Source organism: Pleurodeles waltl, chromosome 7, assembly GCF_031143425.1.
Source record: "Pleurodeles waltl isolate 20211129_DDA chromosome 7, aPleWal1.hap1.20221129, whole genome shotgun sequence".
In the NCBI taxonomy this organism is placed as follows: Eukaryota; Metazoa; Chordata; class Amphibia; order Caudata; family Salamandridae; genus Pleurodeles; species Pleurodeles waltl.
The window spans coordinates 113,694,682-113,838,860 of record NC_090446.1 but is presented as its reverse complement, the minus strand read 5'-3'; the positions used below and the strand labels follow the sequence as shown (position 1 = coordinate 113,838,860).

The 144,179-nt window shown below is 45.3% G+C and overlaps 1 protein-coding gene across 3 annotated transcripts; it reads left to right on the top strand.

The window, feature by feature from the left end:
- The first annotated feature begins 26,323 nt into the window (after window positions 1-26,323).
- PCMTD2 (protein-L-isoaspartate (D-aspartate) O-methyltransferase domain containing 2) lies at window positions 26,324-142,203 on the top strand. Of its 3 annotated transcripts, XM_069243213.1 has the most exons (8): window positions 26,342-26,460; window positions 39,852-39,981; window positions 43,186-43,390; window positions 78,367-78,698; window positions 101,386-101,488; window positions 102,848-103,019; window positions 104,086-104,209; window positions 138,469-142,203. In XM_069243213.1, exons 4-8 carry the CDS (start codon window positions 78,392-78,394, stop codon window positions 138,852-138,854), a joined length of 1,092 nt encoding a protein of 363 aa, XP_069099314.1. In that variant the 5' UTR covers window positions 26,342-26,460; window positions 39,852-39,981; window positions 43,186-43,390; window positions 78,367-78,391; the 3' UTR covers window positions 138,855-142,203. The 3 variants fall into 3 exon arrangements, with proteins under 3 accessions (XP_069099313.1, XP_069099314.1, XP_069099315.1); XM_069243212.1 differs by lacking the exon at window positions 39,852-39,981 and having other exon boundaries at window positions 26,324-26,460; XM_069243214.1 differs by lacking the exons at window positions 26,342-26,460; window positions 39,852-39,981; window positions 43,186-43,390 and adding an exon at window positions 61,866-62,087.
- Window positions 142,204-144,179: the final 1,976 nt, after the last annotated feature.

Genomic DNA, 144,179 nt, shown 5'->3' with positions numbered 1-144,179 from the left:
AGAAAGGAAGGGAGAAAGATCTAAAAAAGGTGAAAGGACACATACCAAGTCAAAGGAAAGAGCAAATAAAACAAAAACCAAAGAAAGAATGAAGGGAAGAGAAATAAATAGTGAAAGAATGGATGCCTGATGAAGAAAACAGAGAGGAACAATACAAGGAAAGAAATAACCAAGTTTTTATGAGTTTGAAAGAGGAGGTAGCAAGAGGGAAATAAAACAAGCATTTGCAATTCAATGGGTCTCACGTTTAATCGAGTTAAAGCTATTAGCTTTGTAAACTCCTAACCGGACTTTTCTTGCTACATAAACTGAAAAGTAAAACAGTTTCACATATGCGAGCCAACAGCCACCATGACCGCAAAGCAAACACACAAAAGGAAACAGAACTTCGCTCTCAGGAAAACGTATCGGCAAAAGTGCAATAATCCATGTAACCGGCAAAAGTGCAATTATCCAAGTAACAGGGTCGATGTCATGCAAAGCGCTCTACTACTGGCCAGCGAGATTGTGGTATCTACAAAATAAAGAGAAAAAAAGTGCAGAAACCATATGGAAAACATGGAGCCTCGTATGTTTTCAGTGTTTTCAGTCGTTTTCAGTCGTTTACCAGTGTGCTCGAGGAGGGCTAAACACAGGAAAAGGCATGTCGTAGGTATGCCTTTCACCAAGTCAAGATAATTTTAAAAGGAAAGCACATGAACCAACCAAATTGATGGACTTGACATGGGCGTGGTTACACGCCCACAGAGAGATTACACCAGGGATGGAGCACTTTGCGCGCGGCCTTAAATGGGGCGGAGTAGAAATAAACAGTTGAAAGAAAGAGCAAAACTGTTAATGTATGGATTTTAAGAGCTGGAAAGAGAAAAGAGAGGGAGAAGAAAACATTGAGAGTAAACAGACCAAAGCAGTGGTTCCCAACCTGTTGACTTCTGCGGTCCCCAACAATTTTCATTACTGGAACCCAGGGACCCCCTCTGAATCATTATTGGAATTCGGGGATCCCCCACTGAGTCATTACCGAAAGCTGGGGACCATATATGTTAATACTTTTTAATTTCCTAAGCAGTCGTGGACCCCCAGGGGTCCGCAGACCACAAGCTGGAAACCACTGGAGTAAAGGAAAGAACGGAGTGAGATAGGTGAAACAGACCCTTCCAAATAAAGATGGCAGCTAAGAATAGATTTAATTGGCTCCCCCACATCCTCAAATAGAAGTCAGAGTGTGGAACAGCAGAGGGCACTGCAGAACAGCAGGAGGTGCATTAGCAGAGTTGTATGTGAACCCCAATACAGCCATGTTGGGGGGCTTCAGATCAGGATTGGGGGGATAGACAGAGCTGCGTCCCGGCCCAGTGCTGGAATAACAGAAAGCCAGTAGGTGAAGAATGAGAAAAGGAGTGCCATGTAATTCCTCGTATTGGGTTGAGGTGCACTGACAGAGTTGTATGTGGGCTGCAGTACTAGACTAGTAAGGGGCACACAAGATCAGAAGTGAGGTATGTTAATGGAGCTGTGTATGGAACCTACTATTGGTGTGCCAGTTTTGCCGAGTGTAAGCCTGGAGGTGCCCTAGTGAAGCTGCGAGTGGGGCCCAGGATGTGAGTGGCATTGTCTCTGAACCACAGAAGCAAAGAGTTCTTAAGGGCATGTGTGTGAGCCTTAGTACCGAGAAGAAATGTGCACTGACAGTTAACATTGATGGATACTGGTGGGGCTGTGGTGGCTCCCATCAACTTTGGAGTTGGATATTAGACTTGGTGTGCACTGGCTGAGCTGCATATTGCTCTTTGAGGTCCAATATTGGCTTGGCAGTGGAACTGAATATTAGAATTGAGCTGGTGTAATGGAACTGTATGTGAGTGGGGTCCCAGTACAGGAAAAGAAGTGACCTTACACGGGTAGAACAGAGGTGCACTGATGGAGCTGCGCCCGAGGTCCTAGAACTGGAACAGTAGAGTGCACTGACTGTAAGAACTGAGGTGCTTTGGCAGATATTGTGTGTGAGGTTCTGGCACAGGCACGGCTGAGGGCTTGGAGTGTGTGAACTGAGATGCACTGATGGAGCTGCGCCCGAGGTCCCAGTAGTGGAGCAGCAGAGTGCACTGACTGCAAGAACTGAAGTGCTCTGGCAGATGGCATGTGTGAGCTTACTGGCACAGCTTAGGCCTTGTAGTGTGTGAACTGAGTTGCACTGATGGAGCTGCGCCTGAGGTCCTAGTACAGGAGCAGGAGAGTGCCCTGACTGAAAGAACTGAGGAGCTCTGGCAGACAGCGTGTGTGGGTTCCCGGCACGGCTGAAGACTTGGAGTATGTGAACTGAGGTGCACTGATGGAGCCCGAGGTCCCAGTACTGGCGCAGCAGAGTGTACTGACTGCAAGACCTGAGATGCTCTGGAAGACAGTGTTTGTGGGGTTCTGAAATTCACGGCTGAGGGCTCGGAGTGTGTGAACTGAGGTGCACTGATGGAGCTGTGCCCGAGGTCCCAGTACTGGCGCAGCAGAGTGTACTGATTGCAAGAACTGAGATGCTCTGGCAGACAGTGTGTGTGGGGTTCCTGGGACACACGGCTGAGGGCTTGGAGTGTGTGAACTGAGGTGCACTAATGGGGCTGCGCCCGAGGTCCCAGCACTGGAGCAGCAGAGTGCACTGACTGAAAGAACTGAGGTGCTCTGGCAGACAGCGTGTGTGGATATCCTGGCATGGCTGAGGGCTTGGAGTGTGTGAACTGAAGTGCACTGATGGAGCTGCACCCGAGGTCCCAGTACCGGAGCAGCGGAGTGTACTGACTGCAAGAACTGAGATGCTCTGGCAGACAGTGTGTGTGGGGTTCCTGGAACGCATGGCTGGGGGCTTGGAGTGTGTGAACGGAAGTGCACTGATGGAGCTTTGCCCGAGGTCCCAGTATTGGAGCAGCAAAGTGCACTGACTGCAAGAACTGAGATGCTCTGGCAGACAGTGCTTGTGAGGTTCTGGAACGCATGGCTGGGGGCTTGGAGTGTGTGAACGGAGGTGCACTGATGGAGCTTTGCCCGAGGTCCCAGTATTGGAGCAGTAGAGTGCACTGACTGAAAGAACTGTGGTGCTCTGGCAGACAGCATGTGTGGATTTCCTGGCCCGACTGAAGGCTTGGAGTGTGTGAACTGAGGTGCACTGATGGAACTTCGCCAGAGGTCCCAGTATTGGAGCAGCAGAGTGCACTGACTGCAAGAACTGAGATGCTCTGGCAGACAGTGCTTGTGGGGTCCTGGAACGCACGGCTGAAGGCTTGGAGTGTGTGAACTGAGGTGCACTGATGGAGCTTCTGCCGAGGTCCCAGTACTGGAGCAGCAGAGTGCACTGACTGCAAGAAGTGAGATGCCACTGTAGTCCGTGTGCTGCTGTGTGCTGCTGTTAAGCATATTACTTTACCCCTATTTACTTACCTTCTTGTGTTTCCCGGCTTGAACATAACAGATTGGGCTGCAAGAATGGGATAAAGCATGCGTTGCTGCTGATGTGAGCCAACAGAGGAAGAAAGCTGCTCGAGACACTAGATAAACATTAGGGGGGTTATTCTGACCCCGGCCGGCGGCGGAAGCCGCCGGCCTGGCTGGAACCGCCAGAATACCGCTGCACGGTCAAAAGACCCCCGCGGGTATTCTGGGTTTCCCGCTGGGCTGGCGGGCGACCGCCAGAAGGCCGCCCGCCAGCCCAGCGGGAAACACCCTTCCATGAGGATGCCGGCTCCGAATGGAGCCGGCGGAGTGGAAGGGGTGCGACGGGTGCAGTTGCACCCGTCGCGATTTTCAGTGTCTGCATGGCAGACACTGAAAATCTTGGTGGGGCCCTGTTACGGGGGCCCCTGCAGTGCCCATGCCATTGGCATGGGCACTGCAGGGGCCCCCAGGGGCCCCACGACACCCCATACCGCCATCCTGTGCCTGGCGGCCAAAACCGCCAGGAACAGGATGGCGGTATGGGGGTCGGAATCCCCATGGCGGCGCAGCAAGCTGCGCCGCCATGGAGGATTCCCCAGGGCAGCGGGAAAACGGCGGTACACCGCCGGTTTTCCGTTTCTGACTGCGGCTGTACCGCCGCGGTCAGAATGCCCAAGGGAGCACCGCCAGCCTGTTGGCGGTGCTCCCGCAGTCGTTGGCCCTGGCGGATTTTACCGCCAGGGTCAGAATGACCCCCTAGATGTCTTCCATGGATGCTGGTGTGCAACATGTCCACTGAGTATGGATGCAGTCAGGGCAGAGAAATATTTAGACTGTTCGGTTTATCACCGATGAGGCCGAGCTTCGCTGATGGAAAGATCCATCATTGTGCAGAAACCAGGCACTTGGGTCAACGCGGGTGAAATAAATAGCATTCTGAAAACATTTTTTTTTCATTTGTAAATCGGGCAAATGCCTGTAGTCAATATTGTTATTAGAACCTGTAATTAAATCATTTTATTCTTGTTCACTATGGAAACTTCAAAACGATTTGCATATATGGAAAACTTTAACATCAAGGCCAGAAGTTGTGGTGTTTAACAACCAAGTTATTTTCTGCATTGTGTCCAGGGGACCCAATACAAAAACAGGAAGCAATTGAATTGTGGGTTCGAAGGTTGTCTAATTGCCACTGATGCAAACAAATTTAATACTGAAAGGAAATTATTGCTCTTGTACAATTGTTTAGGTGAAGAAGCTCAAAAGATTTGTTATCATTGTAAAAAATGCTAGAGTTATATTTTAATGATGAGCCTATCATCACTGTATAGAGATTTAATAAATAGGCCCTCATTATGAGTTTGGCCGTCCAAGGTCCACCACGGTGGAGGTGGTAGTCGCACTGCTGTGGGCCTGACGGAGAAGACCATGGCGGTGTCCCGACTGGAACACAGCTAGGTCGCCGCCAGTGCGGAAGGACCGCCGCAGTCGGCATTAGCCATCTACAGGCCAGCAGGGACTATGTTCCCGCTGACCGTATTATGAGTATGCACACTGCCTGGAGTACCGTAGCAGTCACACTGCCACCAAAACCCTGGCAGTATAAGACCCCAGTACAGGAACATAGCAGTCCTGACACACGCAACCACACCCCCACACCAACACACACCTATACCGACTCACATGTCATCTACACACACACACGTACCATGCACACCCCAAACATACACACCTCGCCAACACTACAGACAGCGCTTATGACATGGCCAGCATCACACCAACCAACGCACACACAACACCCACACAATGGCACACACGACCAACAAAACACATCTCACCACGGACAGTACACAACTTATCTACATACATGCCAGCGACAGCACAGACAAGTCTTCCCTCCCATATTACATGTGGAACTACAGTTGTCCTGCAAACCTGTTAACGAAGCAGTGTCAGGAGATATGTGAGGTAGGAGGCAGATGATGGCGGTGGCGGTCGCCACGTACAAGACTGCCACCGCCGCTGGTGTTCGTCATGGGCCCCAGGCCCCACACACAGCAATGGAACCCAATGGGAAGTTGCACAGCGCAGCGAACCGCCAATGAATTACCGACGTGCAAAGACCACTGTGTTGATTTTTGGATTGTACGATGGAGGGCAGGTTTTGTCCAGTGTAGCAATGGATCCTCAATCGAGGATGGAATCCTCAATCCCATCCTCAGTCGTCCTGGCGATGTCGGATTTGTGGCTATTTTGGGGTGAAATGCTTTGGCGGTAATACGGCGGGCGGATACCGCCAATACTGGCGGTCTTTTGGCACCTGCAACCACGGCGGTCTTGCTGAAAGACCGCCAAACTCGTAATGAGGGCCTTAATCATAAAACAGGCATCTTCGAAGAGTACTGAGGAATTTGTAACCGCTCTCAGAATTCTAGCAAATACTTGTTGTTAGAAATGGGGTCTTTGGTTGGCAGTCAGGTTACCCCCTGTCCAAGCAAGGACCCTCACTCTAGTCAGGGTAAGTTACACACAATCCAAATTATCATGTGCCCACCCTCTGGCAGCTTAGCACTGAGCAGTCAGGCTTAACTTAGAAGGCAATGTGTAAAGTATTTGTGCAATAAATCATAATATAAAGTGTCTTTAATCTTTTAAAAGCAGTAAATGTCTCCTTCAAGCACAATATACCTGGTTTGCGTTCAAAATATCTGCAAAGAACCGCAGAGGAGGAAATGCGTGGAAAACAAGTGGGTGTGCGTCAATTTCTCAGGCCGCACACGGTGATGCGTCATTTAGTTTTCATGCAGGGACGGCTGTGTGTCGATTTCCGGCACTCGGTCGTGAATTCTCTACGAGTTGTGGGATTTTCGACATCACCGGGGACTATGCATGGATTTCTGGCGCTGACAGGACAAAGTCACAGGGGTTCATCGATCCGGTGGGCGTTGCGTGGAAATTCCTACTGCACGGCAGGCACTGCGTTAATTCCTCTCTGGAAGTCAGGCTGCGTCGTTCAGGCTCGGCTTTGCGGCGATCCAGTGGGCCGTGCGTCAAATGTCCAGTCGCTACACTGGCGCTGCGTCAATTTTCTTATTGCAAAGTCAGGCTGCGTCGTTCTGGTTCGGTGTGCAGTGAATTTTTCACCGCGGTGCAGGCTGTGCGTCGTTTCTGGCAGGCTGTGCGTCAATTTTCGCCACACAAGGAGTCCTTCTTGTAGAGATGAAGTCTTTTTGGTCCTGAGACTTCAGGGAACAGGAGACAAGCTTTATCCAAGCCCCTGGAGAGCACTTCTCACCACAGCCACACAGCAGCAAGGCAGCATGGCAACAGCAAGGCAGCAGTCCTTCACAGAAAGCAGTCAGGTGAGTCCTTTGGGCAGCCAGGCAGTTCTTCTTGGCAGGATGCAGGTTCTGGTTCAGGTCTTCTTCTCCAAGAAGTGTCTCAGTTGGTAGGGGCAGAGGCCCTTTTTAAATACCCAAATGTGCCTTTGAAGTGGGGGAGACTTCAAATAGTGGCTTAGAAGTACACAAGGTCCCCTTTCAGTTCAGTCCTGTCTGCCAGGGTCCCAGTAGGGGGTGTGGCAGTCCTTTGTGTGAGGGCAGGCTACTGTCCTTTGACATGCAAGTGTCAGGCCCTTCACCCTCCCTGCCCAGGAAGACCCTTTCAAAATGCAGATGTATGCAAGTGAGGCTGAGTATCCTGTGTTTTTTGCGGTGTGTCTGAGTGAATGCACAAGGGAGCTGTCAACTGAACCCAGCTAGTCGTGGATTGTAAGGCACAGAAGGATTTAAGTGCAGAGAAAAAGTGGCATTTCTAAAATAGTAATATTAAATCCAACTTCACCAGTCAGCAGGATTTTGTATCACCATTCTGCCCATACTAAATATGATCTCCCGACTCCTTTCAGATCAGCAGCTACCACTCAAACAGTATATGAGGGTAGCTCCAATGTTAGCCTATGAAGGGAGCAGGCCTCACAGCAGTGTAAAAACGAATTTAGGAGGTTTACACTACCAGGGCATGTAAACTAAACAGGTACATGTCCTGCCTTTCGGCCTACACAGCACCCTGCCCTATGGGTTACCTAGGGCACACCTTAGGGGTGACATATATGTAGAATAAGGGGAGTTTTAGGCTTGGCAAGTACTTTTAAATGCCAATGGTAGGCCTGAGACATGGTTAAGGGGCTACTTAAGTGGGTGGCACAATCAGTGCTTCAGGCCCACTAGTAGCATTTAATCTACAGGCCCTGGGCACATATAGTGCACTTTACTAGGGACATATAAGTAAATTAAAAAGTCCAGTTGGGTGTGATCCAATGTTATCATATTTAAAGGGAGAAAGCATATGCACTTTAGCACTGATTACCAGTGGGCAGAGTCTTAAAACTAGCAAAAATAGTATCTAAAAAGTGGAGGGTGTGAGAAAGTAGCCTCTTTCTAGCATGATTACCCCCACTTTTGGCCTGTTTGTGAGTGTGTGTCAGTGTGTTTTTACTGTGTCACTGGGATTCTGCTAGCCAAGACCCCAGTGCTCATAGATAAAAACCTATATGTCAGTGTGTTATGCCTGTCTCACTGGGATCCTGGTAGCTAGGACCCCAGTGCTTATAGTTTGTGGCCTAAAGTATGTGTTGTCAGTAGTGTTTGACTGTGTCACTGAGGCTCTGCTAACCAGAACCTCAGTGCTTATGCTCTCTCTGCTTTTAAATTTGTCACTGTAGGCTAGTGACTTCATTTAGCAATCTCAATTGGCATACTGGACCCCCCTTATAAGTCTCTAGTATATGGTACCTAGGTGCCCAGGGCATTGGGGTTCCAGGAGATCCTTATGGGCTGGAACATTTCTTTTGCCACCCATAAGGAGCTCAGACAAACCCTTCCAAAGGCCTGCCATTTCACCCTGTGTGAAATAGTGCACACACTATTTCACAGCCATTTTCACTGCACTTAAGTAACTTATAAGTCACCTGTATGTCTAACCTTCACTTGCAGAGTGAAAGCAAGTTGCTAAGTGTGAGGGCACCCTTGCACAAGTAAAGGTGCCCCCACATAGTTCAGGGCCATTTCCCGGGACTTTGTGAGTGCGGGGACGCCATTACACACGTGCACTACATATAGATCAATACCTATATGTAGCTTCACAATGGTAACTCTGAATATGGCCATTTAACATGTCTAAGATCATGGAATTGTCCCCATTCCAAATCTGGTATTGGGGAGCCAATTCCATGCATCCTGGGGGCTCCACCATGGACCCCCAGTACTGCCAAACCAGCTCTCTGAGGCTTGCACTGCAGCTACAGCTGCTGTCATCTCACAGACAGGGTTCTGCCCTCCTGGGGTCTGAGCAGCTCAGTCCCAGGAAGGCAGAACAAAGCATTTCCTCTGAGAGCAGGGTGTTACACCCTCTCCCTTTGGAAATCGGTGTTACAGGCTGGGGAGGGATAGCCTTCCCCAGCCTCTGGAAGTGCTTTGAAGGACACAGATGGTGCCCTGCTTGCATAAACCAGTCTACACCGGTTCAGGGACCCCTTGTCCCCTGCTGTGGCGCGAAACTGGACAAGGAAAAGGGAGTGACCATCACCACCCCAGGGGTGGAGCCCAGAGTTCCTCCAGTATGTCCCAGACTTCAGCCATCTTGCTTTGCAATGTGTGAGGGCACTCTGGAGGGCTCTGAGTGGCCAGTGCCAGCAGGTGACATCAGAGACCCCTCCTGATAAGTCCTTACCAGATAAGGTAGCCAGTCCCCCTCTCAGGGCTATTTAGGGTCTCTCCTGTGGGTTCTCTTCAGATTCTGCTTGCAAGTTTCCTTCAGGAATCCTCTGCAATAACTACTTCATCCTCTGACCTCGGATCAACGGCAGCCTGCTCCAGGAACCTCTGTAACAGCAACAAAGTATTCACAAGGGATACTTTTCTTCTGCAACTTCAGCTCCAGCCACCAACTGCAACAGTTTCCATGGTGTGCACGCTCTGAGGACTCTCTGTCTTCATCTTGCACCAGAAGGACCGAAGAAATCTCCAGTGGGGTGACGAGTCACTCCCCTGCTCACGCAGGCACCTTCCAAGACGACGACCGGTACCCATGGACTCCTCTCACAATGACGAGCATGCTCATAAGGACATGGAGGGTGGACTCCATTGACATAGACTGTCCTGAGGTCCTGCTGACGCAATTTGGAGGAGGTAAGACCTTGCCTTCCCTGAGAGCGATGGTACCCCTGTGTACTGTGTCTTCTTCACCTCCTGAGGGCCCCGTGCACTATTTGCCAAATTCCTTAATGCACAGCCTGGCCCAGGTTCCCAGCACTCCATCCTGCAACGCTCATCTCGCTGAGTTGCTCCCCGGCGGCATGGGACCATCTTTGTTGTGCTGCACCAACCACGTTTTGCACTTCCTTTGTCCCCATGTCCTGGGACTCCCGTGGGTGCTGCCTGGTATCCTGAGTGCTCTCTAAAGTGCTGAGAGCCCCCTCTTCCTCCTCACACAGAGTTGAGGCCCCCAGGCCCCTCATGGGTCTAGCCAGTGCCATTTTTTTTTTTTTTCAATAGCCAGTGCCATTTTGACGCAAAACACACTTTTGTCGTAACCAAGGCTTGTTAGCGACTTCCAACACAAAATCACGTCTGCATCCATCTTCACGTCGTGGGGCATCTTGTGCATCACGCAGGAACCCACTGGCATCTTACTAGGGTGCATTTCTGCAGTCTTTGTCCAACCGGGGACTCTTCTTTTGCACCCTCTTCTGGATTGGCAGGGGCTCCTGCCCTTCCTGGAACATCTTTCGACTTCTGGACTTGGTTCCCTTCTTTTGCAGGTCTTCAGGTCCAGGAATCCAGCAGTTGCTGTTTGCAGACTTGGATGGTTACTGCAAAATCCCAATCACGAGGTGTAGTGTGTCCTAAGGAAATTTGCAGTACTTTACTTCTGCTTTTCTGGGCTCTAGGGTGGGGTAATTTACTTACCTTTACTGTATTCTTACTCTCCTAGTGATTCTGCACACACTACACTTGTCTAGGGGGGGAATTCGTGATTTGCATTCCACTCTCTTAGTATATGGTTTGTGTTGCCCCTAGACTTATTTTCTCCCATTGCATTCTCGAGCATTCCCTATTGTTTGCACTATCCTATGTCAAATTACTTACCTTATTTTGGTGTCTAGTGTATATATTGTGTATAATACTTACCTCCAGAAGGAGTATTGCCTCTAAGATATTTTTGGTACTGTGTCACCCAAATAAACTACCTTTATTTTTGGTAACACTGAGTATTGTCTTTACTTGTATATATGTACTGTGTAACTATGAGTGGTATTGCATGAGCTTTGCATATCTCCTAGTTCAGCCTAAGCTGCTCTGCTATAGCTACCTCTATCAGCCTAAGCTGCTAGAACACTACTACTTCGCTAATAAGGGATAACTGGACCTGGTATAAGGTGTAAGTACCCAAGGTACCCACTACAAACCAGACCAGCCTCCTACAGAGGGAGGCAGGCAAAAAGTTAAGGGTGACCACCCTAAGGCTGTCAGGTCTAACACTTGTGAATTTGAATGCAGCACTGACCAAGTACATTAGGGATTCGATTGTGCTAAAATGAGATTCCAGAAAGGTTCACAAAATTTGTTGAGTTGCCTAAATCTGTCTTTAGAAGAAATAATTAAGCTTTTGCAGGAACTGAACACTATACTATGTCTGTACATGTGTTGGCTGGTGGGTTTGTGCATGTTGTGTAAACTGGTGCTGACGCTATATACAAGGTGAAGCATAAAAATTACTTTAAACACAGACCTACAGTTAGAAAAGTAGTTTGCTTCAGATGTGGTTCTTGTAATCACTTGGCTACTCACACAGGATGTTAGACTTGGAGTAAAATGTTTATAAAATGTAAGAAAATCGGCCATTTTATGGCAGTCTGTATATCAGCTGGATGACAGACCAGGGTTAACAACGTGTTGAGAGTAGAGTGTACAGAATAGTAACACTGTTGACATGACAGATTTCAACACCATGTGGCTAGAATAATTTTCACCACGGATCGCAGGCAAACGTGGCGTGTATGAAAGGCCTGTTTAGTGATGTATCTGGACGTGGTATGAATTTGTAAATAATGGCAGATTAAAGTTCACTGTCTCTATGGTTTCAGTGATAATTGGACAGCAAGCAGTTGAAACAGTCTGACATCAAAACTGTAGCTTATGGGGGTCACATCATTAAAACCACTTGTTTCTTTGAAAATATTTTACAGTTTAAGGATAGGTGCATTTTAACTAAAATATATGTGGGGGGACTACTGTTCTATTAAGTTGTTTTCCTGTCTTCTTGCCATAAATGCCAATAAAAACGTATTTGACGAAAATATATGTTACTATAAATGGAAGAGATAATATGGAGTGGATTGATTAGGGCAAATTGGGAAATGTGTTGAAATCTGATACAGATATGCCTGTTGTGTTGGTTGAAAGGAAAGGTTGGAATCAGTTGACTACCTTGGTCAATGCACAACACGTGAAGGTGTTAGTCCTAAAGAAGATTTTCTGAAGGCTTTAAAGGAAGCACCATCGCCTGCTGATAAAAATCAGTTGAGAGCATTCACTGGATTAAGTGATTAATATTCTATTCTAGATTTGTAGAGGGATATGCCACAACCATAGCACCTTTGAAATGCATGTTAGAAATGTAGGAGAAATGTGTCTGCAGTGAGAAGGGACAGTCTGTTGACAGTTGTTAAGTGGTTTACCTGCTCCAAAAAATATTAGTCTGGAAAGGAATGTATAATCACTGTAAATGCAATTGATGTAGGGATTGGTGATATTTTATGCCAGAAAATTGGCAATTGACAATTCAGAGAACTGCATTAGCTTTTTTATTTTTATTTTTAACTAGAGTGTGTTCCCACCTTGTAATTTATACCATTGTAAAGAATTCATTATATATGATGCAAGTGACATGTAAATCAGCATGAAATAGGTAGTGTGTGTTACAGTAAAATAACCTTAGCATAAGCATCTAATCTCGACCCACCACTGCTGTGAATCATACCCCCCCCCCCAAGGGTTGCCAAAGGTAGGTCATTGGTTCCCAGGTTTGCCTCAACCTTCTCTGTTGCTTACAAGCCTCTAGGATCTCCATCTTGAGATGTCACAAAACTGATACCTCCACTTCCTAACAGTGGGGGGTTCTTTTCCCAGCCAGGTCCGAGCTACTAATAATCTTGCTATAACTATTGCTGCCATCATAAACCAATATTATGTGGATGAAGTGTCTGCCTAAATGCTGAGTACAATAACATCAGGTGTTGGCTGCGCAGCAGAACAGATCACTTTACTTATGTCCTGGAAAACCTGTTTCCAGACGTTCTGAATTATTTTGGTGGTGATGAAAATATGCACTTTGTCCTCTCCGTGATCAGAGCAGTGGGAACAGCAAGAGTCCGGCCTACAGCTCCATTCATGCAACCTTTTTGAATGTAGAAGATATTTTGAATACAATTATAATGTGGAACTTCTCACAGGAAAATACTGAGATATGAAAGATAATTTGAGATGCTAATAATTAGATCACTCCTCACAGTTAGCCTAGACCTTGCCCACAACTCAGCTGACCATTCGGCAGCCATGTGCTGCAAGTTATCAGCCTGAAAATTAATTAAAAGGTGATACACATGCTCTATAAATCGCTTCTTAATAGTAGATTAAATTAAATCCAGAAGTGGAATGGCTACGATGGACAGCCTCCTATTTCTGATTTCTTGTGAGGAAAATGTTCACATTTGTAAGTATTTACAAAAAAACAGAAGTAGGTCTGGAAAACTGAGATGAAACAGTACAAAAATTGTTTAAGTCTATTACCAACAAATAACTGATCAAAGCTTTGGGGATGAGTACAAGACCATTATTTCACATGAGAACCATGTGAGAAAGTGGATACACAGGCTGTGCCAGACTGTTGTATATATCATGAGCTTTGCTATTATTAATTTTTTTGACAGAAGATAACACATATGGACATAAATGGGCAGCGTTTAAATCTGGCCTTTTTAAAATAAGATTGATTTAAGTATCATTATTGCGACATAAATCCAGATAGAAGAGTCGTAGAGGCCACATGACATTGCTGATTCCAGTAACTTGGGACAATCGTGCGCCTAGGACACTAAAAGATGCTGAAAAGAAATACAGTACTATCGAGTGCAATCATCTAGAGTGTGCTTGTGCAATTCATAAATTCAAAACCTATGCTTGGGGAACATGTTTTGTACTTTGCATGGATCATTTACTGTTGACGCCTTTATTGAGAGAAGGGTAGTAGAAATTATCCTATGAAATTAATATACATGTTACCAAAACTTCAACACCATTATTATGATGTAAGATATTGCCGGGGTCTCAATGTCAGGGCTGTTTATTCATAAAGGTAGTCTACGTGTGTGCAGGATGCAGATGTGGAGGAAGAGGAAAGTGTAGTTGCGGCTGTGGACATGGAAGGATGTTATGGAGGTGTCATGTGTGAGGGGGAATAGAGGGACATTTTTGACAAGGTTGTAACCATACAATATTCAAGAGGAGTGGCCTAGGGATACATTTCTTAATGGTCATTTACATAACTTTGGTTGGATTGCCTGTGAATTATATATTGAGTCTGGTTTGTTAGAGATAGGGTAGTTGCATTGACACATGAAGGTGTTTGGGATGGGGTGCGCTAATCTGGTGGGCTGGAATGGATGGTCAGGTGAGTAGGTGTGGTGAGTATTTTTTATCCAATAAGCACTGGAAGCTAAAGGATATGCTGTTGAACCTTATTAAATTTCTGGATAAGATGTGGGAAAAAGTAGCTTTGGACTTTGCTGATCAACTCAGTAACATGAGTCCTGGCAAAAAGATTTAAAATAGTTTTAACTGACTATTTTTCCAAGTAGATCTATTATTGATTTGTCAGTAGCGCTAGTGCTGAAAAAGCAGTCAGTTTTCTGGAGAGTGTATTTGGTAGAGGGGGCCTGTCCAACAAAATTGTAAAAGACAGCACTAGACAAATCTGTATCCGACAAAATTACAGCATTTTGGAATTAAAGTGGAATCCATCATTTCACTATTGCTATGTGCAGTCCATTCTCAAGACCACCAAAGTTTGTATGTAATCTTCAACCCTAGTTCAAGTTATTATTGCATCTGTTAATTGTATGCATTTTGTTTTTGTAGAAGGGGAGATGTTGAAATTTACGCACTTTGTTCATTTTGTGTGGAAAGGGAGCAGTATTGTAGCAAGGATCCCATGAGCATGGTTGCAAGCAGGAAAATGGCATATTTGCCTGCTGTTACTGTGCCAAACTACACCAATTATCATGGCTAAATGGGCTCCTCATGGCTCTGGGCCCCAGTGTACTGCACATGGTACACCAATGGCAGCTACGCTCCGGAAAGGAAGAAGTGCCCTATTTAATTATCTGCTCACATACTGGTGTGCAAGCTTATGCTTTGTATGTACATTTCTTCTGTTACAAGTGTATGTCGCTGCGTACTTGAAGTACTCTCTTGTTATTGGGCATCGTTGAATGAGCACCCTGCATTCCAGATTCTACAGTGTCGTTGCAGGGGGGCACTTTAGAAAGGCCATGGCCAATGGCACACCGGTCGCTACGCTCCTGTTAAACTTATTACATTAAATCTATTTTACATGCCTTCATGTCTCCTGAGATTCCTGGCTTGAACACAGCAGGATGCTTCACTTTGCTGTTGATGTACTGCAATGGGATGCGCCCTTTAAATAGACAGTTTAACACACCTAACACCCCATGGCTAGCAACTAGGCCGAAATGACCCTCTTGTGTAATCCAAAATATAAATGATACTTTTGTCAAGCAGTGATTGAAAGGGGCTGACCCAAACAAACCAGTGGCTGAACGGGGCTGACCCAAAACTCCTCTTTGTGCATGTGTTTGCTGTTTATGACATGAGCTCTGACATACACCTAAATCTGTTTGAAAGAAAGTTTAAAATAAGTTCTGAATCACACAGAACTCAAGATGTATGTAGCAAGACAACTAAAGCTGGCAATTGCTACTCTTAAACAATAGCCTTCCAACTTAATCACAAAGCCTCTGCTAGATAGCCTCTTAAGGAAGGCAAGTTTGCTTTACCATTTTGCACGTGTGTAGACACTTCACACATAAAGTTTATTATTATTATTATTAATTATATTTCTAAAGCGCATTAATGCCTAGAAGATGCCCTGGCACTAGTCATTATGCACAGTCGGTTAATCTATTCTCTTCCCTTACCTCATACTCATAAAAAAACAAGTTTTAAGGGGTCATCAGAAGACCTTTGTTGGGGAAGTAAGGGTATTACGAGTCATGAAGTGTGTTTTAATACCATAACTCCTCCTCTAAATTAGATACTTTTCAAAGATATCACTCGGCTGAATAGTAAGCTTACAGAGTCTGATTAAATTAGTAATACTAAATTTGAATTACAACCCTTTACCACTTCCTAGAGCAGGGAATGTGATGAGCTTCTGAGATGCCGAGAGACCTTACTACAGTGTAATATCAAGCCTACTACCTTTATCATAACTTTAAATAATAATAATAACAACAATCATATTAATCAGATCAAACCTATGGTACACTTCATAGCCTTTCCGAATGAACCATTCCAACTAACATCCTTCAGTATTGGTTGATCACCATAACCAACTGAGGCCTGCACTATTGAGCATAAGCTATCTCATAAGGAATCTATGAAGCATACAGTCAAAAATTACATACATGCACAAACCTACATCTGGCAATACAACATTCAACCCTCTCCTAGGAGTGCCTAACAAGAAATATTACAATGCAAATCTCCTACCCCCTGGGTTTGTCAGCAGGAATAACCAATTCCAAAACCCTTGCACACTACACTATTCGCTGAGATTCCATATAATAAAAGATCTGTCCAAAGGCTTTAGTGTGATGTAAAAATAATCCACCCCTAAATGTCTACTGCCTTTAACATATGGTTTTCACGATAAGTCATCCCTTTGCCATAATGTTTTATAATCAACAAATCATGTATATGTCATCTAATATATGGCATAATTGGCTTCTCACCATAACTAATTGAGACCTCTTCTATTGAGCATAAGGTTTCCAACAAGACATAAAGTGCAATAAAAGCATTCCTTTTCAGTGGAAGTGTAAAACATGTCCAAACAAATGCTGTAGTTGAGGAAATCAATATAAAGGAGGAAATAAAGCCCCTCCCTGCACTGCACCTTAAAGATCTTTTTCTGTTGATCACATTAGGACTCACAACTGCTGCACTGTCAAGCCAGACCTAAAACATTGGGATCGATATTACTTTGGGGAGCACTAGCGGCACTCGAGGGGCAGCTCCTGCAGCACGGGATGCACCATTTGAAGTCAGGGTCACAGGCAGGCGCTTGGGAAGAGGGGTGCCAGCACATTATTTTTCCTTCTTAGTGTCTCTGCTGCTCGCATTGTTCTGGATAACAATGTCTTTTTAGCATGCAGCATTTCTCCCCATGGAGAGTTAGTGTTAGTCCATAAGCAGCGAGATGTTCCTATTTACATTTGAAAGATACCCACTGGGATGTTAAACCCTCAAGAAAACAGGAAGAAAGTCTGAAATTAAATTTTAGTTTTCATTTCACAAGTCTAACAAGTTCACTGTGACATATCAGCCATTTTCTCTTTACAGCCAACAGCATACTGCATCGAGCGGATTGTATTTTTGCCTTAACACTTTTTTTATGGGTTCAGTGCCCAAGAATTCAAAGTGATGTTGGTTAAAATGCCAGAACTGGGCGAAGGTGTTATATGTGACATTGAGACAATTATCAGATATGTTTTAAAATGTTACAAAGTAATTTAGTCAGTTTGAAAATTTGCTTGATTCACACACAAAACAAAAGTAAACTCTGCTCACATTTATTCTGAATGTTCACTCTTATTCACGTCATGCATTAAAACGAACATTGACATTACAAATTGTTTTGTCTTTTGCATAGTGTAAAGTTTTATACTATGGCCCTCATTACAACTTCCGCAGTCTTCACAGAAGACTGCTGAAGCTGTGGGTGCCAGTATACCGCCAGTGCTGGCGGTATTTCTGGCTCCCTATTTGGACTTTTCCGCTGGGCCAGTAGAAAAGTCACATCAACATTGTTGCTGGCTCGTAATAGAGCCGGCGGCAATTCCGATGTGCAGCGGGTGCAGTAGCACCCGCCGTGCATTTCATTGCCCGAAATTCGGCCAGTGAAATGCACGATGGGGCTATGCCTAGGGGCCCCTGCACTGACCATGCCAAGTGCATGGGCAGTGCAGGGGCCCCCAGGGGCACCCCAAGTCTACCTTACTGCCAGTCTTTCCATGGCGGTGTTTACCGCCGTGGCCCGGTTGGTGGTCGGGGACTCATAATCCCCAGGAGGAAGCCTGGCAGTAGAGTGGAGGGGCTGCGGTATGGCAGTGGCTATTGCGCCATGGTCATAATAGCTGGTGGAACACCTCCAGCCTGTTGGCGGTATTACCACCAGCCGCCAGGGTCGTAATGAGGCCCTATGTGTTTAAACACAACAAAGGTACTACATGGAGAGTAGTGCAGCTTTCCCTAACACAAAAAAATAAGTAAAGGGCAGGTGGAAGCAGCAGGAAGAACCTCACAGAATTCTCTCCCACATATAGTACAGGTACAACACAGGCAGCTAACACAGCAAGAGGGAATGAGGGGAGTTAAAGGCCTTTTTAAACACTCTCTGTAAACATCCATAACCATACAATACGCAAATCACGCCTGGAAGAACGACTCAACCTTTAATAGTATTACATGTAATCATGATGATGAAACCTGCTTATCCAGTGTGATGTGGATTGTCAGTGGATTTCACATCTAGCATTGTAAACATCTAAGAGTACTACTGTTCACTAGCTGTACAGTCTCTTAGTTAAGAGTTAACTCGTTTAGGTGGGGTTATGTTCCTTATGTCAACATTTATGCTCCCCATTTGTTAAACTCTCAGACCTACATAAAAACTCAGTGTTGATGAGCTAAAAATGTTTTTGTTTGGTGTCTACTTGCCACATGATTAAAACCGAGGAAAGAGCAATGCACGTTGCTTCTCTTTTTTGTCAACATGTAGGACTACAGGAATCTCACATCAAATATTGACAAAAAGTATGTGGTCCTACGGCATGTGTTGAAAGTAAACTCTTTATATCCTATTTTATTTTCTAAGCAAAGGGAATACCTTTATAGTGCAGTGGAAACACCCTTTCTTCACAGAAAAGATACATCTTGGGCAGAATGGTACAAGCTTTCCTTTTTCAGTGGGCAAATGTAGGGACAGCGACAATAGTGCAAGTTTTCCCCATTACAGGACTTATATACATACACATCAGGCAGCAGCAGTGAAAGTTTTTCTTCCTCAATGAACTGGGACAGGATGGCAGTAACAAAGCAAGCTTCCCATTTTCATTGAGGGCAGCAAGTGCAATCTTCTATTCTGAGCAGAACAGATCCAGCAGGGCAGACAAGTACAAGCTTTCATCACTCATAGAACATGTTCAGTTAAAGCATGAGTGGCATGCAGGTTAGAGACAGATCTCTAAAGCGAGGGCTTAGTTTACTGAGGGAAATCTATAAGTGAATGATAGAGCGAATGCGTGAGTTCTGATGCCATTGTCATTTGGGTAATATTCCAAATCAACAGCCTGAAAATTGCAAGTTGTCCACATATTAAGATGTAGATTTTAAATTGCAAGTCCATTCTTATCTGGAGCATCATAGCCACATCCTACGTAACTATGCTTTTTACAGGCACACAGGTGGCAACCACGTCAAAAAGATTTTACAAGCGTGTGCACCAGGTGCTGTGTATCCCGGCCTCCGTGTTGCCACTGTTCAAAACGTTGAGGGCCACCAGTTTTAAGGAGGGTTGGTAGACAGTGTCTACTCTAATTTTCTATTTATCAAATTTAATGCGGTAGTACAGTAGTAGCCTTTGGAATAAGCAATACTCCATTACAATTTGGCATATGTGGCGATTCATTCACATTTAGTGATTGTCACCTTCTTTTTACTTACATTCACCATATATGCTAACATTTTAAAACAAGATAGTGGTAGCTCTGAAAATAAATCGGGCGGGACAGGGGGATGTATTTTCCCCGTTGCCTGCTATTGATGAGACAATTTTAGGTGGAAAACTGTTAAAAATAAAACCATTTTGGCTTCAAAACCATGAGCATTTCCATCTGAATTGGGTCTCTTGGTATGCATGGCTCTCCAGCCTGACAAAAAAACATGCCTCCAGACGTTGATGGAATCACTCACTTTTCAAACATAAATCACCCTCAAAAGTGTTCAATCCCCATTGGGATGACCCTCTGAAAAACCTGACCACACCTGCATTTTTGGGACAAGAGAGGTGAACAGGGGTGATCTGCGATTTTCAACTTTACCAAAATGGATGATCTGTGGCAAATCACACATTCCCTGTAACCAAACATGACAATATGTGTGCACCCTGATTCTATGTCAGGACCAGAGGCTCCGATTATACTTCTCTTTCCATGTTTTATTTTCTACAGCAGCCAATAAAAAACTTTTAGCCCAAAAACTACATTTCCCAGAAACATAATGATCATATGACCAAACATAGAGTATCTCTCCTCTAAAACCTGATGACATGAACACCTGTCCTCTTTCTTTGCTGCTCCGTAGCCAGTTAAGTCTTGTGTTCCTATACTTGTCATGATTGATCTGTGTGTAAGGTGACTTGAACGCTGTGATTGTTTCATGCGTTTTAGTACGCGCTGATTTAGACACTCAATGTGCCTTTCAGGGTATTGTTTATGGAAGCGCTGCGGCCTCCCCAGGTTGCGAGGCTCTCGCGGACTTGTTTCGTTGTGGAGCGGGAGTGGAGCCAATCGCGGCCGCCATCTTGGATGGCCATGATCCATTCATTCTAGTCCCTCTGGACTAGGAACTGCTGCACGCATGCGCGCTAAGGCCACGTGTGTCACTACATCGGTCAGGAGGATAGGGAGAGCGCAGGGTGGTACGCTCCATCGCTTCATATTTACTATACCTACCCAAGTTGTTTTTTCTTACCTCCTTAAGCAGTTTTGGTTGCTCCTGGTGCTCCTGGGGCATCATATTGTGTCCAGGGTAGTAAAATTAGCATAGGCTCTGCCTAGAGTGTTTGGCAGACGTCTCCCTTAACTCTTTACTGCATACCTCGCCAGCAGGTGTCACACTCCTCCTTTGTTCATAGCTTTTGGCTATATATATATATATATAAATATATATATATATATATATATATATATATATATATATATATATATATATATATATATATATATATATATAAGCTTAAATTGCTGGATGAATTCCACCTTGAATAAGCACTGTGGCCCAATATGATCCTTATGAGGGACATGGAGGCGAAGTTCAAGAGCTGAGTCTTTCATTTGAAGACAGCCTTGCCGAGGTGCTTGATTCTAACGTACAATGTTCAGTCAATAAGGCCTTGGCTAAGGCTTCAGGCCCTCTGACGTCTCACCTTAAAGGATTTGCGTACCAGCAAGGCTGGTCTCCCCATCTTCCAGCCTCAGAGTCCGCTACGCAAAGTGTCATCCAATTTGGTGGTAAGGCTAAAGGGAAGTCCCAGGAGAAACTTTGGCACTCTGATGCCTTTGAACAATTTTCAGCTTCTGTCTTGGCAGACCATGGTTATAGTTATTCACAGCCACAGGCTTCTACTTCAGATGATGCTTTTAAGTATCCAGACACTTTGGGTTCTGATTCCTCTTCTCAGGATTCATCAGACATCGATCAGGATGACGCTCTGAGCCTAGAAAGAAAAAGAGCCAGGATCAGGGATTGGATCCCGGTCCAAGTCCCCCTAAGGTGCCCACTTTTGATCCCACAGAGATTGTGCACCCCAGGTCTACCAACTGGGTTCCTTTACCAGAGGTCGCCAATTATGTCCAATCCCACCTTCGGCAGGGCTTTGACAAGGAGGTCAGGGCGAGGCTTCATTCTGAATGTCCTTGTCCAGATCTAGCTGAGAAAGTTTCAGATACTCCAGAAGTGGACCCAACTATGGTTACCTTCATGAAGAAGTGGGCCAAAGACTCGAAGAAGGGTCTTGACCGAGGTTGGCGGCCATGCAGGACAAGTTATTGGATATGTCAGGACCTCTTACCAAGATCCTTGAACTTGGCTTTCAGGCTAAAGAGTCTGGTATAGCTGTCGACCCGGACATCTTGATAGGTTGGGTGCAGCGTGCAGTCTGCCTGTTGGGTAACACCAATGTGGCAATGTCGACAGAGAGACGAAGAACTATTCTAATACGCATTGATCGGAAACTTAATGAACTAGCGTCCTCCGAAGCTGGTCCTGTGGCTCAAGTTCTCCTCTTTGGAGGTCCATTTGTGAAAGATTTGGCAAACTATGCAGCCACCTATAATACCTTGGATAAAGCCCATTTGTTATTGAAAAAGGGTTTTCGCAATACCCTTTTTGGAAAGGCCGGATGATTCAGGGCCCGTTCGTCAGGCCAAAGATTTTACCAGGACTCCCCCAGAGAAAATGTAAATCGCCCATTTGGCAATTGGCAGGACCAGTCAGCTGACCAAACCTTCTAACCCTCCCGTCCACGTGGAGGACGCCAGAGATTCTGAAGAGGCTATGGCAGAAGCCAACAATGAAACTCCCAGTAGTGAGGTTACTCAGGTGAGCATTTTACCTTGTTCATAAGTGATATTGGGGGGAAGGATTCAGCATTTTGTGAGCGATTGGATACAACTGAACCAGGATCCCTGGGTTCTAGAATCTGTCTGAGGATACAAACTGCCTAAGTGGAATTTTACAGTTCCCTGGTTCAAGATTCTCTTCCCCAGGATCTGTATTTTTCCTTACGCGATCAAAATCTCATAACAGAGGAGACTGCCAGACTACTCCGAAAGGAAGCTATCTGCTGGTCCAGTCCTCATCCCAAGGGTTTCGTGAGTTCCATTTTCTTGGTCAGCTCAGTCTCAAGAATTTCAACTCTTTCATAGTTTACAGACACTAGGGTATCCATCTTCTCAGCGACTTACTACTGGAAGGCGACTGGATGGTCCGTTTGGATCTAAAAGACTCTTATCTGTTGATTCCTATTTTCGCCCCCCCCCCCAGGCACTTCCTGCAGTTCTTTTGGCAGGGGCAATGTTACGAGTACAAGGTCCTTCCTTTTGGCCTCTCGTCAGCCCCATGGTGTTTCACCAAACTGATGAGGCTGGTCGATTGTTTACCTCGATTATCTCATTCTGATGGCCCAGGATCCTCTTACAATTACACAGCACCTGTCCTGGGCAGTTCAACTGTTGCAATCTCTGGGATTTGTAATCAACCAACCAAAGACCTATCTAGTCCCTTCACAACGGATGGAATTCTTGGGGTTCCAGATAGACTCTGCCTTGTCCCAACTGATTCTCCCTCACCAAAAGATTCAGAACATCAAGCGGGAGTTGAGGTCTGCTTTACAAGCCCAGACAATATCGTTGAGATCAGTTGCTCAGGTTGTAGGTCTTTTGGCCTCCTCTATCCAGGCAATTTTCCCGGGTCCCCTTCATTACAGGACTCTTCAGCATCTGAAGATCCAGCACCTGCAGAAGGGATTGGTGTATGCAGACCAGATTCAGCTTTCTCAAAAGGACAGGTTGGAGATGAACTGGTGGTTGAATCACATGGCAGCCCGGAATGGCAGGGCAATTTTTGGCAGCACCCCGGATGTTATTCTAGAATCAGATGCCAGCAGGTGGGGCTGGGGTGCCAGGAGCGGTCTCCTCTCCATTGGGGGGGGGGGTCATTGGTCAGAGTCAGAACTTCAACTCCGTATCAACTGCCTGGAGCTGCTGGCCAGCTCCTCTGAGATCAAGAGCCTGTCCCCTCTCAAGAGTGATTGTTGCATTCTGTTGAGAATGGACAACATCTCAACGGTATGTTATGTCAACAGGCTGGGGGGCACGAGGTCTCAGATGCTAGTAGAGATATCCAATGATCTTTGGCATTACTGTCTTCAGCATCAGATCTCGCTCATTGCGGAATATCTGCCAGAGTCCACGAATTCGGTGGTGGACTGGTACTCCTGTCATCTTCGGGATTTCAGCGATTGGAGGTAGCATCCTCCGGCCTTTGCTCTAATCAATCGTCTGTGGGGTCCATGTTCAGTGGATCAGTTTGCCTCCCGGCTCAACTGTCAGATTCCTGTACTTTTCAGTTGACGTCTGGATCCGGAAGTGTTAGTGACAGATGCGTTTTTGCAGGATTGGTCTTCCCTCAAGGGGTATGCGTTCCCACCTTTCAGCATGATCCCCAGGGTTCTTGCCCAAATTTGGCGTCACAAGATGGACCTGGTGTTGGTGACACCTCTGTGGAGGGCTCAACCTTGGTTCCCTTCAATTCTGGAGATGCCATTTGATTCTCCTCCCCTTATATCTCACCGTCAGAAGCTGTTGCTGAACCCAGTATGCCTTCCACATCCTCTAATTCTCTTGGAACAATTGCGGTTATTGGCATGGAGGGTTTCAGGGGTAGATGGAAAATGCCAGGCATTTCGCCAGCAGCTTCCACGTTCATCGACCAGTCTTGGTCCGATAGTACACACAAGCAGTATGATTTGGCATGGCGGAGATGGGTTAATTGGTGTAGCGAAAGGGATTTGGATCCCTCTCAGGCGGATGTGTGTTTCATAATACATTTTTTATCTTCATTAGCTGAGTCTGGGTTAGCCTATAGATCAGTTAATAATTACAGATCTGCTATTTCGGCATGTCATATCCCGTTCAGTGCCAGGCTGGTTGGTGAGGATCCTTTAGTGTGCAAATTGCTCAGAGGCATCTGTTTTGCCTCGCCTCCTCAACCAAAATATACTTCTCTATGGGATGTTGATGTGGTGCTTCGATTTTTTAGATCTTGGCCTGATAATAAATATTTGTCACACAAACAGTTGTCGCCCAAGTTGACCTTGTTATTATGTCTGATTTCATGTAAAAGGGTATCAGATGTGAGAGCCTTGGATCTCAAGGGTCGATCTTTTTCTCCGGAGGGAGTATTTGTTTCTGTGTCAAGGAGAACAAAAATTAATACGAAGGTGATTTCTTATTCGTGTTTTCCACAGGATTATAGGTTCTGTGTGGTACAATGTCTTAAGGCTTATGAGTCGGCCACCTGCGACTTTCGGTTAGAACCTCAGGGACAACTTCTTATCGCTTTGCAAAAACCTTTTAAACCAGTTTCCTCTGCCACTCTGGCAAGATGGATGCGTTGGTTACTTTCTAAAGCAGGTATTGATGTTTGGGTGTTTGGAGCTCATTCGGCAAGAGGTGTTATGGCTTCAAAATCCTTTTCATTTGGGTTCTAGTTTGAATTAAATCATTAAGGCTGAAGATTGGTCTTCTGAATCTACATTTGAAGCTTTTTATTACAAACCAATTGTGGATATATCGTCAGTGGTGATTGCACAGCTTTGAACAAGCATAATCGGAGCCTCCGGTCCGGACATAGAATGTAAAATGTTCTAGCTTTTGCGTCAAGAATTTTCAATTCTATTAAGGACTCGGATGCGAGGATTATCCCACCCAAAGGAGATGTGTGCTTACATCTTAAGGTCTAAGTATTACAATTGAGGTTCTTTGAAAGTTTCAAGTGTTAAGTATATCCCCCTCCCGTTATGGCATTTATGTATGTGAATTCTTTTGGGGAATAGTTTATGGTTTTTCTTGTATTGTTAGGAAACGAACAGAAGCAAACTTGAAGTTCGATGGTTGACCGTTTGGGAGTCATTTTCCATCAAGATCCTCCTGTTTCGAGTCATGGTTCCATGGTCTTCAAGAAAATCTGGATGAGTCTGGTTCTGGATTTTGTGTTTAAGGATGATCAGATGTTGGGACTGTTCCTGCAGGTTTCAGGTTGGGACTTTGTTGCATACTCAGTTGAAAGAAAGAGGACGGGTGTTGATGTCATCAGGTTTTATAGAAGAGATGCTCTATGGTTGGGCATGTGATCAATGTTTCTGGGACATGTAGTTTTTTTGGAATAAAAGTTCTTTTTTTATTGGCTGCTGTAGAAAATAAAGCATAGAAAGAGAAGCATAATCCTCGCCTCTGTGTCCTTAATAGAATTGAAAATTCTTGACGCGAAAGCTAGAAAATTTTATATTGAAGCTTAGTGGAAGCAATGAGCACCAATGGCATACTTCCAGGATATGCCACCAAAGTTCACAAACACACCTTCAGTGTTTTCTTACAGCAGGTCTCCACGTTCCCTATTAACATTCTAAATGACAATGTCCCTTAAACTGTATTCTGCAGCATCCCCTTCTGCACGCAGTCACCTCTGTCACACCCCACAGACGGTTGAAATACTGAGCTGTGGTCACCCTGCGCAAGCAGCTACAAGTGTCCCTTCAGACAGCTATGGATGAACATAGAAAACCAGGACATTTGGAGTTCGCAGGAGCTGTGCGAGGCAACTGGCAGACCACTCAAATGCAGGACAACCCTGCACACATGGGGCCGACTGTCCTGCTCTTTCTTCACTTCGTTTCCCCGTCTAAATACGTTTTTTAGTCCTAAAAACAATCCCCATCCAAGATGGCGCCTACTCCGTGCACTTACTAAACTATTACATGTCGTCATAAGCGCTCTTTTACGCTTTATTGTTACTTAACTTTTTCTTAAGCCCTTGGTATCTCGTTGCTATATGGAGACCGCATTAATTCTATATTGCAAAACTATTGGCTTTTTTTGCAAGATGGCTGCCGCTTCCTAAATTTACTGTCCTTTCTCTGATCTAGTGGTTCAAGTCACAGGCTAGGCATAGGACAACAGTAGCCCCGCCCATTCATTTGCATGCTGCGCGATGACATCACGCGCGGTCAGCTGGCGAATGTTTACAGCTGAGGGGAGCAGAGTGTGCAGCGAGCGGAGCATCGGGGGGTACGGAGTCAGGCGGGCGGCGGGGAAGCAGAGTCTGCTGCGACGTGCAGGTAGGTACTGTGTGGTACCTGACGAACAGGCGAATGTGGCAAATGACACGATACGCTGTGGGGTAGACCACAGATCCGTGGAGACCCCGGCGCATGCGCAGCTTTACTTGGGCTGAGCCCTCCCCGCGCATCACTTCATGACCTCGCAGAGTTCTGCGCCGCGACAGCACCCCCCTTCTTGTTTTCGTTCTGATCCCGCCCTCTGTCATAAGCTCCGCCCAATCGACGGGAGGCTTGTCTTCGACCTGAGAGGCTGATAAAAATAGAAAATGGACACGAGCTGCAGCCAGGTAGACACTTTAATGAAGAAGAACGGAAGTAACAGCTCCTGGAAGTAGACCCATTGCAGCAACAGTATATTGACAGTTTATGTTAGATTGACAGCTGCTTGGACTTATGCATTAGTTCTTTGTGGTGGTTGGTAGTTACAACCAGTCCTGACGAATTCTCTGGTCACTCCAATGGGATCGTTCCCTTAAAAATGCGTGAAAAAAAGAAAAGCTCTAGCAGGGTGATTCAAAAAGCCTGTTCGTTTTCACCAAAAAACACACTAATTTTCCTTGGTCTAAATGGTACATTCTACCGTATATTTTTTTCAAATAAATGGAGGACATGTTTTCTATCTATGCACCCCGCGCTGATTTGAAGTGTAAAAATAAATCATTTATCATAAATCAGATCGTCAGACATACCGGATTAAATGCCTCTGTTGCAACACTTTCTTGTATAGAAGTACTTTTGTACAGGGGCGGTCACCTATGGATTATTTTGTAATTAGCCGCCTTAAAATACTCTGTTGAAGATAAAGCGCTAATGTGCAAAGGTATGTGTCCAGGATTACTAGTAGCGGTTCTCAATCCAGTCCTGTTGTATAGGGCTTGCTGGCGGATTTCTTAAAGTGTAAGAAGGTCGACGCGTTTCAGCCTGTTTATTCAGGTTCATCAGAACGGCAAGGCGTGTACAACTACTTTAAAGATAAAATATTTACTCTGTCAAGATCACATGATTTCTGATATCAGGATCATAATTTGGAAAAACAAAAATAGTGCAGACTATATCGGCGTCTAAAGCCAGTACAGAGTCACCACAAACCGGAACCTAAAAAACACACCTCTCGGTGTAAGTGTCTATTATTAGAAACTTTTTGGTGGACTGGTGCATTGTATTTATTCAAATAAGTGTTGTCAGTGCACAGGAGCCCATTCAGAGTGGAGGGATTAAGCAGACCCACCATGCTCGTGTTGTCTCCTAGGTAGCATGATGAACAACAAGTAGTGTAAGTATCCTATAACACCAAGCATTAAAAAAGAGCTTACATAGTCATTTTAATATTCCGCTAGGCCATTACCAAAATGTCCATGAATGACCGCCCCTGTACACAAGTACTTCTGTACAAGGATTGTGTTGCAGCAGTGACATTTAATCTATGTATGTTTGATATTCTGATTTATGACAAATTATTTATTTTTGTAATTGAAATTCGTGTCCTGTACATACATGATGAAAAGCATTATATCCATTTATTGAATAAAATATGTGGAAACAATATATGGTAGAAAGTATCAAGTCAAAACAAAACTTTATTCAGCCCAAGCCATAAAAGCACAATAACTGTCAACCAATACATTACCATAACAGGAGTTAAAATCAACTGTTCATTAGAAATAAAAAAAAGTTAATTACAAGTTTGAAATGCATATTTCAGGCGCCGAAACTTAAACAAGTATAGCATAAAATAAATACCTAAAAATCATACTTTTTCCGTGTACAAAAAGCAGATCTGATATAATTGAAAATAGCATAACAAATAATAGGGGATTCTAAACGTTGCAAATAAATGAATGACACCTCAAACTTGTGTTGCGGAAGACAGGGACCAAAAATGAAAATCCAGGTGCAGAATACAGTGGGCAAAACAGCATAAAGTGATTAGTGCACTGCGTGGCAATATTATCGCATGCATAGGGCGTAATGCCCGGTGCCATGATTCTGAGAAAGGAAAAGCAAACTTACGATGCAGCGTCCTCAGTCTCAGTAGTGTTGGCCAGTGGCGGTGGCTAGGGTAAACAATCCAACCTAAATATGGCTCAATGGATCATGATGTGGAATCTAGTTAAACCAGCTTCAGGTGTGCACCATATTTCAATCCAAAGCAATAATGGGGCCAAGGTAGTCAAATCTTCTAAAAATAATAACCCTAGCTCTTCATGACAAATAAAAGTGGCAGTTCTTCCAGGTACTGATAGCAGTGTATGAGTGAAGCGGTTTTCTAATCTTTGGAGGATATCCAGTTTACTGTAACTCCATAGGCTAACACCGAATGTTCCTACTGCTAGGCGCTTACTCCTGTAAAGGTTCAGCATCTCACTATTGGACTGTTTTTCAATTTATAAGCAAATCTAGAAATGGCCTTGGTATTTCTGGTTGGGGACTGAGCTCTTGATGTTAGAAGTTGAGTCCAACCATGGGTTTGAGGAAAAAAAGGATCCCCAATAATTAAAATAATTTATCTTTTCTAAGGTGCACTGTCCCATATTAAAACGCTTAGACTTTGTACCGGGGCAACCACAATTCAAAATATATGATTTGGAACAAATTATTTTGAGGTCTAAGTCGTTCCTGAAAGCTAAGAACAAATTATGCAAAGTCTGGAGGCCATTTACTGTGTGGGCAATTTGCACTGCATCATCTGCGTACAGTAAGATTGGGATGGGCTTGCCTCCATCTGAGGGACTTCCTTCCCCTTTTCAATTAAAAAAGTATTTATCCCATTTATGTACAGCAGAAAAAGAATGGGAGCCAAAATACACCCCTGCCTAACTCCCCTCGTTGAACTAATATTGGGCAAGCATTCACTTGCCGGGCCATACCTAACCAGGCCTTGAGAATTCATAAAAATGTTACTAGAGCTGCAGGTTGAGTAGCTTGAATAATCTACTCGACCTAACTGTTATGTACTTGACCTGGAAACGGGTCTCAAATTGTGTGATCCTAGGCAAATATTGTATTATAACGTCACTTTTTTCTTCATTCTCACATATGAGAGCACCTTCAAATATGTGAGTTCAGCATTTCTGCTCTAAAAAATAATTTTAAAAAATCCTCTTTTGTTTAATCAAATACACTAAACGTTTGCTCCATGTATAATACATCTAGCCCACATATAGGGTACAAATGATCCATGCATGACTTGCCTCTTAGTTTACTAATAGCTTTGCCATCAGGGCAGGAGTGTTTTTCAGTTTATGTTTAAACACTCACTTTTAATAAATATATTACTAAAGCATGATGTGATAACGCAATTGTCATTTACAGACAGAAAATTTCCAAGAAATGTCCAAAACCTTCTGATGAACAATATATTATAGTGTATTAACAATAATCTGTGAAACAAATTGGGTTTCAGAAATTATTTATCATTTGCACATCACCAAGTAAAGTGTTCTGACTTTTTTCCCATCCTATTAAAATATGTTTTTCATCACACAGCAGTACAAAAATGGTCTTTCATAGCTACTGAAATATATTTTGAAATGTTTGTAAAGTTGACTTAGTTATATAAATGTTGTGTGTTAGGAAAAACCTAATACCAAAAGCCTTTCATTTCACATAGGTCAGACAGTTCACCTTACAAAATCCTGGAACTCTGCAGTCGCAAGGAAAAGTATTTGCATTGCAAGAAGACAAACTGACTTTTGACCTCTGTCTCTGAACATAGAGCAAATGTGATAAGAATAAGATTTAAAGGCATCTTAATTGCTAATTTAGTTTCTGACTGAACAAAACACCTGTTCTTTGTCCACTCGCCAGAAGGGTCGAGTGGAATCTAAAAAGACCTCGACCTCATAAAATAAAACTCGCCATAGTGAATGGTCGAGTAGAATTTTTGAGCCCTGCTAACCCTAACTGTAAGGTATTAATGCAAGTGCCTGAAAAGTGTTAGAAGATCGGGCTCCACCCCCATGTTTCCCATCAAGCCCCATGTTTTTGAACGGTAGACCAAGTCAAAAGCGCCTGATAAGTCGATGAAATGCAAGTACACAGAACTCTTTTGTGTTTTGACATATTTTCACACAATGAAATAAAGATTGAGGCATTGTTCAATAGTCCCTACACCGGGCCTAAAGCCAGACTGAACATCTGTCAGGATTTTATTTGATTTTACTCTTCAAGACGGGACAACAAAACATGCACCATAATTTTAGCATTTGAGTCAATTAAAGAAATGGGACAGTAGCTGTTTTGATTGGTCCTATCCCCTTTCTTAAATATCTGCACCATAATAGCTGATCTCCAGGAATCTGAAATAGGTCCCTGAAAAGCTGATCTAAAACATTGGTGAGAAGAGGAGCCCATTTGTGTTTATTAAATGTAAACATATCCACAAGGACTGCATCCACGCTCGGGTCCTTACCCGAGATACAGTTATTTATGGTTTCAGTTACCTCGTGAACTTCAATCGGATCTTGGAATTCGCGGGGCTGAATGTTCAGTGGGCTACTAAAACCCACTTTTTTAGATGGATCTAAACATTTTAGTGAAGTGGGACCTCCCAGCATCCACTGCTGTGAGGTTCTCGATAATGTGGGCATCTGTTTCCTTAAAAACTGTATATTCTCCACCTCTGATAATTTGGAGCTATCCCTAAGTCTCCCTGCAAGCTCCAGATCTTCCCATGACTCTATTCTAATTTCAGATCTCCTTGCTTCCAGGGTCTGCTTATATTCCTTCCTATCGATCTTAACATCACAAGCGGCCCTGGGGTGGTTCTCCAATGCCCCTATCAATTTCCTTTGAGCAGCAGAATAGGCTGAATCAAACCAGCAGCATGGATCTCTCACTTGGGTAATTATGGGAGCTGAGAGGTCAATTCGTAGTGGACCTGGAGACATGCACAAAGTCAGACTGAATCACTTCAGTAGTTGAATTAATTGCCAAACACTCCATAATGGAGGCCCAGGAATTACTCATTATAGCTTGTTCAAAGGCCAGTGGGTCAACTCTGTTCCACTTACGTTGCAGTTACTTGTTTCTAGAAAAATCAAATGATCTGATCTTTTGGTTTTAGGAATTTTAATAAGGGGGTCCAGGGACATCACAAGTGGATTGTGGTTGTGGTAAGCACCGCAAAATCATTTAAAAAACAAGATACTTCTAAATATGAAAGTATGTGATCAGTTGTACTGCCCACCTGGCCTCCTGTAAAAGTTGGGACCCCAGTACTTTGGTGGCTGCAAATATCAGATGTGTAGACCAAGTTATATTTCATCAATACTCCATTTAAAGGTTCGCCAAAGGCCGTGTGGACAAAATGAGTAATCTTTTCACATTGGTTATTGCTAAAACCTCAAATCTGAGTATCGGAGCACGTACAAATAACAATTTTGAAATTTCAAACCCATATGGTAGGTACTTCATGATCAGTATGTTGCTAAACAATTTGCTCATCCAATTCATCATTATATGCCTTTCTGACTGATAAAAAATATTACAACAGAAGTCAATCATAATAATATCATAATATCCAGAAAATGCTAAAAGGATAACCAAAGAATAAGGAGAGGACCAGAGTTTAGCTGTTTTAAGGGCTTTTGCTTTAACAGAGAAAAAAACTAGCCAGACCTCCACTTGCTCTGCCCGCCTTCGAGCAAGCAGCCGGGTGGTAAAAGGCATAGTCCCCATCAATAAATAAATTGTCCGTCATCCAAGTGTTTCGGCAGCATATAATGTCATGCACGTTTATAAAGCCAATCCAGTCCAGGTTTTACAATTTTACTCGTGCTCTGGTGATATTCCAAGAAGCAATAATAGTAAAACTCTTGGCAGGTCGTATTGGAGGCTTTTCTGATGGGGCTGCAATCAGAGGGATAGAGTCAAGAGTGCTGGGGTGAGATGCGCGATGGTAGGACTGAAATGTGAGTGGAACTACAAAAGCTGTAACCTGTGCAAAGTCATCAATTGAAGCTGGACACTCTTCTATTTCCTTAGTGGGAATGTGGGGTATAAGGCGTCAATATCTTCTAGGGTAGCCAGTGGTTCAAACTGAATGTCCTAGCTGTATCTAGGTGCAATAATATGACGCCTAATCTCAGCATTAAGTGCTCTGGGCAAAACTGATGGTCTATAAAAGTAGCCCAGTGGAGATACCTGAATGGGGCCAGGAGAGTAATACTGAATCTCAAAGAAATCATGAAGTAATTTCTCCATTCTGGGAAACTTAACATTCACTATGGCACAGTTTCCCTTTAATTCCCTGTTGCCAGGATCAATCCACAGAGTCCTTCTAACCATCAGAATGTCAAATGAAAAGTCCCCTGCCCATCTTGTCATGTTTTTGAGCCAAAAGATGGTCTTTTTTTTCAGGCTTGCATGATCCTTCTGAACAGAGGGAACACTGGTTAGAACATTTTTCAAGACCAAAATATAAGGTGTGCAATCAGGTTGGAGTTGTGTGAAATTTCCATCTTTCCTCATCACGTTGGGGGGAATTAGAACTGTTATGGTTCACGGTAAAACCCACGCCGCCAGATTTCACTGACTGCCTGGTCCCCACAGGACAATCCTTATTGCTGTTATTATTAGCATTTACATGCATGGGACAGTCTTTCACAAGATGATGCTGAGAATTTGTTGGAAGCGAGCAGGGCTCAATCAGTGGTAGTATGTTGCGGTCATTTACTACAGGATGGGGCATTCCCATTCTTGCTCCAGTTTCTGCGAGATCCAAAGATATTGCTGGGTAACACAGTGCAAGATTGGTAGTAACAAGATTGTTAAATTTCGTCTTAATTGCCCTTAGACGCGTATCTATCAATTCAAACTTACTTGTAATAAAATCTGTTATAGAAGTCTTGAAGTCAATAACAAGCGCCCAGAAGCTGCGGATATGAGCATGCTCCTGTAAAGGATGGGGTTGTAATTGACGTGCAAGACCTCTTGGATTTAGAACTTGCTAAAGGTCTCTTTCTTTTTACAGCCTGGCTCTCCACTCCCCTACTGGTCATGCATAGATTAACCAGATCCTCCTGAGCCACCGTAAGTACGGGGGAAGAAGAAGCAGCTGCAGGCTATATATTCCGAGGTAGAATAACTGGATTATTAGAATCAGTGGTGGTGATATCCCACGTGGGTACAATAAGGCTTGAATGGCAGTTTGGGGGAGATGAGAGGGATAAACGGTGCTCCACCAACTTAGTCTCTTTAGCGATCACCCCAACTGCTCATTGAAGAAATCAATTAGGGTAGAGCCTGTGCTCCCGGAGGCAGCCACTGGAGTTTTGCGCTTCCCCATGTCACACAACAACAAAACCTCCCAATGGGAGGGAAACTTCTTTGACAAGGGAGGTCAGGCAAACCGTTTTCCTCCACTTAGGGTTACTTTTAAGGGTTCAAGCAATATTTCAGAAGATCTAAAAAGAGACCCCAAGAAGAGATAGAGGAGTCTTATCGGGCTGGCGAACCACAACAGCGATGCGGAGGCAAGGGGGGTGGCCCAATCTCTTTCTGTCGATGACGGGTGCAGGACAGACCCGCCCTTGGCCTGGAATGCGCAAGAGCATGTCCTGCGCCGCAGAAATGGTAAATGCACTTTATAGCACCAAGTGGAGCAGGATTGTGGTTGGCCCCTCCTCTCAGGCCACCAGTCAGGCCAGCAGCAGATCCGGTGACCTGTGCCACAGGAATGGTAAATCTGCTGTATAACGCCAAGCGGAGCAGGATAGTGGTTGTCCCCTCCACTCAGGGCAGTGCAGCCTGGGACTCGGTGTCCCCCACCAGTCAGGCCAGCAGCAGTTCTGGCATCCCGCTAGAGTGTATCATTTAGATCTAGAACAATCAATCAGTGTGCTTTTGGTGAGAACTAACAGGCTTTTGATTTATCCTGTTGTAGCTTTATTTTCTTTTTTTATGCTACAATGGTAATCCAGGCATTAGAAGGTTATAGAAGCTCTCCCCCGTTTATTTAGGCATGCACGTGTGAGGCAAAAGTTTGATAGGTGTGAGTTGCACTTCACACACGGGGCACATTGTTTTGTTTTTCCTTTATAGTGTAAGGCCTACGTGGCACACAACCAAAGTACAGTTGGTCAAGAGTCTTTTAAGATTTTGAAGGCTGAAATCTAAAGAATTGCCTTTTCCCATTAATTTTATTGAATGGGAGAAAGTTTTAATAGAAAGAAAATAAATTAAATTATCATTTATAGCAAAAAGTCACATAATGTGGTCATCTGGCCACTATGCGCTTTAAACCAAGCCTTTAGGCCTGCCAAAAATACTAGAGCCAGTCTCTTCAGTTCATAGATCCAGTCATGTGTAGACACAAAACTGCAGTGTTTATCTTGATGAGCCCTCAGCTTCATACTTGCATCTTGGACTAGGCCCATTTTGTACATTTCCAAACTTTATCCAAACTGGAACTCAATTAGCTAACAATAGCATAAGCCTCTTTGTCATTCGTTTGTCTTTGCCAATCACATTCAGATATTGGCTCAATTCATCAAGAATTAAACTGTCAGTGCTGCTTTTAACATCTGTGGTCTACAGCTTCGTGCTGCGTTGAGTTTCACCTGATGAAAGCTTTCTGCCAGCAGCAAACAGCACTGAAATAATTTTGGAAACCCAACATCATATAGCCTGAGTGCGGGAGAAAAAACAGCATAGCAGGGCTTGAGTGAGGGTATGGAATGTACCATGGGAAAGGTGTATCGTGTCATTGGAATCAGGTAACACGACCCGATGGTGCCTGATTTTTATTGAAGCAAAGAGAACTTGCAATAATCTATACTCCAGTGTGAAAAGGTGGTGGTCTCAAATGGGTATTCCTGCAAAATGCACCAAACTAGCAAAAGAGAGGATGTACATCACCCACCCTAAAGTTTGGGACAGGTGGTCACACTGACCTATTTATTTATCCCACAATTGTGAGCTATTTGGGTCAAACCAGGACAGAGGTCAACCCTCTGATTTGATGGCTCCTAGGAGTTTTCAGCTATCAATGTGTTTTATTAAAAATGATGTATAGTGCCGCTAATAGCCCAAAGGGTGTTTTACACTGAGGAAAAGAACCATATGCAGGTATAAATTAAATTCTATGTCCGGACCGGAGGCTCAGATTATGCTTCGCTTTCTTCACTTTAATTACTTCAGCAGCCAATAAGAGAGTTAAAACACAAAAACTACAAATCCTATGAGTATACCTAACACGTGATAACCACAGAAATTAATTGGCTTTGCCGAACAACCGGGATGGGTGGCCCCCTCAGAGTCTCAGAATGACGAATAAACCTCACCGTCTTTCAGTTCACAAGCCCCCAAGGGGAATGGAAATCCACTTACAGCTGATTTTGAGAGCCTTATCATATCCCTGGCACATGATTATAACACATCTGCTTCCACCCCGAAGTCTAGGGATCGGGGGGAATCTGACTCCTCATCAGCCCATTCCTCAGACCAAGGGGAAGACCTTCCCCGGAAACACAAGAACAAGACACACGACCCGGAAGAACCTGTTATTCCCCTGAAGGTACTTAAATTTGAGCCAGAGGATATGTTTCACCCCAGATCCACTCTATGGCTGCCTTCTGCAGAGGTTGCGGACTGTGAGTCCCACATTTGACATGGGTTCGAGAAGGAGGTTCGTTCTAGGCTGCATTCTGAATGTCCCATGACCAGATTTTCCATCCAAGGTGGCATACTCCAGAACTGGACCCCACACTGGTCACATACTTAAAGTTTTCAAAGGACCCCAAGTATCCACCGCGCATGGCGCAGTTGCCTGGACAAACTCCTGGATGTGGCTGGCCCCTTAACTAAGATCCTGGGACTAGGGTTTCAAGCTAAAGAATCTGGAAATTCCATTGACCCTGGTGTTCTTATGGGTTGGGCTCAAAGAGCCGTATGCTTCCTTGGGAACGCTAATTATGCGATTTCAAGCGAACGTCATTGCTCTGTTTTAATAAAGATGGGCCCGAGTTAGGAGACCTCGCTTCTTCTGAGTGGTGGCCTTTGGCCCAAGGTTTACTTTATTATTCTCCTTTCCTCAAGGAGCTTTCTAAATTTGTGGCAACTTACACCAATCTGGACAAGGCCCAAGGTTCTATCAAAAAGGTTCTGCGTCCACTTTTTGAGGGGCCGGACGCTACAGAGGGTGTGCTTTTGGTCGCTTCTTCAGTCAAAGCCCTCAGCGAGGTTACTATCAGCAGGGCAGAGGGGGTTTCCAAGATTACGGCTCCACCTAGTCCACCCTCTACCCCTCTCACCTGAGAGCAGGTTGCTCCAAATTCCAAAGAGGGAGGTCCAGAGGGAACCAGTCCTACTCCCAGGTCTCATGATCTACACTTGAGCCGAGTTTCCAGTTCAGAGGTTATTTTAGGGGGCAGGACTGGGTCTTTCCTACAGGCTTGCCACAAGATCACTCACGACTCTTGGGTTCTGTAGACTAAACAGGGTATCAAACTAGAATTTTATGACTCATCCCCCCCCCCTCCCAGTTGACCCACCCTCGCCCGATGTATTTTTCCCTTCGAGACTGCAATTTCATTTCTGCAGAAATTGCAGAGCTCTTGCAAAAAGGCAGTATTGCCAAGGCTCACCCTATGGGTTTTCTCAGCCCGATCTTTTTAGTAGATAAAAAAGGTGGAGGCTCCCGCCTTGTTTTGAACCTCAAGGAATTAAACAGATGGGTTGTTTATTGCTTTTCAAAATGGAAGGCATCCACTTATTGAGAGACATTCTTCAGGAACGGGACTGGATGGTTTGTGTAGACTTAAAGGATGCTTACTTGACCATCCTTAGTTTTCCTCCCCACCGTCGGTTTCTCCAGTTCCTTTGGGAGGGCCATTGTTACGAATACAAAGTCCTTCCTTATGACCTGTCATCAGCACCTTGGTGCTTCGTGAAGGTGATGCGACCAGTTGCGGAACTTAACCGAGCAGAGGGGTGGGGGGTGGAGGGGGGCATCTAATAATTTACCTTGATGACATCCTCATCATGGCTCAATGTTCTCTCATTGTCCTTTCCCATCTGGAGTGGTCTGTGCCCCTATTCCAGGATCTAGGGTTCATAGACAACGCTCAGAAGTTGGTCATAATTCAATCTCAACGGTTGGATTTCCTGGGTATTTGAGTGGACCTTACCCTAACTCAGTTCTTCCTTCCCCATCAAAAGATCCATACAGTCAAGAGGGAACGGAGATTACTATTGTCCAAACAGACTGTATCATTGAGGGTGATTGCCGCATGGCAGGCTTGCTCTCTTCCTCGATTTTGGCAATCTTTCCATGTCCCCTTCACTACAGGGCTCTGCAGTGTTTGAAGATTTCTCATCTTCGGAAAGGCCTCAGTTATGTGGATCAGGTTCCCCGCTCAGAGGAGGCTCGGACGGAGGTGCACTGGTGGTTGGACCACATGGAGGCCTGGAATGCAGGGCTATCTTTGGGTCCTCCCCAGAGATTGTGGTAGAGTCTGATACCAGTCTTTGGGGGTGGGGTGTTCTTTGCGGGCCAGTGTCCACAGCTGGTTGTTGATCCAAAGCGAAGTTGGCCCTTCATATCAATTGTTTGGAGCTCCTTGCTGGCTTGTTTGCAATCAGGAGTCTATCCCCGCTCAAGACTGATTGTTGTATCCTTCTTTGAGTGGACGATGTATCAGCGGTGAGATATGTCAACAAGCTGGGCGGGATTAAGTCTTCCATTCTGGCGGAGATTGCCAAGGATTTTTGGCATTTCTGTCTGCAACACTGGATTTCGGTGGTGGCGGATTATCTGCCGGGGTGCAGCAGTTCAGTGGTGGATTGGCATTCTCGCATCCTTCGGGATTACAGCGACTGGAGACTTCATCCAACGGTTTTTCAAGTTCTCCATTCCCTGTGGGCTCCTCTTTCAATAGATATCTTTGCCTCCCGCCTCAGCCGTCATCTGAAGAGGTTTTTCTGCTGGCGAGCGGGCTCAGAAGCTCTTGCGAAAGACTCCTTTGTTCAGGACTGGTCTCTGGATCAAGGTTATGCGTTCCTTCCTTTCCTTATGATCCCCAGGGGTTTGGCGCTGATCCATCGTCAGTAGGCGGCACTCGTTCTGGTGACTTCTCTTTGGCGACCCTAGGCGTGGTTCCAGGTGGCTCTGGAATTGAGCTGCGCACATCCAGTGTTAATTCCGCACAAGCGGAACCTCCTTCTAGATCCGCTGGGCCTTCCGCATCTTCTAATTCTATCGGGTCAACTAGCTCTGATGGAGTGGCGACTTTCAGGGAAAGGTGGAGTCTCCTGGGCCTTTCGTAGGTGTCTTCCGATTTCATTTCACTGGCCTGGTCTTCCAGCACCCATAAGAGATCTGCTTCTGCTTGGAACCAATGGTGTTCTTGGTGAAGTGCATGGAACGCAGATTCCTCTTCAGTGGATTGAAGCCTGGTCCTGAACTTATTATCCTCATTGGTGTCGTCTGGTTTAGCTTACAGATCAGTAAATATCTATTGGTTTGATATATGTGCGGGCCATTTGCCAGTGGACGGTAAACCGATGGGGGAGTTACCCATTGTTTGCAAGCTGATGAAGGGCATCAGGTTGGCTAACCCTCCTCATCCGCATTATTCTACCCTTTGGGATGTGAATATAATTTTGAGGTTCTTGGAATCTTGGCCAGCTAATAGATTCCTTTCTAGAAAACAACTGTCTGCTAAGCTTACTACGCTGTTCTGTTTAATCTCTTGCTTGCGTGTTTCTGATGTTAGAGCCCTGGATTTGGCAGGAAGGGCTTTCTCCCCTGAAGGAGTAACCAAATACAGTTCAAAATTGGCATCTTACCCTTGTTTTGTAGACAATCCTAAATTGTGTGGTGCAGTGTTTAAAGGCGTACGAGGTAAGTCCAGAAGAGTTTTGTTCTGATATAGGGGGACAGTTATTAATTTCACTTGTCAAGCCTTAGCACCCTGTATTGTCAGCTACTTTGGCAAGATGGATTAGATGGCTCTTCAGCGAGGCCGGCATTGACATTTCAACTAGAGGGGCCATAGCTTTGAAATCCTTTGCCTTGGGTTCCAGATTGGAAGACATTTTAAGAGCAGCAGATTGGTCATCTGAATCTACATTTAAATCTTTTCACTATTAGCCTATTGTTGACATTGCTTCGGTGTATGTGGATCGGTTTTAAACAGGCATAATCGAAGCGTCCGGTCCTGGCATAGAATAAACATTTTTCTTGCATTCACACTAAGAATTTTAAAATTCTAGTAAGGACATGAAGGCGAGGATTGTCCCACACACACTGTTTGATCTGTTATTACTGTAATATTTATTCTGTGAAATTATTGTTTGATGTATCTTCAGTGCTTTTCCCCCCATACTACTACTATTGTTTTGTTCTGGTTCAGTTTTATGGCATGGTCTTTGTTGTCTCCTTTCAGGTAACGATGATAAATGATCCTTTGGCGTGTCAAAAGAAGTTCTCCCTGCAGTTGGAGCCAGTGTCATTTCTTCACTCTTCTTTGTTCTTCCAAAGTTTGAACTTCCCTTTGGTCCTCTTCTACATTTCGAGTTTGTGATCCTCAAAGTTATGCTCTTATTATTGACTCGTGTAGACTTTTCCTTTATGTTGGTGCAAAGAAAGATGAGTTGATAACTTTGTTGTGAGCATTCTATAGGAGAGCCTCTCAATGGCTGTCACGCTTTGTTTACTCATGGGATTTGTAGTTTTTGTGTTTTAACTCTGATTTCCTGCTTAATAAATGAAAGTGAAGAAAGAGAAGCATAATCCTTGCTTCCGTTTCCTTAATATAATTTAAAAATTCTTAGCGCAAATGCTAGAAAATGTTTTATTCCCAGAGGCCATAGTGACAAAACAACGCTGCAGCTCAGATGAATCACCAGCCTCATTCATGGACCTAAATAGAAAGCCAATACTAGTCCCTCAGCTATAGAACTATCACTGTAAATATAGCTGTTAGGAGCCATATTTCATAGACAGAAATTTAGAAGTATGGCTTCTAGGAGCCCCTTGCTATAAAGAATGACAACAATTGTGCCCAGGAGCTCCCCGCCATGTATATAACTCTACAGAGACATCCTAGAAGCCCAGAGTCATACTTATTTAACTATATTGACCGGTTCGAACAGTCCAAGACTTAGGACTGCAAAGACTCCTCATAGGATTCATCATACATGATTAGATTTGTGTTTAGTAAAGCACGCTGATACCCCAGGGGGTATCCTGGTGCTGAAAATATCTAGTTTCAGGGCCAGAAGAGGGTGTTCTAAAGTAAGCTTCCACTTATTCTGGGTTTTTTCTCTAAACGATTGATGGGATGCTGTCATTCTCAGAAGCTGAGACAGCACGTTTCAGTGTTTTGAGCTGGATAGAAGAGCACTCGCCAAAACCTTGGCATAAGAAGCAAGGGATTATGATGAGATTGGAGCTAGCAAGTGAAGAGAGCAAGGACGGTGATGGCTTGCATCTTCTTCACAATGTTCACCATTCCAGAGTTTGCAGGGCTTTTGTGGATCACACACAGAGATTTAAAGATCTATATTTTTCCATTTGGACGCCATTGAAGGCTGGGAAGATGAGATTATTCTGATTTCCATTTTGAAAGTTTCAGAAGTAGCCAGGGTGTGGTATTCTGAATTACCTGCAATAGATTAAGCAAATCATGAGAAAGACCCAGAGTAAAGCGTTGGCATAATTCAGTCTTGAGGTGTGATCAAAGCCTGTGCTACTGTTTTTTCTTGAGGAAATGGGAATAAGTGGAATTACGTTCCTAAGAGTGCTGACCGATTACGACTAAAGAGAATGCTTCTACATTTCTCATCATAAGAAATAGTACCACACTTTAGTTCCTAGGCACCTCTGACTATCAAAATAGAAGATGACTCTCAAAAGATAAATTATAGCCTTAACTATCGTACACTCTGATCTTCATTAATGGTTGCTAGGAGCCCTGATGCACAGACCTTCACACAACAAAAACTGCTAGTTGGATCCTTACTGAAAAGTCAGGGAAGTGCCGCTCCCAGGAGCACCTTCCCATTTATAAATAAAAAGAACAGACTGGGAACTTAAAGGAGCCCTCAGCAAAAGGTTTGCTGCACTCCTCCAAATGTTCTTTCACCTGCTGCGGGATCATGTCCACCTTCCAAAAATGGCAAAAGCCTCCCACCTCAAAGGAGTCACCCACTCTAGTAACCTTATTCACCATCCAAAAAATATTAATTTCCATTAAGGTCAATGAGATGACCCACATAGACACCTGAGTTCTGCACCCTCGGGCTCATGCGAATTATCTGTAATAAAAATAGAAGAAGCCAGCATAGATTGTGGCCCACAAAGCAGCACGGAACTTATAACAGGTGCACACCTTTTGTAACTCCCAGCTGAACTGTGATACATACATTCGTTGCATTTTTTAAAAATCTTTGTTTCCTTCAGTTTAGCAGTATAAACTGTTCATTTTTTCAGTTAGGTAATCTTGTTACTTTTAATTGGTACAGTTCCATTTTCACTAAGGTAATCTCATGACATGGCTTTTCCTTACTGCAACAGTGACTTGGATATTTTACCATTTGAATTGTTCTGTAGCATTGAAAGTCCACCAATCTAACAGGTTTGAAGTCCCCAAGAGCTTTATTGAAAACAAAACACGATTATGTACAAGATTAATTGTGAGCCCTCAAAAGTAGAAATAGAATTGATAGCTCCAACAACATGTCGCCCATGCACATACGATTCGTATTGTAGCTGTTATGGCATCTTGGCAACACGAGCACTGGAACAGCAGCTCCTGAGCAACATGGCTGCAGAAACATGATTAGGCCTGGTCCTAAGGCAGTTTTCCCCACTCTTTATTGAGGATTACACACTGTATGGGCTGTCCTGTGACAGAATTGAAGGGTAAAATAAAATGAATCCCTAATTGTATGATTCGAATTGGCGGTTTTTGTTATTATTTTTATATTTTATTTTTAATGGAATCCCCACCAACATAACAATGACACTTCTAGAACACTTCAGACGTAGAATAAAAAAATAGAGCTTGACGTCCCCTGTAGGCGTTCCAAACCATAAAGACTGATGTAGCAACAACTCTGTAAATACAGTATTAACAATATGTAATGTCAGTGACCATTTCGTAAAGGATAAAACCGAACGCAAAAATGCAATTGTTTGATAACCAGCATGACCTTGCAACATCAATTCAACTAAAAACTTGAAACATGAGTGATGGGTGTATTTGTAGAGTAATTGCAGTGCAGAGAAATATTAATCATGGGGCTTTTGCCTTTTACCTCAATCAGCACATTCAAAAGAAACACATACTCATTTATGTAGTTTTTTATTTACAGAAAAATAAAACTGTCTTCTGAAATGATGATGTACAAAAGCTCCCTTGCACTCCCATTAAATATCCCTTTCGTGATTTTAGTAAGAAACGGATCCCTTCTGCAGTATTAACAAAGGAACCGGCTGCCTTGTGGTTGATATGTGCTGTACCATTGAAAGTGCATATTTTTGAAACTGTAAGGTTTGAAAGGCAGTCTGATGCGCCATGTTACTGTTAACTGTAAATGTCTAGAGATGGCCAGGTTTTTTTAATGACTTCAGTCAAAGGGATGCATGACTAGACGAGTTCTGGTATTTGTTTTTAACTATGAAGCATTTTTTGCTTTTAAAGACAATGGGAAATGGGGGTCCGTTGAATTTAGAGAAATAATGTATTTCAATTGAATTGTACATCTGTTTTGTAGTGTGTAGGACAGATCAGACAGCCAAAGACGTTGTGCAATACCAGCGCTGAAGAGCTTGTGTCTGTTCTTTGCACCTACTTTGTACGTATTCTGGACCAGCACTTCCAACATTCCTTCCACACTCTCCTGAGACACGAGCACCCTTCTCTTGTTTCTGAAATTTGATGAAATTCGCCATGTTCATCTGAGTGTTGGTGAACCCAAGGTAAGACAGTTTCTGCCCAGGTGAGACCTCTTGTACCTTCATCAGTTAATTTGTTGCTCCGGCTTTGGTGCTACTAAGAACACAACTGCACATCTCCACAGGAAGATGGCAGGTGTACAGGCTTTGTCATCATTGTTCTGTGTAAAATTGCCTTGAAGATAGATTGTGACCATCATGTCTTTACAACAAAAGTTCTCTAAATTAATAAGTATTGAAATAGCTGGGAGAGAATTGTTTTGGGGGCTGTCATGGGTATTCCATGTAGTTTTGACAGAACAGATTCTAGCTCTAACACATACAAGGATTATTACATCAAAGTTTGCTGCTGTGACCATGTGTGGAAATGGCTACAGTACAAATTTGTCCTTTGCTTATCTTTGGTGCTCATTTCTGGGTTGCAGACATCACAACTGTCATAACAAGTTTAAGTACAAGCCAGTATGGTCTACTTCCATCCACTAAATTCTATCCTTGCTCTTTTGTAGAGTAACTAGATATTCTCTCCCCTAACAGCTGGAGGACTGTGAAGTGAACACCATTGTGTTTTTCAGACAATTAGCACTCAGGAAGCCCAACATTACCTACTGCTGTTTCAAGCCTGGCAGATTCCTGCAACTTCTGTGTGTCAGTCGAATTTGAGAGTGCAGAGCAGCACATTAACCTTTTCATTCACTTGTTTACATTTACTGTAGCTTTGAGACACCACGGTGCATGCACCCAGGTAACATTCCCCACCCTCATTAGCTCTTTGGTGTCACTCATTTGAAGGGGATCACCTTTTCTCCCATTACCAAATGTCCACTTTGCTTCGGCCGTACTCTATGTTCACTCTCTCCATTACATTTAAATTAGGAGTGTGCACCAAAGGTTAACATATCGTCTGGACCTGCCAAATCCCCCAATGTGGAGAAGCCAATAAGATCACACTTCATGTATTCAATCAAGTTCATCAGTTTCTGCAGGTCGATATCAGGAGCTTGTGTCTGTGTACTTTCACATATATGTCGTGCATCAGGACCCATTCTAGTCTCATCACCCGGTCATCACTGGGGGTGAAGTACCACTCATTAACACGTTAGAGTTGGGTTGCTCAGTAGTATGTCCTGAGATCAGGAAGTGATGTTTCCCCATTAATTATGTTGAGCTGAAGCATATAGAGGGCTTTGCGCAGGGTATCTCTGTCCCAAAGCAGCGTGCATAGAGTACCGTCCAGTTTGTCAAAGAAGGTGTCGGGATGGGCAAGGGAGCATTTTCATGAACATTCTAGTGTTTTGGTAGGGTGATCCTCTTGATTAGGGAAGCTATACCCATGAGTGAAAGGGGCAAGCATTGCTATCCGTCTATGTGTGTCCGAAACTCATGGAAGACCGCTTCTAAGTTGTGCTGCAGAAACTGGGGCCAGTTGCATACAACCTCAATCCGAAGGTTCCAGAATCCCACGATTGTGACTGCTATATTCTGTGGGATCGGGATCAGTTTGTTCCAATCTCCATGCAGTACTAGTGGATTTTGTAACCTGCATAATTTTTTAAACGACCAAAAATGGATAGAGCCACTTGCAACAACATTGCAGGGTCAAGAAGATACAGCAGTTTGTCATCAATATACAGTGACACTTTCTCAGGCTCGCCCGCCACTTCTGGGAAAACCACAGTCCTCCCTTATATGCACCCAGGAAGTCAGCGGTTCCATACAGAGAGCAAAGAGCAGCAGGGATAGGGGACATCCCTGCCAAACCCCCATCCTTTCTTACAGTCTTTACATCTTTCCCAAAAATAATTCATAAAATTCTGTTACAGTAATTAAAAAGCTAGAACTTTGGTTGTGTTAATTTTTATATTCCAAGAACCCAGATAATACCATTACTACTCCAGATAGCCTCATCCCATGGGAGTATTCATGGTCTCTCGGTCCTTTGTCATAGATTATGATGGCCGTTCTCATTTTAACATCTACTAATAATAATTATTATAATTATTACAGTTATTTCACACTGCAGCACTTGCCTGGTCTCGGTGCACTGATGATAGGTGTTAATTGTAGGTTTAACTCCTCACAAGTCTATATATTGGAAAGTGTTGTCCCCAATTAGATAAGAGCTAAAGGGAAGACCTAGGATAACTGAATTGTGCTTGAAAACATAATAATATGAGTGTAAAATGAGCAGTAAAATTGTTTGTTTCATGACTGCCATATCACTTGGCAAGTATTTAAAGAGGGTAAGCAGTGTTTAATTGATGGCTTTGGTGGGCTCTGCTGGACTTATATCATTAGAAACAGTTGGAGACATAATACTTTTTATTTCAATGAATAACGTGTTTAATTATCAATCAATCAATCAGTGTATTTGTAGAGCGCACTACCTCCCGTGAGGGTCTCAAGACGCTGAGGGGAGGGGGGGTACTGCTACCGCTCAAATAGCCAGGTTTTGAGCCACTTCCGGAAAGTCAGCAGGTCTTTGGTCTGTCGTAGGGGCAAGGGAAGGGTGTTCCAGGTCTTGGTGGTGAGGTGGGAAAAGGATCTGCCTTCGGTAGTCGCTCCTCAGATGCGAGGGGGGGTGGCGAGGGCGAGGTCGGCTGAGCGGAGTTGGTGGGACGGCGTGTAGAAGGTGAGTCGTCTGTTGAGGTAGGCTGGACCGGTGTTGTGGAGCGCCTTGTGTGCGTGGTTGAGGAGCTTGAAGGTTATCCTGTTGTTGACGGGGAGCCAGTGTAGGTCTCTCAGAAGTGGAGTGATGTGCCTGTGACAGTGGGCATCGAGGATCAGGTGTGCAGAGGTGTTTTGTATGCGTTGCAGTTGCTTGAGGAGTTTCCATAGTCAAGTTTTCTGCTGACGAGGGCTTGGGTGACTGTTCTTCTTGTATCTGTGGGGATCCATCTGTAGATCATGCGGAGGGTGTTGAATCAGGATGAGGAGACGGCGCTGACTTGCTTGGTCATGGAGAGTGATGAGTTGAGGACGATGCCCAGGTTGCGTGCGTGGTTGGTGGGTGTTGGGGCTGCTCCCAGAGCGGTCGGCCACCAGGAGTGGTCCCAGGCTGAGGGGTCGGCGCCGAGGATGAGGACCTCCGTCTTATCTGAGTTCAACTTCAGTTTGCTGTTCCTCATCCATTCGGCGACGGCCTTCATTCCTTCATGGAGGTTGGATTTGGCGGTGAGGGGGTCCTTGGTGAGGGAGAGGATCAGTTGGGTGTCGTCAGCGGAGGAGATGATGTTGAGGTTGTGTAGCTGGGCGACGCAGGTGAGCGGGGCCATGTAGACGTTGAAGAATGTAGGGCTTAGGGACGAACCTTGGGGAACGCCACAGATGATGTTGGAGGCTTCGGAGCAGAAAGGGGGGAGGCGGACGCTCTGGGTTCTGCTGGAGATGAAGGAGGTGGTCCATTCCAGAGCTTTGTCCCGGATCCCTGCGTTGTGGAGGCGTGTGCGTAGGATGGGGTGGCAGATGGTGTCGAAGGCAGCCGAGAGGTCCAGGAGGATGAGGGCCCTGAGGTCGTTGGTGGCAGCGATGAGGGCAGTTTCGGTACTGTGGTTGCTGCGGAACCCTGACTGGGATGGGTCCAGGATGTTATTTTCTTCGAGGTAGTGGGTCAGTTGTCTGTTGACGATCTTCTAGATGACCTAGGCCAGGAATGGGAGCAGGGAGATGGGACGGAAGTTCTTGAGGTCTCTCGGGTCCGCCATGGGTTTCTTGAGTAGGGGTTTGATCTCAGCATGCTTCCAGCTCTCGGGGTAGGTCGCGGTAGGTCACAGTCGTGAAGGAGATGTTGACAACTTTGCGGAGGAGGGGTGCGATGGTGGCGCTTGCTTTGGTAAAGATGTGGTGCGGGCATGGGTCTGACGGAGATCCAGAGTGGATGGTGCCCATGGTTTTGATTGTGTCGTCTTCGTTCACGTTGGCCCAGACGAGCAGGGGGTTGTAGTTGAAGGTGGGTGGAGAGTCTGAGGAGTCGGTGATTGGCGGGTGGTCTGGCTGTTGAAGCTGTCATGGATGTCTGTGATCTTGTGGTGGGAGAAGGCGGCGAGGGGGTTGCACAGGTCTTGTGAAGGTGGGATGTCGTTTGTGCTGGAGCTGGGGTTGGAGAGTTCATTCACAATGTTGAAGAGCTCCTTGCTGTTGTGTGTGTTTTTGTCCAGGAGGTCTTTGAAGGAGGTTTTCTTGGCAGATCTGATGAGGTGATGGTGATTGCGAATGGCGTTCTTGAAGGCGGCATGGTTGTCCGGTGTCTGTTTTGAGGAGCCACTTTCTCTCCAGTTTCTGGCAGGTTTGCTTGGAGGCTCAAAGGTCCGAGGTGAACCAGCTGGCTCTCTTGTTGGCACCTCTGTTGGAAGCAATTTTGATTTCTTGTGCGTGGCCAGTAGCCTAGATGAAGGTTGGAGAGAGCCTTCCAGACAGCATTCTGAATTGCAGGGGTCTTTCAGAGAGTACTGCTGGTCTTTTGTATTGGGTCAGATTTTTAGGTGTAGACGGTAAAAGACATAGAACCCCTTTTGTAGAGAAAAGATAGTTATTGCCCCCTTCCTGAACCATTCTTACACTGAGGTTTTATCCCCTCCTGGCGTTCTAAGAGGTAGTTATTTTAGGAAGCCTCTCCATCTTGTAGTCCTTTATTTTGGATCTCCCCTAATGGGGATCTCCTATCCCCACTCCACATTCCAGCTGTCACTAAAGGACAAAGACCATGACTTAAATAGTCTTGGAGGAATATCCAAAAGCTAGAAACAACCTGAAATTAGTAATAGGGCCTGATTTGTGGATTAGAAAACCTCTGTATGCAAATTTGTTATAACTATGGGACAGCAATCACCAGGCTTTCTGTCAGGATTTCTCAGCAACCTGTAACAAATATCCCACACCAGTGGAGCACGAGAAAGGTCTCAGCACTCCCTGGTTGGGGTCACTGACTGCCAGCTCCCCTTGCCAGGTTTGTGAGCAGTAATTGAGAAAAAGTTCTCCACCCTGCCAGTAACAGTTGCTATGCAATCACCTTGAAGGAACGTGGCTCACTGCCTGTTGTACATGGGGAGTGGAGGTTTCTGAGCAGAAGAGAAAGGCTATGAAGAAGAGGAAGGAGTCGAGGAGGTAGGTGAGACAAGCATAACATTTGCCCACATCAGACCAGCAAGTACCTGCGCCACCAGGTATTGTGCTGAGGCCTTGTATCCTGGTCCTCCTGTAATGGCTTGGTGCTAAGAAAACTGTTTCATTCATAGAAACACCTGTGACTGCTTGGCGCTAGAATAAGCTTCCAACTCCAGTCGACTGTGGACCATTGCATACCCATGACCCGTAACACAGCTGTGACCCAGGGTGGGGTCTCAGAGCCAAAGATGCACATATGCACTCTAACCAGATACTTAAAGACCATCGATGGAGTCTGCGGACCTTTGACAAAGTGACAATGGCTGTTTCATTGAATCATTGTGCGAAAACACACAATGGAGAACAGCATTTCTCCCTAGCTGACCGATTACAGAGGAGTGGCATTGCTCCACAGATACTGGCACAACCAAGGTTGCTTGGGGACATGATAGGGGTCACAATATCTCTGACTATTTCAGGGACAGATAAAGGGGAGGCACAGGGGCATGACCGTGACCACACCTCTCTCATTTTAACAGTAACACAAGTGTAGCCCAGGCAGAGAGCACCTGTGTCCTTCAGCCTTTGGGCAGCCTGAATAGATTGTGCACTGATTTACTGTCCCACTACTTACAGAGAGGGTGTGGAAGTTACCCTACAACTGAACTAATCCTGCAGTGTTTAATAAGTTAATTGCTTCTTTTTGCCCTCCCCATTTTGTGCAGTAGTAAGATGCGTGTCAGAATAAAGTACTTTATATTTAAAAAAATACTGTTTGGAATATGGTTTATAGATTGTTATCCAATGTCTTCTTGTTTCTGCAACACACCACCTCCCTGAGTAAGCCTTGGGTGCTCGACCTAATTACTCTGACTGTTTAGTGGTAATTTTATGTGATTGGTGATTAGTTTTTGGTCCAGGGGGACAGTTACAGACACCAATGACAAATGTCTCTCATTGTCACAATTTGAGTCCAGTTAGCCTTGATTGACCTGGGCCACATATGCATGCACCTTTTCACTATAGGTTACTGTAAGTCACCCCTGTGGTAGGCCCTCTTATCCCAGAGGGCAGGGTGCAAGTATCTGTGTGTGTGAGGGCACCCCTGCACTAGCAGAGGTGCCCCCACGATCTCCAGTTCCATTTTCCTGGACTTCATGAGTGCTGGTCGCTATTTTATGCGTGTACTGGACAAAGGTCACTACCTATGTCCAGCTACATAATGGTAACTACAAACCTGGTCAGGTTTGGTATCAAACATGTCAGAATCATACTCCAGTAGTGTTGCAAGTATTGGAAGTACGATTCCATGCATCCTTAGAGAGCCACCAGCATTGCTCCTACCAGCCTTCTGGGGTTTTCCGGGCAGCCCAAGCTGCTGCCACCCCTCAGACAGGTTTCTGCCTTCCTGCTGCTTGATCAGCTCAAGCCCATGAAGACAGAACAAAGGATTTCCTTTGGGAGGGGGGTGGTGTAACACCCTCTCCCTTTGGAAATCGGTGTTACTTGGCTTGGGACGGGTAGCCTCCCCAAACCACTGGTACATAAACCAGTCTACACCAGTTCGGGAACCCCCAGTTGCTGCTCTGGTGCGAAACTGGACAATGACAAGGGGAGTGACCACTCCCCTGTCCATCACCACCCAAAGGGGGGGTGCCTAGAGCTCCTCCAGAGGGTCCCTTGATTTTTCCATCTTGAATCCAAGGTGGGCAAAGGCCTCTGGTAGCATCTGAGTGAACAGGTCAGGCAGGTGACGTCAGAGCCCCTCATAGGTGGTCACCTAGCTAGATGACCAGTCACCCCTTCAGGGTTATTTAGGGTCTTCCTCTGGGTTGGGTCCTCAGATTCAGCTTGCAAATTTCCAGCAGGACTCCTCTGCAACCTCTGCTTCCACTTCTGTTCACTGGAACTCTGACTGGACCCTTCAGGAACCGACAATCTGCATCCACAACGACATTGTTCCCACGACTCCTTCCAGCTTCTGCAACATTTCCCCAGCTGTGCATCCTTTGAGGGTGGCAAGTCTTCAGTTTGCATGAAAAGAAAGAAGGAATCTCCCTTGGAGTGAAGGAGTCACTCCCCTGCATCTGCAACGACAACCGGTCGCGTGCGTCCTCTCTCCTGCAACTCTGCATGGATCCTGCAACACAGATGGTGGTCCCCTTGGTCCCCTCTACCAGGTGTCCAACTTTGGAGGTGGTGAGTCTATGCGTCAGTCTATGTAGTAGAGTACCGCTGTGCATCGTGACTCTTGCAGCTACCAAGCCTTGTTGTCTCTTCTTCCGAGGGATCTTCAGGCTCTGTGTAGCACTGGCCTCCAGCACTCTCCCCTGCAACACGTGGTCTCCCGACTGCTGCTCCAGCGACATGGACTCTTTTCCAGGTGTGCTAAGTGGGCCTGACTGCGACTCCTGTGCCTGCTGCCTGTGAGTTGCCTGTGGGGGCTGCATCCACGGCTTCTTGCTCTCCTGACTGCTGGGGGACGCCTGTGACTCCTTGGGTTGAGTCCCCTCGGACTTTCCTAGTCCCTGGCAGCTTTGCAAATCTCCTTCTGCAACTTTTTCCTTTGCCAAGGTTTGTTGGTAGTTTTTCCATACCGCGAATGGACTGCAACTCTTCCTCCGATGTGGGACATCAACTGCATCACTTCTGGAACTCTTCCTCTGCTCCTGTGCTACATAGCCGACTCCTGGACTTCACTGTAGACCTGGTCCTACCTCTCCAGAAGGATGCGTAGTGGCTCTTGCCCCAACCGGACACTCCTACTGAAAATGGACTTGGTCCCCTTCATTTGCAGGTCCTCTTCTGTCTGGATCCATCTTCTGTTTCTTGCAGTCTTGCTTGGGTCTTGCACAGTCGTTTTCCAAAGTTTCTCTATGGGTTTGGGAAAAAACAAGTACTTACGTCTTCTCTCCTGGTCGCTGGGGGGCACTCTGGTACTTACCTTTTGGGGTTCCTTGTTCCTCCAGCTGCCCTCTACAGATTCCACTTACCTGGGAGGGGGTCCATCATTTTCATTCCATGTTTTTTAGCAAATGGTTTGGGCTCCCCCTAGGGTCACTATTGTTATTGCACTGTTTTCTATTGCTTTTATGCTCATTTCTGACAACTAATGTTTATATAACAGTGTGTTTACTCACCTGCTACTATAGTATTGCCTATATTCTCTTAGTATTTGTGTCACTAAAATAAAGCACCTTTATTTTTGAAACACTGTGTGGTTCTTTCATGTGTGTTAGTGCTGTGTAACTATAAGTGGTATTGCATGAGCTTTGCATGTCTCCTACATAAGCCTTGGCTGCTCATCCACAGCTACCTCTAGAGACCCTGGTTTCCTAGACACTGACTACTCCTCACTAATAAGGGATACCTGGTATAGGGTGATAACACCACAGGTGCTTACCACACACCAGGCCAGCTTATTACAGAAAGCACCTCTCCGGTCACTCGTGTAAAACAGCAACACTTCCCAAATAGAAAGAAAATTGAACACTCTTCCAACCGAACATTCCCTCACAGTGTAGGGTGCAATCCATTGATAATGTGCCTTGACTCCTTGTAATGGCGGCGTGATGCACTATATAAATGCAACAATGCAAAAAAATTAGACTTCCCCCACACATACACTGAGGTAAAAAACTGTTTACCTTATTGTGCTTGGGTGTTTACGATGGGGAGGCCAATAGGCACCTCTCCCTTAAGCTGACAAGATCACAGGCCTTCTCAGTAGATCACATAGCCACCAATGCCAGCCTATGGAGTCCGACTAGAGAGGGCAGTAGCCACATAACAAGGGGTACACAATTCTTGACCACTTTACGTGGATGGCTGTTCTGGGGTCTCGATCTGGCACCCAAGGATATCCCTAAGTGAGCTTGCAGGTTGTCAGTCTCAGTGGGGGATAAAAGAGAAGCTGGCAGTCTGGTCTGGAAGGCAGAACAGGGGATAGCAGCATGCAAAGGGTTTTCCATACCAACATCCAGAGCAATACTCCAAGAATACAACTACTCATGGAACCTAAATGGTTTTGAAGGGTCCAACTTGAGCTAAAAAAGACATTTTAATATCTCAGTGGTCTGAAGATACTCAGTAGGTACCGAGGGAAAGAATGGGCAAGCATCAGACTCAATATTATAAAAATTGTTGTTACGCCATTATATGAAACGCACTGATCCTTTTCAGGTTAAGCAAATAAATAATAGGGCAGTACCTTTTCCTCCAGATAGGGACCTGCGTGATTGCAATAATTACAACACATTCTTACTCCTGGATTTAACAGCGAATTCATGATTATTCTGACATACAGGTCTACACGATCCATGCACCAGAAGGATCAGTGAATACATCTGAAGTCTCTGAAATGTATTGCATTTTAAGAATAATAAAATCAAACAAAGCCACAATAGAAATGTGTACAAGGATTTGCATTAGTGTCATGAAATCATAATTGGCATTGTAAGCAGAATGTAAACAAAACATTTTTGTACGTGGTGACATTACCGTGCAAAGTAACACCTGAGTGCTGAAGTGCATAAGGTACAGTGAAGTGAACCACCCAGGCTGAACTAATTGCTCCAAAGCCATGATATGATAAATGTCCAATAGCCTCATTAGCTATTGAAGCAGCAACAACACATGAAGACTGTGGCCGGGTTTCATTGAGGCAGAAAGAAATCTACTCTGAACAAAAAAGTGGGCTGATGAGCTACACCCCATACCCGGAAGAGCACATTTCCTGAAGGGGACCTGGAATATATGCAGCTTGGTATGTGTAGCCTGGGCAAAAACTTACTTCCCCAAGGAAAGCCACCATCTTGTTCATTATGCACATGAAATCCAAGTTGACCTCACTGTTCACCAACCACCCTCAAAACAAAAACATCACACATACACACCCTTTAAGCATGTGCCCACATAATGTTGATTCACCCCAGTCGTGGAATCCAGAGAGACCTTTAACAGAGATGTCGCAGGGCATCAAGTGAGAGACCCCTGTTCCGCTAGAATGCATTTCTGCTGCCACAATTGTCATTCACTTCACAACATGGGTTTTGATGGAGCAGTAGCCACCTTGCTTTAGAAGGGAGTACACTTTGAGTTCCCCAAGACATTGTACCCTAGCCCTATAATGAATAGAAAAGTAAAACGAGCATTTGCAATCGGACTCGCATGTGTTCCAGTTAGAGCTATTGGCTTGGTAAATTCCTAACTGGACTTTTCTTGCCATATAAATTGAAAATGAAATGTAAAAAATTAGTTGACAAAAGCGAGCCAATTCAAAGCACCATGGCCGCCATGAGCATGTGCGCAAAGAAGAAACACAAAAAGAAGTTCGCTCACAGTCAAACATACAGGCAATCGTTTAATTATCCATGTAACAGAGTCAGTCTAAAAGGCGATAACAAAACCTCCACAAGGAGGGACAAAAGTAAGCATTTATCAGTGATAACAAAGGATCTTTGAAAGGCAAGCCCACAAATGAATGAAAGTGATGGGCGTGATTAAAAGTCCACAATGCTAACAGGTCAAAGCGCTTGTGCTCGACCTAAAGATGACCGATCTCCATTCAACTTGTAGGATTGTTGATATCACTGGAGAAAAAAACACAGGGTTAAAAAGAAATAGAATAGATGGCAGGTGGTCAACAAAGCTTTGTAAACTATGCAGAGAGCTTTCTTCCCATCAAGGACTCTGTACTTAAATTGATGGATCAAACCAATTTGGGTTGGGTAACGTATGGCCTGCAAGTAGCAACACATTCACAAAGACTGCCTAAAGGTATTGCATATGCTCTCAGCAATACAACATGGGTGTGCTTCCTGCCAGTGATGGTCAGTAACTGTGGACCTGGGATCAGTGGTGGCAGGGGAAGTGCGGGATGATAGGTGGTATCATATGGTAGGTGCCTCTGGATGGTAGAATTATCCAAGTGCCGCAAATAATACCACGCTGAAAAGGCCAGCATGGTATACACCGCTAGAAACCCATTGACTTAAGGCACATTGGGAAGTCGGGTATGGCTGTGACTGAGCAAGTATAGGGACGGCCTACAATTGTGGGAGATAGGGGAATAGACTCTGCAGATGGTGATCTGGGCTGTCTGGAGAAGGTTGGTGGTCGGGCAATTTGAACATGGTGTGTAGCTAAAGGAGTCCATTGATGCAGGCGGATTTGGGATGATTTGCAGCAGGGGAGTCAACAAATGTTTTTTGTTTAGGAAATTTGGACAGTATCCGTCACTGGGGGAGTCAAGGGATTGTTAGCCCACTGAGAGTCTGGAAATTACAGTGGCCTGAAAGCCTGGATACCAACTGCGGTTCTCTGTACGCTATGCAGTTTGCAAAGTTGGAAATAAGCTACAGAGCATAAGAGTGAAAATGGATGGCATGTTTGTAAGCTCAGTGAAGTTCTGTAGCCTTGGTGATGGAATTCAAGCCTTCTCACCAAAGCGAGTAACTGGTAAAGTTTGGCAGCTAGAAATGCTGGAGACTGTCATGGGGCTATGAATGATCATTAGCTGGGAGTGGCAGCTGTGGGACCCCCATATGGTTGGTGGCTGGTAAGTCTTGATTAAGTTTGTGATCAGTGAAGCTAGGGATGGATGGTGACTGTGAGCTTGCCTTTTTAGAAACAGTCATCACTGTAATAGAAGGAAAAGAGTCTGCTGTGAGGTAATGCGCAAGGACTATGATTATCCTTTTCCTTTTGTTTGTAGCTTGTATAAACCAGAAGTATTAAATAAAATTTCTCTTAGGAAATCTAAAATATTGCAGTTGGAAAAGGATTTCAAAATATCGGTGAAAACAGAAAGGTGGCAGTCATTATGGGGCTGTAGATAACTGGAGTAGGGCGCCTGTTAGGTTTTTACTTGCAAAATTTGAGTTGTTGAAAATTGCATGTATGCAGCAGCCAAAGATTGAAAATTGAGTTGCAACTCTGTTTGTATCTCACTCTTTACTTTTCAATTCCTTAGAATTCGCAAAAGACTGGGTGTGAAAGAAGGTTACCCCTTGTGTGAATCACATTGATATGTATCACTCATTTGTGGTTGCAAATCGTTAAGTGGATGCCAAACCCCTTCAAAGGGGTGGGATCCATTTGCGAGGTGGAAGCCACTTTCAGGATGTTACTTGCCAATATCCAAGTGAGCCAGTTGTTCCAAGCAACTGCAGGGTTCCACTCACCTCACAAGGTTATTTCACATAATTCCTATAATGGCTTTCTTTTTCACATTGTATCTCTTTACTTTGAGGTACCGGGGCTGACATGCTGGCATTCTGTAAATCGAAAAGCAGAGATTGAAATATGTTGTCCTTCTCAGGCCCCACTCATTGCAGTCACCGTTCTTGAGTAGTATTTTCAGAAGAAACCCTACCTCAATAAAATGCATGAGACAGTTTTTTTACAAAATCTGCTTAATGCCTATTTTACATTGCAACAGATTAATACAGAACAGTACAAAATAACTTTTAGAGCACAAAGCAAAAACACCAATTGCGCTGAGATGCAACCTTTAATACACCAGGACCCAAGTTATGGTTAGCTTTCCATCATGCACCCACTTTTATTGCAACGTTATTTTTATATGTCCTAGTTTCAGATGATTTGTACACCTTAGTTCAACACTGCTAAAATACTAGCTAAAATAATCTTAAGCAGGGTTCTACCCGACGTGTCGTGTTAGGTCCTACCAGACCAATCCAGCTTTGTCTCAGGCAAGTCCACACCTCATTACCTACGAACACTCTTTTCCGATTAATGCAGCCGCAGTCTTTTTGGACTTGCTAAAGTGTTTGACTCCTTAGATTAGAATTTCCTCTTTACTGTGTTGGACAGATTTGAAATGGGGGCAGGCCTCTTTAATTGGGCACAAGCCATGTGGCGACGACAAAAGTTAGAAGCAGTATCTCGAATTCTATACAAGTAGCCAGGGGCACAGGGCAGGGCTGCCCCGCTCTCTCCACTGGTTTTCGGAGTTGCATCTGAACCTCTGATTTAGCTTGCTTAGAGAATTGCACTCTCAACTGGAGGACATTTCGGCACATGCAAAGTTCTGATTACTCTGTATGCTGATGATATTTTGTTTTTAAGAACCCAGAGTGTAATTTAAAGCCCACCGCCCCCACTAACGCCCATCTATGAAACTACCCAAGAGTGATTTCCCCTTGAAATAGCAAGAAACCTTTGTAAGATACCTGGATATGCAATTCCATCAAGAGGGAAGTAATTGGAGACAATTATAGTGAGTTATTGAACAAAATCTCAATGCAAGTAGACACTCGCTCTTGATGGTTGGGCACAGTTATGAAAATGACAGTACTTCCAAAACTATTATACCTCTTTCAGAATATTCTAACATCGCTGCCTCGACATTCTTTGAACGGTTACAGCCAAACTTGGTGCGACTGGATCGGACAGGAAAGCAACCGAAATGTACCTTGCAAAAACTGGGGCTATTCTACAGAGCTGCTAATTTTGAACTATACAGGCTATATCCCAGTGTGCATTCTGCTGGTTCAGTTTTGCTCATCCCACAGTTGTAGTGGAAAATTATATAATTAGCCGCCTTCACTTGTTCACAGTGCCCACAGTCCCCATGAGAATACCACTAACTGAGATAAACACTGTGGCCTGAACTAATTGGACGTGGCACAGAGTATCTATATGCAGAGGAGCAGACAAAATACATTCACCTTTGCTCCCTCTGGAGAAAAACCTAGTGTTACTGCCTATTTCAAAGCTAAAGTTTATGACTCAACTCCATAACAGGCCAATGTACAAGATGGGAGATAAATCCAGAGAAAAGTTAGTCTACAAAGCTTTAAAGCTTAAACTGAACCCCCATTAGACATTTTTCTTTACTAAAGATTGAAAAACACTGTGTCAGAGGTGGACCCAACACCCTGCACAAGTCCCTGGAAAAGCTGCTGTTTTCCTTGATAATATATAAAACTCACACTGTGAAGGCTTGCATCTAACATGTTGACCATGTTGGTTGGGACTCAAGGAAATTGTAGGAGATTGGAAAGCAAACGGAAGGCAGACCTGGGTGCCAAAATCAGGCACACAAACTAAGAAAGTGTTCCTAAATGTCAGGCACATGCCGCTGCTCTATAAATGTTTACACAGAAGCTACTAGAAGCCCACTGAATCTGATGAATGTTGTTCTTGAGTCCAAGGGATAGTAAAGGAGGTCTAGAGCTCCTAGTACAGACTTCGTTCACTTCTCATTGCATTGCCAGCACATCAAGGGCTACTGGTCTGACATAAAACGAGAATTGTCCAAAACTATAAACTCTGACTTGCAGCAAACCCTCTGGAGGTGTTAATGATGTATGTGGGAGACACCCCTAAATTATACAGGAAATATAGAGCGCTGGCCGTCTTATTAGCTAAGTGGGGAGCAGGAGGAGAAAAAAGCTTAGCCACAAATTAGATGATTGTATTGAAGATCTCATTATGTGTAGTAATACAACAAAATTGTGTGCTTCCTTTCTTCCCTACATGTCTAGACCCAGATGTATTTGGCGCCCACTAAAAGCGTATCTACTTTTCTGAGAGGATGAGGTTGGAACAGTGGATAGCTGCTTCCCACAACAAGGCTAGAGTAACTATATATTAGGTTGTAATGATGCTATTGGTGTGGCGTGTAAAACATCGAAAGAAAATGTTGCACTCTAAAGTTGATTGTATTGTGTACAACTGAAGGCCTGTGTGCGCTACAGGCATTTTCTGATGTCGGAATGATTGCACACTGTTAGAATAAAATGAAAAATAGTTATAAAGAAACATTGGAATGATGTCGTCTTCTCTTGCACTTGTGCAAAACAGAAGATTACACATGCACTCTCTACAAGAATGCCTTTCCAGGCTGTTGTCACTGCTAATTGACTATACCTAGTGTTGGCAGAGTTCAGTGTTCAGCACAGTCTGAAACTATGGGACAAGAACAACTTATTACTGTGCATGCTGTTAGTAGACCGTAAGCCACAGGTGACTGTCAGTACAAATACTCTCCCATTGGCTGGATAGCTCACATAAGCAACTTAACATATCAGGGCTGATGATTAGATCTCCGAGAGTTCATAGAAAATTTCCAACTAAGTGTTTCTCATCAGAGCTGACTGTATGACCACTATGTACTACATACAAAGACCGGAGTACCCAGTCGGTGTAATCCCCCCTCCCACCAACTCCCCCTCTCTCGACAATATGTCATTGGGAAAGTTATCACCAAGTATCCTATTTGGCGGAACATCTCCCAGAGTAGACAATAATTTTGTGACCTTCAAAAGCAGTCCTCAGCAAGTTCATGAATGGAAGATCCACCAAGTATCCAAACATTATTTTCAACGTTGGGGATCTCCAACAATTGACCTATTTGCCACTCCGGAAAATACACAGTGCCAAAATTTCCCCACAGGGACCTTCACATGATATTCCTTGGGAATGCCATATGGATTAGTTAGTACAGAACATTTGCTTAGGTTCTCTCTCTCCCCCACCTCCCCAACAACTGTTTCAGTAAGTAATGAAGAAAATGTGGCAAGTGCCAATAAAATTGGTTATCACACCCGAAAGTGGACTTGACCGCTGTAGTTCTTCCTACTTTTAGAAATGTCAGTTTACCCTCAGGAAAAGTTACAACTTCCACCAGATATGCTCACAGGGCATCAAGGGAGAGTATTACACTCCAAATTCACGGTGCTCAACCTTGCGATTTGGTAGCAGAGATCTTATATTTTTGGGTATTTACAGGCCCTGAGGAATTCATGCTCATACCACAAAAGACTAGGAAACCTTCCACATGAGCCAGTTATATAGCTAAATCAAAGAGATTTGTACATTACTGTAGCAACCTTTTTCAGTCACAGTACAACATATTATTTCATACTTGTTGCATCTTCTTGACTAGTCATCAGTACGGATAGACTTAAGGGTCTATAACTGTGTACCTCCGAAATAAAGGTCACAATCTATTTTTTAAATTCCTATAGTTAAAACATATATGGAGGATCTTAAAAAAAACCTGCAATAGATCACCTCCATATGGCAATCTGGCACTGAGGTAATTACAATATCCAGGGCACAAATGCACACTTTGATAAACTCGGGAGTCTACAGGTTTACTAGCGGACTTTGGTGCCCCTGCTGAGGGATTATACCAAGCGTACTGGCTTTCAGTCTGTTTGGAGTAGTAGAGGAATTGGAAGCTCCCTTTATCTTACCAGACCCTGTTAAAGGGAGTAAGTGGACCTGCTAGACCGTTAATGATGGAGGGTGGATGATGCCAGGGAATGGATTTGAGGGGTGAGAGAGAAAATTAAGATTTTTACTATTTGAAATTTGTTTTCTCCTTGGTGATATGAGATTCTGGCAGCACCATTGCTAGGGGGAACAAACTCCCTTGCAAGACTTAGTTTGTAGGTCTTGCCTACTAGGCTGCACATTCACGGTCTGTTGGAACACATATTGTGGGCTTGGAGCTTGCCCATTGTTAACCATTCGTTAGTTTTATTGTCTGTCTCATTTGCCTGTTTCTTATTTCTATCCCATCTTGTGTTTGTCACTCCCATGGAGCATAGCCTCTTTACCACCTCTTTTGATCGTCTGTCTTCTATGCTTCCACTGCTTGCTTTTCATGGGCTACTTTTTTTCTTTTTCGGTTAAGCCTTCCATGAAAGTGCATGTTTTTGCAGCTATCTCCCTTGTGTACCTCTCTCCTCCTGTATTCTGTTATCCATGTGCTTTTCCCCGCTCCTGCCATGTTGCCACCCACCCTTGTGTTCTCCCTCCCCACCCCTTCACATTCTCATCTGTGTCCTTCCCCTGCCTGCTCCCCTTTGGCCTCTCGCCTGTTGCTTTTCTTCCTCAACCCCGCCATCTGTGTGGCTTCCCCTACAAGCACCCTTTTCTCTCGCCTGTTGCTTCTCCTCCCAACTGTTGTACTCCCCTCTTGCCTGCCCGCTTGTGTGCTTCGCCGCCGCCCGCTCCATGTTGTTCTCTCACCTGTTGCTTCACTACCCATGCCCTCTTCCCTCCCGTTGCTTCTCCGCCCCACCTCTGCACTACCTACCCATTGCCTGCTTGCCTGTGTGCCTGTCCCACACCGCTCCATTTTGCTCATCACCTGTTTCTTCTTAACCCTCCCACCACGCACTCCGTGTTGCTTCTGAAAGCTTACCCTATCTTGGCCCACCCGAGTTCCTTCCAGAGAGAACAAAATACCTGCATCATTTTGTAGACATGCTTGGTGCGCACTCCTTCCAAATAACTTGACTCCCTGCGTCAAAGTCTTTTTAAAATGTTTCTGCCAAGCTTCCCTGCATCGGGGATGCCATGCAGCATGGCTAAAAACCAATAGCAAAGTCAGGCAGTCCAAAAGGCGAGACCTATTACCTTTGCCAATGTTTATTTATTGTTGGACTCTTGAGAAACACCCCAGGCAGATGACCCTTGATGTGCTAAGTCATGGAACCTCCCAGGGGTGTTTTATTTTCTGAGTGTTGTTTAAACATGAATATATAACTTACATTGCCACCCCTGCTTTACCTCCAGTCCCTTCATAGGAACTGAATATTGTCAGTACTCATTCTGTCTGAGCTCCTTCATTCACGTCCTGTACAATACCTCTCCTACAAGGTGGCTTTACTTGTGGTTGTCGCCTCAGTGCGAAGCGTGAGCGAACTGCAAGCTTTGGCAGTCGAGGGAAGCTTAATGCCGGTACCTTTTAGAAAGAGTTATTCTCAGGACACACCCCCGTTTCGTCCCAAAGATTGTCAGTGAGTCCATTGACTTTCTGTCTTTTTAATAAAGCCACAGTCGTCAGCGGCAAGGGTGCTACACACATTTAATGTTATGTACTACATTAACCATACATACTCCATTAGTTAAGCCATACAATTGTTTGTTGTGTTTGCACAGCCACACAATGATAATCCTATTTCAAAAGTTAGGCCTGCTAGATGGATTGTTAAATACAGCCAGATGTGTAATGCCAAAGCCAAACGCACATTGCACACACTACATAGAATATATTCCACTTATCAAAAAGGAACCATGATGGCCTTCCTAGGTGACCACGTGTTCGCCTTTCCCCACTTTATTAAGCATTACTGTTGTGAAATTCAGGCCTGACAAGAAGCACAAGTCGACCAAACTGCACCGAACACACTTCCACGCATCTCCCCTTTGCTCGCAAGCCACCACTTCAGGTGGTCCATGCACAGCATGTGATCTACAGCAGCACATGCTGCACATGCCTGTAGCAAGCCTTCAACAGCTCGTAGTGATGTAGGTTCACATGACCCTGTCGACCTCCCGGATATGAGCTCACTGTAACATGTTTGATCTCTTTAATGCCTGTGTGCTGCTTTCATATCTACTCTTTCTCCAGTTCACAGATCTAATAATGCTACGTATTCCCACATATGCACTTTGCTGCAGCCGAAGATTTCATTTGCTCTGTAAATAAATAAATGGCTATTCTCAGGGTTTACAAAGATAACAGCTGAATGCCAAGCCATGAAGTCTACTAACTACCGGTTGCTGAAGGCCCTTGGTTGATCCCTGACAAATTGTGCTCATCCTAATCTCAGAAAGTTTAGTAGCTCAAAAGGTAATAACACTAATTTGACAATTTGTTAGTACAGTGCCGACTTTTCTTACTGTTTTTTTTTGTTTTGTTTTTTTGCATTTTCTTAAATCGGTTAGTATCCAGCTTTTCTTATAAACAAGCGGCTCAGGCTGCCTTTGCATGTTAATCCTCATAGGTGGGTGACAAATTCGAAGCACCCCCTGTCTCCATATATGCAAAATATTATAACCAAAGTGATGAATGTATTATTATATTTTTTATAACTTCTCACGAAACACAGTACAGGTGTGTCCGGAAACCCATAGAACATTTCGGGCTACTCCATTAAGTTCAAATGTGATCTAACGTGCACACAAATATGAAAATATACTCGTTGTTTCGAGTATTTTCCAAGAGCACTAGTTATCCATTGCATTGTGTGCTTCACTTTGGTGATTCTACAAACAAACTCAACAGTGGACTGGAGAAAGCTGAGGCGATGGTGACACAGAACTGCATCCCTGCATCCCTGCATCCTTGCATCCCTGCATCCTTGCATCCCTGCATCCCTGCATCCCTGCATCCTTGCTCTCATGGTCTAAATGCCAAACCTCAGAGATGGAGAAGTGAAGGAAAAGATGCACACCCCTGCCAAACGTATGCCTAAACAGATGCTAAGATGCAAGGCAAGGCTCAGAACAGGAATGGCATGTTTGACCACAACACAACTCTGGAACTCATCGGCGAGCAGAAGAGTGCGCACGCAGGCCTTGAATAGTTATGCTGATGCAAATGGGAACCTTTCTTGCAGCGTTACATCAGTGTCTCCTCTGCCAGTAAAGACGCCGTGCCAGACGCAGTGCACCTGTTTCCAAACTCAAAGAATAGGACAAAGAGGAAATAAAGAGATAACAAAGAATTGAGTAGAAACTCCCAAGTTATTCCTGTAATCTCTTAAAAGGGATCTGGGCTGTGACATCTTTCGGTCGCCAAGCAATCATTATTTTCCTATAGTTTAATCCGTAGACAGCTATGAGCCGAATCAGACCTGTGCTTTTTTTGTTTTTTTCACCTGAATGGCTGCTTGAGAGGATGCATGGGCCAAGGAACTTATCATTTTAGCATCTATAAAGATATACTTGAATGTATTAGAGCTGTATAGCTCACTGTCCTCATCACCACCACACATTCCCTTTGCTGCAGGACAGGCTGCATCTCTGATTAATTGTCTCATAATCCGCTCATTGGTACTGATCACTTTGACCATTACTTCACTGTGTGTACCAACATATTTGCTTGTAAGTTTCTGGAGTATGGAGATTTTCAAGCACGTTGTGTATTCATATTTGATGAAAGGATACTGTGTATGATTGCATTCTGTAATCCGCATATCGATCTGCACATACTCTTCATCATTTTAATTTAAGTGTGTATTAATAGATCTGTTCTTCCTTTTGAGGTTTTGCAGACATCTATCTTCCAGCCTCTTAGGACCTGTAACTGTTCTACTTAATTTCTTTGAAGAACCGGGATATAGTAAATTGATTCAGGGAGTGGGCATATGTTTTAAGCTTTGTTTACATGTGATTTACATTAGTCACCTAAGACTGTACACGTGTCTTAATGTTACAGTGGCTACAGCCTGATGTATTTAAAGAAAGCTTTGTGATGCGTCTGCCAAAAGTAGCCTTTGTTGACAACTTAACATTTAACTGGATAGAGGAAAAAAGATCAATAACATGTTTGAAACAGTTAAACCTCTTGTGCGGAGTGTTGAACTCTTTCCCTGCCTCTTCCTGCATATCGATCCTGCTTATGTTTTGTAGTTTAAGTGGGGCTATAATCCCAGCCCTCTTCAGTTACTTTAGACACACACACCCTGGAGTGCATTTCAATGCGAACCGGTGCATTACAAGCCACGCATAACATAATGTGAGCCATAGACTCAGCATATCCAGTTGTGCCCTCTCTAGTGGTTCACCATTGGAAACAAAAATCCTGCACCTTTTTGTAAACTATGGGTTTTGTGTGCCAGTATTGTTCTCAGCTGGACTATTCTTGAGCTGTACTCTCATAGTATTCAAGGTGTAAAGGCAGAGGGGGCCTTACAGCACCCTGCATGTTTCTGTTACTCGTCATTTCCAGAGAGATGGGAAACAGAAATGTCAGCGGTAGAACATTGGCTTGACACCTAGAACCAAAGTGCAAACTGCAACGGGTGTAGAAAGCGTATATGAAATACGAAGCATACAAGGAGTTTTAATATTACGGTAGAAATTCTATTTCTTCACTGACTTGCAATTTAGTATTCTGGTTATTAAGACCTGGTTAGTCTGTAATGGATCACTGTTTACTCCTTACAGTAACAAGCATTTGCAATGCAGTGGGTCTTACGTTTTCTCGAATTAGAGCTATTAGTGTTGTAAATTTCTAACTGGACTTTTCCTGCCCCATAAATTGAAAATGAAAAGTAAAATAGTTGCCATAAGCAAGCCGATTCAAAATGCCATGGCAGCCGTGAGCTTGAAGTAGAAACACAAAAGGAAAACAAGTTTCCTTGCAGTCAGGCGTATCGGCAAAAGCACAATTATCCATGTAACGGGATCGGTGGCCAAGGCGGTAGCATAACTGCCCCAAGGAGGGACAAACTTAAATCATTTGCCAATGATGATAAAGGATTTTTGAAAGGCAAGTTCACGAACGAGTGATAGTGATGGGCGTGTAGTGGGCGTGGTTAAAAGCTCTCACATAGATTACAACAGGCCAGAGCTCTTGCACGCTCGACCTAAAAACAGGCTCATACCTAACTATTCCAGAGTGGATGTGGAACGTTACTCTGTTTTTTTTGTCTTTGAGGGGAGTGGCTAATTTACAATAGGTAAGTGCAATACAGCTGGTCATAAATGATTCAGGTTTTCACCACAGTGATATATGTCTGATATCATTTGAGCTACGAGAAAAAGTGTTTTGCCAACATACCTTTTTTCCTTTGATTTAATGGCAAAATAACAGTGTGATATAATCAACAGCACGCACCTATTTAGGTATAGATTTAAGCCTGAATAACAAAATTATTAAAATATTGGAAGAGACTTAACTATAGAGTTGACTAATCAGCTTATCCTCACCTTAGTTACAGAAAAATAATTGAATCTATGACCTTATGGTAGCAGTTTGTTATACTTATCTATCACATTCCAGATCTTTGCATTCAGCATGAGTTTTTGCTTGCAACACCTTGAATTGTAGGCTGTTGTGAGGGTAGGTGAATTGAATACAGTCCGCAGTTTATTGCTAACCTAGAACCTTTGGCCTTGCTTTTAGTGGATAGGCTGCTTGTTCTCAATGTTATACAATGCGATTTCACTTCAGAGTCTCGCTGGTCCCTCCCAACCTGGTACCTCACCCAGTGTTGAGTTGCTCCTGAATGCTGCTGTCTCCCAGGTACTGGAAATAATATCTTGAGATTGACTTGAAAAACACATTCATCCTGGGCTTTTCATAGGATGATCATTGTCAAAGTGTATTTGCATACTTGCTAATTTACTGTGATCTCGAATACCTCATCTGTAAGAAAGACAATAATCTTTTGGGAGTAGGCACTCGAAAACCTCTTATCCATACTATTATGTTAATTCACCATTTGACCCCACTCCTGCTACATACCTTAAAGTGTCCTCAGTGCTCCACAAATGTTCAGTTTTCAGGATGCACTTGCATTCCTCCATAATCAATGCTTTGAATAAGTCGGTACTCTAGAGCTCTGAGAAGCTGAACTATTATTTTAGAGTTATTTTTCATGGCGTTGAAAAGACGTGCATCCTAGGCTGCACCTTTTAATGTCAATATACTCTGCTTTTTGGAAGTCCACCAAAGTTGCCTCTCTTTTCAGCAAGAGACGTTTTAAATATGGAATATGGCACTGCTGATGGGAGAGTCACTCGGAGTGAAACCATAACCACATACAGTCTGCCGCCCCATTTACCAGGCTGTTGGGTGCCCTGCAGTGATGGCAGCCATTTGTTTCAGTAGTTACATGCTTTTTTACCTAAACACCCAGTGAATAGAGATTATAAGAAGGAACTCCACTATTCATCCCTCTAAAGTATTCCACTGTGGCTACATAAAGTGGTGTGTCTTACTGAAAGCTATTGATCCTTCAGTGGTGCAGCTTCCGTCACTGAAACTAAATTACATTTTTGGAGGAGAGGGGCAAATGCCAGTCTTTTCAGTTATGATCAGTGATTTCCCTTTAGCTTGTTGAAACGACCACACACCTCTTATTCCTTTGTTGCTGCCTTTCCTGCGCTGACTTGTGCATCCAGAGAGCAACCAGAGCTCTCTGACTGCACATGTCCAAGTTAGATGCACATTGTGAACTGGATCACAGCTCCCTGGTCAGTCCTGTGAATTCATTTACCATTGAGCCGTGAAAGTGGAGCAAAAGGACACGAGGAGCAGGGTGTAGTGGTTGGCATAAGGCCTGCCTCTGTCTAGAGTTGCACAGTAGTTGAGAAAGCGTGGGTGGGAACACTACCCAGGGCAGTTGTCGGTGACTTAAGCTATTTGCAAGCATTTCTCACATCCCCTTTAGTGTGTTCAGAGGATCAAGATACACTTTATGAAGAATACAAGTTTAAATTTAGCAGACACTTTGTGTGACCACGCTTTAAGACTACCCCCAAAATAAGATTTATGCTGGTACTAAAGAACAAGGATGTTGTGCTTCATTTCGGTATCTGCGCAGTATTGTAGAGCAAGCGTTTACTTGGATAGAACCATTTCAAGTCGCTGTCTCATTTTAAGGATCTGAATAACATTTGGGGGCAGATGTAGCAAAGGATTTTACCCATTCTGTGTCTATGGGAAAAAGTTTTCGTACATATGGCCCCTGGACCCTCAAGAACCCTTGCTGCAGTAACCAAACAGAATTAGAGGAGATGAGTAGCCCGGCATAAAGTGGATCCAACCATGCATTTGTGGGCAGCTCACACCATTCGCCGACCTGCCCCCTTTCCATTTGGAGGCTGCACCCTCACCCTTTCAGCCCTAGCGGGATACAGACAACATTTTCTCACCCCTGCCTGTTGGGTTTGTGCCTTTTTGACTGTAACCAGTTCTCTTGGTTCAAGAATGATTTGAGTCATCCTTCCAGTTCCGGAGATATTGCAATTTAAATTACCTATTGGGCCATGTGCCTAAAGGCTGTATCCCTTTTACTCTAATGGGTGAGCCAACCACCACAGAGTTACGACCACAACATGCCCTTTTTGAGATACGCACCTCTAAAGTTTGTTACTCCAGGTGATTTGTCGGTGAGTGCCACATCAAGCCCTCCCGCAAAGATAAGTGAGAACTAGGAGATCTGTTGAGTCCTTTATTATTTGAATACAAATCAATTCTCTGGTAATAAAAAATTATTTATTGTATAATGCAAAGTGTGTAAAATCAATGAAAAACAAAATATTCATAGTCCATGAAATGCCGGTGCTTACAGACAAAAATAACATTAATTATGAATCAGGACTACTCCAGCAAATTTGCATTATATTCTGCTTCAAGTGCGCTACTAGATAGCTGGAGACATAAAGCCAGATCCATGAATAGAACATTTGCGTTTGCAAGCTCCTTTGAAACACTTTACAAAGTAGCCTCCTTGTTTATCTGTACTCTAATTGTCTAGTTGTTTTTAAGTACTTACTTTGCACATACATTTTTGCTGCACAAGTGCATAAAATATGTAACGAAAATTCTTTAACATGGTTATAAAGGTACATCCTCTTTTTGCCCCTTAAAAGCTAGATTTGGGACTCCATGGCATCAGCCAGTACCAGCTATCAAAAGTGTATCTTAATAAATTAATGCCACAAGATCTGTGCATTGCTGCCTAAAGAGAGCTCAGTCTACTTTCGAAACTCATAGTTAGAAGCCCTACATTTGCCTAATTTCGCAAAGCTCAAATCTTGGTAATCTGCGCCAAAGCTTTCTTGTCTCACAGTATCCTTAAAAATGCCCTTAAAGACATTGTTATCTTTCATTGAACTTTTTTTCCAGCGACCCACTGCCCATTCGTCCACTAGACCTGAACACCAAATCCTTTGAACCCAAAATAATCATTGGGGATTTTTCTACAAGGGTTTTTTTCAACCCTGTTAGTGGAATCTCAGCCACTTGGTCTCAAACTCAGAGTTGCATTTGCAGCCAGCACCCAATCCCATTGAAACGGAGAGCCAGACCTATCACTGCAAACCTTCTAAATTTTAGTCTTTTTGAGAGGCAGTCGAAAAAGAACTAGTTGTAATATTACAGACCCTACACTAAATTCTAGAACAGTACTTACCAACTGAGTCTTAACAAAACAAACTGTGAACCCAAAACCACAGGCAACTAACATTACTTTTCAAACCTAGAAATATGTTGAGTCCTGACGATCATAAATGTTATCCGAACAGTGCCCCTTACAATAAAATGAGTCATAGGGCTCAATATGATTTCACAACCGTGGGCATAAATGTTATTAAAATGTTTGGGGGTCATAGATGTTACTAATGTTTTCTGGTTTTCTATCTGTAAAATTCTGTCATATTTACTTACCAGTAAAGAAAATCTGATGGTTTTTTATGAATTAGCACTTGAAGTTTTGATCCTGTGTCATGCTGCATCTAAGTTTCTAATCCCTACCACCTCATATAGTAAGACTTGCTTGCTCAACTTAGTTATCCCTGGAGATTTAAGTGCCCTTTGAAAGTAACTTGGTAACCAGTTGGACTGTAATAGTATTGTTGGACTTGGGACGCCAGTGGTAAACAACTGCAATCACATGTAAAACTTCCCAGTATCCACTGTCGGAGGACCACAAGAAAAGGCTTTCTGGAGAATACATATGCTTCCTACCAGAACTGTAGTACTTTTAATGGGTCTGTACTGGCACTTCTAAAAAGTAACCGGGCACTGTAAGAATTCAGTACCTGTGCTGTTTTCCCAGTTCAGTTACACCTTCTAGTAGTTGTATGATTGTTGAAATTATAGTCTTACAGCTGTAGCAGGTTACACAGTTCATTAACGGTCTGCTCCAGCATTTACTTGGGCCTGTAACAAGGGAATGGGACTTTATTGACTATTAAAATATTCCACCCCATGAGCGTGGAAGTTGTATTAAAAAAAAAAAAAAAAAAAAACACAAACCTCCTCACAAAGACACAGGGTTTAACACTCTGAGACTACAAAGCTTCTTAAGATATTGTAACAGGATGTGAAGAATGACCCACAGCCAGGTGCAGAAATATGAAGGCTTTATTATGTGTAAATCAATTCACAAGGGTTTGATGTTAGGCATTCTTGTCGCCCTAGTGAGGTTCTCCCATCTGCTATGGTGGTTTCGTGGATGGCTACCCTCGGGGAAATTAAAAGGGGGAACAGGCCGTAGTGCTCAAGCGATAATAAACTGGGGAATTACGAACACCACACCTTTGTGTAACTCTTGTGTAAGGCCCCACTTGGCTTGTAATGACGAGTGCTTCTTATTAGTGCCCGTTCTTGTGACCATTGACCTTCGGACCACACCGCATTAGCTAGCAATAAAAGGCCACATTATGACATTGGTGGTAAAAACCACCTACCGCCATGGTTACGGCCGTCAAAAGACCGTCACCGCGGCTACCATCTGTCTGCCAGATTACACCACAAGAAAGGCGGAAATCCGGCTGTGGCCATACTGGCGGAGGGTGGTAAGGTGGCGCTGCTACCGTCAGCACTGCCACGCCAGTAGACAGCCGCTTCATGACCTGTAATATGGACTGGCGGTGTTCTGCTGGCGGTAGCAGCGCCCCGTCCTGTTCCCTGATGGAAGACCACCTGGATGAAGGTAAGTTGGGCTTCCGACAGGGGGAGGGGTGTTGTGTGTTTTTTGGTTTGTGTGCATGAATGTGTGAGTGTGTGCATGAATGCGTCTGTGTGTAGTGTTGTTTGCATGGGTGTATGCATGTGTGTGAATGCGTGTAAGAATGGAAATGTCAATGCGTGTCTGCTTGTCAGTGTGAATGTGTACGGATGTGTGCGAGCATGACTGGATGTAGGAATGCGTGTATGGCAGTGTGAGTGAGTGGGTGTATGCGTGGTGCGTGGTGCGTGTTTGCGGGTGTGTGCGTGTATGTGGAGTGGGAGATCGGAAGGGGGTGGAGTGTTTGTGGGGGGATGTTGGGGCCTCTGGGGAGTGTTGGGGGGGGGGGGGGGGGTGAGCCTCCTACCGCCATGATACGAAAACCATGGCGGTAGGCTGGCTCAAAATGCCGCCGGTGGTACCATTGCCTCTGTTGGGCTGGAGATTGACATCTCCGGCACGGCAGCTGCTACCGCCATGGCGGTCTGAGTGGAGAAGTCATGGGTTGGCTGCACCCAACCCGCCATTCTCATAATGTGACGGTATGTACCGCCAGCCTGTTGGCGGTACTGCCGCCACATAACCACTCACCGCCAGGATTATAATGACCCCCAAAGTGTCTTGCTGTTGACCCTCACCCGTTTGCCCCCCTCAGCATCTTAGTGTTTCATGGTGCAGCCTCGTAAATATAAAGATTCTTCACCAAATCCAAAGACCCTCACAGTCCAATTAAATAACGCCATGCCACACTCCACCACAGAGAGGTGTGGAAGCTCTCCCTCGTTACTTGCCTAAGGCCGCGACTCAGTTCCAGAGCCACTGCGGCCTCGCCCACATCACCTTTCCCGTCTTGCTCTTAGCTCCTGGATCCTCGTCTGGGTGGTCTTTCCTTCTCTCTCTGTGCTGCTCACCCTTCTCCTGCGTCTCTGCCTCTGGGTTTTGCCTCAGGCGGGGGACTGCTTTCTCGGCTGCCAAACCGGCTCCGTCAGCATCCGCGAGTCCTCTGGCGGTGTCGGCAGATTCCTGTCACGACTCTCTCCTCCGTCTCTGTTCTCCATTGCTTCGGCATGTGCGCCATCCCTCGGCTCCACAAGCTTCATATCATGATTGGAGCAGCCTGGGGCCGTGGCATCACGAACCTCTACACACACTAACCAGCATTCTCTTAGTGTCCCCGGAGTCCCCCGAGAGACAGGTTCCCTACCCGTCTCACCTTCCTTGCCACAGCTATCATAGCTCTGACAGTGCATATCTAGCAGTTGTTGCGGCTCACATGGCCACTGCAGTTAACTTTAAAAAAAAGGGTGATAGCTTAGATGTGAAAGTGAGCAGCAGTCAACCCCTCATTCTCCTTCCTCTCTGCCAAACTCCTTTTCTTGGTTCAGTAGAGCTGAGGCAGGCACAGGCGCTGAGGAGAATTCCACCTTCCACCTTCCACAGCTACATTGATGATGTGAACAACATAAGGCGGGTGGGGTACGTGCTCTCCCCCCAGGCTCTGCTTCTCTATCATTCCATTGTGTGATTCACATATCTCGTGGGAATGCAGGGTAGAAGGAAAGATGAAGGTTGTAAATCGAGGCATAGAAGTATTTACAGCAGCAGGCCCACATCAGTGTATTTAGTCCACTGTTTCTCAATTGACTTCCGTAGAAGCTGTCAACATTCCAAGGTTCTAATAAAGCTCACGTTTTCATTTCTTATTACTGCTCTGATAATAAATGTGTAATTCTATGTCCGGACTGGAGGCGAGGATTATGCTCACTTTCTTCCATTATTAGTATTCCAACAGCTTCAACTTTAAACAAATAAAGTTCCTTTCCCATGATCCCCAGGGAAAAGGACTACACAAACAAACAACCAGTGAACACACAAAGTCCAGTGCATCATTTCCACAAAGTAGCACCCTCTTTCTTTTCTGCTTCCAAGCCAATAAGTAGCAGCCTTCTTTCCAAGATCGATTCTAACATTGCGTATGCTTTCATTGCTTTGTTTTTTCTAAGTAAGCGGCAGCTTTGTTATTTAAGCCGCGGTTGCACAACCGATATCATTGCTCCAGTCGCAGTAATAATTATAAGCCTCGGTGGCCACGCAAGTGCAGTGGGGCCGGGCACCGGGGCAAAGAACAGAAATGCTTGCGGCTGGTTATTTCCACGCGTGCTTTTCACTGAATGGTACAAGCTCTTCCCCTCTTCTGGCTGCCCCCATTTCCCTGGATCCACATACCTGCTTTTGACAGTGCTCTTGACACCACTGGGGTTTTCCCCGAAAATACAGTGCGTATGGCCTGCGAGCTATGTAATCCCCTTTGTGCCGTGAGGCCCAGGTATATCTTGACCTAAATGGGTGAGGAGTATTTGGAAGAAGAGACCATTCAGGTTCTCCTTATAGACAATCATATTTTGCAATGCCGTGGATGCTTCCATCCAACAGACTGTGGCGGCGGCCATTCGCCTGTTAGACTCCTGCCCCTTGGAACTGGCCTATAGATGCCCAGTGCCACTTAATTTCTAGGACGAGACTCATCTTGTGTTTGATCTACCCCCTCCGCGGCAGCCAACGCCCTAACACAAAAGCAAAGAGCTCATAGATTTAGGGGCTTTTCACCGCCTTAAGAAGTTTCTTCTTTCCTGACCAGAACCATCCAGGAAGGATGACCCCGCAGTTCCCCATGATGGGGCCCTCATCTCCCCAGACCCTGATGAGGGTGAGTCTCCGAGATAGGTCTCTCCTGCCCTTGAGGTCTAACCCCGGGAGGTCCCAAAACTTCAAGAGCCGCCTCTGGACATGCTGGAGCCGGAGGACATGATCCAACCTCGCTCATGAGAAAGGGCCCCTGCAGATATGATAGCCCGCTATGTGGCGAGCCTCCTGAGAAAACCTTTAGATAAAGTGTGCGGTTATCTTATGGCTGAGTGTCTCCGCCCATTCCTTCCGTGGAAGGTTGCCCTCACTCTGGAATCGGACACCAGGATGGCTACCTTCTTACAGAAACAGATCAGAGACGCAAAGAAGGGGATTGATAGGTCCTGGCACTCCTGCCAGGACAAGGTTCTAGATGAAAGTGGGCCACTCACTAAAATACTGGACCTGGCAGAAGAGGCCAAAACCCCAGTGAACCCTATTTCACCAGAAGTCCTATCGGAATGGGCCCAGCAAGCAGTTATTTTTCTAGGTAATGCAAACTGTGCCCTTTCCACGAGTGGAGATGCTCTTTCCTACTGAAGGTAGATCCCAAACTGGGGGATCTAGCGACCACTGAGTCAGGGCCCACGGCAGCGGGAGGCCTCTTTAGGGAGCCCTTCATTAAAGAGTTAGGTAAATTTGTCGCCACCTTTACCTTTCTCGATAAGGCGCAGACTTCAATCAAGATTTTCCACCCCAAAATTTGAATCGGGCCGGCTATGGAAAGGGGCGCTCGGCCGGCCACTTCTACATCCAAGAAGCGCCAGGAAGTCGCAGGACTAGCCCTGTCAGGGCAAATTCTTCCAGACCATGCGAGCATTCTTCGGACACCAGGCCAGAGGTGCTTCTAGGGCTCAATTCGAAGCCCAAACAGGTAAGTGTCTCCAGTTCTTCCTGAGTAGCTGTGGTAGGCAGGTTAGCACTCTTCAGTCACAATTGGGAAAAATGTTCCTCTTACTCTTGGGTGTTACAGACCATCAGGGATTTTCACATAGAGTTCTACGGAAATCCAGTGCAACCTTCCCCTCCATGCTCACTGTCTTTTTTTTCTCTTGAGAAGGTGGCCTAGATAGACCAGGAGGTCGAGGACCTTCTAAGGAAGGCTCTTCTTCACCCTCGGTGTTTCATCTACAACATCTTCCTGGTGGAAAAACGAGATGGCGACCAGGGACCTGTTTTCAACCTCAGGGAGTTCAATGGTTGGCTCATCTATCGACACTTCAAGACTGAGGGAATTCATCTCTTGCGCGATCTGCTGAAGCCCAGTGGCTGGATGGTTTGTTTTGACCTTCAGGACCCCTACCGGACGGTTCAAATTTTTCCACCCCACTGCAGATTCCTGCAGTTCAGGTGGGGAGGGCAGGTCTATGAAATGAAGACGTTGCCCTTTGGCCTGTCGTCCAACCCTTGGTGTTTTACCAAGGTCCTCATACCGGTGGTGGAACACCTCTGGGTGCAGGGTTTTCGTCTTATTTATTTGAATGACATCCTACTTATCGATCAATGCCCTCACCACCTAACGTGGCAACTTCAGACAACCGTGCAACTTTTGGAGAGTCTGGGATCTATAATCAAAGCCCGGAAATCTCTCCTTGCCCCAGCAAGACAAACTACCTCTTGTAGTTCGTCATCGACTCAGTAGAAAAGACCTGAGTCTGCCATCCCACAAGGTCTCGAAGATCTGCAGGGAGCTCAAGAGAACGTTGTCCAGGAAGTCAACATCTCTATGATAGATTGCCCGGGTAGTGGGGTTACTCTCTTCCTCCAGCCAGGCAATTTTCCCAGGTCCTCTTCACCACAGGGCACTGCAGCGCCTAAAGGCTTCCCATCTCGGCAGAGGTCTCCAATATTCAGAGCAAGTTCCTCTCACGGAGGACGTAATAGAGGAGATAAATTGGTGGCTGGCACTTATGGAGGCCTAGAATGGATGGGCCATCTTCGGCTCTGACCCAGGCTTAGTGATTGAGTCAGATGCCAGCAAACCCAGCTGGACCACTCGCTGCGGAGACTCCTTTACAGGCTGAAAGTGGTCAGCAAAGAAACAGTGTCTACATATCAATTGTCTGGAACTCATGTAGGGGTCCTTTGCGATGAAATGCTGGGCCAAAAACAGAGCCCAATGCAATGTTCTCCTGAAAATGTCCAACCTCTCTGCGGTGCGTTACATCAACCACTTAGGGGGCGCCAAATCGAAAGCTTTGGCAGATTTGGCCAAGAATCTCTGGGATATCTGCTTGGCATACGCAGTCTCAGTCACTGTGGAGTATCTACCCGGAATGTCCAACACAATAGCAGATTGGTGTTCCTAACAGTGGTCCAATTCAAGACTATTGCGGTTGAAACCATCTGTCTTCAAAAGGCTGGAGGCTCGGTGGGGGCCTTACTCAGTCAACCTGTTTGGATCCTGCTTCGATCATCAGGTCCAGAGGTAGTTCAGCTGGAGCCTGACCCCTTAGCAATGGTGACCAACGCCTTCCTGCAGGATTGGTCGAAAGAGAGGGATTATGCATTTCCTCCCTTCGCAGTGATCATGCGGGTGACAGCCCAGGTCTGTCGGTAGGGGGCCCGAGTAGTCCTGATCACTCCTTGCTGGTGGTCTCAAGTTTGGTTTCCAGTTCTTCTGGAACTTTCTTGGGATTCTTCAATCCTTCTACCCCAAGTTCCAGATCTCCTTCAAGATCCCTGGGGCAACAATCACCCATTAATGATCCAAGGGTGGACGCCTTTGTAAGCCTGGAGGATTTCAGGCAACGTTGGACAGTCCCAGGCCTTTCGCTTGAGGGTGAACGGATGCTAGCAGCAGCTTGGGCAGAGAGTACCAACAAATGGTTCAGATCGGCATTGTTGAGATGGGTACATTGGTGTCTTCAAAATGACCAAGATCCCTTGGGGTAAAAAGTGGTCCCCATTGTGAATTTCTTAGCCTCCTTGGCTTCACAAGGTCTAGCTTTTAGAACAATCAACTAGTATACAGCGTTCGAAGAATCTACTCAACCATTCGCTATGGCGAATCATTTTTTTATCAAGGTCAGCTATTTTTCGCACCTACTCCTCCCTTCAGGCAAGTTGACAAAGAATAAATGTTCTGTTCAGTCAGAAAGTAAAAAAGATGCCATTAAATCATGTTCTTGTTACATTTGCTCTGTGTTCAGAGACAGAGGTCAAAAGTCACTTTTTTTTTCTTCCATTCTGACTGCAGAGTTCCAGGATTGTCTAAGGTGACATGTCTGACCTGCTGTAAAAACTGTGAAATTAAAGGCTAGGTGGGTTTTTCCTATAACACAACATTTAAATAACTAAGTCAACTGTACCAACGTTTCAAAACACATTTCAGTAGCTATGAAAGGCCATTTTTTTGTTCTTCCGTGTGATGAAAAAATATTTTAATAGAATAAAAACAAATATGAACACTTTACTTGGTGATGTGCAAATGATAAATCTGTTTCCCGAAACCCAGTTTTCACAGATTCTTAATACACTACATAGGTTTATCAGTAAAACTGCAAGTTAGTGGGAAGGTTTATGGACATTTCTTGGAAATGTACTGTCTGTAATTGAGTGTGCTACCACATCATGCTTTAATAAAATATTTATTGAAAGTGAGTATTTAAACATAAATTGAGAAATACTTATGCTCTGAAGGCAATGCTATTAGTAAACCAAGGCATGTCACAGATCGTGTATACTCTACATATGGGCTAGATTCTTATTATACATGGAGCAACCATCTAGAGCCAGATTTACAGTGTTTTGGTACAGGGCAGCACAGCAAGCCTTCTAAATATATTTCTCCCCGTTGCATCACTTCTACGCCACCCCTTGAGTGGCATAGAGTTTTGACGCATTCCCAGGTTTACAAAACCCTGTAAATCTGGGAATGCATCAAAATCCATGGGTGTTGCGTGGGAATGCATCAGAAATATGGACGTATCGGCGGAGCATGCCGCTTGTAAATCTGGGCCTTAGTCTATTTAACAAAACAAATGTTTTATTGTACAGCAGAAATGCTGAGCATACATATTTGAAGGTGCACTCACATGTGAGGAAAAGGCGACTCTGTAAAAAAATAAATATATATTTGCCTAGGATCACACAAATTGAGACCCGTTTACGGGTCAAGTACATTATAGTTAGGCTGAATAGATTATTCAAGTTACTCGACCTGCAGGTCTAGTAACAATTTTATGATTTTTTTCGAGGCCTGGTATAAGTCTGTGATCTCCGCAGGACACCTGCCGGTGGGGGGCTCCCCTGGTGGGGAACATCCATTGGTGTGCAAGCTCATGAGAGGGATTCGGCTGGCTCTTCCCCCTGAACCCAGATATTCAGTTCTTTGGGATGTCAATGATGTACATAACATTTTCCGCTCCTGGCAGAGAAATGAGTTTCCCTCCCGAAAGGAATTGTCAGCAAAACAGGCAATGCTTTTGTGTCTACTTTTATGTCGCTGAGTGCCGGACATTCACGCCTTGAATATTACAGGCAGAGTTTTCACTCCACAAGAGGTGACCTTCCACATCACCAGATGCATGAAGACAAATTCCAGAGTAGTTTCCTACCCAGCCTTCGACAAGTTGCTGAAGTTGTGTGTAGTGTGCAGCATCAAAGCTTACAAGACTATGACAAACTAATTCCGCCCTCTGAGAGAATGGCAACTCTTGATTTCTATCAGGAAGCTTTATAGAGCAGTTTCACCCCCGGCCATCGCTAGATGGGTTTGCTGGGTCATGCAAGAAGCAGGTATTTACACTTGATTGCTTGGTGCTCATTCAGTGAGAGGCTTCCAAGGCTTTCGGCCTGGGCGCTATCTTGGAGGATATCATTAACGCAGCAGATTGGTCCTCAGATTCCATGTTCAAGAGGTTTTATTTTAAACCGGTTGTAGACATGCCTCTCTGGTTGTGGATAAGCTTTGAACGAGTAGAATCCTTGCCTCCGGTCCTGACATAGAACAAAAACCTTCCCAGTAAACATGAAGGAAAGTTTCAGTTCTATTAAGGACACAGAGGCGAGGATTATTCCCACCCACAGGTTTTTGTAAGCTGATCTCCTATCCCATACGTTACTTTTTCCTTCACGGTTAAGCTGAAGGACAGACGTAAGGAAAGGTATCTTCTCTTACTCTTTGTGGTTGTACAAAATGTGTTTTTGAGGATTATGCCATGAGAGATTGTTTTTTCTTTCTAAGGGCAGTTACAAACAGTTGTTCTCTTCTTTAAAGTCAGAAGGATGTTTAGGAGAGGACCTAGTTTTTTATGCTTCTTTTATCTTTGTCTTTTCTTTCTAGCCTCAGAAGTAACTAAAAGGGAATAAACTTAGGAAAACGACTGCCTTTTTTGTCGCACTCAGGAAAGAGGACGTTACGTTGTGGAAATTATGCATTATACTGGACTCTGTGTGTTCACTGGTTGTTTGTTTGTGTGGACCTTTTCCCCTGGGGATCATGAGAAAAGAAGTTTAGTTGATTAAAGTTGAAGCTGCTGGGATGCTAATAAAGGAAGGAAGCGAGCATAATCCTTGCCTCCGTGTCCTTAACAGAATTGAATTTTTCTTTCATGTTTACTAGGAAATTTTTCATATCACAGTTCTTTCTTGTTTCATAATTTTTTATATATTCTGTTAGATGACATTCCAGACCTTTTTGATAATGTCCTGTTTTCATATCCTAAGTAGTAAGTAAATAAATGACAATAATAGTGTGACTCCTGTGAATGTGTAAAGTCTTCATTGTCTCTCCATTTGACTCCTGAAACACAGTGTTTGAACAACACAACTCCCCAAGATGGGTGGAGCCGTGAGTGCCGGAGAGGATAATGACGAATTGATTGATAACCTGAAAGATGCCCAATACATTCGCACAGAACTTGTGGAGCAAGCCTTCCGAGCCATTGACCGAGCAGACTACTACCTGGAGGAGTATAAAGACAATGCCTACAAGGATTTGGCTTGGAAGCATGGGAACATCCACCTGTCGGCTCCATGTATTTACTCGGAGGTGATGGAAGCACTGGATCTTCAGCCAGGACTCTCATTTTTGAACCTGGGCAGTGGCACTGGGTATCTGAGCACTATGGTGGGACTCATTTTAGGTAAGTCCTTCTTGGTTAATCATGCAAAAGAAGCAGTAAGTTATCCACTACAATGTATGCTTGGTGATTTACACTCTGGCACGCAAATTTACATTGTTTTCTAACTTTTTGCATTTAAAGTTTATTATGTAAGCAATCACTTGTATAAGCCTTGAAAAGTATTTGAATTAAGTTTTGCATGCAATTTGTTTTATAATTCCTAGCCTCTGAGTGTATACCCTACAGACTCAAATACTACATATTTCTGACCTAGTAGTAACCCATATGGAAGAAGTATTTTTAGCAACTTTTTTCAAGTGTTCAGTTTCAGGAAAAGGCCACATAATTTAATTTGCAAACTCAAGCAAACGTTAATGGGAAGGAAGAGATGGACACAGTAGTTGAGTATAGAAGATGCACTCAAATAATCCAAGGAGCGCACATTCAATATATAAACGACCAGCATAATTTCCTTATAATGTACCATAGATGCTAGAATGTTGTGCAGAAGATGACTTGTCACAAAGGTGAGGTTGATGCTCAACTTCTAGTGTGTTGGCTAAGCCTTCAGTTTTTTTAATGATCCCTGTTCGTATAAGTTTTGAATTACTAAGACATTTTTCAGTGTTTTGTAATTATTATCATTAACCATAGCTGATGGCTTTTCTAGCCCGTATTTTCCATACTTTCACTCACCACTGAGACGGGTGGAGTGGACTAGTGTTTCCATAAGCATACTATAGTGAGTCTAGCAGACAGTAAATGCTGTGCGGTCAGCTTCCTCAAAAATATCAACGCGTTTGTGCTGTTCTCACCTAGATCTCGAACCACAGGATATTGTGGTAAAGTGGAGATCTAGCCCTGTGATGGTCTTAATGTGCAGTAGGATTTATTTCCAATATGATTGAACATGGGTGCAAGACTGTGGTGCCACGTGCTGGCGAACTGCATCCATTCCAGCACTGGTCCAAGAAACCAAACATCACCTTCAGTGAAAACAGAGTGAAGTATAACCTGATCAACATTCTGTAGACGTTTTGAGTGGAAATTTACAACTTTTTAGCCCTAGATCGTACATTGTACCAGGTGTCCTCCTAAATTTCTGTGTTTTATTGGTCTACCAATTAGACAAGTTATGTTTCTGACTTGGTGGCCAAAGACCTATGTAGTAATACAGACCCGAGATTCCTTTCTTTAGTTGCTTTTTAAAAAAAACACTCATTCTAACTGAGTCACGTCTCTGGTTACTACTTCTTTGTACATTTCATGTTTGCTCGGTGTAACAGTTGGGGTAAATAGTAGTCCTCGGCACAGGCAGTTTCTCTGCTGAGTATTTCACCATTTGTACAAAAATCTCTCATCAAGGGTGGGTTTTAGGAGTTACATCTGCAAAACCATATCTTCCGTACCATGTCTGGAGTTGGGGTTGTGGAGTAGTGGTGTCAGGGGAGAAAGTAACAATGTAGCATTATTTTTTTTGACTATACAGTTCTAATATTCTAGTGAGAGGGACGTGGGTCCAGCTTACTTGAGTATTGAATGCCAGGATTTGGTCATCCGTGTTTGTGGGACAGCCGTATGATGTAATGCAATGAAATGGAATAGCAGTTTTGTTCTATGAGCACCCATGATTTTGTAAAAGGATGGTGATTCCAGCCTAGAGCTAGTCGTGACTGGAATGCTTAGATCAAGAGTTTGGTTTTAGGAAAACCTTACCCTTTGTATTTGGATTATAATGAGCATTTAGAACACACAGTAGAAGGTTCATTTTAGCTCATGTGATCCTACCCAGCCACAAGATTTCAGGTTTGTACCACCTGTACCGGTCTTTGTTTAGAACATTGACAAGAGGAAAATGTTATTGTCAAACCTTTTACCAAACTAGACCAATATCCACCTGAGTATTTTATGGGGCATGCCAATCAGCATAGCCCATTGTCTTACATGGGGTTCCTTTTTTTTTTTTTTACAATGGTTTAGCAGGGCTGAAATCCACATTTCCTGTGATTTGTAGCTGTTTATTTTGAAACCAGAGACATCTGAAAAGCAAGACAATTCATCTAGGTGTCTCAGGAAACAAAGTCTATCATCAGGGAATGGTAGAAGTTTCTGCTACGCTGTTCTATGATGCATTTTATTTAGGAATTACTAGTAGTGGTTTTTAACAAAGGGCTCTATTGACAGTATGAAAAGCAATCTGAATTATGAGCACCACAGCCTCCTGAAGAAAGAATCATTGTGGTAAATTTGCCATTTACTTTGATTTTTGCAGGTTAAAGAGGTGTGCGGTACAAAACTGCTCAAAATGTATGCCTTCGTGTTTGTACTAGTTCTTTTTTTTTTTTTTTTTTTTCAATTATTTTGACAATCCACTCTTATCAGATGCATTTTACAGGTCAAGCCAGAGAAGGGCTGTTTGTTTCTTTTTACTTTCAACTGATTCAGTAAAGTCAATCCCAGTCCTGTGTGTAGCATGGTGATTTCTAATAAAGCCTCCTTCGTATACTGATGTAAGTATGGGCTGTTTTGAATCAAAGTGAGAGAAGAGGAGAAGGATGAAGAACTTTGTAACTATAGGCTAGTACAAGGGCCAGGCTGTTGTCTTTGTTATGCTTCAGTATTAGCAAGATTGTGGATTCCATCATGGTCCTAGTGACGAAGTCCAAGGTTAGAAAGTAATTATGGACTTTAGAGAGGGGGCCTGCAAGTTGCTCTGTGAACTAATGTAGAACACTGGAGAAACCATCAAGATCATGAATATTATGTTATGAACTTTTAATGGCTATTCAAAACTCTTCAGTCACGATAGACTCTTCTAGTGGTGCCAAGTGTAGCAAAACATCTAAGTTTTGAGAGCAGAAAGAGTACTGAATAGTAAGTGTGAAAAGCTGCTGCAGTACCTTAATTATCATTCTGTTGGTTTTCGTTGTTTGGAGAACTGCAGCTCTGTGATTTCTTGTCTATAGGTTGTAAGTCAAGATAATGTGATCCTTTCTCTTGATGTTTCTGATTGGTGTACAACATTTTTCTGGCTGGATCATTCATCAGAGGTAGTTCGTCCCTTAGTTTCCCAAGTTCTCTCTGTCTTAAGTGAGTCAGTTTCTTTATGTTGTGTGTCTAACCATTTTAGACCAGTATTCAAGGTCTGTGTTTTATTGTTAAGTGAGTATTGTATGTGTGATATATTAAGTCTAGCTTGACCACTGCTTTTGCTGCATCCTAGCTGGTATCCCAACTAATGTTTTATTATCGTTTCCCCAGAAGAAGTGTTCCAGCGTTTCTTGACAGAGGCTTGTGTCTCTAAAAGCAATTTCTTTAATGACCCAGTGTTTGGTGAGGGGATTGACGAGCAGTTGTATGTCTAAGTTCGGACTACTGTGTGGTCTCATAATACTTGAGAACCTTTAGAAATAGAATAAATGGTGCTGTAGAGCTGCTTGTTCAAAAGAAACATTACCAATGTATCCTGTGTGTGAAAGGTGTAGCCTAGTCCTTATGTTTATCCCTCAATATATCTAACAAGTCTATGTTGAAAGCGCCTTGTGTTACAAATTGATCCCTTTTTCGGTTGTCACCTCCAGTTTTGCATTTTTTTGTTGTTGTTGCGGGTAGGTGGGGGGCAGAAGGGAATCTCACCTGCTTGTAATCTTGAACTCTAATCTTGGGACTCTGACATCCAGTGCCCATGTATGTTTTCGTATCCTAAATCATGTCAAAATTGGCTTAAGACAGATTGGCATATTGAACTTCCCTAAAGGGCCATAGTATATGGTGCAGAAATACATCCATGGCACGGAAAGTTAAATACCACTTGTGAACTGCAGCACCTATTGTGTCATATACTCTAGTGGCAGTGTAAACATGGCTTCAGACCTAACCTGTGTAGCCTGCCAGAAGCTGCCTGAACCCTGCTGTCCTTCCCTGTCAAATCACCCTTTTGACTGGTAGGAAAACCTGCTGGATGCTAATTTGCAATAGATCTCAAGCAACTGCCCAGCCTGTATTTGGTCTGAATTTTCATGGAAGAGGTGTGAGAACTGCTCCCTGAGCAGAAACAATGGCCTAGGAGTGGGGAGGTGTTTTCTCCCTCTTTCGGGAAGACCAGCTGAGGTGGGCGGAGGAACCTAATTAACTTCAAAGGGGCCTGCCCTGTCACAAGCAAATGATAGGTGGCACTTGGAAAGTGTCTTTGTCCCCATAATCAGGCTGGTCCAAACCCAGTTACCCCCAGAACTGGTTTTGAGTGACCACTGTGTAGGCGCACCGGCTCTGCACAAGAGGTGAAGGGTTTTTCCATCTTGAATTTTGAGGGTCTGGAGCACTGTGGGATTATTTGCAGTAGTGCAAACAGGAGCTGCTTTAAAAGTCAGTAAGGATGTCCATGGGAGATTTTACCCAATTGGTTATGTAGTGCCTCAGTCATCCTCACCTACTAGCTGGTGCCAGGCATAATTGTGACACCTCAAAGCACCTCCTCAGAACACTTGTTGAAACTGCAGATCAGAAGAGGACTAGACCTGCTGCCTGTGACCTGAGAGGACCCATGAAGGACTGGGCCTGCTTCCTCCTATACCCATGCAAAGAAGTGGATTCCAAGGATCATTTGGTGTACCCCTCCTGTGTAGCTACAGGGATACAGGCTCCTAGAGCCCTTTTCCCTAAAGTGCTTAGCTGATCAGTGGCAACTAGACCTGGACTGGGCCCTGGTGTTGGTCTTCACCTGAAAGTCTGAGTCTCTGTGTGCCTCCCCAGAGGTCCTGGGACTTTAGAAGTGTACTCCTGTGTGTTTTTTGGCACCAGGGGAAAGTTTGGAAATTTTATTTTGAGCTTCAGGGGATCCACCATAAAAGTGTCCAACCAGCAGTTCCATGAAATTGAATTTAAACTTTCTCCAGGTCAAGTCTCCCACCATCTCCAAAAAGGACTATGGGCCTGATTACGACCTTGGCGAGGGGATTACTCCATCCTAAATGTGACGGATATCCTGCCCACCATATTACAAGTTCAGTTGTATCCTATGAAACTTGTAACACGGCAGTCGCGATGTCTGTCACATTTGGGACAAAGTAATCCCCTCCGCCGAGGTCGTAATCTGGCCCTATGTTCCATTATGCATTGGTAATAAGAAAAATTTCAGCAAGAAATCGCCAAATCTCTCCAAGTTCTCTTGCATCTCCGAGGAGAAGGTTAGTTTGAGTAGGACCAGAAGATTGTACTCACAACAAAATCACTGCAGATTTTCACACCAGATGTTATACTCTGCTAGATTTGGTGGCTGGTAGAAGAAACTTTTCATTGGTTTCAAAGACTAGCCAATCCTTTGGTGTAGCACAAGATCTTCATCTTCTCTATGAATTTCTACAAAGATGAATGGACATCATATGAACACTGTCAAATTCTGCTGGAGATAAGATTCCGATTTATTGAACAAAAGTTAGGATTTCATATTTTGTTTGTGAATTCATTCATGGCCCAAGATACAAAGTGCTTTTGCGGTCGCAAAACTTGCAAAAAGTCTGATGCGCAAATTGCCTTACGCAACTTTTCTCATAGTGGCTCGCACAGGTTCATAAAGCAGGAAGTTATCTGGGATGCAAGGACTCCTTGGATAAGTTGACAGGAAACTGGTGAGAAAGGGGGTGAGGGTTTCTCTAAATGGCTTTGTAGGAACATAAGTTTGGTGCTAATCCCGTCAGTCCTGATAGCTCGATTGCCCATCAGCATTGCAGCCTAGCTTTTTATCCTTTTGTGCCCTTAAGTATTTCTTGCTGTGAGTGATGACTACAATTTAGTTATCGATCCACTTATAAGTTAGTCCTCCTGTGTATAATCCTAAAACTCCAAAACCAACCAAATCTCATATATCTCCATTTGCTTTGGTCTATATTGTATGAGAGTTAAGTCTGTTCTAGTAGGTGTTGCTGCTCTAAAGCCTAAGGTGTGCATGTCCCATTTACAAACATTTCTGTTTGGCCATTCTAACCAACTATGCCTCACCTTTAGAATATTTCCCAGGTGCCAAACTGGATCCGGACATTTTTTTTTTTTTTTTTAACAGTGATCCTGTGCACCTCTAGATGGTGCAGTGCACCTCCATATTGACTCAGTATTACCCTAGAAGTGATGAGGTGAACCTGTATATAAACGCCACCTCGGTGTGCCAGAGTCTTTCTGTGCCTTCGAGTGTAGAACTGGAACTCTGCTTCCTCTTTCGTCTGCCTTCAGCGAGCACCTAAAAAATGAAATTCAATGTGCAAAGGAGTGATGCCCTCTTCTAAAACTCCTATACGATTTCAAAACATGTTGGGCCTGAAGAAAACAGATGTCAGTTATGGCCCTGCACAAGATGGGTCTCTGGTGTTTGGGATCAGGCCACACCTCCCTAAGCCATTCAGCAAATGCTCCCTCTTGCATCGGAAGGCGATTCAGGATTCTGAAACAAAGCTGTACGAAACCGAACACAAAGAAGAATTTTCGTGCTTTGTGTAAGTCCTTTTCTGCTTCAAGTCAAGGGCACTGACCCACTGTTGCTCCTGAGGTTATTCCCACAAGCAGTCTTCTTAACGGTTGAATTTTACTGGTAGGTCAAAGTCCAAACGAAAATACAAGAACTTGAATCAGGACTTGGCCCTATCCTACCACTCTCTGTCTAAAAAGATCGTACGCGGGTGTCACTGTGTCAGTCAGTCCACCTTTCGATTTCAATTTGCAGAACCATTCTTCAGTTGCCCTTTATGTACCCTGAATTCCCCATGCCAACGGCAGTTCCACAGCACATCTAGGCACCAAGGATATGCACGAACTCCCAATATCATTATCACTGACAGAGCAGCCCTCGGTGCCATCTGAATCCCTTGAACCTATTTTGGGCTCAGTTTTGACTCTGCTGCAGACTTCCACCCTGGCTCCGTGTCTTGCATCGGTTCCTTCTCAGTCAGTGCTGGTATCAGTGCCATTGGAACCAGCGGAGAATCCAGAGTCCACTCTAATGTCAGACTCCAAACAACTTCATCTTGACCCCGACGAGGTCGCACTCCGCTTCCACTACTGCGCACCCAGTCACCATAAAAACTGAATCTGATTCTATGCTTCCACTACCACGTAGGCATCGCGAGAGGCTTCACTGTCTTGTTGGCTATGACTCCGACTAGAGATTGCCATCAGAGATGATGGGGATGGGGATAATGTATCACTACATTAATATCATGGCAGTTTTTACATGGACTTACTGGAGTCCAATTAGCTTGACACTTCCCCTTGATATAGGGTCAAATTTCTCTTTTGGACCCCTCATAATAGAGTGACTCCTTTGCTGAGGTACTTCAATAAGCAATGGAGGTCCTGGACCTTCAGCTGCCTTCTTTTGAAGTCAAGATATATGCCCTTTCAGAAATTTTACAACCTGGACCAGCCTCATCTGAGCCCTTGCTTCCATTCAATGAAGCCCTTACTGGCAACATTAATGTAAACTTGCTCTAAGCCCTGTTCTTGTGTTGTTGCCCACCAGAAAGCCCGAAGCCACAAACTGGCACCTGGCGACCTGATTTTCTTACGAAACATATGACTCTAGGGAGTCTGGTTGTCCAGGCTTCCACCAGAAACGTGAACCTCAGTTACTTCTATAAGAACCCTCCACCACTAAAAGAAAGTTTAAGGGATACCAGGCGTTTGGGAAACAAATGTTCTCTTTGGCTAGCCAATAATAGAGGTCAGTCAGCTCTGTCTGTTGATTGGGCCAGTACACACATCTCCTAGGTCAAGGCCCGCAAGAACTTGTTGGCTGTCAGGAAAAATGTAGGGCCTCCTTGGTTCGAACCAATCAGGATGGCCAGGCTGCTGTCAATTATGTGGTACTACTGACTGGCCGGGATGGGTGGTTGGCACCAGCGTGATGCTCCGTGCTATGCGTAGATGTGATCTAAAGGATTCTCAAGAGACACAGGCCTCCCTTATGAATATGTCTTTTGATGCCTTACACCTATTCGGGGAGAAAGCCAATCCTGCTTTAGTTGGTTTGAAGGAGGGTAGAGTCACGGTACCCCCCCTGAGCCTTTCAACCCCTACCAAACCATTTTCCCACTAGTTTAGGAAAGTCTGAGGCTACTCCAGGGGGCATATAGGCAATGCCAGTCTCCCACACCCCTGCTTTAAGACACCCCAGTCGTTGCCAGAGACTTGGACCTGACAGGCAGCACAAAGGTCGTCCTGGGCATTAGTCCTCCCAGTCCCCATACCTTGGAGTAGTAGCCTCTAAACTGCTTTAGCTTGCCATTAGTGATGTGCAACCACCCTGTGGGAGGCAGCATCCAAATCTTTCTCCCAGGGTGGTGGTCTATCACATCGTACAGATGGGTCATCCAGATTGTTCAGCATGGCTGTGCCCTACTATTTATTTCTGCCCCACTGCATCTCCCTCTGTCACCAAAATGGATCTCGGGCAGGCACTTGTCCATTTTAATTCAGGAGGTGAAAGCTTTACTCTCCAATGTAGCCATCATGAGGGTTTGTGGCTTGGATTTAGGGATGTGCTGTTACTCTGGCTCTTGCGGAAAAGGGCCTTATCTTCTTCCTTGGAATGCTGTCCTCAGAAGTTGGCTCTGTATGTGCTATTTCAAAGTAAGGAATAGCATGCACAGAGTCCAAGGGTTCCCCTTAGAGGTAAAATAGTGGTAAAAATAGATAATACTAATGCTCTATTTTGTGGTAGTGTGGTCGAGCAGTAGGCTTATCCAAGGAGTAGTGTTAAGCATTTGTTGTACATACACATAGACAATAAATGAGGTACACACACTCAGAGACAAATCCAGCCAATAGGTTTTTATATAGAAAAATATCTTTTCTTAGTTTATTTTAAGAACCACAGGTTCAAATTCTACATATAATATCTCATTCGAAAGGTATTGCAGGTAAGTACTTTAGGAACTTCAAATCATCAAAATTGCATGTATACTTTTCAAGTTATTGACAAATAGCTGTTTTAAAAGTGGACACTTAGTGCAATTTTCACAGTTCCTAGGGGAGGTAAGTTTTGATTAGTTTTACCAGGTAAGTAAGACACTTACAGGGTTCAGTTCTTGGTCCAAGGTAGCCCACCGTTGGGGGTTCAGAGCAACCCCAAAGTCACCACACCAGCAGCTCCGGGCCGGTCAGGTGCAGAGTTCAAAGTGGTGCCCAAAACACATAGGCTAGAATGGAGAGAAGGGGGTGCCCCGGTTCCGGTCTGCTTGCAGGTAAGTACCCGCGTCTTCGGAGGGCAGACCAGGGGGGTTTTGTAGGGCACCGGGGGGGACACGAGTCCACACAGAAATTTCACCCTCAGCGGCGCGGGGGCGGCCGGGTGCAGTGTAGAAACAAGCGTCGGGTTCGCAATGTTAGTCTATGAGAGATCTCGGGATCTCTTCAGCGCTGCAGGCAGGCAAGGGGGGGATTCCTCGGGGAAACCTCCACTTGGGCAAGGGAGAGGGACTCCTGGGGGTCACTTCTCCAGTGAAAGTCCGGTCCTTCAGGTCCTGGGGGCTGCGGGTGCAGGGTCTCTCCCAGGCGTCGGGACTTTAGGTTCAAAGAGTCGCGGTCAGGGGAAGCCTCGGGATTCCCTCTGCAGGCGGCGCTGTGGGGGCTCAGGGGGGACAGGTTTTGGTACTCACAGTATCAGAGTAGTCCTGGGGTCCCTCCTGAGGAGTTGGATCGCCACCAGCCGAGTCGGGGTCGCCGGGTGCAGTGTTGCAAGTCTCACGCTTCTTGCGGGGAGCTTGCAGGGTTCTTTAAAGCTGCTGGAAACAAAGTTGCAGCTTTTCTTGGAGCAGGTCCGCTGTCCTCGGGAGTTTCTTGTCTTTTCGAAGCAGGGGCAGTCCTCAGAGGATGTCGAGGTCGCTGGTCCCTTTGGAAGGCGTCGCTGGAGCAGGATCTTTGGAAGGCAGGAGACAGGCCGGTGAGTTTCTGGAGCCAAGGCAGTTGTCGTCTTCTGGTCTTCCGCTGCAGGGGTTTTCAGCTAGGCAGTCCTTCTTCTTGTAGTTGCAGGAATCTAATTTTCTAGGGTTCAGGGTAGCCCTTAAATACTAAATTTAAGGGCGTGTTTAGGTCTGGGGGGGTTAGTAGCCAATGGCTACTAGCCCTGAGGGTGGGTACACCCTCTTTGTGCCTCCTCCCAAGGGGAGGGGGTCACAATCCTAACCCTATTGGGGGAATCCTCCATCTGCAAGATGGAGGATTTCTAAAAGTTAGAGTCACCTCAGCTCAGGACACCTTAGGGGCTGTCCTGACTGGCCAGTGACTCCTCCTTGTTATTCTCATTATTTTCTCCGGCCTTGCCGCCAAAAGTGGGGCCTGGCCGGAGGGGGCGGGCAACTCCACTAGCTGGAGTGTCCTGCTGGGTTGGCACAAAGGAGGTGAGCCTTTGAGGCTCACCGCCAGGTGTGACAATTCCTGCCTGGGAGAGGTGTTAGCATCTCCACCCAGTGCAGGCTTTGTTACTGGCCTCAGAGTGACAAAGGCACTCTCCCCATGGGGCCAGCAACATGTCTCGGTTTGTGGCAGGCTGCTAAAACTAGTCAGCCTACACAGATAGTCGGTTAAGTTTCAGGGGGCACCTCTAAGGTGCCCTCTGTGGTGTATTTTACAATAAAATGTACACTGGCATCAGTGTGCATTTATTGTGCTGAGAAGTTTGATACCAAACTTCCCAGTTTTCAGTGTAGCCATTATGGTGCTGTGGAGTTCGTGTTTGACAGACTCCCAGACCATATACTCTTATGGCTACCCTGCACTTACAATGTCTAAGGTTTTGTTTAGACACTGTAGGGGTACCATGCTCATGCACTGGTACCCTCACCTATGGTATAGTGCACCCTGCCTTAGGGCTGTAAGGCCTGCTAGAGGGGTGTCTTACCTATACTGCATAGGCAGTGAGAGGCTGGCATGGCACCCTGAGGGGAGTGCCATGTCGACTTACTCGTTTTGTCCTCACTAGCACACACAAGCTGGTAAGCAGTGTGTCTGTGCTGAGTGAGAGGTCTCCAGGGTGGCATAAGACATGCTGCAGCCCTTAGAGACCTTCCTTGGCATCAGGGCCCTTGGTACTAGAAGTACCAGTTACAAGGGACTTATCTGGATGCCAGGGTCTGCCAATTGTGGATACAAAAGTACAGGTTAGGGAAAGAACACTGGTGCTGGGGCCTGGTTAGCAGGCCTCAGCACACTTTCAATTGTAAACATAGCATCAGCAAAGGCAAAAAGTCAGGGGGCAACCATGCCAAGGAGGCATTTCCTTACACAACCCCCCCCCAAACGAAAGAGGATGAGACTAACCTTTCCCAAGAGAGTCTTCATTTTCTAAGTGGAAGAACCTGGAAAGGCCATCTGCATTGGCATGGGCAGTCCCAGGTCTGTGTTCCACTATAAAGTCCATTCCCTGTAGGGAGATGGACCACCTCAACAGTTTAGGATTTTCACCTTTCATTTGCATCAGCCATTTGAGAGGTCTGTGGTCAGTTTGAACTAGGAAGTGAGTCCCAAAGAGGTATGGTCTCAGCTTCTTCAGGGACCAGACCACAGCAAAGGCCTCCCTCTCAATGGCACTCCAACGCTGCTCCCTGGGGAGTAACCTCCTGCTAATGAAAGCAACAGGCTGGTCAAGGCCATCATCATTTGTTTGGGACAAAACTGCCCCTATCCCATGTTCAGAGGCATCAGTCTGCACAATGAACTGCTTAGAATAATCTGGAGCTTTGAGAACTGGTGCTGAGCACATTGCCTGTTTCAGGGTGTCAAAGGCCTGTTGGCAGTCCACAGTCCAGTTCACTTTCTTGGGCATTTTCTTGGAGGTGAGCTCAGTGAGGGCTGTCACAATGGATCCATATCCCTTCACAAACCTCCTGTAGTACCCAGTCAAGCCAAGGAATGCCCTGACTTGAGTCTGGGTTTTTGGAGCTACCCAGTCCAGAATAGTCTGGATCTTGGGTTGGAGTGGCTGAACTTGGCCTCCACCTACAAGGTGTCCCAAGTAAACCACAGTTCCCTGCCCTATCTGGCATTTGGATGCCTTGATAGAGAGGCCTGCAGATTGCAGAGCCTTCAAAACCTTCCTCAGGTGGACCAGGTGATCCTGCCAGGTGGAGCTAAAGACAGCAATATCATCAAGATAAGCTGTGCTAAAGGACTCCAAGCCAGCAAGGACTTGATTCACCAACCTTTGGAAGGTGGCAGGGGCATTCTTTAAACCAAAGGGCATAACAGTAAACTGATAATGCCCATCAGGTGTGGAGAATGCTGTCTTTTCTTTTGCTCCAGGTGCCATTTTTATTTGCCAGTACCCTGCTGTCAAGTCAAAGGTACTTAGGAATTTGGCAGCACCTAATTTATCAATGAGCTCATCAGCTCTTGGAATTGGATGAGCATCTGTCTTGGTGACAGAATTGAGCCCTCTGTAGTCCACACAAAACCTCATCTCTTTCTTTCCATCTGTGGTGTGAGGTTTGGGGACTAAGACCACTGGGCTAGCCCAGGGGCTGTCAGAGCGCTCAATGACTCCCAATTCCAGCATCTTGTGGACTTCCACCTTGATGCTTTCCTTAACATGGTCAGACTGTCTAAAGATTTTGTTCTTGACAGGCATGCTGTCTCCTGTGTCCACATCATGGGTACACAGGTGTGTCTGACCAGGGGTTAAGGAGAAGAGTTCAGGAAACTGTTGTAGGACTCTCCTACAATCAGCTTGCTGTTGGCCAGAGAGGGTGTCTGAGTAGATCACTCCATCTACTGTACCATCTTTTGGGTCTGATGACAGAAGATCAGGGAGAGGTTCACTCTCTGCCTCCTGATCCTCATCTGTTACCATCAACAGATTGACATCAGCCCTGTCGTGGAAGAGCTTAAGGCGGTTTACATGGATCACCCTTTTGGGGCTCCTGCTTGTGCCCAGGTCCACCAAGTAGGTGACCTGACTCTTCCTCTCTAGTACTGGGTAAGGGCCACTCCATTTGTCCTGGAGTGCCCTGGGAGCCACAGGCTCCAGAACCCAGACTTTCTGCCCTGGTTGGAACTCAACCAGTGCAGCCTTTTGGTCATACCAAAACTTCTGGAGCTGTTGGCTGGCCTCAAGGTTTTTGGTTGCCTTTTCCATGTACTCTGCCATTCTAGAGCGAAGGCCAAGTACATAGTCCACTATGTCCTGTTTAGGCTCATGGAGAGGTCTCTCCCAGCCTTCTTTAACAAGGGCAAGTGGTCCCCTTACAGGATGACCAAACAGAAGTTCAAAGGGTGAGAACCCTACTCCCTTCTGTGGTACCTCCCTGTAAGCGAAAAGCAGACATGGCAGGAGGACATCCCATCTCCTTTTGAGTTTTTCTGGGAGCCCCATGATCATGCCTTTTAATGTCTTGTTGAATCTCTCAACTAAGCCATTAGTTTGTGGATGGTAAGGTGTAGTGAATTTATAAGTCACTCCACACTCATTCCACATGTGCTTTAGGTATGCTGACATGAAGTTGGTACCTCTGTCAGACACCACCTCCTTAGGGAAACCCACTCTGGTAAAGATACCAATGAGGGCCTTGGCTACTGCAGGGGCAGTAGTCGACCTAAGGGGAATAGCTTCAGGATACCTGGTAGCATGATCCACTACTACCAGGATATACATATTTCCTGAGGCTGTGGGAGGTTCCAGTGGACCAACTATGTCCACACCCACTCTTTCAAAGGGCACCCCCACCACTGGAAGTGGAATGAGGGGGGCCTTTGGGTGCCCACCTGTCTTACCACTGGCTTGACAGGTGGGGCAGGAGAGGCAAAACTCCTTAACCATGTTGGACATATTGGGCCAGTAGAAGTGGTTGACTAACCTCTCCCACGTCTTGGTTTGTCCCAAATGTCCAGCAAGGGGAATGTCATGGGCCAATGTTAGGATGAACTCTCTGAACAGCTGAGGCACTACCACTCTCCTAGTGGCACCAGGTTTGGGGTCTCTGGCCTCAGTGTACAGGAGCCCATCTTCCCAATAGACCCTATGTGTTCCATTTTTCTTGCCTTTGGACTCTTCAGCAGCTTGCTGCCTAAGGCCTTCAAGAGAGGGACAGGTTTCTTGTCCCTTACACAGCTCTTCCCTTGAGGGTCCCCCTGGGCCTAAGAGCTCAACCTGATAAGGTTCAAGTTCCAAAGGCTCAGTTCCCTCAGAGGGCAGAACTTCTTCCTGAGAAGAGAGGTTCCCTTTCTTTTGCTGTGTTGCAGTTGGTTTCCCAACTGACTTTCCTGTTCTCTTGGTAGGCTGGGCCATTTTTCCAGACTCCAGCTCTACTTTTTCACCCTGTGCCTTGCATTGTGCTCTTGTTTTCACACACACCAGTTCAGGGATACCCAGCATGGCTGCATGGGTTTTTAGCTCTACCTCAGCCCATGCTGAGGACTCCAGGTCATTTCCAAGCAGACAGTCCACTGGGATATTTGAGGAGACCACCACCTGTTTCAGGCCATTGACCCCTCCCCATTCTAAAGTAACCATTGCCATGGGATGTACTTTTCTCTGATTGTCAGCGTTGGTGACTGTGTAAGTTTTTCCAGTCAGGTATTGGCCAGGGGAAACCAGTTTCTCTGTCACCATGGTGACACTGGCACCTGTATCCCTCAGGCCCTCTATTCTAGTCCCATTAATTAAGAGTTGCTGTCTGTATTTTTGCATGTTAGGCGGCCAGACAGCTAGTGTGGCTAAATCCACCCCACCCTCAGAAACTAGAGTAGCTTCAGTGTGGACCCTGATTTGCTCTGGGCACACTGTTGATCCCACTTGGAGACTAGCCATACCAGTGTTACCTGGATGGGAGTTTGGAGTGGAACCTTTCTTGGGACAGGCCTTGTCTCCAGTTTGGTGTCCATGCTGTTTACAGCTATGACACCAGGCCTTTTTGGGATCAAAGTTTTTACCCTTGTACCCATTGTTTTGTGAAGAGGCTCTGGGCCCACCCTCCTGTGCAGGTTTTTGGGGGCCTGTAGAAGACTCTTTACTATTTTTAGTTTTGGTTGTCTCATCACCCTTCTGCTGGGGAGTCTTTGTGACCCCTTTCTTTTGGTCACCCCCTGTTGAAGTCTTGGACACCCTTGTCTTGACCCAATGGTCCGCCTTCTTTCCCAATTCTTGGGGAGAAATTGGTCCTAGGTCTACCAGATGCTGATGCAGTTTATCATTGAAACAATTACTTAACAGGTGTTCTTTCACAAATAAATTGTACAGCCCATCATAATTACTTACACCACTGCCTTGAATCCAACCATCTAGTGTTTTCACTGAGTAGTCAACAAAGTCAACCCAGGTCTGGCTCGAGGATTTTTGAGCCCCCCTGAACCTAATCCTGTACTCCTCAGTGGAGAATCCAAAGCCCTCAATCAGGGTACCCTTCATGAGGTCATAAGATTCTGCATCTTGTCCAGAGAGTGTGAGGAGTCTATCCCTACACTTTCCTGTGAACATTTCCCAAAGGAGAGCACCCCAGTGAGATCTGTTCACTTTTCTGGTTACACAAGCCCTCTCAAAAGCTGTGAACCATTTGGTGATGTCATCACCATCTTCATATTTAGTTACAATCCCTTTGGGGATTTTCAACATGTCAGGAGAATCTCTGACCCTATTTATGTTGCTGCCACCATTGATGGGTCCTAGGCCCATCTCTTGTCTTTCCCTCTCTATGGCTAGGATCTGTCTTTCCAAAGCCAATCTTTTGGCCATCCTGGCTAACTGGATGTCCTCTTCACTGGAGTTATCCTCAGTGATTTCAGAGTTGTTGGTCCCTCCTGTGAGGGAACCAGCATCTCTGACTATTATTTGTGGAGTCAGGGCTTGAGAAGCCCTGCTCTCCCTAAGTAGGACTGGAGGGGGGGAATTTCCCTCCAAGTCACTATCTTCATCCTCTGAGTTGCCATCCTCAGAGGGGTTGGCCTTTTCAAACTCTGCCAAAAGCTCCTGGAGCTGTACTTTGGTAGGTTTGGGGCCCATTGCTATTTTCTTTAGTTTACAGAGTGACCTTAGCTCTCTCATCTGTAGATGGAGGTAAGGTGTGGTGTCGAGTTCCACCACATTCACATCTGTGCTAGACATTATGCTTCTAAAAGTTGGAATACTTTTTAAGAAACTAAAACTGGTTCTAGAATCTAGTTCAAACTTTTACAAACTTTTAAACTCTAAAAGAAATGCTAAACAGGATCTAACACAAGGCCCTAGCAGGTCTTTTAAGAATTTAGAAAACTTTTCAAATTGCAAAAATCAATTTCTAATGACAATTTTGGAATTTGTCGTGTGATCAGGTATTGGCTGAGTAGTCCAGCAAATGCAAAGTCTTGTACCCCACCGCTGATCCACCAATGTAGGAAGTTGGCTCTGTATGTGCTATTTCAAAGTAAGGAATAGCATGCACAGAGTCCAAGGGTTCCCCTTAGAGGTAAAATAGTGGTAAAAATAGATAATACTAATGCTCTATTTTGTGGTAGTGTGGTCGAGCAGTAGGCTTATCCAAGGAGTAGTGTTAAGCATTTGTTGTACATACACATAGACAATAAATGAGGTACACACACTCAGAGACAAATCCAGCCAATAGGTTTTTATATAGAAAAATATCTTTTCTTAGTTTATTTTAAGAACCACAGGTTCAAATTCTACATATAATATCTCATTCGAAAGGTATTGCAGGTAAGTACTTTAGGAACTTCAAATCATCAAAATTGCATGTATACTTTTCAAGTTATTGACAAATAGCTGTTTTAAAAGTGGACACTTAGTGCAATTTTCACAGTTCCTAGGGGAGGTAAGTTTTGATTAGTTTTACCAGGTAAGTAAGACACTTACAGGGTTCAGTTCTTGGTCCAAGGTAGCCCACCGTTGGGGGTTCAGAGCAACCCCAAAGTCACCACACCAGCAGCTCCGGGCCGGTCAGGTGCAGAGTTCAAAGTGGTGCCCAAAACACATAGGCTAGAATGGAGAGAAGGGGGTGCCCCGGTTCCGGTCTGCTTGCAGGTAAGTACCCGCGTCTTCGGAGGGCAGACCAGGGGGGTTTTGTAGGGCACCGGGGGGGACACGAGTCCACACAGAAATTTCACCCTCAGCGGCGCGGGGGCGGCCGGGTGCAGTGTAGAAACAAGCGTCGGGTTCGCAATGTTAGTCTATGAGAGATCTCGGGATCTCTTCAGCGCTGCAGGCAGGCAAGGGGGGGATTCCTCGGGGAAACCTCCACTTGGGCAAGGGAGAGGGACTCCTGGGGGTCACTTCTCCAGTGAAAGTCCGGTCCTTCAGGTCCTGGGGGCTGCGGGTGCAGGGTCTCTCCCAGGCGTCGGGACTTTAGGTTCAAAGAGTCGCGGTCAGGGGAAGCCTCGGGATTCCCTCTGCAGGCGGCGCTGTGGGGGCTCAGGGGGGACAGGTTTTGGTACTCACAGTATCAGAGTAGTCCTGGGGTCCCTCCTGAGGAGTTGGATCGCCACCAGCCGAGTCGGGGTCGCCGGGTGCAGTGTTGCAAGTCTCACGCTTCTTGCGGGGAGCTTGCAGGGTTCTTTAAAGCTGCTGGAAACAAAGTTGCAGCTTTTCTTGGAGCAGGTCCGCTGTCCTCGGGAGTTTCTTGTCTTTTCGAAGCAGGGGCAGTCCTCAGAGGATGTCGAGGTCGCTGGTCCCTTTGGAAGGCGTCGCTGGAGCAGGATCTTTGGAAGGCAGGAGACAGGCCGGTGAGTTTCTGGAGCCAAGGCAGTTGTCGTCTTCTGGTCTTCCGCTGCAGGGGTTTTCAGCTAGGCAGTCCTTCTTCTTGTAGTTGCAGGAATCTAATTTTCTAGGGTTCAGGGTAGCCCTTAAATACTAAATTTAAGGGCGTGTTTAGGTCTGGGGGGGTTAGTAGCCAATGGCTACTAGCCCTGAGGGTGGGTACACCCTCTTTGTGCCTCCTCCCAAGGGGAGGGGGTCACAATCCTAACCCTATTGGGGGAATCCTCCATCTGCAAGATGGAGGATTTCTAAAAGTTAGAGTCACCTCAGCTCAGGACACCTTAGGGGCTGTCCTGACTGGCCAGTGACTCCTCCTTGTTATTCTCATTATTTTCTCCGGCCTTGCCGCCAAAAGTGGGGCCTGGCCGGAGGGGGCGGGCAACTCCACTAGCTGGAGTGTCCTGCTGGGTTGGCACAAAGGAGGTGAGCCTTTGAGGCTCACCGCCAGGTGTGACAATTCCTGCCTGGGAGAGGTGTTAGCATCTCCACCCAGTGCAGGCTTTGTTACTGGCCTCAGAGTGACAAAGGCACTCTCCCCATGGGGCCAGCAACATGTCTCGGTTTGTGGCAGGCTGCTAAAACTAGTCAGCCTACACAGATAGTCGGTTAAGTTTCAGGGGGCACCTCTAAGGTGCCCTCTGTGGTGTATTTTACAATAAAATGTACACTGGCATCAGTGTGCATTTATTGTGCTGAGAAGTTTGATACCAAACTTCCCAGTTTTCAGTGTAGCCATTATGGTGCTGTGGAGTTCGTGTTTGACAGACTCCCAGACCATATACTCTTATGGCTACCCTGCACTTACAATGTCTAAGGTTTTGTTTAGACACTGTAGGGGTACCATGCTCATGCACTGGTACCCTCACCTATGGTATAGTGCACCCTGCCTTAGGGCTGTAAGGCCTGCTAGAGGGGTGTCTTACCTATACTGCATAGGCAGTGAGAGGCTGGCATGGCACCCTGAGGGGAGTGCCATGTCGACTTACTCGTTTTGTCCTCACTAGCACACACAAGCTGGTAAGCAGTGTGTCTGTGCTGAGTGAGAGGTCTCCAGGGTGGCATAAGACATGCTGCAGCCCTTAGAGACCTTCCTTGGCATCAGGGCCCTTGGTACTAGAAGTACCAGTTACAAGGGACTTATCTGGATGCCAGGGTCTGCCAATTGTGGATACAAAAGTACAGGTTAGGGAAAGAACACTGGTGCTGGGGCCTGGTTAGCAGGCCTCAGCACACTTTCAATTGTAAACATAGCATCAGCAAAGGCAAAAAGTCAGGGGGCAACCATGCCAAGGAGGCATTTCCTTACACTGGAGTCCAATTAGCTTGACACTTCCCCTTGATATAGGGTCAAATTTCTCTTTTGGACCCCTCATAATAGAGTGACTCCTTTGCTGAGGTACTTCAATAAGCAATGGAGGTCCTGGACCTTCAGCTGCCTTCTTTTGAAGTCAAGATATATGCCCTTTCAGAAATTTTACAACCTGGACCAGCCTCATCTGAGCCCTTGCTTCCATTCAATGAAGCCCTTACTGGCAACATTAATGTAAACTTGCTCTAAGCCCTGTTCTTGTGTTGTTGCCCACCAGAAAGCCCGAAGCCACAAACTGGCACCTGGCGACCTGATTTTCTTACGAAACATATGACTCTAGGGAGTCTGGTTGTCCAGGCTTCCACCAGAAACGTGAACCTCAGTTACTTCTATAAGAACCCTCCACCACTAAAAGAAAGTTTAAGGGATACCAGGCGTTTGGGAAACAAATGTTCTCTTTGGCTAGCCAATAATAGAGGTCAGTCAGCTCTGTCTGTTGATTGGGCCAGTACACACATCTCCTAGGTCAAGGCCCGCAAGAACTTGTTGGCTGTCAGGAAAAATGTAGGGCCTCCTTGGTTCGAACCAATCAGGATGGCCAGGCTGCTGTCAATTATGTGGTACTACTGACTGGCCGGGATGGGTGGTTGGCACCAGCGTGATGCTCCGTGCTATGCGTAGATGTGATCTAAAGGATTCTCAAGAGACACAGGCCTCCCTTATGAATATGTCTTTTGATGCCTTACACCTATTCGGGGAGAAAGCCAATCCTGCTTTAGTTGGTTTGAAGGAGGGTAGAGTCACGGTACCCCCCCTGAGCCTTTCAACCCCTACCAAACCATTTTCCCACTAGTTTAGGAAAGTCTGAGGCTACTCCAGGGGGCATATAGGCAATGCCAGTCTCCCACACCCCTGCTTTAAGACACCCCAGTCGTTGCCAGAGACTTGGACCTGACAGGCAGCACAAAGGTCGTCCTGGGCATTAGTCCTCCCAGTCCCCATACCTTGGAGTAGTAGCCTCTAAACTGCTTTAGCTTGCCATTAGTGATGTGCAACCACCCTGTGGGAGGCAGCATCCAAATCTTTCTCCCAGGGTGGTGGTCTATCACATCGTACAGATGGGTCATCCAGATTGTTCAGCATGGCTGTGCCCTACTATTTATTTCTGCCCCACTGCATCTCCCTCTGTCACCAAAATGGATCTCGGGCAGGCACTTGTCCATTTTAATTCAGGAGGTGAAAGCTTTACTCTCCAATGTAGCCATCATGAGGGTTTGTGGCTTGGATTTAGGGATGTGCTGTTACTCTGGCTCTTGCGGAAAAGGGCCTTATCTTCTTCCTTGGAATGCTGTCCTCAGAAGGACAAATTCGGAATGTTCACGCTGGCCCAGATTCGGTCTGCTCTAGATCTGGGCAATTGGATGGTGACCTTTGAACTGAAGGTCACCTATTTTCCTGTAGTGGTCCTGCAGTCCCACCGAGGTTACCTGTGGTTCAAGGTAGGCTAGGAGCAGTTTTAGTTTGAAATGCTCCTCTACTCCTTTACCAGCGCTCCTTAGGTGTTCATCAGAATGATGGGGCCGTAGTTACTGCCCATCTTTAGAGATTGGGGATATCAGATTTCACCTACACCTGTCTCTTGAAGGCAGGTCATCACAGTCAGTCGTAGAACTGCCATACAACGGCGAAGCTCCTTTAATTGTTTGTGTTCACGATCAGTGAGCCTTTGGCTTTTCGCATGAACTTTGCTACTAATTGGCACTAAGGCCCTCACTACGAGTTGAACTCGTACCGCCATCGGGCCACCTGTGCGGCCAGAACACCGCCGGCCCTATTGGGAGTTCATCGCAGGGCTGGCGGGTGGAAACTGCGCTTCCGCTCGCCGGCCTTGCGGTGAACAAGGCCTCAACATTGGCGCCGGCTCGTAATTGAGCCGGCGCCAATGTGGCGGTGCGGCGGGTGCAGCAGCACTCATCGCGCTTTCCACTGCCCCTAACTCGGGCAGTGGAAAGCGTGCCGAGGCTGTCCATGGGGGCCCCTGGCACCCCCTTTCCACCTGCCTTTGCATGTCGGGGCTACAGCCATGCAAAAACTGGCAGAAAAGGGGCTCGTAATCCCCAGGGCAGCGCTGCAGACAATGCTGCCCTGGTGGATTACAACCGCCGAGACCGCCAGGCTGTCGACTGGCGGCAGCCTGGCAGTGCCGGCGGTCAGGCCGTGGCGCTTTTGCCACGGTCGTAATGTCGTGGTCGGACCGGCACTTTTGCGGCAGTCCGACAGGGACCGTGACAGGGTCATAATAAGGCCCTATATGTTGTACTTTTCTCTAAATCCAAAAATAGCCTTAAATGTACTGAAAATAGTTTTTTACACATTTATTTATAGATCTCTTACATTGTAAATGAATCCCAAAATAATATGTTGGGGAATGCTAAAATATATCAAACAATAGTGCATGACTAGTCTAAAATGTTCTTTAAAATAAAAGCCTGTCTGTGTAAGGGAAAAATTATTTTTTCGGTTCTTGCTTTACAGTGCAGCAGTCTGAATGGCATGTTTACAATTTTTTTTAAAATATGCATAGAGACTGGCCTTTTTCCATGGAGAGGAGTAGTAACTCTCACCTCATGCTATCCGTTGGTGATCTATAGTCCTGCATTTCAGGAAATGCTTTCCTTATAATTCATATTGGACTATTCTAAATCTGAAAAATAAACTAAGCCATGTTATGTCACATTCTGTTATTTCGCTCCCCTGTGTGTTATACACAGAAAGTAGCATTTTTCTTCTTTTTCCCGACACTAACAGTGTTAGTAGGGCAGGCTTTTTTTGATAAGCAAGATTTGTTACTACATTGCATGTAAACAGCATTTGTGAATACCTATGTGTAAAGTTTTGGTATATTAAAGCTAGACATATTGGGTTTGCCAGTGATTGTTTTGCAATGCCATGTTTTATTTGTGAATTAACGGCAATATTCTCACACTAAAATATTCATATGGTATTGAATTTTATATGGATTTGTCATTGCTGCAATACTAAAAAAAAACATTAAAAAAAAAACTGAGTTACCTTATGAAGAAAAAGTTAAAATTTCTCCCATGCAATTTGCACAGAAACATCATTGTCCATTTCATTACATTTCTCTTTCTATGTAGATTGTTTTTACTCCTTTTAATACATGGAGGAACCTGCAACAAATAGAATTATGGTATGTTATCAGGATGTAACAAGGTGCAAATATGAACTTGTGCCAGATCAGGACTGGTGCATTCTCCAAAGTGAACGCTAAATAAAAATTAATTTCTTAATACATGCACCCTGGTTCAAAGAATGCAGAGTTTGCAAAAAAGCAGCTTCTTTTGGAAGCCGCCTGCGTAAGCGGGTTGCCATTTCAGCATAACGTACAGTGTTGCTGACACGCTTGTCAGCACTTTCCTAGACAGTCCATTAGTTGCAATTCATGGTGTAACACAGAGAGCTTTCATAGCCTATTTAAGTTTTAAGTTTTGTTTCCAGCGTTTAGCTGACCTTGCTCTGCCATCGGGAGGAATAGTTAGTTCTTAGAAACCGAAATATCCAGTATATATCTGCAAATAATGTTTTTGCAGTGAGCAAAGCATGATCCTTACTCTTTGATTCATAAGCGCCCGTTATTACTTTCTTGTTTTCTGCAGGCCCCTTTGGCACAAACCACGGCGTGGAGATTCATGCTGACGTTATTGAGTATGCAAAGCAAAAACTGGATTTATTCGTCCGCACCAGTGACAGCTTTGACAAGTAAGATACTGTATTTTCGAGCGATTTGGAGGTAGTCTGTGTTTAATGATAAAATTGTCTATCAAAATAAAGTTAAGCTCGTATTGCTCTGACCTGAAATACATCTGCATTTATGTAAATTCTGCACTGACCGGAACCTGATGCTGATTGCCTGACTGAAGAATGAATGAATGAATAGGTCATTTGTAAAGCATTAAAGACACTCACAACCGGCACCATGGCGCTATAGTAAGTAGAGGAAGGCACAATGAATGTATTTAAGCATTGGTTCAGTAGATCAGTAGAACCAGGTTTTCAGTTATGTTTTTTAAAGCATATATCATTTTCAATGCCAAGTAATGTAACAGGAAGATCATTCCAAAGTTTTGTGGCCAGGAAGGCAAATAAGCGACCATTTTTTCTTACCTTTATCCTAGGAATTGTTCACAGTTGTGCTTTTCACTATCTCAAATCCCTGATGGGACAATAATATTTTACACACTCACTCAGATACCTGGGACCCATGACATGAAAGCCCAGTATGTAACAACAAAGCCCCTACATTGAATTATCTTGCTCACCTAGAGCCAGTATAGGGATCTAAGATGTGGTGTTATATGTTGCTGATGCAGTATCTTCAAAATTACCTCGCGAAACACTGAGGAACACCAACCTAAAGTGAGTTAGAGTAATCCACTCTGGATGTTGATGTAACCACAACAGGTACACTTTCTTACTGAGACGGGCAAGATGTCAAAATCACTTTAAAAAGTATAACAAAGAACAACAGGTGGCAATAGTGGAGGCGGAAGGATAATTCTGCATCAAATTTAACACCAAAGATTTCGTGGAACGCTAATGGGACAAAAGGAATGTCCAGAATCTTCGGCCACAGATGAGGCAACCAGATGGATTGAGGGCCAACAAATATCAAATTCTTGGTTTTGTGAGTTTTGTTTCAAACTTGTTCTTACACATTGAGCAACCTCAGTGAGGCATAGCTTAAAGGCTTTGTGAGAAATGGGAGGACTTTTATCAATGAGAACATCAGCTGTGTATCTTCAGCATAAAATCCATCCTAACGCCTTAGGACTGAACAATCGTAGCCATAGATGCCATGTAGATATTAAATAATATTGAGTTGAATGAAGAGCCCTGTTACACTCCAAAGTTTAGCTCTTTAGATTTTGACCTAAAGGGAGTGATCATGGTTGATTGGCTTGTTAGAAATTAGGGATTTTATCCAGCTTAGGGCCAGCCCATTCCTGCCCCCCACTCACACGTGCAAGTCATGCAAGCAAAATGGTGTGCGACATTGTGTCAAATGATAGGTCCAACAGCACCAGAGCAGTGGAGTGACCTTGATCCATTTTTTCCCAGATTTGAGTTTTGTGAACCCACATTTGTGGCAGGTAATTGCCTGGACATCTCCTCAGACTGCTGCCTCTATGATCGAATTTACTGTGGCGCTGGAGTCCAGAAAGATCATGAAGACTACATGAAGAACCTCCTGAAGGTTGGGGGGATTCTTGTGATGCCGCTAGAGGAAAAGGTCAGACATATTTTTTTTTTTTTTTTTTACTCCCATGTGGTATTACAAGTTGTGTGTATGTGTTAGCCCCTCTGGCAATGCTTTCCTCCTTCCCAGGAACAGTCTAATGCAAGGTCTCTCCATGCTGCAGCTCTAGCTGCTCTCTTGGCATAGAGTCTGAACCGCTTGTTATGGGACACAACATGGGTGCTGCAGGCTAGAACGGTAGCTGTTTGCTTAGTGACGGGCATCATTTGTTACTGGTGGTGTTGAACAAAGACTTAAGGTGCGGCACTGGTGCCGGCAGTGAATTGTTTACATCATACCATATTATATCAATTTAGACTTCATTGAAGTGTGAGTCCTCTGTAAACCACTTTATAGAATGTGACATGTTGGATGAGAAAGGCTCCCACAGACTGGGCGTTTATGGCATTCAGGAGAGCGTTTTGTATTGGCCTCACTTACTGTGGATTGTCCTGCCTTCCCAATCCACTGGCCTGTCTAAAGCAATGAAAATGTGTTATGTACACTGGATAACAAAAATATCCAGAATGGATAATTATGTGTTTTGTACGAATGCTACAATCAGTTGGCTTAGATATTTCGGACACAAATGCTAGTAAAAACATTTTGCACTCTAATCATTTTATGGAATTATAGTGAGTAAAATGTTTTAGGACAAAAATCTCCATCACATCCTATGTCCTTCATCAAACCACACTGTTCAGTTGTTGGTAGGTTTCATATTTCCTGTTAGCAAAGTTTTTAGTTTAATGTTGGTGTCACTCCTGGGCAGCGGGGAGACTAGCAAGATGGTTATTGCTGTGCGCTTGTTTGATTACTTCTGCTTTCCCTTCTGCTTTTCGGTGTCTGCTTAATCTTTCACCCACCTTTCCTACGTCTTTTTTTAGTAGCTTTTTTGCAAATGTGACAAAGCGTGGCGATAAAAATGATTCCACATTAAGGTGTCACTAATGAGGAATGCTCTTGATATAGAACTGCATGAATGTGTAGACCTAACTGCAAGGACGTCCTTCTGGGGAATGAGCATGCCCATGACTACTTCTTGTTTTTCTGTACCCAGTTGACCAAGATAACACGCACCGGTGCCTCATCTTGGGAGACTAAGAAAATTCTGGCCGTCTCCTTCGCACCCCTGATTCAACCCAGTAAGGTTGAGTCAGGAAGAATAAAGACTGTTCATTTGCGTAAGTACTCTACATTTCTCTCCTGTTCGCCAGTTTGTAAAAACATATGTAAATATCTTTTCTGAGAGCCTTTCATATGTTAGCTAAAAGTACATTAATAGGGAAAAAGAGTGAATGCTAGAAAAAGAACAAATTCAGCGAGGGAACAAGAGAGAGAGAAAGAGAGAAAAGATGGCGAGAGCAGAGCTTGTTTGACTTCTAGAGTCTGAGTGCGTCAAACTCTCGATATGAATGTATTTGTTCCAGGGTGCTTTGCCCGGCGGCATCTTGCTGGTTTCATGCTCTGTGTTTGGGATTCTTAAGTACATAACCCCATTGAAGATCCAAATGTTCTGATTGCTTCCAAGTACTAGGGAAAAAAATTGAGATTGTGGGAAGTTTGTGGTCTTGATTGCTGTGAACAAGTGGCACTACGTGTGCTTTGCTAACAAAATGAAACCAGAACACTTTTTTTCCTCTGTTTTCCCTTTATATAAAAGACTAGCTACAATTTACTAACTGAAACCCTACATAATGATAATGCTTGATCCTTCAACCAAAGGTGAGCACACACTTTAGCAATTGACCCGGCACCCTTGGCAAGTTTAGACCTACTCCACTATAGCAGTTGGTACCCTGAACCACACCGTTTGAGATGTTGTGTGCCTTTACCGTGTTCTACAGCTGACCAGTTACTGGCATACAGGGGGAGGAGAACAACAGCAGGAAAAACCTAGGCCAGGCTTAGCCCTCCGGGTAGCTGCCTATGGCATGTTTATAACATCAGATTGGTATTTTATTTGTGAACATCATCTTTCTAGATCAGTGAACCAATCATTTTGTACAACTAGCTCCTTCAGCCCTATGTAGGGAATGTCTTGTGGGAAGTCGGCATTAGATCCAGTGCTATTGCAGTTTAAGAGCATTTAGAATTGAAACTAGTCTCCAGCTAGTTCGCTTTGTTATGCTTGGTCAATAAGGAGACATAGTTGTTCAGCTCAAAACACATGCACCCGGTTTAGCATTTGAAATCTTCAAGTATGGCTGCCTTTAATTTCCTTAGGTGTGTAGGCTAGCCCTCAGAGAAGCACACCGCCTAGCTACACGTGCATGCTTTGCTGCCAAGTGAACTTGTTTACTGAGTCGTTGCATTGGTTGTAGCATTGCCTTCGTTAATGCTTTATTTTAAGGCACAATTCATTGTTCATTAATAATTCATCAGTCTTGCTGGCTTATGTTCACTTGGCAGCAGGTATATATTAAAGTTGTAGGGAACTTATTTCAGTTTTTAAGATTCGAGTAATTTGATCCTCTGTAGAATGGCTAACAGGAATAATACTTTATAGTACAGTTCTTGGTCCTACTTGGGATTTAAATGTGGTCCTGACTTTTGAACTTCTATCTTCAAAGCATTGTCGCTGAAAATGTTTTTTTTTTTTTCCGGTGCCCATCACCTTTCCATGATTAGTGGGTTACATATCTTGGTGACAGATGAGGTATGTGTGCAGGTACATTAATATTGCTTATACACACACCACAGTTGTAAGGAAATGCCTCCTTGGCATGGTTGCCCCCTGACTTTTTGCCTTTGCTGATGCTATGTTTACAATTGAAAGTGTGCTGAGGCCTGCTAACCAGGCCCCAGCACCAGTGTTCTTTCCCTAACCTGTACTTTTGTATCCACAATTGGCAGACCCTGGCATCCAGATAAGTCCCTTGTAACTGGTACTTCTAGTACCAAGGGCCCTGATGCCAAGGAAGGTCTCTAAGGGCTGCAGCATGTCTTATGCCACCCTGGAGACCTCTCACTCAGCACAGACACCCTGCTTGCCAGCTTGTGTGTGCTAGTGAGAACAAAACGAGTAAGTCGACATGGCACTCCCCTCAGGGTGCCATGCCAGCCTCTCACTGCCTATGCAAGTATAGGTCAGTCACCCCTCTAGCAGGCCTTACAGCCCTAAGGCAGGGTGCACTATACCATAGGTGAGGGTACCAGTGCATGAGCATGGTACCCCTACAGTGTCTAAACAAAACCTTAGACATTGTAAGTGCAGGGTAGCCATAAGAGTATATGGTCTGGGAGTTTGTCAAACACGAACTCCACAGCACCATAATGGCTACACTGAAAACTGGGAAGTTTGGTATCAAACTTCTCAGCACAATAAATGCACACTGATGCCAGTGTACATTTTATTACAAAATACACCCCAGAGGGCACCTTAGAGGTGCCCCCTGAAACTTAACCGACTATCTGTGTAGGCTGACTAGTTCCAGCAGCCTGCCACACTAGAGACATGTTGCTGGCCCCATGGGGAGAGTGCCTTTGTCACTCTGAGGCCAGTAACAAAGCCTGCACTGGGTGGAGATGCTAACACCTCCCCCAGGCAGGAGCTGTAACACCTGGCGGTGAGCCTCAAAGGCTCACCCCTTTGTCACAGCACCGCAGGACACTCCAGCTAGTGGAGTTGCCCGCCCCCTCCGGCCCCGGCCCCCACTTTTGGCGGCAAGGCCGGAGAAAATAATGAGAATAACAAGGAGGAGTCACTGGCCAGTCAGGACAGCCCCTAAGGTGTCCTGAGCTGAGGTGACTCTAACTTTTAGAAATCCTCCATCTTGCAGATGGAGGATTCCCCCAATAGGGTTAGGATTGTGACCCCCTCCCCTTGGGAGGAGGCACAAAGAGGGTGTACCCACCCTCAGGGCTAGTAGCCATTGGCTACTAACCCCCCAGACCTAAACACGCCCTTAAATTTAGTATTTAAGGGCTACCCTGAACCCTAGAAAATTAGATTCCTGCAACAACAAGAAGAAGGACTGCCCAGCTGAAAACCCCTGCAGAGGAAGACCAGAAGACAACAACTGCCTTGGCTCCAGAAACTCACCGGCCTGTCTCCTGCCTTCCAAAGAACTCTGCTCCAGCGACGCCTTCCAATGGGACCAGCGACCTCTGAATCCTCTGAGGACTGCCCTGCTTCGACGACGACAAGAAACTCCCGAGGACAGCGGACCTGCTCCAAAAAGACTGCAACTTTGTTTCAAGAAGCAGCTTTAAAGAACCCTGCAACTCCCCGCAAGAAGCGTGAGACTTGCAACACTGCACCCGGCGACCCCGACTCGGCTGGTGGAGAACCAACACCTCAGGGAGGACCCCCGGACTACTCTACGACTGTGAGTACCAAAACCTGTCCCCCCTGAGCCCCCACAGCGCCGCCTGCAGAGGGAATCCCGAGGCTTCCCCTGACCGCGACTCTCTGAAACCTAAGTCCCGACGCCTGGAAAAGACCCTGCACCCGCAGCCCCCAGGACCTGAAGGACCGGACTTTCACTGCAGAAGTGACCCCCAGGAGTCCCTCTCCCTTGCCCAAGTGGAGGTTTCCCCGAGGAAGCCCCCCCTTGCCTGCCTGCAGCGCTGAAGAGATCCCTTGATCTCTCATTGACTTACATTGCGAATCCGACGCTTGTTCTAACACTGCACCCGGCCGCCCCCGCGCCGCTGAGGGTGAAATTTCTGTGTGGGCTTGTGTCCCCCCCGGTGCCCTACAAAACCCCCCTGGTCTGCCCTCCGAAGACGCGGGTACTTACCTGCAAGCAGACCAGAACCGGGGCACCCCCTTCTCTCCATTATAGCCTATGCGTTTTGGGCACCACTTTGAACTCTGCACCTGACCGGCCCTGAGCTGCTGGTGTGGTAACTTTGGGGTTGCTCTGAACCCCCAACGGTGGGCTACCTTGGACCAAGAACTGAACCCTGTAAGTGTCTTACTTACCTGGTAAAACTAACAAAAACTTACCTCCCCCAGGAACTGTGAAAATTGCACTAAGTGTCCACTTTTAAAGTAGCTATTTGCGAATAACTTGAAAAGTATACATGCAATTGAAATGATTCAAAGTTCCTAATGTACTTACCTGCAATACCTTTCAAACAAGATATTACATGTTAAATTTGAACCTGTGGTTCTTAAAATAAACTAAGAAAAGATATTTTTCTATAACAAAACCTATTGGCTGGATTTGTCTCTGAGTGTGTGTACCTCATTTATTGTCTATGTGTATGTACAACAAATGCTTAACACTACTCCTTGGATAAGCCTACTGCTCGACCACACTACCACAAAATAGAGCATTAGTATTATCTATTTTTACCACTATTTTACCTCTATGGGGAACCCTTGGACTCTGTGCATGCTATTCCTTACTTTGAAATAGCACATACAGAGCCAACTTCCTACATTGGTGGATCAGCGGTGGGGTACAAGACTTTGCATTGGCTGGACTACTCAGCCAATACCTGATCACACGACAAATTCCAAAATTGTCATTAGAAATTGATTTTTGCAATTTGAAAAGTTTTCTAAATTCTTAAAAAGACCTGCTAGGGCCTTGTGTTAGATCCTGTTTAGCATTTCTTTTAGAGTTTAAAAGTTTGAATTAGATTCTAGAACCAGTTTTAGATTCTTAAAAAGTATTCCAACTTTTAGAAGCAAAATGTCTAGCACAGATGTGACTGTGGTGGAACTCGACACCACACCTTACCTCCATCTACAGATGAGAGAGCTAAGGTCACTCTGTAAACTAAAGAAAATAGCAATGGGCCCCAAACCTACCAAAGTACAGCTCCAGGAGCTTTTGGCAGAGTTTGAAAAGGCCAACCCCTCTGAGGATGGCAACTCAGAGGACGAAGATAGTGACTTGGAGGGAAATTCCCCCCCTCCAGTCCTACTTAGGGAGAGCAGGGCTTCTCAAGCCCTGACTCCACAAATAATAGTCAGAGATGCAGGTTCCCTCACAGGAGGGACCAACAACTCTGAAATCACTGAGGATAACTCCAGTGAAGAGGACATCCAGTTAGCCAGGATGGCCAAAAGATTGGCTTTGGAAAGACAGATCCTAGCCATAGAGAGGGAAAGACAAGAGATGGGCCTAGGACCCATCAATGGTGGCAGCAACATAAATAGGGTCAGAGATTCTCCTGACATGTTGAAAATCCCTAAAGGGATTGTAACTAAATATGAAGATGATGATGACATCACCAAATGGTTCACAGCTTTTGAGAGGGCTTGTGTAACCAGAAAAGTGAACAAATCTCACTGGGGTGCTCTCCTTTGGGAAATGTTCACAGGAAAGTGTAGGGATAGACTCCTCACACTCTCTGGAAAAGATGCAGAATCTTATGACCTCATGAAGGGTACCCTGATTGAGGGCTTTGGATTCTCCACTGAGGAGTATAGGATTAGATTCAGGGGAGCTCAAAAATCCTCGAGCCAGACCTGGGTTGACTTTGTAGACTACTCAGTAAAAACACTAGATGGTTGGATTCAAGGCAGTGGTGTAAGTAATTATGATGGGCTGTACAATTTATTTGTGAAAGAACACCTGTTAAGTAATTGTTTCAATGATAAACTGAATCAGCATCTGGTGGACCTAGGACCAATTTCTCCCCAAGAATTGGGAAAGAAGGCGGACCATTGGGTCAAGACTAGGGTGTCCAAAACTTCCACAGGGGGTGACCAAAAGAAAGGGGTCACAAAACCTCCCCAGGGGAAAGGTGGTGAGACAGCCAAAAATAAAAATAGTAAAGAGTCTTCTACAGGCCCCCAAAAACCTGCACAGGAGGGTGGGCCCAGAGCCTCTTCACAAAACAATCCTGGGTACAAGGGTAAAAACTTTGATCCCAAAAAGGCCTGGTGTCGTAGCTGTAATCAGCCTGGACACCAAACTGGAGACAAGGCCTGTCCCAAGAAAGGTTCCACTCCAAACTCCAATCCAGGTAACACTGGAATGGCTAGTCTCCAAGTGGGATCAACAGTGTGCCCAGAGCAAATCAGGGTCCACACTGAAGCTACTCTAGTCTCTGAGGGTGGGGTGGATTTAGCCACACTAGCTGCCTGGCCTCCTAACATGCAAAAATACAGGCAGCAGCTCTTTATTAATGGGACAAGTGTAGAGGGCCTGAGGGATACAGGTGCCAGTGTCACCATGGTGACAGAGAAACTGGTTTCCCCTGGCCAATACCTGACTGGAAAAACCTATACAGTCACCAATGCTGACAATCAGACTAAAGCACATCCCATGGCAATGGTAACTTTAGAATGGGGAGGGGTCAATGGCCTGAAACAGGTGGTGGTCTCCTCAAACATCCCAGTAGACTGTCTGCTTGGAAATGACCTGGAGTCCTCAGCATGGGCTGAGGTAGAACTAAAAACCCATGCAGCCATGCTGGGTATCCCTGAACTGGTGTGTGTAAAAACAAGGGCACAGGGTGAAAAAGTAGAGCTGGAGTCTGGAAAAATGGCCCAGCCTACCAAGAGAAAAGGAAAGTCAGTTGGGAAACCAACTGCAACACAGTCAGAAAAAGAGAACCTCTCTTCTCAGGAAGAAGTTCTGCCCTCTGAGGGAACTGAGCCTTTGGAGCTTGAACCTTATCAGGTTGAGCTCTTAGGCCCAGGGGGACCCTCAAGGGAGGAGCTGTGTAAGGGACAAGAAACCTGTCCCTCTCTTGAAGGCCTTAGGCAGCAAGCTGCTGAAGAGTCCAAGGGCAAGAAAAATGGAACACATAGGGTCTATTGGGAAGATGGACTCCTGTACACTGAGGCCAGAGACCCCAAACCTGGTGCCACTAGGAGAGTGGTAGTGCCTCAGTCGTTCAGAGAGTTTATTCTGACCTTAGCCCATGATATTCCCCTTGCTGGGCATTTGGGACAAACCAAGACGTGGGAGAGGTTAGTCAACCACTTCTACTGGCCCAATATGTCCCAGAAGGTTAAGGAGTTTTGCCTCTCCTGCCCCACCTGTCAATCCAGTGGTAAGACAGGTGGGCACCCAAAGGCCCCCCTCATTCCACTTCCAGTGGTGGGGGTCCCCTTTGAAAGAGTGGGTGTGGACATAGTTGGTCCACTGGAACCTCCCACAGCCTCAGGAAATATGTACATCCTAGTAGTAGTGGATCATGCTACTAGGTATCCTGAAGCTATTCCCCTTAGGTCGACTACTGCCCCTGCAGTAGCCAAGGCCCTCATAGGTATCTTTACCAGAGTGGGTTTCCCTAAGGAGGTGGTGTCTGACATAGGTACCAACTTCATGTCAGCATACCTAAAACACATGTGGAATGAGTGTGGAGTGACTTACAAATTCACTACACCATACCATCCACAAACTAATGGCTTAGTTGAGAGATTCAACAAGACATTAAAAGGCATGATCATGGGGCTCCCAGAAAAACTCAAAAGGAGATGGGATGTCCTCTTGCCATGTCTGCTTTTTGCTTACAGAGAGGTGCCACAGAAGGGAGTAGGATTCTCACCCTTTGAACTTCTGTTTGGTCACCCTGTAAGGGGACCACTTGCTCTTGTTAAAGAAGGCTGGGAGAGACCTCTTCATGAGCCTAAACAAGACATAGTGGACTATGTACTTGGCCTTCGCTCTAGAATGGCAGAGTACATGGAAAAGGCAACCAAAAACCTTGAGGCCAGCCAACAGCTCCAGAAGTTTTGGTATGACCAAAAGGCTGCACTGGTTGAGTTCCAACTAGGGCAGAAAGTCTGGGTTCTGGAGCCTGTGGCTCCCAGGGCACTCCAGGACAAATGGAGTGGCCCTTACCCAGTGCTAGAAAGGAAGAGTCAGGTCACCTACCTGGTGGACCTGGGCACAAGCAGGAGCCCCAAGAGGGTGATCCATGTGAACCGCCCTAAGCTCTTCCATGACAGGGCTGATGTAAATCTGTTGATGGTAACAGATGAGGATCAGGAGGCAGAGAGTGAACCTCTCCCTGATCTTCTATCATCAGACCCAAAAGATGGCTCAGTAGATGGGGTGATCTACTCAGACACCCTCTCTGGCCAACAGCAAGCTGATTGTAGGAGAGTCCTACAACAGTTTCCTGAACTCTTCTCCTTAACCCCTGGTCAGACACACCTGTGTACCCATGATGTGGACACAGGAGACAGCATGCCTGTCAAAAACAAAATCTTTAGACAGTCTGACCATGTTAAGGAAAGCATCAAGGTGGAAGTCCACAAGATGCTGGAATTGGGAGTAATTGAGCGCTCTGACAGCCCCTGGGCTAGCCCAGTGGTCTTCGTCCCCAAACCTCACACCAAAGATGGAAAGAAAGAGATGAGGTTTTGTGTGGACTACAGAGGGCTCAACTCTGTCACCAAGACAGATGCTCATCCAATTCCTAGAGCTGATGAGCTCATAGACAAATTAGGTGCTGCCCAATTCTTAAGTACCTTTGACTTGACAGCAGGGTACTGGCAAATAAAAATGGCACCTGGAGCAAAAGAGAAAACAGCATTCTCCACCCCTGATGGGCATTATCAGTTTACTGTTATGCCCTTTGGTTTAAAGAATGCCCCTGCCACCTTCCAAAGGTTGGTGAATCAAGTTCTTGCTGGTTTGGAGGCCTTTAGCACAGCTTATCTTGATGATATTGCTGTCTTTAGCTCCACCTGGCAGGATCACCTGGTCCACCTGAAGAAGGTTTTGAAGGCTCTGCAATCTGCAGGCCTCTCTATCAAGGCATCCAAATGCCAGATAGGGCAGGGAACTGTGGTTTACTTGGGCCACCTTGTAGGTGGAGGCCAAGTTCATCCACTCCAACCCAAGATCCAGACTATTCTGGACTGGGTAGCTCCAAAAACCCAGACTCAAGTCAGGGCATTCCTTGGCTTGACTGGGTATTACAGGAGGTTTGTGAAGGGATATGGATCCATTGTGACAGCCCTCACTGAACTCACCTCCAAGAAAATGCCCAAGAAAGTGAACTGGACTGTGGAATGCCAACAGGCCTTTGACACCCTGAAACAGGCAATGTGCTCAGCACCAGTTCTAAAAGCTCCAGATTATTCTAAGCAGTTCATTGTGCAGACAGATGCCTCTGAACATGGGATAGGGGCAGTTTTGTCCCAAACAAATGATGATGGCCTTGACCAGCCTGTTGCTTTCATTAGCAGGAGGTTACTCCCCAGGGAGCAGCGTTGGAGTGCCATTGAGAGGGAGGCCTTTGCTGTGGTTTGGTCCCTGAAGAAGCTGAGACCATACCTCTTTGGGACTCACTTCCTAGTTCAAACTGACCACAGACCTCTCAAATGGCTGATGCAAATGAAAGGTGAAAATCCTAAACTGTTGAGGTGGTCCATCTCCCTACAGGGAATGGACTTTATAGTGGAACACAGACCTGGGACTGCCCATGCCAATGCAGATGGCCTTTCCAGGTTCTTCCACTTAGAAAATGAAGACTCTCTTGGGAAAGGTTAGTCTCATCCTCTTTCGTTTGGGGGGGGGGGTTGTGTAAGGAAATGCCTCCTTGGCATGGTTGCCCCCTGACTTTTTGCCTTTGCTGATGCTATGTTTACAATTGAAAGTGTGCTGAGGCCTGCTAACCAGGCCCCAGCACCAGTGTTCTTTCCCTAACCTGTACTTTTGTATCCACAATTGGCAGACCCTGGCATCCAGATAAGTCCCTTGTAACTGGTACTTCTAGTACCAAGGGCCCTGATGCCAAGGAAGGTCTCTAAGGGCTGCAGCATGTCTTATGCCACCCTGGAGACCTCTCACTCAGCACAGACACCCTGCTTGTCAGCTTGTGTGTGCTAGTGAGAACAAAACGAGTAAGTCGACATGGCACTCCCCTCAGGGTGCCATGCCAGCCTCTCACTGCCTATGCAAGTATAGGTCAGTCACCCCTCTAGCAGGCCTTACAGCCCTAAGGCAGGGTGCACTATACCATAGGTGAGGGTACCAGTGCATGAGCATGGTACCCCTACAGTGTCTAAACAAAACCTTAGACATTGTAAGTGCAGGGTAGCCATAAGAGTATATGGTCTGGGAGTTTGTCAAACACGAACTCCACAGCACCATAATGGCTACACTGAAAACTGGGAAGTTTGGTATCAAACTTCTCAGCACAATAAATGCACACTGATGCCAGTGTACATTTTATTACAAAATACACCCCAGAGGGCACCTTAGAGGTGTCCCCTGAAACTTAACCGACTATCTGTGTAGGCTGACTAGTTCCAGCAGCCTGCCACACTAGAGACATGTTGCTGGCCCCATGGGGAGAGTGCCTTTGTCACTCTGAGGCCAGTAACAAAGCCTGCACTGGGTGGAGATGCCAACACCTCCCCCAGGCAGGAGCTGTAACACCTGGTGGTGAGCCTCAAAGGCTCACCCCTTTGTCACAGCACCGCAGGACACTCCAGCTAGTGGAGTTGCCCGCCCCCTCCGGCCCCGGCCCCCACTTTTGGCGGCAAGGCCGGAGAAAATAATGAGAATAACAAGGAGGAGTCACTGGCCAGTCAGGACAGCCCCTAAGGTGTCCTGAGCTGAGGTGACTCTAACTTTTAGAAATCCTCCATCTTGCAGATGGAGGATTCCCCCAATAGGGTTAGGATTGTGACCCCCTCCCCTTGGGAGGAGGCACAAAGAGGGTGTACCCACCCTCAGGGCTAGTAGCCATTGGCTACTAACCCCCCAGACCTAAACACGCCCTTAAATTTAGTATTTAAGGGCTACCCTGAACCCTAGAAAATTAGATTCCTGCAACAACAAGAAGAAGGACTGCCCAGCTGAAAACCCCTGCAGAGGAAGACCAGAAGACAACAACTGCCTTGGCTCCAGAAACTCACCGGCCTGTCTCCTGCCTTCCAAAGAACTCTGCTCCAGCGACGCCTTCCAAAGGGACCAGCGACCTCTGAATCCTCTGAGGACTGCCCTGCTTCGACGACGACAAGAAACTCCCGAGGACAGCGGACCTGCTCCAAAAAGACTGCAACTTTGTTTCAAGAAGCAGCTTTAAAGAACCCTGCAACTCCCCGCAAGAAGCGTGAGACTTGCAACACTGCACCCGGCGACCCCGACTCGGCTGGTGGAGAACCAACACCTCAGGGAGGACCCCCGGACTACTCTACGACTGTGAGTACCAAAACCTGTCCCCCCTGAGCCCCCACAGCGCCGCCTGCAGAGGGAATCCCGAGGCTTCCCCTGACCGCGACTCTCTGAAACCTAAGTCCCGACGCCTGGAAAAGACCCTGCACCCGCAGCCCCCAGGACCTGAAGGACCGGACTTTCACTGCAGAAGTGACCCCCAGGAGTCCCTCTCCCTTGCCCAAGTGGAGGTTTCCCTGAGGAAGCCCCCCCTTGCCTGCCTGCAGCGCTGAAGAGATCCCTTGATCTCTCATTGACTTACATTGCGAACCCGACGCTTGTTCTAACACTGCACCCGGCCGCCCCCGCGCCGCTGAGGGTGAAATTTCTGTGTGGGCTTGTGTCCCCCCCGGTGCCCTACAAAACCCCCCTGGTCTGCCCTCCGAAGACGCGGGTACTTACCTGCAAGCAGACCGGAACCGGGGCACCCCCTTCTCTCCATTATAGCCTATGCGTTTTGGGCACCACTTTGAACTCTGCACCTGACCGGCCCTGAGCTGCTGGTGTGGTAACTTTGGGGTTGCTCTGAACCCCCAACGGTGGGCTACCTTGGACCAAGAACTGAACCCTGTAAGTGTCTTACTTACCTGGTAAAACTAACAAAAACTTACCTCCCCCAGGAAATGTGAAAATTGCACTGTGTCCACTTTTAAAGTAGCTATTTGCGAATAACTTGAAAAGTATACATGCAATTGAAATGATTCAAAGTTCCTAATGTACTTACCTGCAATACCTTTCAAACAAGATATTACATGTTAAATTTGAACCTGTGGTTCTTAAAATAAACTAAGAAAAGATATTTTTCTATAACAAAACCTATTGGCTGGATTTGTCTCTGAGTGTGTGTACCTCATTTATTGTCTATGTGTATGTACAACAAATGCTTAACACTACTCCTTGGATAAGCCTACTGCTCGACCACACTACCACAAAATAGAGCATTAGTATTATCTATTTTTACCACTATTTTACCTCTAAGGGGAACCCTTGGACTTTGTGCATGCTATTCCTTACTTTGAAATAGCACATACAGAGCCAACTTCCTACAACGGTCTTACCAGCAGCTGTGTCCCTCTTTTCACATTAATCGAATTATCCAATTGACGTTTTCTCGTAACCCAAGGAACACAGCAAAGTGTCCTTACTACTCGTAGATGTTAGGAAAACACTCATGTATAACATTGACCGCACCGAAACCTTTTGTAGATCTCTTTGTTTGTTGCACTTACTCTACCACACTGAGGGAAAGCAATTTGTAATTCTGGCCTTGCCTATAGACCGCTAGTCCGAATACAAATTAATTGGGTTGAGTTCATTGGCTGGAGCCAACAGTTCTGATTCTGGATCTATATAAACCGTTTGTCTATTAGATCCTCTTGTCTACAGATATTTATAACTCTAAAGGCCTGTTTGAATCTAGTATGTTTTTCAGCCATGATGAGTCACTGGTTACAGGCAACATCACCGGATACGGCTTAAAGGGTCCACATAAAGCACCCAAGGCACCAGCGATGTTAGGTCTTTTTTCTTCAACTTCACAGGCATACAAGCTCATGAGATTTTTTCCTCAGTTTTTCTCTCTTTTGGTTCCTTTTTTTTATTTTAATAAGGATGGTCTTTTTCTCTGGTATTTCTCCATCAAACGTGTTGGGCTTTAAGCTGTACTCCTCTAGTGAGTGTTAGAGTCTCTGACTCTCCACCACACACATTGGCTATCTTGCCTGGAAACACGGCGTGACACCACGTGATTGTGTTCCTAGAGACACTCCAAGGCAATTTGTGTGTGTGAGGCCAAACTGACTTTAGCCTCTGAAAGGAGAATTGAGAACTGATTCAAAATTGTGAAGAACCTTGCAGAAGCTAGTTACTAGAATGCAGCTCAAACGTTCCTGCAAGCATGAACCATCCTCCTCTTCCACCATGAATCTAAAGAGAAGAAAAGAAGGTATGTTAAGGTGGGGGGGGCTGCTAAAACTATTTAGGAACATTTATACAAAAGGCAGATGGACATCAGCTCGCTTGGCGAAGACGCTGCTACCTACACTCAGATTCCATAGGTGGTATCGAAATGAGCAAAAGTTTTACTCAAAAATGTTATTGGCAAATTTTCTGTGTGTTTGTAGAGGTCTCATATTTTCCTTTCCCTTGGTTTATCTCCCCCCTAAATGATGGTGATGAGCTCATGTACAATTCACTGTTTATGAATATCGATGTAAGTTCCCAGTATGAAAAAGCTTACTTATCACCCTAGTTCTTCATTACGGGTATTTTAGTTAAATTCATAATCCACTTGCTTGCCTCCTAAGTGAACACAAAGGAACAACAGCCTTGAAGTCTAGGCTTATGACAAATGAGCTGTTTTAAATGCCACTATACTGCATTGTAGGGTATTTAGTCAGCCAGTTCACCTTCGACATGTAAGCAAGTGTGCTGCCATCTATCCAATTCATACCTTATATATAGTCCCATTTAATTTCTAGTTGCCATAGCTGAAAAATGTGCTTTGAATTGCACAAAATAAGTTTTCTCTTTTAAAATTTTCCGAAGTCTCACCCTTAGGTTTTGACAATAAGTTCATGAAGTTGAAATAAGTGACAGAGAATTGGGATTAAAAGTCAGTACCTTTTTTACCATTGATGAGGGGTGCAAGGAACATGGCCAGAGAGTAATTGTAAGTAGTAAAAACAAAACAAAACCAGTTGCAATTTAGGCGTCTGGGTTTTTATTATGCAGATTTTAGGACTTATCATGGACTAGGGAACCATAGAGAAGGTAATCCAAGACCTTGTGGACCTAGGTGTACATTCTGTCCACTTTGTCAACCCAAATATGTGACCTTTCATCCCATCAACCATAAACCTCAGGTTCAGAATGTTACCTCTGCAGGACACTGTTCCAATCTGGGATTTCGGTGAGTGCATGATAACTATCAGTAAAGGAAGCTTGCTATCCTACAACAATACGTATAAAAGATGTTTAATGTTTGCTGTCTGTGTTAGGTCAAGCCTATAAGGAGCCCACATCCTTTCATGGGCTACACTGAGCTTCAAGCAAAGTTTGCCAGATCCCAGTCAGTGGCTGGTCTCATTTAATGAGTATCCATATTTGTATGAATGGAAGTTCAGGGACGATATCTTTTCAAATGAGTGAACCTGTCGCACCTACCAAATCTGTTATTTTATAAACCACCAAAACTAATTCGTAGTATGTTTAGTAGCAGTGTGTGAGCTGTCCTTGAGAGTACAGACATTGTGCCACTGGGCACGTAAGGCGAACACCTCTATTAGCAGAAACTGAGCCAGGTTGGCTACACAACATAGCAAATAGCTTAATCAGCAATACAAGCGATAATTCAACAGATGAACTTACTCTACTGAACAGACCATGATCTTTTTGCATCTTCTTGTGCTAGATAGTGATGTTTTTTTCCCCTAGTGGAAAAGAAAGTGTGCTCGCATTGTGAGAAATTGGTTAGAAATAGAATGCTTTCTATAGCGTGGCAGCACCCATCACCACATGTTCAAGACTTTGTAGCTTCAAGCTGCACAGTCCACAACCTCCTTGTGTTATTAAATTATTTAGGTCATCCCAGTACCTACAGAGCGAACCCAGAAGTATGTCTTTGTAGTTTATCTTAGCTGTAAGGCCATCCTGAAAGGGAGGGATGACGTACTATAATATGTTAAAACATCAAGTGGAAACACTGATATTTTGCCTAGAGTATGGGACATTTCAGCTGCATATTATGGAATGTATTATATACAACAGTGTTTCTTAAAGCTGAACAGGGGTTGGCATGTTTTCTAATGCACATTTATCAGCACACACAGCATACCGGAAATCTACCAAAAACATGTCCCCTCGTTCAGAGTATTGGCAATATGAGATTTTTTTTAAGTGTTAAAATAAAATGTGTAGGTTGTTTAGACCGCGGTAGAGCAGTGGTCATGTCATAAGTTGGGGGTGCTCCTTCTCACCAAAACCATCATCTCCCCTTCCTGCTAAAATCGGTAGATGCGCTGGCGATACATCGGCAGAGCCTCCACTCTCCGCGCCAGAGTAAACCATTGACCTTGCAGCCAGCCTGGCCATAGTGATGGTGAGGTGACAGTCACTCGATATCCCTACTGCCTACTAGGCACAGAACACCTAAGTAGGGACCACACGCAGTGCCCTCCACGTACAAAGGGTGGCAGGGCTGTTGTCTTATCTGTTTTTTTTTGTTTAGTTTTTTTAAACAAACAGGCTTTTGGGGCATATTTTTATAAAATAACAAACTTTGCCTAGTGGGCACGTCACATGGCATGCGCTCTGCAAACTTCAGCACCTCCAGGGGAACTGCAGTAGTGGCAACTGCACTGAAGGCACGGAAATCTTCTCATGCCCAGTTGTCCTCTCCAAATATGGTACCCAGAGCAGAGGCATTGACATTGTGAGGTCACTAGTCTGCTCTCCATACTGTATCTAAACAAGGCAGTGGTGACCGCAGTGGAAAAAAAAATGTGGAGCAGCGCAGGGGGAAGTCGGGGCAGCGCAGGGGGATAAAAAATAATAAATAAATAAACACTTGCCGGCCGCCCCCTTGGTGCTCTTCTGCACCTTTTCTCTCGATTACCTGTACTCCAGAGCAAGGCTCCCAGTCCCCAACGCTAATTCACATGCTGCTGTGATGCTGGTAATACTATTTACCAGCATGAGAGCAGCACTGTGGTTGGCCTGAGCAGTCTGGTTTGAAACTAAGGCAGGCCATAGGGGCCTGTGCTTTGGCTCCACCTGGCTGTGACCACAGCTCGGGTGGCAAGATTCAAGTGCGCATGTCGGTGTGGCCATCCTAAAATGGCCGGCCAAACTGACATGCACACTTGCAGCAGTGTCCACTACTCCCCCCTGCTGCAACTGCTGTCTTTAGGATGGCCTGGCCCCGCCCTTCCTGTCCTTGACTCGACTCAGCAGGAAAAATAAAAGGATAATAATCTGTGCTATTATCAGTTTTTTTTTTTTTTCATGTGTTTACTGCTGAGAAAGCAGTGGGGCGACGCACCTCTGCCTTAATGGAGCAGCCGAGGCTGAAACAAGGCCATTTTTCTCCAGACAGACAGCCACCACCAATATGGAATTTAAGTACCATTTTGGAATTTAAAAATAAAATCACCCTTTAAATATGTGCAGGCACATGTATTCATAGTTGTGTTTTGGAATATTACCCACCTCAAGGCAGGCTTTGATGTGACCAAAAATAAAAGCCAAAAAAATGTTTCTCCAGTATGGGATCTTTCATAGATTCACATGCTTGAATCATTCCCCGTCGTTGAAGTGGGAGTCTCAAGTTACATACAAAGCAGTAATTCAAAAAATTTACATTTAAAGTTAATGCAAAGACATTGACTTTAATAGCTGATCAATGTTATTAGATATGACCCAAAGTCCTTCCAATCAGGTGACAGCATCCTTTAGAACCTTCACCACAGAGGCTCTAGTCTCTCAGATTTTCTGTCCTACGTCGTTTGACGCGAGTCTCCCTGAGCTCTGCTCAGATTAGAGTCTTTCTGACAGAAATTCTTCTGAAAACCATTGTTTTTACTCTTGGACCAGCAAACTGCAACTTCTAGCATCGTGTCTACAGCCAAGAAAGTATTATTTCCACCAACAGTGTAGGAGGCTGCATCAGTTTATGGTGTACACCTATGTTGTGGCACCCTATACTGAGTCCAGGCAGCCCTTAGTGATAGTGTTTAGGTGTCCAGATTGCAAAAGCTATCTAGGGGTACCTGAGGCGAGCAGCTGAAGCTTATCCGGGAGGAATGTAAAGCACATGAAATGCCAAAGTAGACAGACAGTAACTCCCACACAAGAAAGAACAACACAGGTGTTTCAAAAATAAAGCATTCTTTATTATAGCACTAACTACTAGACTAGCATTGGTATATCTCCCTTTTGAAGATGCCTACCCACAATATATACACCAAGTAACAAGCAGAAATAGCATACAATGTGCAGGGCCCTACAGGGGTTAGGGGGCAAACCATATACTAAGTAAGCGGAATGCAACATAGTGAACCCAACCAAGGTAATTCTGGTAATTATGTAGGGGCTGGGAAATAGCACAAATACCAGATATAAGTACAGCAAGTGTCCCCAGCGACCTGGTGCTGAGTGGTTAGCTACCCAGTCGTCCCATAGACTAACACAGGGAAGTTGTGGTTTGAATTGTGAGTTTCATGACTGTTCCTAGTGGACCCAGAGAAAACCCAAAGACAGGAGGAAAGTTGGAGAGTGTCCCCACCTAAAGATACCCAGAAGATAGGAGCACCTACACCAGGGGACCCGGATGCATAGGGGTGAAAGAACTTCAGAAACCCTTGTGAAGACAATGAAGGCCTTGGTTGTCCAGCTGCTGTCGCAACCTGTGGACCAGGCCGGTAGAACACAAGGACAGGTCCTGTAAGTCGAAGACCAGAAAAGAAAGGGGACAGAGTCCAGCACCTTCAGAGGTGCCCAGGTGGTGGAGGTGGCAAAGCCCACCCACCTAGACGTGAAGTTCCTGTAGGCTGGTGAAAAAAGAAGTCCATCTGCAGGGTCCGGGAGCTGCAGAAGATCCAAGAAGTCACCTACGAGTTGTCCCACGTCAGTCACCAGATTGCAGGACCAGGCCACCAACAAATACTGGCAAATGCAAGCAGAAGATGGATTTGCAAGTTTTTGGGGACCAGCAAGGTCCAAGAGACTCTACCCTTCAGGGGGAGTCATGGCTGGTCCTCAGCACACAGGAAGATCAGCAGAAGTCATCATAGCTCCCACGAGCGACCCAGGGGTGATTGACACAAGGAATCAAAAGGAGGCCTCAGCAGCACAACAAAACAGACGTCCCATGTGACAGGAGTTGCAGAACAGAGGCTGATCTTGGGATTGCACTGTGCTGGAGGCTGGGTCTTCTCTGTGCTCAAAGATCTCTTGGAGGAAGAGCCAACAAGCCTTGGCAACATCAACTGTCGCGGTGCACAGGGCATCCAGTTCAGTGAGAGGAGCAGGGGCTCACCGTCCCCCAAATTGGTCAGAAGATGGGCAGGATCCAGAGGAGGCCACAAAACGACCACCTGTGAGGCAGAGTCTTTTGATGTCTATGGGACAGCAGACCTTACCAGCCGATCAACGTTGTCTTGAGGTGCCTGTGGGTGCAGGGAATTGACTCCTTCACTCCAAGGGAGATTCCTTTATGCTTCCAGGTGCAAACAGAGTCCTTGTGACCCTGGAGGATACACATCCCTGGATGTTGGACTATTCTTGCAGGATCCAGATAAACAAGGTTGCAATGGGAGCTTTCCCACCAGAAGCAGACTTGTTTCTGTTCCAAAGCAGACCAGCAGCGGTTCCAGAGGCCAGGAGCAGAAGATGCCTTGCAGAGAGTTCCTTGTGGAGTCTTACTCAACGAATCTGAGGTCCCATCTACTGGAGAGCCCTTAAGTAACCCTATAAGGGGGTTGGTCACTCTCTGAAGTGACTCACCTATCATAGGGGGTCAGGGACATCATGTACTGGGCCTAACCAATCAGAGGCTCCCAGGGGTCTCTGCCTACCTTGTCTCCAAGATGGCAACATCAGCTGGCCACCTGGCAGGCTCTGGGCATCTCCCTAGGGGAGGAGCTGGACAGGAGGGAGGTCGCTCCTCTGTCATTTGTGTGGTTTCGCGCCAGAGCAAGAATCGGGGGTTTCTGAACAAGTGCAAACTAGATTATGCAAGGAGAGCACCAAATGTGCCCTTCAAAGCAGTCTGGTGGCTCTCAGAGGCCACCCCACCCCAGCCTATAGACACCTAATACAAAGGGGGAGGTGGTCACACCTCTCCCTTGCAGAAAATCCATTGTTCTGCCTTCTGCTGCTTGAATCCGGCTCACCAGCAGGAGGGCAGATCAGAGTCTGTGGTCGGCTGCAGTGTGGGCTGGCAGCCAGATCCCTTAAGGCTGCACAGGCAGAATTGGGGAATCCTCTAAGGAACCCCAGAGTACAGGGAGCCCAGGCTACTGCTTTGGCTGCAAATGCTTAAGGCGAAGGAATACCCTCTGTTCGATGAAGACAGCAACACTTCTGTAAAGCCTTTGGCCTCAAAAAAAAAAAAAAAAAAGGAAAGATCTGTGGTGAGTTTGTCTCCAAAATCAATTAAGGCAGCCATGAAAACCCATTAATCAGGGGCAAGAACATAGAAACGTCCAACCACCTCTTAAAAACATAATACCTCAGAAAAGGGTCGTTCGGAACCTTCCACACCATCTGCCATGGCTGTACAGGTTAAAAAACCTACCAGATGTCTTCCCCAATCAACAACAGCAAAAAAAACTCATTCTCGTCAATAACACAGTAGACGAGTGCCTCATCAACAACAGTCTTCATTACCATTGCTACCACAGCAACGGTGACGTTTACTACACCAGCTTAATCCTTGATAATATCGACGTCGCCGATTTCATTGGTGACGATAATGTCCATCGAGATGATAAAATCTGTCTCCCTTAACATCAACAATGCTTCAGGTAAAGAAACTGTTGACAAAAGCCTCTAAGACAGACCCATCGGCGAGGAAGTTCCGTTCCTCGTCGTCAGAACCATCAACATCAGCCAAGAAGTCAACTACATCAGAAACGTCTAAACCACTGACGTCAACACTGTCGACAACAGCACCAACCGATCTTTCGACAATATTGCTCACAATGAGGCAAGCCAGGAAATGGTGGTCACAGACATCCAACATCTCCAAGGGTCTCTCCTGCCTGACTCAGATTATGGAATATGTCATGACCATAGACGCGTCCCTTGAGGGCTGGGGCGCTCATCTCCAGGACCTGACATTGAGAGGAAAATGGACCACCCAGGAAACAGCACCCCATATCTACTTGCTGGAACTAAAGGCCATCTCTCTTGTGCGCAAATCCTTCCTAACCAAGATCACAGGATTATCTGTTCTCATCCGAACCGACAACATCACAAGCAAGCAATACGTCCACAAGCAAGGCGTAACACGTTCACCAGCATACTCTGTTCAGGGGCAAGAGATATGGAACTAGGCCCTTTGACACAACATAACTCTCATGGGAGAACATGTACCAGGAGTGTCGCAAACCCTTTCAGACTCGCTATTCAGGAGCACCACGACTTGACACAAGTGGGATCTCAACCATCTTTTCCATCCCTGGGGTGAGCCAAGCTTCGACCTCCGCACGATGAGAGAGAACAGCAAATGATAGTACTTCACAAGTTGGCAACTGCAGAAAGGATCATGGGAGGATGCATTTTTGATCAGATGATGAGGAATTTGTTTGCGTGTTTCCCCCGAATGCATTGATCCCAAGAGTTCTACAGAAGATAAAGAGAGAGCCTTGTCAAGTGCTGCTCATAGCTCCTAAGTAGCCACACATGTTTTGGTTTACGGAGCTCCTCCTCCTCTCAGAGCAGCCTCACTTTCCTTTGGAACCAATATCGACACTGTTAACAATGAACCAAGGCGAGGTCTGTCATCCCAACCAGACATCTCTTCGGTTGTCGGCCTGGATCCTTAGTTTCATGAATTTGCTAACCTAGATATACCTTATGATTGTCAAGAGGTACTCGCTAATGCTGGAGCGCAGACCACAAACAAGACATATAAACTTAAATGGAAGAGATTTTGTATCTGGTATATGGATTCCAAGGTCCACCTTTTCTCATCTTTACCACAGCAGATACTTCTGTGTCTTCATCTAGCAAAATCTGGCCTTCCTCACTCATCTATCAAAGTACATCTGGCAGCCATTTCTAGATTTCGTCGTACCAATACCTCTCCATTGTTATGGTCCTCGAGAATAATAAAGCAATTCCTTAAGGGACTATTCAGATTATTTCCTCCAGTGAAACTCCCTCCTACTCTGTACCTCAATATTGTACTATCTCAACTCATGAAACACCCATTTTCTCTAGATCACAAGGCGGGGTTGAAATGCATTTCCTGGAAGACAGTGCTCCTACTAGGGCTTACTTCAGCAAAGCAGGCCAGCAGCATCCAGGCGTTTACAATCAAACAACTTTTTTTCCAATTCAAGGCTGACAATGTCGTCCTCAGTCTAATCCTAAATTTATTCCTAAAGTCCCATCAGACATTCACCTAAGCGAACCAGTCATATAGAGAACTTTTTTTCTCAAATCCTCAAACTCCAGCGGAAAGGTCATTGCATACATTAGATATCAAATGATGTCTCAAATTCTTCATGCACAGGACTAACAACTTCTGCAAAGCAGATTAGTTGTTTGTGGCTTATGGGGACTTCAGAAAGTGATTTCCTGTTTTTAAACAGACTATAGCAAAGTAGATTGCTTCTGCCATACAATTTTGTCATCAACAAGCAGGAAAATAATTGAAGAACAACCCACTCCACCAGAGCTGTCTCCACCTCCATTGCTTTTTTCACAGATGTGCCCATTGACCAGAAATGTAGAGCAGCAACTTTGTCTAGCAGGCAAACTTTTACATAGCACTACTGCCTTGATGCCACAGAAAGAACGGACACAGCAGTAGGACAAGCAGTTCTATGGAATCTGTTTCGATAAGGTGAGCCACTATTCTTCCCACCTTGCACTATTTCATTTGCTTGGTATTTTTTTTATACCAAGATGTTTACTGCTAACTATTCTGATTCAAGCATGTGAATCTATGAAGATCCAATTCTGGAGAAGAAAATAAGTTACCTGTAACTGTACTTCTCCAGTATTGCTATCTTTCATAGATTCACATGCGACCTCCCCTCCTCCCCATAGAGGCTCCACTTTTGTCTTCTTACTATTTATCTCCCTTGTGCTAGGAAATCTGAGAGACTGGAGCCTCTGTGGTGAAGGTTCAAAAGGGTGCTGTCGCCTCATTGTCCGGACCTTGGGTAATTTCTATTAACTCTGATAAGCTATTAAAGTGAATGTCTCTTGCATTACCTTCAGTATAAATATTTGAAATAGTGCTTTCTGTGTACCATGGGACTCCCACTTCGGGATTGATTCAAGCATGTGTACCTATGAAAGATACCAATAACGTTACAGGTAAGTAACTTATTTTCTTTTTTACCGTCTCCATCTCAACCTGCAACCATCCCAACATTACCCAGAGGTAAAAGACATTATGAAGCAAAGCTGTTTTCTGATGATGATTTAGAAATATAGTCTGAAGTTTGCAAAAAGTCATGGGGGCATTGTAAGACTCTAGTTATTATGAGTTGTATTATAAATATCTGAGTCATTCAGTAGCCACTAGCCCCCACATTTTTCCAGCGGCAATTCCGAATTTGACCACTAGATGGCAGTATAACAAAAATTATGCTACTACATCAAACTTCAAGGAGAAAAACTGTTAGAGGTTAATGTTTTCTTTGTGGGACCACCATTGCTCCGACCTTTCAGATTATAATTTATTATTTTTCTGCACAATGTACAAAAAGAACATCAAACCGTGCATAGTTAGGGGAAATTTGTTTAGGGAAAGTAAGTATTAAGACATTCCAAGCATATTTTAAATATTACTCCCGAATGTATGCCTTAGAGTCCAGACAGTGCTCATTATATTATATACTGCGTTCAAGACCTGGGTTATGCAGATTGAAGCTTAGCAAACCTTTCTAGATGAAGATGCTGATGTTAGTGACTCTGTTCAGGACCTGGGTTATGCCCTTTCTGGAGATGAGTGGACTCCTCTAGCTGAAGATGCTGATGTTAGAGACTCTGTTCAAGACCTGAGTTATGCCCATTCTGGAGATGAGCGGACATTGCTAGATGAAGATGCTGATGCCAGAGACTCAGTTCAAGACCTGGGTTATGTCCATTCTGACTCCTCTAGATCAAGATGCCATTGTTAAAGACTCAGTTCAAGACATGGGTTATGCCCATTCTGGATATCAGCGCATTTTCTAGATGAAGATGTTGAAGTTGGATACTCTGTTCAAGTCTAGGGTTATGCCCATTCTGAAAATAAGCGCACTCTTCTAGATGAAGATGCTGATGTTGGAGAGCTTTCAAAATTGGTGGCCGTGCTTAAGCTAGTTGGGCTGACATTCATATTGAGGGAAAATAAAGAAAACTACTTGAGGAAGTGACGAGGGTTTAAGATAAAATGGAAGGTAAAGGCACGTGGGTGAAAGTTGTGTGTAGATCGTGAAAAGTGGAAGCAACTGTGGATAAAGGAGCAAGGCCAAGGATGGACCTGAATGCTAGAAATGTGCTGCAGTAAACCGTGAGCCAGCCTGCCTCATGTCTGTAGAGGGCGGGGAAGGCGGACCTTGAAAAATTGAAGTGTGCATCTTGCAAAAGTTTAAGATTGCTTTATAGGGTTGGAAGCAGTAGTATGGGTCTCGATTAGCCATTCGGCACTCGTACATTTCCCCTGTGGAGTGCAGGCATGGTGGCTCATTTCGGAGTTGGATGGCCTGCCATGACCTAACCATGACGCAATGATGCCTTTCAAGCCGAAACCTCACTGTGTGATTCTGGTTTGCATATTCTTGCTAGTGCTGACTGTATTTTCTAGTCCTGTCTGCCCGGAAGCTGTCGCCGTAGTGCAGATTCCTTAGGATTGGAGTGCTGCTTAGGGTCTTGGTAAAGAGGCATTCGTAGGCTGTGCTGCAGAGAGACATTGCAGGGATTGGTTAGTTTTTAGTGACTTAGGCAGAAAAATAGACCAGGGTTATGAGATGGGCATCGTTGCGCTGTGGCAAATGCAAATCGAACATTAGAATCTAAAAGTGATTTGACTTGTTTTTATTCATTTTTAGGAATATTTGGTGGCCTTTTGGATTTTGAGGTGCAGGTGGTTCCTTTGTAATCTGATTACAAAGCAAACCTGGAGACTGTGGAGATCCAGGAGACTCAGAATGATCTTAATAATTCATACAGCACTGTTTTGACCTTTTAAGAATGAAAAGCTGGAATTTAAACCAGTGACCCCCATTCTCACACAGGTTTCCGCTCCACTCTCCGTACCATGGACAGCACCTGAACAACGGTAGAAAAATCACTGTTAAGCTGTATATAAATTTTATTCAAAAACACTTGTTTCGGTTATCAAATGCTTAATAATCTCCTATCTGCCTGTGCATGAAATCTCCATTCACTGTCAAAGAAATGATCATAAATGTTCATAAGACTATGGGGGTGATTCTGATTCTGGCGGGCGGCGGAGGCTGCCCGCCAGAATTCCGCCCCCATTATACCGCTCCGCGGTCAGAAGACCGCGGAGGGTATTATGAGTTTTTCCCTGGGCTGGCGGGCGGTCTCCAAAAGACCGCCAGCCAGCCCAGGGAAAAACTCCCTTCCCACGAGGATGCCGGCTCGTAATCGAGCCGGCGGAGTGGGAAGGTGCGACGGGTGCAGTGGCACCCGTCGCGTATTTCAGTGTCTGCAAGGCAGACACTGAAATACTTTGCGGGGCCCTCTTACGGGGGCCCCTGCCGTGCCCATGCCATTGGCATGGGCACGGCAGGGGCCCCCAGGGGCCCCGCGACCCCCCCTACCGCCATCCTGTTCATGGCGGCTTTCCCGCCATGAACAGGATGGCGGTAGGGGGGGTCAGAATCCTCATGGCTGCGGAGCGCGCTCCGCAGCCATGGAGGATTCAAACGAGCAGCGGAAAGTCAGCGGGAGACCGCTGACTTTCCGCTTCTGACCGCAGCTGAACCGCCGCGGTCAGAATGCTCGTTGGAGCACCGCCAGCCTGTTGGCGGTGCTCCCGTGGTCGGTGGCCCTGGCGGCCACCGGCCGCCAGGGTCAGAATGACCCCCTATGTCTCCAGCACAGGTGCTCTAGTTTTAAAAGTTGTGGAAGATAGCTCACTGGTTTAATTGCACGATGTAGGACTCTGTGGCATCACTGTTCTGAGCCAATTGTCTGTCATGCAGCTGCCCTTTGGGAAGCCTCTTAGTGGACACCTCTGCTTGCTTGTAGCAGCCTGGACGACGCCTGCGTAGTTTGACAAATTAGATGATGCTGCGGTTTCTAGGAGGTTAGTGTTCATTGTCATGTGCGATGGTTTCAGAGGTGCTCCTCAGGACATTGAAGCTGCACTGAGGCATAAGCAGAGAGCAGAGCAGACCTATCTTTCTAGGGGAGACTTCAGCCCCACGTCCAGTCTTTTAATAAATAATCTCAAAGTAAGCCTTTGACTAAGTCACAACTCCGGTGGTTGTTGAAGTGATGATGATCAACAATCCAAAACAAATAGGTTGTGTACTACAAGATAGGTGCGATAGAGGGTCTTAAGGTGGCTGGGAACCTCCGCCACTGGCACAGCAGCATTCACACAACCTCGGGCAGGAACGACTGAAAGTGCAGGCAAGTGTTCCACTCCTACTGCAATATGTTGGTGTAGGAGGGTGGCTCAGTTTATGGTGTACACCTATGGTGTGGCGCCCTATACGGAGTCCAGGGAACCCTTAGTGATAATGAATAGGTGTCCAGATAGCAGACACTCTCTAAGGGTAGCTGAGGCGAGCAGCTAAAGCTTATCCGGAAGGAATGTAAAGCACTTGCAATACCACAGTAGTCAGACGACAACTTAATCACCAGAAAGAACCACACAAGTGTTGCAAAAATAAAGGATACTTTATTACAGCACTATTACTAAACTGAACTTGGTATATCACCCTTTGGAAAAGCACATACAATTATACACGTAAAATAACCAGCAAAAATAGCTTAGAAAATAATGCAATTTCCTAGGGAAGGGATAAACCATATACTAAAAAATGAAATGTGAGAGTGGGACTCCAACCAAAGTAAGTGTGGTGGTTAGCTAGGGGCTGGGGCCAGTTAGAAACCCCAGAGATAAGTACAGTAGGTGATCCCCAGCAACCAGGAGTAAGTCAGTTACCCACCCAGTTCTCCCATATGCTAACACAGAAAGCAGTGGTTGGAGTTTGTGGAATTCAGCACCCTTCCCAGCAGACCCCGAGAAAACCAGCAGACAAGAGGATGGGTGGATAGTGCCCCTACCCCTGGATACCCAGAAGACAGGAGTACTTACACCAGGGACCCGGATGCAGAGGGGAGAAGGGACTCTCTCTGAAGACTGTGGATGCCTCGGATTGTCCAGTTGCTGTCATGGCCAGTGGACCAGGCCACTGGAACCCAGGGATGGATTTGGGACGTGGAGGACCTGCAAATGAAGGGGACAGAGTCCAGCAGCCAAGGAGGTGACCGGGTGGTGTAGGTGGCAATGCCAACCCTCCTGAAGATGAGTCACGGTGCACCGGGGTGCCAGTCCAGTGGCAGGAGCGAGGACCTACAGTCTCCCAACTTAGATGGATGACAAGCAGGACCCAGAGGAGGCCACAGACTCACCATCTGTGAAGCAGGATCTTTGAATGTCCAGAGACTACAGAGCCCCACCAACCTGATGACGATGTCTTGAGGTGCCTCCGGTTACAGGGGAGTGCCTCTTTCACTCTAAGGAGATTCCTTCTTGCTTCCCAGTGCAAACAGAGTCCTTGTGACCCTGTAGAGGAATAGCCTTGGATGTTGCAGAATTCATGTAGGATCTGGAGAAACAATGGTGCAGTGGGAGCCTTCCCACTAGAAGCAGACTTATTTGGTTACAGGCGAAGTCCAGCAGCTGTTCCAGAGGCCAGGGGTAGAAGATGTCATACAGAGTTCCATGTAGAGTCCTGCTTGACAAATCTGAGGCCCCACACACGAGGGAGCCCTTAACTAACTATAAGGGGGTTGGTCACTCTCTGCAGTGACCTACCTAGCTGAGGGGGTCAGGGATATCACCTGCCTGGCCTAACCAACCTGATGCTCCCAGGGGCCTCTGCTAATCTTATTTTCAAGATGGCAGAATAAAGTGGCCACCTGACAGAGCTCTGGGCACCTCCCTAGGGGAGGAGCTGGACAGGGGGGTGGTCCCTACCCTGTCCTTTGTGTAATTTCATGATAGAGCGGGAACCGGGGGTTCGTGAACTGGTGGAAACCTGATTATGCAAGGAGGGCACCAAATGTGCCTTTCAAAGCAGCCTGGTGGTACTCAGAGGCCACCCTATAACAGCCCTTAGATACCTAATACACAGTAAGAGGTGGTCACACTTCTCCCTTGCAGGAATTCCATTGTTCTGAGCCTGGCTCATCAGCAGGAGAGCAGAACAGTGTCTGGGGTCAGCAGCAGCACAGGCTGGCTGCTGGACCCCATAAGATTGCACAGGCAGAACTGGGGGATCCCCTATGGAACCCCCAGAGTATATGGTATCGTACAACTAACACTGGAATCGTTGTGGTTGCATGATTCCAACACGTTTTATACCAAATATGTGTAGGTTTGGAATTGGAATAGCTATTATGTAGTTGGACCACTCGTGCTGACCAGTGTCCACTACATACCTTAAGATGGCTTCCCCGCACTTAGAGTGCAGGAATTGGTCTGGGGTCTGTAGGGGTACCTTGCACTTGCAGGGTTACTCTCACACTTTGAGACATGCACCCTGCCCTTTGGCTGAAGGGCCTACCAGAGGGTGACTTATAGGATCTAAGTGCAGTGGTTACTATTGGCAGTGAAAGGTTGCATGCACCCTTTCAGACAGGCTGCAAAGGTAGGCCTGCAGTCACAGTTTGTATGGGCTCCTATGCTGCAACCATTAAGGGACCTCTGCTGTACCAATGCCCTGGGTACCTAGGTACCATATACTAAGAACTTACATGTGCACACCAGTATGCCAATTGTCGTAAAAAGTCTCCAGAAACCAAATTTGGGGGGGAGAACACTGGCACTGGGGTCCTGGTTAGCAGGATCCCAGTGCACTGCAGTCCAAAACATACTTACACCAGGCAAAAAAGTGGGGGGAAACTAGAACCAGAATGCAGTTTACTATAGTCGGTGAGTGCTGCATCTTTGGAAGAGAGAGCAGTGTGTGATCTATAGGTCATACATTCAGCACTGATCTGTGTGCCATCTGCATAACACTGATCTGTGCACCGTCTGCATGGCTCTGATTTGTGTACCATCTACATGGCACTGATCTGTGTGATATCTGCATGGCACTGTCAGTCAGTCAAAATCTTTATTTGGTCACATAAATGGCCGTAAAAGCACAATAAAAACGATGTAAAAACATTTCAACAATGCACAATTACGTTTTGACATAATGAGTCGTGATCATGTTTAAAACATGGAATAAAGTGATTGTATAAACGACCCCACATAGACAGGCTGTAGTGATAAAACAGTTCCCAACCAGTTAATAATACAATCAATTTAGTATCAAAAAGTGCCAAACAAATATAAAAAGTACATTCAAAAACAAAATCATCCAAGATCAAAATTCATCTTACATATATCTTTCTTAATTTTAAAGCACAAGCGATAAAATTCATGACTGAAATGACTGAAAAACATATCAGGGGGGACTCAAGGTGCTATAAATAAAGCAGACCCTCTTGGTGTGTGTTGAAAAACCTACCACATAAAATAGGGGGAAGAAAATATGTTCTAAAAGAAGAATACGATGAACAAAAAAAGCTTCAAGTGCTTTGTTGATTGAAGAAAGACCCCATCACATCGACAACACAGCAGTGATACAAACCAAATGCCTGTAATAGGGAAGGCCACTAAGAAGTATCTCATATTGATTTTTAGCTGTGTGAGGTAGAATCTTAATTCATGGCCCTTTACCCAAACTGAATATGGCTCCGTGCCATGAGTAGTCGAGATTGGCAAATATAATTAGATCGTGACCATGTCAAGTGATTTTATTCTTCTGGTTTTCTCCTTGTATGCCTAAAATCTTTGCTTAACCTGCTCCTCGGTTTGAGAACTGATATCACCTGCGGTATCAAAATGCTGCTCAGACCCAGATATTGTACTTGAGCCAGAGAATGTCTAACATATTGCTTTAAGCAATCCTCAAATTCTTTACCTGTGAAGCACATTTCGGAGGTAACTCAGACTTTGAGCCATAATGAAATAGGAGCTTGGCCACCATATCCACCACATAGCTTAAGCCCAGTTGCTGATGAGAAATAAAACTGGGCATGGATTTTTAAATCCCTAGTAGTCTATTTAAGAATTTATTCTCCTCAATCTGAAGGGTACCAGCAGCCATGTGCTCCCAAACCGCAGCCCCATATATACCAGCGAAAAGGTTTTTACTTTTAGAGAGCATGATTATTTCTTTGCAGGGTTTATGATCTAATTTTTTAGCAAACCTAAAAATAGATTCGCATGATGCTCCCAGCTTGTGAGACCTCTGGGTTTTCAGTTTTTCCCAGCTCATGTTGACGGGTTTATATTTGAAAAGATCAGCAGGGAGTTTTCCTGGCCACAAAGCTCAAGGTAGCTTTAAAAACATATACGACCGTAATGATCTCGCTGAACTTTAAAATTACAGAAGATGGTATCGGGGAGTCTATCGGGGATGAATACTTCGTCTCATAATTATCCGGATTGCAAATGTTTGAAAAGTGCTCAACTCACTCCGGTTCTATAATATGACATTCTAAACCTTGGGGGCTTCCTGCAGTAAAGAAGGGTTGGTTTATAATCTCTTAGAAAGCTCTGGCATCTCCTGATTTTCTCAGCTCTTCCCAGGCCTTAAGTCTGACTTCAGCCTTTCTGTTTTCTATAGCCTGTTTACAATGTTTTGTGACTATTCTAACCACAACTGGGACTTGTGTGATCATGTTGGTAACCCATTTAAGGTCATTATTAGCAATAGTACAATCCGAATTAAACCGTGACTGGGCAGGGTGATCCGTAGGGATCTTGTCTGTGGTTAACATACTGGAGACGGATTTACAACGCGTTGTAAAACTGTCTTGACTATTAGCAGGAGCAGGTTTATCCAAGAGACAACACAATATCATTTTATAGTTATTGATGATCAGATCTGAAAATCATTTTTTAGGGTCAATGTGTTGCCAGTTCCTGTGCACTCCCCTGTTAGGCTTGTAAATTACAGGGGATTCTTTCTATGCATAGGGCATGATTGCAGGTGGAGGGAAAGGCTAATGATAATCAGATGATGATCACTAAATAGCGAGGGAAGCACTTCATGATTCCTCAACAAGGGGGTCGGATTATCTGAGTAGAATTTGATCAGGTGCACTGCCTTTACAACTACCAACATAAGTGGGTATGTGTGCAAAACCAGAGTCACATAAATCTGATGTATGAGACAATTTATATGTTAGTATTAGCTGTGGCATGGCTTCCCCAAATGCTGAGTGCATTAAGCGAACAGTATTCTCACCTTGCCCATCTGTAATTCCGCAGACCTGATTCCAGCTCTGCATGCATTTAATAATGTTAAAATCACCCGCCCAGATAAGTGAAATACATTTGTGTTTGTTACTCATTAAATTCATAATAGTAGACTCCAAGTTGTCTATCATGCCCACAGGTTGTGCAATTAAAAAGTTATAATATAAATTAACCAAAAATATATTAAAGAACTAACAGACCTCTCTTCCCCCGTGCCTGCATTAGACTGAACAGTTGAATAACAAAAAGACATGAACCCATCAACATAAATAGAGTTGGTGGCCCAAGTCTCCTGACAACAAATTATATCAGAAGGTTGAATGAAAGACAACCAGTTTTCATTGCTTAATTTCAAACATAACCCTGCAACATTCTGTGAAAGGAGCTGAAGGTCCTTTACCAATTCCGCTGACGAACAGGCCATTTTTGGGGTTGGTACCACCTGATAAGAACTGGGGGAGCCAGAGGCAGAAACTAAAAGTAATGTGAAGCCTATAGGCTTTGCCAAGGTTCAAAACGTTTCCTAGTGGCAGTTGGAGCAGGAGAAATAGAAGCATGCTGATTGTTGCAGCTTGATCTGTGGTGGTTATAGGCTGTGTGTTTAGTTTGGGGGTGGGACCGATTTTAGATTGTTGGTGTGAAAGATGAGCCAGCCGGGACAGCAGGAAACAAACTAGGTCACTATCCAATAGCCCAAAAGTCAGGGTTATATTTGAAAAGATCAGTCAGGACCCCATCAGGTCCTGGAGTCTTCTTGGCCGCAAATCTTGAGATGGCTTTAGACCACACAGTCCACCCTCGAATTTCAGTTGACATGGCCCACCCATCTCACTTTTCACACCATGATAATTTTGCTTACTAAGTTAAACTGACACCATGCCTTTTGTTTTCACCAGTGAGCTGATTTTTTGTATAAGGCTTTGCCTGTCTTCATATGTGTTCCATTCTAATGGGGGGACCCTCTCTAAAATGACATTCTGGAGGCAAGTGCAGGTCGACCAGTTGAGGTGATGATAAAGAATCTTGCTGGGCCTGTAGATGAGCCCCTGTAGGTGCCAAAAGGGAATAGCCGGCATTATGTGGATGAGACCAAGAGACCCTCAATTGCTGGTCGTCAGAGGTAGGCACTTGCCCTATAGGCCGATTAGGACTGATTACTATTCATACATTGAACTGTTTGGGAATGTGCCCTATTTGATAAAGACTTCCAGCAGCAGATTCCTCAGCCCCTGATTTTCACAGGCATCAGGCTGGATCCGCAAACTTTTGCTGAGCAATACCTCTTGCATGCGCTGTCGGTGACTCCATTCCGCTCTGGTGTGGTGGTGTTGGCGCCAGATGTGATGTCTTGGTCACTTATATAGGTGCCACCTAGGCAGTGTTCTGCTAGTGTGCCGAGAATGTCTTTGAGGATGGCCGGGCTCAAACCGTGTGGCATGCGCTACTCTGAGAAGGTCTCAGTCCTGAAGGAGGTCACGGGCAGATCTCGGAGCCCCAAGTCCTCTTCCTCCCATTCTAGGTCCCCGGGACACTCTGAAAAGAGACACAAGAAGAAGAAGAAGTCATCCAAGAGGACTTTGACTTCACCTTGTTCATCAGCCGACGAGATGAGCAGAGAACATCGGCATTCCCAGGACGGTTCTGTGGAGCCGTTAGTCAGTTCTCCTCCGAGTCACCCACCTTTTCTGGGGACATGGCCGACATCAGCTCAAATAAGAGTTCTACAAGGCCATGCGCCACATATTTGAGTGTGTCAACCCGGCTTCAACCTCTGCTCCAGTGGAGTCTCAGGGATCGGAGTCTGGATCCACACCAGTGCCGGTCGTGCCCAGGCAACCTTCCCCGGCACCAGTCACTACACCGATTCCGGTGCCCACAGGTGCCAGATCATTGCCCTACCCTTATGTTTGGATGCCAGGCATGGGAGACGAGTGGTAGGGGGTCACTGGAGCCTTTTGAACACCAGCTAGAAAGATCCATGGTCTGATTTGAGGAGCTAGAAGAGGCCAGGGGTCTGGACACTTCTCCAGACAATGGATTTCTCTCTTCCTCCCACTGTGGCTATGGAGGAGAGGACATCCTGTGCGATGGTGGTGCATAGGGCTGTGGAGGTCCTTGATCTCAAACTGCCCTCAGCCGCTCTCAAGACCAAAATCTTGACAGAAGTGCTTCAGCCTGGGGCTTCCACATCTGAACCCCTTTTGCCCTTTAATAAGGCACTTGCCAGACGTCCTACTGGGAATTTGGTCCAAGCCTAGCACAGGGGTGCCTGTTAGTAGGACAATTGCCCGTCGCCATCGGCCCTCTCTTGGTCACCCTAGATTTCTCAGTCGACACCCCATCCCTGAGAACTCTGTTGTCCAAGCCTCTACGTCCCATGGCGCATTCCCTTCCGTTCACCCGGTTAGGGAATCCAAGAGGCTGGACCATCTTGGGAAGAAGTTGCTTTCTTCCACCAGCCTGGCACTGAGGTCGGTGAACACCTTGTGCCTCTTAGGCCATTTCTCTTATAACATTTGGGATACAGTTGCGCAAGTGCTGCCTCAGGTTCAAGAGGAGGACTGGGCCATACTCCTCCAAGCGGTGAAAGACGGGAGAGATGCAGTTAAGTTCACCATACAGTGTGGTTTAGACACAACTGACTCGCTGTGCACAGCGGTTGCTTCGACAGTGGCCTTAAGATGCCACGCCTGGCTGAGGGCATCTGTTTTTTGGGGGGATGTCCAAGCAAATCCAGGGTATGCAAGGACATGAGTGCGGGGTCTTCAGATCTAGAGGATCTACAGGCCAGAAGTTGTCTACCACACAGCCCCCGGCAGCTGGAGCCTCAAATCCTTCCTAGTTTGCATCTGCAGGACCATGCTTGCCCTGTTGGAGGTAGAACAAACCATCATCCACTCCAGTGGAAGTCAATAACATCAGACCCATGGGTACGGCAGTTCATCAGGAAGGGCTATGTCCTGCCATTTCAATCCTTTCCTCCTCCTATCCCACCTACGTTCTGATAGCTGGCGGAGGATCTTTTGTGTCTGCTTCGAGAGGCAATTACAGCTCTGTTGGCCCAGAGAGCCATAGAAAGGGTCCCGATATTGGAAGCGAGCAGTGGTTTGTCCCGCTACTTTCTGATACCCAAAAAGAACAACGGTCTTTGCTCTAGTAAAACACAAACACTTTCAGTTCACCATGCAGCCATTTGGCCTTACCAGTGCCCCTCGGATGTTCACCAAGGTGATGGCAGTGGTGGCAGCTCATCTGCGCAGGTCAGGGGTTTCATTCTTCCCCTACCTGGACGACTGGCTGTTGAATGTCTCTCCTACATGGTCCAGATCTCGGAGGAAACCGAGACCTGCAGTGGTGGTTAACGAACCGCAATAGGGTCAGAGCCAGACTTCTCTCAACTAGATTTCACAGTAGTGACAGATTTGGCACTTTTGGGATGGGGCAGCAGTCTGAGAGAGGTGGAGATCGGAGGACTCTGGTCCCTGGTGGAATCCAGGCTCCACATCAACATTTTGGAGCTCAGGGTGATCTGACTAGCGTTAGACTACCATTTCTGTGATTGTTTTGAAATAAAGTAATATTTTTTTTCGTAATGCAGCCGGGATGCATTAATTTAAAAAAAAAAAAAGATTTCTTTTCATTTTTTAAGAGTAGGGGATGGTCCATGGGACTACTGTCTGTTCTTAAAAAATGCTCAACAAACATTCACAAAAGTGAAGGGATTCCTGGGGGACTCATTCCCCTTTGTGAATGGGTTAGCACCACATTGAATTTCGGTTGCAAAACATTCACACATACCACTACAATTAGATATTAAGAAGGGGCACCCTATACACTCCCCTTCCTAATACCATATTGCAAACCCAATTTGGGATTCGGTAATAGGTTACTGAATCGCAAATAGAGCTTTCAATGTACCAAAACGCCTTTTTGCGTTCCCTAACCGTTTGCAACTGGTAAAACGGTTTGTACATGTGGCCCCAAGTTTCTTCATATGTGCTTGTGTGCATGTTTAGTTTGTCATGAAAGAAAAACATGTTCCTTGAAACTGTTACCTTTATTTTAGTTGTGTTTGCCTTGACACTGCGTATCCTTTCATTATCTCTTTCAGCTCCAGCAAACGTCCGCACCCTACAGGATCTGGCCCGTATTTCTATCCGTGGGACAATCAAAAAGCTTATCCAACCTGAATCAAAGGGCAAAACCAGCAACGGGCTGAAGAACCCACCACGGTTCAAGAGACGGCGGGTGCGCAGGCGCCGACGTTTGGAAACCATTGTGTTCCTGGACAAAGAGGTCATTGCCAGTCGTATCCCCCACCCTTTTGACGATAACAATAACTTTGAGGATGCTGAGGAGGAGAGACGGGAGGAGGAAGAGAAGGTAGTCCCAGGTGTGAAGCCGGACCCTCCTGTAAACTATCTGAGGGAGAAGATCTTGTGTCTCCCCTTGCCTGACCCGCTCAAATACTACCTCCTCTATTACAGGGAAAAGTAGAGGAATCCAATGTTTAAGGGGGTCACATAAATGGAGCAGTAGTTCAAGATTGATCCTTTGTAGGGCTTAACAAATGCATCCCACCTGCTTGCTGGTTAACATGACCATGGACGGCTTTAGGCTGTCTGAGAACTGTTGCTGATGTATGTCTGATGTATATGTTTAAAAAAAGACCACGGCTTTCACAGGTAGGAGGGGATTTACTCTGACAGGAAGTTAAGGGGGTGAGACTTCTTCTCTTGGCCTCCCTGTTCGGTTGCCCGCCTTCCTCAGCAGGGTTTCCTTTGATTTTCAAAGCAAGTAGGTGGTGTCTTGAATTGACTCTCGCGCTTTTGACATAAATGAGAGCTTCGCCTCCCTATAAATGGTGATCGTCATGGTGCCTCAACGTTTCCAATCAAATTTCAGTTTGTGGATGGCTTGGAGCACAGCTTCCAATCATCACCATACCTGACCTTGAGACTGTTACGTCAGGCCGCGCAAATTCACGTCTCCTAGTGGAATTTGGTCTCACTCTGCCCCATTCTGCAAAGAAAATCCTTCTATTATTACAGTTATTTAGAGGGTAACTGATTGATCTGGAGGTCAAGCAGTCCAAGCACTTGGGTTATGTTCTGGCCTATTAAGTAAAGTTTTCCCAACGCAGGAGACCGCTTGCACATGTTCCGCCTTTATATTTTTTTACCATTTCGAAGTTGTAAAGCATAGCTTAAAATGAAAACTGAGTCATACAAGTTGAGGGGCACTTGTAATTTTGTGTGTATTGAATTATTATAGCACCTTTTTGCAGCCTGAGTTCAGATATTCAGAGATAAGCGTGGCGGGATAGAGATTTTGTTTTTTATTTAAATATTGATATTGTTACAAACCAATACATGTAATTAAACTAAATATAAGCATTATAAAATGCTGTGCGCGTGAAATCTGAGCTTCGAAGCTGTATTACAGAAATAATGTAAAAAGTGTCTGCTGAGAAGGAATTTCAGGCATATCTAATCTGCCAGTTGCTATGTAGGGACATGGCAGTGTTAGTAATTCACAATCTCAAAACAGTGGGAATGGAGGCACAATTTGGGATGCTGTGAAATACACACGTGGGTGTGTTTTTTTTCAACTTTGTCTTTAAGACAGTTTTCAATATATGCTTAAATAGTGTTGCTTACTAACCAGTCGCTATTAGCGTCTGAAACAATCTCTGTAATATTGGTAACATACTGGAAAGTTGTGTTAGTGTTCTACAGCTTCCAGTTCAAATTCATCCCCTTTTGAATAACAAGATGAGAATTCTTTATTCCAAAACCTATATGGTCTGTGTTGTAATTTGTTAGGCTACACTGTACTGGCAGCTCCTGTCTTCTGTTTGGGTGTCTGAAGCATAGGCAGCTCCGATTCAACTTTACCCCAAAATTTAGAGTTGTTCTTTACTTAAAAAGAAGTGAGGCAATTTGGCATGCATGTTGCCAAAATGCTTTGACGGGCATGTCTAGTTATATGAAATAATAGTCCAGGACTGGCCGTGAGTTTGGAAGCAAAGTACTGCGTTCCATTTGCCAGGGGAGTACTGCTACCATCTGAGACTAAATCACTTTCAGACTGTAATTGACCTTTCTCAATTTGCATTGCCGTTTCTAGGTGGCATCACTCCCACGTGTCATCTTTGGCTTTAATTTTCACTCTGGTTACTGTTGTCTATGTGGAGATGCGATGAGTCAGAAGTTTGTGGGAGGGCTGCAGAGACCCTCCCATGCAGCTCACCTCCCAATGTTATTACTCAATAAAATGTGGCCTGAGACCCCAGTGGCTGCTCCTAGAGGAGCATGTAGTTGCCTTAGAGGTCGAACAATACCCTATTTTTTAAACAAATTCCTGAAATTTATATGCATTGCCAGTTTAAAATGTTTGGCAATGGGTTTTCATGTGAGATCTCTACGCACTTCATGGTAGACCCCTTGTACAGCGCTCAGTTACAGAAAACCTTTGTTGACTGGTATTATAACATGGGTTTTGCTGGATGTATTTAATTCGTAGAGTGGCCATTGCACTTTCTGAACTTTTTTTTTTTTTTCCTATAGTGGGCAATGAAAGACAATGAGTATCCTTGCCGGTGCAGTGAAAAGTATTCTGCCACATCCATTATCGTTTACATTCAGACATGAATTAACCTTTGTTCTCGTTACAAACTCCATGCCATTTTTCTATCTATAGCAATCAGTTTTTGCTGGAAATTAACTGAAGTTCAAATGAAAAGTTTGTCTTGCTCAACAAACCCAATAGATTTTGAATCTACACCCCCAACTTGTTAGAGGTGGCCCTTGTACGTGATTTCATTCCTACTTCATGCTAGCAAAGGATTGTGCCTTCTCTGGCCAATAAATGGAAGTATTGCTTTTTGGCTTTATTTTCTCTGGGTATTGAAGCTATATTACAAAACACTTTTCTTCCCTGCAGTCAGTTGTCTTGGAAGGTTATGGGCCTTGTCGCAGGGACATAATATGGATGGGCTTGCATGGTAACTTAATGGACATTTTTAAAAAGTGTTGTACCCTTAAATCCTATTTTGTCACCTCCAGCTTCAGAGGACCAGAAGTCCTGCTGTTTTGGTGTGACATTTTCTCTGACACAACCATCTCTTCTCCATCTGTTGTGTACTTTTGCTCTTGAAGAGTGTGGCTGGATGCCCTTGTACATCTGTCCTCCACCGGAGACAGCAGTAGCCCTAAGCTCATTGGTTGATTCAAAGCAGTGCGCTGCTATGAGCCAAGAATGCACATATGTACAATTCTGATGCAGGCAAAAAGGGGGGCAGTTTCCCAAGTGATAGCTTGACACCCGACACGTTGTATCTGTAGCTGGGCGAAGTACCAGCAGCAGAACATATAGGTTATTTTTGTGCCGTTCATATACATTTCTATGTTGCCCTTAGATGATTTTATGCGACTGTAAAGATTTAATGGGAAATAATGAGAAATGAAGAGGAGCGCTTGTTTCCTATACCCAGCACCTTGGTGACTCTGTATAGTAGTAGATTGGGTTGTGTGTGTGCACAGTCATCCACAGCTATATACAAGCATGTTCAGCACTTCCGAGTACCGTAGTTTACTCTTTTTCTATTGTCAATAATGACATTTTTTTTATCCGACCGAATCTTCCATTTGTTTATTGACTCATTTGCTTCTAAAATGCTTTTGTGACTCCTGTTTGTAGAAAAGTCATGTCTGCTGACGCAAGCAACAATTCACAAGGTGCAGCATTGAAGAGGGTGGGGAGACGTCCCATGGTCTGCACGCATCTTGTAACCTGTGCTGTTGTATGGAAGTAACTTGTTTCATTAAAAGTGTACAGGACGTCAGTGATGTGCAGTCTTGTATCTGTCTGGAGGGCAGGCCCCTCATCCCCTCCGCACTTTATTCACATACCTTGATTTGACTGGTAGCATTGCTCCTTTTATGTCAGTAACTTGCAAGCATTCTAGAATGGTTACTTGCTGTGAATTGCATCATGTTTTATCCATGCATTATCTACTGAGCAAGAAGTGTTTTGTTTATTATCCCTATTTATTTTTTCTTGTAAACGCTGCATGAAAATAGTGAACCAAGTAACAGACATTGGGCGTCACTATACACAGATCAACAAAACAACAACGCCTATGCAAACCAGCTCCTCATGAGAAAAGGTGGCCATTACCACAGACAGGTGCGCGCATAACACAAACAGAGGCATCAAGGCAGCTACTGATGACCACAAACTAGCACCCATCTAGAGGCAGCCATAACGAACACATTAAAAACGTATAAATATAGTCTCATACAACACATCAGGGTGCGTATGCACACACAGCTGTTTTAATGAATTTATGGATGTGTGCATGGCTAAACCAGAGGATGTCTGAGTGCCTGGCCGGGGTAGCTACGAGTGAGTTGATGGATGAATGAACAGGTGTAGATGGATGAATAGATAAATGAATGTTTATGGATGGATGATCATGTGAGCAGAAGGAAGTAGGTGGGTTAATAAATGGGGGCTACAGTAGCTTCAGTTTGTGTTGGTGAATGGAAAGAATTCACAGCTTTGGGTGGATGACCAGTATGTGGGTGAATGGAAGTTTATGGGAACAGGTGAGTAGAAATATAGGTGTGATCATGTGGAATTGAATGTGTGATAGTGTACAGTCAATGAGACCTGGACGTCAAGGAGTGATCACAGTCATGGCATGAGTGCACAATCAAAACTTCCCCAGAACATTTCAGCTCTGTTGACTCAAACTTGGGAATGTTAAACGGACTTGACCCTTTTTTGAGTCAATAGGTTGAGTTAATATTACAAGTATGGGCAAAGAAATGTACAGAAATGATTCAGAAATGTACAGAAAAGGTGGCTCTTTCACCTTTTTGTACTCACAGATGACATTGGATAATCTCTGATTAATCCTGCTGGACCCATTATTCTGTCCACAGGAACTATTTGAGGTTGGATTGTAGGATGTGTGCAGCTTTGGATCGAGCAGCAGCAACATGCAGGAGCCACACCTCATAGCTGTGGCCTAAGATGCAAAACACTGCTGGTACCAGCAAGCCCTATTTCCAATGTAGCTGTCTGTCTAGTGGTACCCTTAAACTAGCACCATGGTCAGTGTCAAGGTAGGAAATAAACAGCCTTGTATCCGTGTTATTACCTGCTCCTGCCTTTAAGAATCCATTCCATACACATACAAAAATAAGTGTTCGATGGCATGTGTAGATACACATGCTTTGCATAAGTCCGTCATCTAATGTTGGGCACGGAATATTACAAGTTGTTTTTCTTCGAAGAAGGTTTTCGAGTCACGAGATTGAGTGACTCTTCCTCCCGGTAATACTGTGCATGGGCACAGAGTCCTTTGTAAGATTGTTTTCTTTCCTCGATCTGGCTCAGATGTGTTTCCTCTCACTCCGGTGGATCTTGGTTCGGGCCTTCTAAACTTATTCTAACTTTCTATAATACCGTCGGTATTGTCTCATTTTCGATCTGTAGTCGATCCAATGAAACTGTTGGGGTGATTTTTCTACCCTTACAACAGGCCTTGCCCTTTCAGGGCCTACTTCAATGTCGGGCTGATAAAACAAACTCCGTTTCGATTCCGTCCTCTGTGTCACGCCAAGTTCCCATACACCGACCAGCATTTGGTGTGTAATCTCCATCTATCTCTTGACCACTTGCGATGTTTGCAGATCCTTTAGATCTAAGAAGACTCTTCGGGACCGAAGAGCTCTTCAACTGGAAATGGCGTCCAAGTCCACAGAAGATACACCCGATATTTTTGGTGAGGAACACGCGCAGGAGGAGGAA

Bases quoted from the DNA above. Each gene is read 5' to 3' on its own strand.
- PCMTD2 (XM_069243212.1), top strand. From the start codon at position 78,392: ATGGGTGGAGCCGTGAGTGCCGGAGAGGATAATGACGAATTGATTGAT. The intron at 78,699-101,385 runs GTAAGTCCTTCT...TGTTTTCTGCAG, and splicing joins TATGGTGGGACTCATTTTAG to GCCCCTTTGGCACAAACCAC. The intron at 104,210-138,468 runs GTAAGTACTCTA...TATCTCTTTCAG, and splicing joins AATAAAGACTGTTCATTTGC to CTCCAGCAAACGTCCGCACC.